At 44.6% G+C, this 115,085-nt stretch overlaps 2 protein-coding genes across 3 annotated transcripts; one reads left to right on the top strand and one right to left on the bottom strand.

The window, feature by feature from the left end:
- The first annotated feature begins 15,961 nt into the window (after positions 1-15,961).
- Positions 15,962-57,008, top strand: VPS54 (VPS54 subunit of GARP complex). Of its 2 annotated transcripts, none has more exons than XM_009812709.2 (22): positions 15,962-16,097; positions 16,981-17,186; positions 18,665-18,743; positions 21,722-21,756; positions 23,063-23,194; positions 25,887-26,272; positions 30,795-30,921; positions 31,981-32,088; positions 35,297-35,352; positions 37,159-37,255; positions 37,736-38,073; positions 39,981-40,110; positions 40,515-40,696; positions 41,501-41,613; positions 42,933-42,996; positions 45,089-45,194; positions 48,500-48,587; positions 50,206-50,327; positions 50,438-50,518; positions 54,178-54,285; positions 55,213-55,307; positions 56,682-57,008. In XM_009812709.2, the coding sequence occupies exons 1-22, from the start codon at positions 15,962-15,964 to the stop codon at positions 56,785-56,787; spliced, it is 2,895 nt and encodes a 964-aa protein (XP_009811011.2). In that variant the 3' UTR covers positions 56,788-57,008. The 2 variants fall into 2 exon arrangements, with proteins under 2 accessions (XP_009811011.2, XP_009811010.2); XM_009812708.2 differs by having other exon boundaries at positions 16,945-17,186.
- Positions 57,009-57,903: 895 nt separating this feature from the next.
- UGP2 (UDP-glucose pyrophosphorylase 2) lies at positions 57,904-83,581 on the bottom strand. Its single transcript, XM_059828536.1, has 10 exons — positions 83,477-83,581; positions 77,741-77,868; positions 77,081-77,188; positions 64,748-64,933; positions 63,165-63,298; positions 62,234-62,531; positions 60,991-61,188; positions 60,575-60,817; positions 59,995-60,099; positions 57,904-59,038 (listed from the first exon to the last, which is right to left on the bottom strand). The coding sequence occupies exons 1-10, from the start codon at positions 83,493-83,495 to the stop codon at positions 58,931-58,933; spliced, it is 1,527 nt and encodes a 508-aa protein (XP_059684519.1). The 5' UTR covers positions 83,496-83,581; the 3' UTR covers positions 57,904-58,930.
- Between the last annotated feature and the right edge of the window lie 31,504 nt (positions 83,582-115,085).

Below are 115,085 nucleotides of genomic sequence, written 5' to 3'. Positions count from 1 at the left end.
ATTGCAACTGGAAAATATTAAAGGTCATGGGAGGGTGCACGGCTAAAAGGTCACGTTGAGGGTATGGCTTTCCCCTGTGTCTCTGGAACAATTAATCATTGTGAATTTGAATGTACTTCTCTGGTGAAAGAGAAACACAGACCTGAGGTTTTCAGCCAGATCAGTACTGCCTGGGCAAATGTCAACTGAGGGCTAAGTCCAGCTCTACGTAAAGGTCATTTCATGCTAAGCGAGTGATGCAGAATTTCTTTTTAAAGCTGCTCTGAGCGATCAACTGAGATTAACGTGGCAGAACGTCTCCCTGACTCAGGCGAAGATGCTTCAAGGTCGGAGATCTGAACCTCACCAGCTGAGCACTGAGGTCAGTCCTGCGCAGCTGGACTTGGCTCCGGCTCAGTCTGCAGACCAGGACTGGACACATCGTGGCAGTGAGTGTATCAGCCTACAATTCAACCAAGGGAGGCATAGAAAACGGTACCCATGCTGCAGCACTCGCCTTCAGCCTCAGGCTGACCCATAGGGCTGGAGGGGGGAAACTTGGTTTACCACCGAGGCTGCGGGAAGGGCTTTCCCTTCGAAAACAGCAGCTGTAGTTAATAACCACCCACAGCTGCTCCTCTGCTGGGGATTCCCTTTCTTTTTGCCTTTCCCCTCCCTTCCCATCCCCTCCCATCTGTCTCTTTGCCAGTGGAAAGGGGTTATGTAGATACTCCCAAGTCCCTCTCCAGAAAGTCAGGCTACTGAAAGCAAACAATGAACATGATCTGGGCAAACCCAAACTTTCCATCTCACTTGCGAGTGCTTGCAGGAGCCGTGGGGACACCCCCAGCCAGCTGGCAGCAATGACGAGGCAGGAATGCCATCCCCAACCCACACGGTTGAGGATGTTCATCTGAGACAACAGCAACACAAAGCAGAACCGCAAAGGAGAACAGGGCTAACGCGGCCCCCGTCCCTCCCACAGCCTCTCTGGTTTCATCGGCTTTATCCACGTGAGTAAATTCTGCAAACTTAAGTCTTTCTGCAGTCTGGATCTATATACAGTGATTGGTTTTACATTATGCTCTTGACCTCTCACTTTATTGCAGCTGTGTCGTGTGTTAGGGATTAGAAGACAGATAGACTCCAACTAATGTGATCCCTAAGCAAAAAAAATCAACAAACCCACCACGTTTTCCCCACGAGAAGCATGTCGACTGCGTGCCTGCAGTCTGAACACGGCTGAGGCTGTTAGGGTTGAAGAGATTTCTGCCAGGTGGTGGAAAAGATGCTATGAAAATATTGTGAGTGACATTTGCAGGTTGCTGGAGGGAAATTCCCATTGGCTTCCTAACAAGCATTTAATACTTAACATGGGTTTTTTACTGCTTTTGCTGTTCCAGCTTCCAATACAGCCTGTTTGAGCTGTGCTGAGCTGTTACTAATTCCAGCACGTCAGAAAGCCAAGGATGGTATTTTGAAGCATGAGAAGGTACATCTTTATTTTCTGAAGCATGTCTAAGAAAGGTATAATGGATGGAAAGAGAGTGCCGCAGTGGTGGTGATGACCACTGGCGCTGAAGCCAACGGTTATGGAGTAATAGTAATGTTAAACTAGTTTTTCTTTCTGGTAGTGCCACATTTTCTGCTCTTTAAACTCATCGTATAGACCAGTTACCTCTTGCAGAGCAAGACAAGAGGTCGGATTTCATTGCAATTTTGCATGCAAAGCAGCAAACGGTGCTATTTCAGCCTACGTCAGTGTCTCCCAGACTGTCACGCACACGTGAGCGGCAATCAGCGGGCCAGGCTGAGTAGCCAGTGCTTCAGTCCATGTAAGAACACGTTAAACTGTACTTTCAGTAAGCTTTGCGATGAAAACTTTTGGTGCTGCGTGAGTTGTGAGCCACAAAGACATTGTAAAAACTGCCAGGAATATTCTGATGCAAAAAGCTTGGGATCCACAGCAGCAGTTTTCACTCTCCAGTCATTGTGGCTTTAGGGTGTTAACGTGAATCAACAATGGCAACAAAAACACCCGAACCTCCATCTGGGCATGAAATGACTGCTTCCAAACAGGGCTGGAATGTTTTGCTTATTGGAAAATAGCCATACTCATACTGTAAATAAAAGGGGAGTCGAAGGTGCTCCCCATGCCCTCAATAAATTGTGATGTTGCGTAACTAGGGCTGCAAGACGTGCGGGCTGAGGCTGTGATTATCTCAGGGAAGGGTCCTGGACTGATGTCCACCATGTTCACACGCTTCCACGGGGACTGTGGATGAGTTTGTTTGGCTTTGTAGCATCAGGCGAGCCGGGGCCTTGCAGATAGGGAAGTGAGAGGGAAGTAATTGCAAGATAGGCATCTTAAGATCCTTATTTGTGCTCCGTGGCGTTACTCAGTATTTCACAATCTGAAACCTGGGGACCCATGGGTGCATCCAGATGTGTGGTGGTCTGAGAAAGTGAACTGAAGCAGTGAAAGGAGGAAAACTGCAGACACAAATTTCCATTGGCCTCTGAGGGTAAACAGTAATGAAATCCTCCCACCTACTTCTCTCAGGCCTTTCTTTCTGCAGCGTCCTAAGGTCTGCAGAGCTAACAGGTGACTTGAGCTCCGCAGCCACGTGCTGGGTGGGACAGCAGGTCCCACAAATAGTTGTGACCCAGGAGGTTCCATGTCTGGGTCCAAAAGCCATGACTCAGCCTAGCACTGAAGTCCGTGCTAACGCGAGGCAGGAGAGGAGTCCCATTGGAAATGGCAGCCCGGGTGTGTGATACCAGCAGCAATACTCAGGTGTGACTACCTGTGTCAGTCTTGCTGCTGGAGGCAAAGCTCTAGCAAAACACAGCCTTGAAGTGACGCAGAGGCATGCGGTTCACCCTGTGAGCACAACCACGCACCTGAAACCACAGCCTCTACTGTAGGATGTACAACGGCTTGCTTGCTGATGGGTCTGTGCTTTAAATGTATCGAATGTGGTTATCCTTTGGGATAAACCTTTCACAGCCTGTGGTAGCGATGCTAGTGCATATCTTTAGCCTGATGCAACCTTTTGCCGTGATGCAAACTAAGTCTGATGGGAGGAATGAAATGGGATACTGCGACCACAATATGCAGCCTCGCCAAGACAGCGTCTGGAACAACGCAAATAATGTCCTTAATGCAGGGCTGTGTGGGGAACAAAGTGTCTCCACAATTCTCTTGCATTTTCTTCCTGCTATTTACTTATCTTATGTGTGTATGTATGTATTTCTCTCTTCTGCATCTACAACTCATTCCTTCTCTTGCAAAAAGGCCAGCCTGCTGCACCAGCGACTGGCACGGGGTCGTTACAGGTGTCGGCAGCTTTCTGCTGCCATTAGTACATTAGTGACAAGAGAAAAGCTGAAGACAGGAGCCTGCTACCTGACAAAGGAGCGTCCCGAGCCAAAGGGTGAACACGGGTCAGGTCAGACATGTCTCTCAAGGAAGCCATCAAAGAGTCCCTGTGACTCCCAGGCACCTGATCCTGGTGATGGCTGTTTGGGATTTATTGGTCCAGAGCCTGCAAAACAAATTGTACCCAGCAAACATCTGTCAACATCGACTACCGAGGAGCAAAAAAACATCTTCAGCCCAGCTGGAGTGACACCAGTCTGGCTGGTGTCAGCACAGGGGCAGACACAGAAATGAGTTGGCGAGCTGTGAGCCAGGGTGTGAACCCATGGATTTCCACATACGTGCATTTATGCTCACGTGCCTCTGCTTGTTAACACAAATGGAATCACTGCTATTAATTAATCAGAGCCTGCCTGTGTTTTGATACCTTTTGTTGACTGCTGCAGGACTACAGCCAAGAATTTAAGTGTGTTTAAGACACAACCAGGCATGAGGCTGTTATTGCTTAACTGGGACCTAACGTGTCCCTGTATTTCAGCATCTTTTGTGGCCTGATGAAGAATTACAGCCTAAAATACAAGTCTGAATAAGAAGTTACCAGCCAGGGAACTGCTGGGTACGATGCCTGATTAAAATCTCTGAGCGTGACCACGGCCACCTGGCACGATTTCTCCACCACTGCGCAGTGCGGCAGCCGTGGCCGAAACCCGTGCAGAAGCAGCCGCCGTCACGGAGCCTGGCTGCTGTGGCTCCCCTCCCCTGCTCGCCCCCGGCCTGGAGGGAAGCCATGAGGCCTCCGTGGCACCAAGGAGACCCTGCTCCCCCCGCGGGGGCACTGCTGGGGTGCATTTTTGGGACCCCTTGCACTCCAGGATGGCGGTGCCTTGGCTGTGGGGCGCTGGTGGGGACTCTCGCACCCTGGGATGGCGGTGCTGTAGCTGTGGGACGATTGTAGGGCTTCTCAAATGGCGGTGCCTTGGCCGTGGGGCACTTGCGGGGCCTCTCAAATGGCAGTGGCTTGTCTATGGGGCGGTTGCGGGGACTCTCAAACGGTGGTGCCTCAGCTGTGGGGTACCTGGAGGGTCTCTCAAATGGCAGTGGCTTGGCTGTGGAGTACTCACGGGGCCTCTCGCACCCCAGGATGGCGGTGCTGTAGCTGTGGGGCACTTGTGGGGCCCCTCAAATGGCAGTGCTGTAGCTGTGGGGCAGTTGTGGGGACACTCACATGGCAGCACCTTGGCCGTGGGGCCAGTCAAATGGCGGTACCTTGGCCGTGGGGCACTCATGGGGCCCTCTCACAGCCTGGGATGGCGGTGCTGTAGCTGTGGGGCACTCGTGGGACCACTCAAATGGTGGCACCTCAGCAATAGGGCACTCGTGGGGCTTCTCAAATGGTGATGCCTTGGCCATGGGGCACTTGTGAGGCCTCTCAGATGGCAGTGGCTTGTCCATGGGGTGGTTGTGGGGACTCTAAAATGGTGGTGCCTCAGCTGTGGGGTACCTGGAGGGTCTCTCAAATGGCAGTGGCTTGGCTGTGGAGCACTCACGGGGTCGCTCGCACCCCAGGATGGCGGTGCTGTAGCTGTGGGGCACTTGTGGGGACACTCACATGGCAGCACCTTGGCCGTGGGGCCAGTCAAATGGTGGCACCTTGGCCGTGGGGCCAGTCAAATGGTGGCACCTTGGCCGTGGGGCACTCACGGGGCCTCTCACAGCCTGGGATGGCGGTGCTGTAGCAGTGGGGCACTTGTGGGGCCTCTCAAATGGCAGTGGCTTGGCTGTGGAGCACTCAAGGGGCCTCTCGCACCGCAGGATGGCGGTGCTGTGGCTGTGGGGCACTCGTGGGACCACTCAAATGGTGGCACCTCAGCAATAGGGCACTCGTGGGGCCTCTCAAATGGCGGCGCCTCGGCCGTGGGGCACCGCCGAGCCCCCCGCTTCGCAGGCCGGCGGTGGGCACTGCGGGTCGCTCCCCGCCCGGGCGGGACGGCGGCCCTGCAGCCCCCCCCTCAGGGCGGGCCGTGAGCCGGAGCCGCTCTCGAGGGAACGGAACCGCAACCCCCAGCGCGGCCGGGCAGGGGCAGCCCCTTCCGCCGGCCGCGGCGGCAGCTCCTCCCCCGGGCGGCGGGCAGAGGCGGTGCCTCGGCCCCTCCCGCTGCCGCCGCCGCCGCCGCCCGGGCCGCTTCCTGCGCCGCGCCGCCCTGCCCTGCGCGGGGTGGGGGGGGGGGGGGGGAAGCGACGTGTCGCCGCGGAGGCGCCGCGCTAGGCCGCGCCGCCCGCCCGGCGCCGCAGGTAGGCAGCGGGGAGCTGCCCGGCCGCCCGCCGCGAGGCCGCCGGTGCAGGTGCCTCCCCGCCTCCGCCCGCGGCCCGGGGGCTCTCCCGGAGAGCGGCCGGGAAAGTTGAATTTTCCCGGGTGCCCTTTGTCTTGGCGGCGCGGGGCGAGGGCCGGGGGGCGGCCTGGGGCCTGTGGGGAGAGGAGGGTGTGAGGGAAAGGGCGCCCGCTTCGAGGCGCGGGGGGGGTGCGGCCCGCTTCTCCCCCTTTTTCCGCAAATTTACGTTGTGTATTTCCATGGTAACCCCCCCCCCCGGGTGTGGGAAACGGGCGGTGTCTGCAATGGGTGCCTGTGCCTGGCAGGGAGGCGTTGAGCGTGTGTGGAGGTGTCGGCGTTAAGCCAGGCTTTTTCCCCCGCCGCCCTCAGCACGGCCGTCGCCGCTCTCTCTCATGTGGGCTCTCTCCTGCTGCAGGTCACCGACGAACCGGCCCCGAGCTCCGAGACCGGGAGGTTTTCCCTACCATGCGAGGGGGAGAGATATGACGACGGCCTCCCCGAGGTACTCCCGGCGTGTTCTGGCTAAGGTATGGCCGGCTCCTCGCTTGGCGATGCCGCGCTCCTCAGGTTAGGCACGGCTTTTATAAGCGGTGGGCACTGGCGCAGGGAGGTAACGTTTTGGAGCGAGTATTTGGGGGTTTTCTCTGTAACACCCATGTTAACGGCAACCGGGATGGACTGGGATGTGGAGAGCTAAAGGATTTGTTGGTTCCAAAAACTGTTTAGGATTGTGGTGGTTCCTGGGTTTATCGATGATCCTAAAAGCGTGTGCATAGACAAACATCGTTTCTTACCTTTCCTTATTGTAATTTTTCAAACAGTGTGTCCTGTTGAGAGAAGTACCCCTATGTGTTTGTAAAATACTGACCTCCTGCCCTTTCAACAAAAAAATAACTTTCTCTCTCTTTGGCTGTCCAGTTTTGGCCTTAGTATTTTATTGATTCTCCTTTCCTTCTCTGTTTTTCTTACATTTTCAAAGTACTTAGGATTTCTGTTACAGACCATCGAGTGATCCCAAATGTGTGAAGTACCTATTTTAAAGTACATAAAAAATATTTACTTGTTTACAGATTTACATGGATGTTTTTGAGAGTTTTAAAGACTTCACCGTCTTACCTATACCCTCCCTGCTGGAGTCCTGAGCAGGGAGAAGCCCTATGAACTTCTACGCAGCTGTGGCCCTGTGCAACCACAGTTGCTTTCCGGCCCTGTGAAAAAATGCTCTTACTAAAAAACCTGACTGCAGTACGTTAATTGTTGTAGTGGCTGCAGTAATTGCTACTTTAGCCTGAGAGCCAGTGTGACTCTTTCCCAAACTGTAGTATAGACAAAAGCTATAGTTCCCTTGAAATCCTCTGGGCATAGGACAGTGCGTCTGTTGGGTAGGAAAACAATGCCTGAAATGAACTAACTGACAGGAGATCTACGGCTGTCTAAGCCAAAGCTGCTGTGCATCGTGTGGGCAGCCTCACTAGCGAGGGCTGAAGGCCGAAGGCACGCTGAGAAGCAGCTCTACCTCTCCCATCCCGTTTGCCAGTAATAGGATCTGTCCTGGGTGTCCCTGTCTCTTCAGTACGTTTGCTGTAGTAGGAGTCTGGCACACATGTGGAGGAATTTTGCCTTCCTGTTGACAGCACAAACTTCGTGGGAGGAGAAAAGGACATACATTTCCAAGGTTGAACAGGAATATTGTTTGCCTGAGAAGTGTCAGGACCCACTAGAGTGGAGGAAGCAGATCGCAGACTTGGTCTGTGGCAGTTTGGAGTGGGAAGAAGTTGGGAAATGGAATCATGTAGGTATCGTTTCTTCTTTTGGGGCTGCAACTCTGCGTAGAAGCCACTTCTGCTTTCCTTCTTCAGACTTTTGGGGAAATGAGGAGCTGCGAGTTTCTCAAGAAGGAGAGTGAAGGGCCATGAATGTCTTATCATACTTCCAGTTGGGAGGCTCAGTTTTATTTTTGTTTCTTTTTTTTCTTTTTTTTCCCCCCACTTTATTTATTCCTTGTTTTGTTTTATAAATATAGCATAAAGAGAAAAAGGGTGATCATTGATGGATGTTCTACATATTTCTGGGGCCTCATATGATTAAGTCCAAAGAAATATTTACCAGCACATCTAAGATTTGTCTTCCCCATATTTTTAACTTTTTGCACTCACCTCACCTAGGTTTTAAAAAAGGTCTGAGTATTCTTTTCAAAAGGTAAAGAATCCTTTCCCTCATACTCAAAAATGGCAGATCCATTTACAGATCAGATGTTCCAAAATACTCATCTTTGGATAGAGAAAAAGCTACGCTATTTCAACTATTAGTCTAGTTCTTAAAACAAAAAAGGAGTCGCTTTGGGTATGTGTGGGGGGGTGTTTAAGATAAGTTACTAGAGTTAGAGTAACATATCTGATGCTTTGCGGTACAGCAGAGATTTCCCATCAGTTTTACACACTTAGTGTGAGCAGCGGTGTAAGACCTTCCATTTATTTCTTTTTTGCGTTCTAAATATAGCATAACCATACTGGGTTTTTACGTTTATAGAAATATTTATTCTTCTTGTAAATGGAAGCGACTCGAGGGATGAAAAGGAAGCGATGTGAATAGAGGTGATCCCTTTCGTGTGACCTTCTGTTGGGCAGGTGTTAACACCACAAGAACTGTCAACAAACGTGGGTGGCACTCTCTGGTGCTCACCAAGGTAAAGTTTGGATGGTCTTGTTTGTTGAGTACTTGCCCTACGGAGTGACTTAACTGCCTCCCGCTAGTGGACTGGCATCCTATGTCAAGACCGCTCGATAAGACTTGCTGTGAGGTGCGCGGTGCCTGCTTTTGGGTAATCCCTGGTCTCAGCTTTTTGCATAATGTCAAAACTGCTAAATGTTTTTATTTGGCTCTGTCATAGCTACTTGCAGTTGTTCAGGGCTTTGGTAGGGCTTCAGAAGGATATGATTTTCATGAAGAATCACAGTTTTAGAAAATTAATTTCAGATTAACGAGTTGAGCCTAACCCCACTGAAGATAGCAAGTGGAGAGCCTGCACGGGGAAACTTGCCATTGACATAAATTGCCGTCAGCTTCTGTCAAAGTCCTTTCATAAAGTCAGGACCTCAGTGTTAATGATTTTTGCTCTGGCTGGTGCAGTTCTTCTGCCTTTCCTCAAAATGTCACTGCTCTGTGGCCTCTGCCTTTGACAGACTTCTAGCTGGAACGCCTGCCAGGGCTCCTTGATCTTTGTTCAGCTGCACGTACCTCTGTGGAGCTATATGAGGTGCTCATATTTCGCCATTTTTCAGGGGGATAATGCACACTGCAATGCTGATGCCTGAAAAAACAAAGAGTACGCAGAGATTTCACTCTCTTCTTGTGTGATGGTGTGGGCAACTAACCGCAAGGCCTTTTCTTTTCTGACGTGTATTTTTACTGCTTTGTTAATTGTTTCTGAATGATTCTACCACCCCTGGCGTGGAAGAACTTGACACATAATAACCTAAATAGCTGTAGGAAGGTCTGTTCCTCCAGCACAGAAGCTGCCTTCCAATTTCGAATTAGTGTCCATCATTGGGAAGTTAGGTTTCCCAGTGAGAGGAAGTGCCTTTGGTATATCGGGTGTAGCACAGATGTTTCATTTAATTGTTTTATTCAGTACCTGAATAAAAGCGAAATACTACTTTTAAGATTGTTTGTCTATAGGGAGATAAATTGCTTTCAAATCTTTGACAAAATGTTTACACTTGTGTATTATTCTGAATAACTTGTGCGTACAGGCATTCAAATAACAATATGTTGTTCAGTGATGGGGCTTTTTGGGGTAATTTTTTTCAGAGGATCTTATTCTTGTAGTTAAAGAAGTAAAGCTCAACTGAAGCTTTTCTTTTTTTTTTTTTTTTAAATCTACTGTTTAGGTGACTTCAGCTGAGGAGGGCAAAAGAAATCGGTACAAAATATGATAATATGAAAATCAGATGCTGTTTTACCTTGGCCTTGTAGGTGACCCACAGTGCTTGGCAGTGGGGATGCCGCTGTCCTGTCCTTTCTTTGTAGTCAGATTACTTATTCCCCTGCCTGTTTCCCCATGTGAAGAGAGCATTTTGAGATGGCACTGTGAAAGAGTGGAGGGTGGTGGCATTACTCTTTAAGCTATTCAAGTGCTCTTGCTTTTCTACAGTCCCCAGTATGCAGTTTGCTGAGAAAGTAGCACCGTCTGGCCCAGCTCAGCACCGTCCAAGGAATTACAGAATACGCTGGATCGTAACAGCACATGTGGCTAAGCAGGGCTGATGAGAAACGCAGATAACTCATCTATAGCTTCCTTGTCAGGTTGCGTTCATCCGAGCGAGGCTAATCTGGATGGTCATCACTCATGCTAACTTTGCAGGGAAGATAAACCCTCAGTCTGGGAGCATGAGGTTTGGGGTACTATTAAAAGGTGTCCAGAGTGCACCAAAATACATGCGTGTTCACGAATACAAACATACGTATATTTATTAGGCTTTCAGAAAGGCTGAGCTGGCATAGACTTGTCTCCAAGTTGTGTAAGGAAGTTTGGTGTTGGAGCGTGCACCAAATGTAGATGGCTTGCCATGGGGCCAAGTCACAGCTGTCCTCCCCCTCTAGCCTCATCATCCCCTTGACAATTGTCTGCTTCCTACTCTAAAACCCCCGGGGTGGAAATAGGTGTTCAGAAAGAGCTTGAGTTAGCAGAACAGCTTCCGCAGCCTTAACCTCATTCTCTGAAACTGCTTAAACATTTCTGCTGAAAGCTAACCTTCTTGGCTCCCTCGCTGAAAGAGGCATGTCTGTCTTGGGCCACGGGGGCAAGCGTGGAAATTTCAGCCTGAGGAATTAGCTGGTTGAAAGAAATTGAAAACTTGCGTTAGTCCAGGCTCGTTCACGTTGTCTTACGAAGGTGGTGTGTACTTTGCTTATACTATGGTTTCCTTGTTACAGGGCTAAATCCTGCTGATTTAGCAAAAGAGTTGTACAATAATAATAGAGTGGAAAAACCTGAACTTTTGAGGACAGAGTAAATGTCTTAGAGCAATAACAGGCACTTTGTTGGCTGTCGAGGTCCTGGAAGGAATCCTTTGTGTGTTTTTTCTCTTTTAGTTATGTTTCAGGTATCCTTTTCCTTAGAAAGTATCTCTGGTATTTATCACTTCTTCTAGAAATGGTGAAATATTTTGCTTTAGCGTGACTTGTGGGTGGTTTCTGATGGTTTTCTGTTCCGAAGGGTCTTGGGTAACCAGAACAGTACTTTAAAATGTTTTGTTTTCACTCTGTTGGCTGCCAGACAAAGCCATGAAAAGCAGCAGGGACTTTAGCATGCCGTTCGTGTTCACGGAGAAACTTCTCCTCGCCCTACCTTTGGGATGCAGAGTCTACCTCTTGAAAAGTAGCTAGTGGTGGCCAAGCACGGCTCATCGTGGGCAATGTGGAATACTTAAAGGAGAACTTGCTTGGTGTTGTGTGGTCAGGTGGAAGCCCTGGGCTCTTTCCCCTGGTGCTTTGTGTCTCTTCTCAGATGTCACTTTTTTTGAAGCCAAAATTGAGGCTGGAGAGCAGATTCTATGAATTGTATGAAGGGTTGGAGCTAATAAGCTCCCTGTTCCTGGGTGCCCCTTGTAGTACCACCTAACTTAACAAAGCTACCAATTTAAGTTGAAGGTATTACTAGTAGGTTGTAGACTTACTTTTGTTTGGGAGGGAGAACGTAGAGAAAGGAGAAATATGGGTTTCTTTAGTGCGTAAATTGAGACTTACTTTAGGCACCTTGCAGGGATTGTACTGGCTTCATAAATTCTAATTTGTATTGTTAATACAAATCACAGCTTTGCAAATCGAAGTGTGCACACATGAAAATTCCCAGTAAAAATTATTAACTCATGTAAAGCTGTTACCTTAAGTAGGAAATAGAAAATGGTTGGTAATGCTAATGGAAAACTTCCCAAAAAATGAGGAAATATGAAGTTAATATCCACGAATAGGTGAGGTTTAGTTTGCACCTTCTCTCATATTGTGTTTATATAGAGATAGTACTGGTTGTTTCGATAGCGAAGACTTACCATCTGAAAAAGCAAAGCGTGTGAATAACACTCAGAATATGGAAAGGCAGTTTCTGAAGAACTTCGTGCAAGTCTTCATACTTACAAAAACAAGCACATGCTCGAGAGTTATAACCGTCCTGTGCAATTACTTCTGAGTAATACGCTTTGTTGTTTGTTATGCTGCTCTTCTAACTGCTGGAACCTTGGGTGTGAAACTCAAGAGTCAGAAAGTAGTCATCACAGAAGTAACTTCTTAAAATTCATGTGATTAATTCCTTACTAACTGCACAGATGTTCTACTTTGCTGACTGTACAGTATCCAAGCATGTGGTTATTACATTTGTCATCACAGTCATTTTATGCCATGCTCTATGTCGTACAACTGTGTCGTATCATAGTTGCTGAGCATGTTATTGAACAAGGATTTTTTTTCAAGAGGAAACTCTAAGATTGTTGAACATGAAATTTTAGTCTTCATGTGTTCAGACTGTAAGAACACCATACATTCAAATCATCAAAGCTATTTTCATTATTGCGATGGTTGATTTTTTTTTTTACTTAATGTTTAACTTCAGTAATACTAAGGCATTACAGTGTAATTTAATGTCATTTTTTAAACTAAGGAAATTAATACAGTGTGTACAAAATAGGTTTAATATATTGAAGGCACATTGCAAATATAGCCGTAATCCTGTATTTCCATCATTACTCTTGTATCTAACCCCTAAAGCTTATTTTACTGTGTTAGTTTAATACACATTGCTAGACAAAATGCGAGTAAATTATGGTGATTACTGGAGAGAACAGAGTTAATCTAACCCAGTCTTAATTGTATATAATTTAAATATTGATGTCATTAAGTTACACAGTTGCATATTCTTATTGCTGCACATGTGCTTCCAAGCAGGAGGCTCAGGGGACTCAGCATGTCAGAATTCATTCCGCACCGCTTGTGCGGTTAGCTACATTTACCTGCGTTTCACTTGCTTTTAAAGTTGAATCAGTTAAAATATCCTGCAGCAGTTTTGTTCTATGTTAACATTGAGTTTCATTTTTCTGTAGTATGTTTAAATCAGCAAATTTGTATATTGCTGCGTATTTAAAAATGCTGATTCAGAAGGCTGGTTATAGATTAATTTCTCTATAAAATGTTTAGTGGTGTAGCACACGGAATGGCTGTTCTGTTGGTGAACGAATGAAAGTATTTTTCTGTTGTCTGTAAGCTTAGCGTACACAGAAGGGCTCAGGCATAGAGCAGGATTTTTGTCTTCATGTAGACTTGTCACATATTCCTTTGTAATTTGAATTTAGCTCAAGTAATTCTGTCCAGTTTTCTTTCTCTCTCTGAAGCTATACTTACTTGGTTAATTTAAGGACTGCAGTTTGAGGAATGCCTGTTTTGGGCAGTACAGATGGGTTTATTCCTGTGCAAATGTGGCTGTTCATTGAGGTTAATTATCCATAAGGTCCTGACTTAAGAGGCTACTAGAATAGCTGTTAACTATGAATAATTTAGTACAGCATCACATTGCATGGCACTTAAGAAGGCCTCTGCCTGTGAATCCTTATATCTTGTTGAAATCTGCTCAATAGTATGAAGGTTACTGCTTACAATGTTTTATTGTACTCTTTTCATTCAATGTTAAGATTTGTCAGTGTACAAAGGCAATGTGAATATTTTATGGTGGTATGTAATAAGAATACCTGTGCAAGGGTAGGTATACTTTGGTTTTGAAAAGTTGAGGTATCGAACCAGTCCTCCGTGTTAAATTGTCTTTTAAATTTATTTTAAATCTTACACTGCCATAATGCAGTTAGCATTTTCTCCACTGAGATTTATGTAGTTGAGACAATTCACATCTTAGAATATACTTTTAGGCAATACCTCATTATGGGGAAAGGAAAGAGGCTTAATGAAAGACTTGCTAGCAAGAGTACAAGATTTCAGTGCTTTCTACAAATTGTCTTAGTTGCTCATACATCTGGCTAGAGCAGACTGTGTGTCATATTACAGAGGCTTTTTCAGGAGGAAAAACTGCAAATACAGAACTTTGAAGCAGTTCCAAGTGCAGATAAATTTACTGTATGCCTTTAGGAGACTTGATCATTATAACTTAGCACCGGATATGTTTTTTAAGAATGCTAAAATGATAGTTATGTCATTATCATAAACTAGATTTTTCACCCCCCCCCCAAACATTAGGGAAAAGCTTTATAAAGAAAGAAGTTGCTTTGGAAATGTCTAGGGAAGAACATAAGAATTTGAACATGTAACAGAAGTAGTAGTGAAAAAGTTTTCTTGGGAGCGTTTTTGGGAGAGAGACTGATGCTCTATGATATTTAAGGAAGGTCTGTCAGACGTCTGGGGAGGTTTTTTCCCTTTGTTACTATTTCCAGTTTTCTATGAGTGCTCCTATTCTCTATCTTGACGAGTAAGTTTTTCTACTATAAGAAAGAAGGGAATCCCTTCCCGAGAAAAACCAGGAGACGGATTTTCAGTCCTTCTGCGGCATTTTTAGAAAGGGTTCTGCTGGTCTGTTTTCACCCCTTTTAAAAGTCACTTTTAAAAATGAAAGTGGAAGCGCGTTATCCTCCTTGTCTTGCGGCGTTGTTGGGTAGAAAGGGAGAGGGGCAAGTGAACATCAGTGGACAGAGTTTTGGCCAGGATATGTGTTTGTTAGGTATTAACGGGCCCGGTCATTGGGATGCTCTGTTATAGCTGTACATATCTTAACTTGTCTTTAGAATTGTTTTGTAGGACACTTCCAACCTCATTTAGAAAGTAAAACTTTTTTTTTCTTTTCCAAATGCGATTTGCTGTAATATATGTGATGCTGTTAGAAGTTGACGCAGTGACGTGCAGTCATCCCTTGGTGCCTGCTTCAGCGATTGAAGATAAAATAGGCCTTTTATCTTTTTGTGCTCCTTCACAGGGTAGTAAGTAATTTAGATGTCCCTTAAGGGTTGGTAGTTAAACGCTAAGATCTTGCTAGGTGTGTTTATTTCTCCTTAAAGGCGAGGATTCGGATCGGTCCCTTTGAACAGGCACTCTTTAAGCTGTACATTATGGGGATGTTTTAATAAACTCTCAAACCTCTAATAGTTCTGCAGTTGACTCCTGACTCAACTGATACTTTGATGGAAATGCAGCTTTGTTTACAGGTGGGAAGAACACATTATGTTGTTCAGCCCTGGTGTAAAATTTTTGAGGCTGTTTATTTTCAAATTCGGAGCTTAAAATTCAGCTGAAAATTAGTGGGACTTTCCTTACTCCAGAGCTTTTTGATCTGTGTTTTATTTGTCTTCTCTCTGCAAATGCTTTTTACGTTGAAGTAAACTATAGTTTACTCTACTAGGCAGCCGTGAAAAGTTGACTTGCCAATTTTCCTGATTCAAGTGATAAAAGATGTCTGTGTTCTATGCATAGTATTTGCTCATGCTTTTCTGATACACATGGTATGCTCGTATTCTTCAGATTCTGATTTGTTTGAAATGTGATAATGATTTCAATTACTATAAATAATTAATGAGATATTGTATCCGTGGGTAGCTGGTGCTGGGCTTGGCTGAATCATGAACACAGGTTGCAGACCTCCTCCTTTGGAGAAAATGGAGCACCTCCTCTGCAACTCCTAGCATTAAGGCAGCGCAACAAAGTGAGGGCACAGAATCTCCCACCTGCACCCGTTACCTTTTTCACCGCAGCGTGTAACGCGCTGTGGTTAAACCTCGCTGAGCGTGGTGTGCCTCTGCAGATGCAAAAGGTCATCTGCTCCCTGCAGTCACTGGGGAGAGTAGGTAGGTAGGGGGTCAGAGGAGGTGGAATTCTATACATTTGTCTACCTGAGCTTCCTCATATCCGTGAGGAAATTCTGCTGTGAATGTGTGCACCGCAACTGCAATAGTTAATGGCAATAGGAAGGCGGACATGCCTGAAAGACTTTTTTTTTTTTGACGTATGATTTTATTGGTGCTGTGTGCAAGAACAAGCTATCCTCCAAACCTAGAGTGATGCGAGGAAACAGATTATGAAGTTACGTTCTGCCTTTTATTTTTGTGTTTAAAATAAACTTTCCCCTGTTGCTCTTGAAATGTGTCAGTTGAAGTGTTGCAGTTAAAAAAATACTATATAGCTGATGGAGTGTCATTGTTTTGATACAGTTCCTAACCAGAACTTTATTAAAGCCTTGATATTTGTCGTTTCTTATTTAGCTTTTATCAAGTGGTGATTTTATGCAATGGCATCAAGCCACAGTTCTTCACCAGTGCCTCAGTCAAACAGCAGTGATGCTTTCTTTAAAAAGGAAATGGATGCCACGAAACGCTTTCGACCTGTGCAGTCACTGCCTGATGTGTGTCCCAAGGAACCTACAGGTAACGTCAGTGTCAAGGAGAGTGGAAATGCAGTTAAATTTGCTAATCCATTTACAGTTGTTCAGTCAATTTTTCTCATATACTGGGTGTACTGTACTAAGCCATAGTCTTATTTCAAAGTATGCTGTAATTCTGCTTTATGCCACCCAGTGTCCCTTTGGAGCAACAGGAGAGCCTTCCTATTTGCAGCTTGTTTTTTAGATGCCTACGTTATAGATGGCATCTTGCTTGTGTGATTCCACATTATAGCTATGATCCATACTACATGCAAGAAGAGGCTATGTTCTGTCAGAGCCTAGAACAGACCTGTCCAGCGTGCTTGGAGTCTAGCTGCTTTACTTCTGTGAAACACCCCAGCCCTCTTGCAGTGGGGAGCAAGAGACCAGGACCTGTCTCTAGTGCTGTTGTAAAACCGAGTTTTGGTCACAGTTACAGCTGCTGTGGTATACTAAAGCTTAGCTTATAAAAAGGCGTAGGTGGGGTGGGATGTTAAGAATTACGAAGTACAATGCTAATGAATTTCAACTGTCATTCTGATCACGTTCGTATTATTAAAAATATGTTTGTGGTTGGAATTATTTTCTCTTCAGTAGAAGCTAATGTTGTTGAGCTAAATATATTTAATGAGTGTGAATACACCACTGTGTTCAAAACTTGTGTTGGTTAATCTGATAAAAGAAATGGAAGTTAAAGTGTTGCAGAAGGAGAATATCATCTGTCTTTTGCATAGATAATTCTCATCCCCTATGTAATTGTGAAAACATGGCTTGCTTAAGAACCACGTTTTAGCAAAAATACAGCTTTCAGTTTTTCACCTTAACAAACTGTCTTGTCTTTTGTGCCGCAGGCGATCCCAATAATTTATGTGACAGCCCATCTCTAGTTGTGGATCAGCACAGATGGACTATTTATCATTCCAAAGTCAATCTCCCAGCAGCGCTAAATGATCCTAGGTTAGCAAAAAGGGAATCTGATTTCTTTACAAAAACATGGGGAGTGGACTTTGTGGACACTGAAGTCACGCCTTCATTCTACCTCCCACAGATCACCAAGGAACATTTTGCATTATACCAACAGGAAATCACTCCGGTAAGAACCCAAAATTAGATGCACGTAGTACTAGGGGCCAGAAGGAGATTTGAGATCCTTCTTCTAATTAGAGATTGTCCCTGCTAGTAGTCCATCAATTATCAGTTAGCTGATAATTAATTTGCTCTTCAGTGCTTGTTGACTCTCCATTAGGCATTTCTTGTTTTATAATCTCAGTATTCGTAGTGTGGATAATGCTGTCTAAACTATCTCTAGGCAATTTCTTTTTGTTTTTTATTTGTATTTCTGAATACTGAGCTCTGCACCAGGCCTTCCAGTTCGTATTTCTTCTTTCTGATTATTAATCCTTTTTCTGTAAGGACTGTTTAATGATTGGGCTCTACAGTGAAACATAGTGTTTTCAGACCTTTGGATCAAATATAAAACATGACTGTGTGCTGCAAGGATTGGAGATATTTTTTAAGAGTCTCTAATTTAAACATTTATACATGAAGTTCTTAAACTATAAATAGGCCTATTATCTCAATGATTTCTTTTGTAACAGGAAAGTTTAAGCTACATCTAAGGACACCAGGACCAGTAGGAGACTTCTACAAACTCTTAAAATACAGGTGTCAGTAAGTATGTAGTATTCTTTGTTGTTTATTTTTTTAACTGAAAGAACATGTAGAAGTCTCCTACTGTTTTCTGCTTCCTTGGTTTGTAACTTTCTTATTTTTTTGCTGGTACAGAATTGGCTGCAGAATTCTTACTCGTATAAGTCATAGTTAAAGTATGTGAAGGTGAATTGCCTGTAACTGAATTACTGCCATTAGTTCACACATTCAACATTTAAAATGTTTAAGGGCTCATCTGTTAAAATTAGTGTGTAATGCAGTGACTGCTAAATGAAAGAAGATTTTTGGGAAGATGGAACTGATCTGTGATGTAGCTTCTAGCAGAGATCTAGCTAACATCAGTGTTCTTTAGAAATGTAGTTTCTCACCACTATGGTCTCTGGTGTTGTTTACACCTGTAGATAAAATTTGAAGCTCAGCATGATGAAACAAGATATGTGGTTTCAGCACGGTACTCATTAGTAAAATGTGGAAGCAATTTCTACTTTGATCCGATTTAATTTAGCGATGAAAAAGCATTCATTGTGTGTTAGTGTGATTTCTGGATTAGATGGCAAATAAATGTTTGGATATGTAATTACAGTTGCTCTATGGTTATATCTCATTATGTAGAGAGGTTATTACACCTCTTCAATAATGTTTGTGTTCATTTTCTCTTGAAATGTAAAGATACTGAAAAAACAACATATAGACCAAAAATTTCAACCTGTGTTACCTTTCACCTGGACAAACATCATCTGAGCTTTTAAGAGGAGAAAAAATATTGTTGTGAACTTGTCAGAATTATTTGGTGTAATGCAGTAGGTTTCACTGAAAATGTCCTGAATGTTCTGTTTCAAAGAAAAAAAAAATCTTTTTAAAGCCTCAGTGTAATTCTTTAATATATTTTCTCTTTTACAGAGAGAGAAGGTTCATGAAAGATGCAAGAATATTTGTACTCCTAAAGATACCTTCGACAGGACTCTATTACACACCCACGGTACAGTCAAAGCCTTCCTTTAGTCGTTAAAAAGTAATTTCTTTAATGACTACGATAATATACTGATCATCTCCTTTGCTTGCTCAAGGGCTTCACATGCAAAAATAGCTGCTGGTGAACAATAGTTGAAAACCCAGACGTGGTTGACTAGAAGTATTCGTGACCACTGCTGATATTTTATAGGTCAAAATGCTTGTGATACCTGCTCTTAAACTTTTCATTGGCATGCTTGCATTCATGGCAGGTCATTATGTCCCTGGCAGTGTTTTCTTTAACTTCTTTTTATTTAAGATCTGTTGAAACTGGTGGTCAAATTTCTAGCAGCTGTTGACTTTGCAAGGAAGAATGGCAGTGCTGGGCCATTCCTGTCTCTCTGCCGTGAAGGTCATGGAATGGCTGAGGTGGGAAGTGACATCTCAAGATGGTCTCGTCCAACCCACCTGCTGAAGCAGGGTCACCTATGGGAGGACAGTATCCGGCTGGGTTTTGAATTTATCCATGGATGGAGATTATACAGCCTCTCTGGGCAACCTGTTTCAGTGTTTGACCACCCTCACAGTAAAAGTGTTTCCTTACATTCAGATGGAATTTTTTGTCTATCAGTTTCTGCCCATGGCCTCTTGTCCTGTCACTGGGCACCACTAAGAGCCTGCTCTGTCTTCTTTACACCCTCTCATCAGATATTTAAAAACGTTGGTAAGATTCCCCCCTGAGCTTTTCCAGGCTAAACAGTCTCAGCTCTCTCAGCCTCTCCTCCTGTGAAAAGTGCCCATGTCTCTTAATCATCTTCGTGGCCCTTCACTGGAGTCCCTCCAGTATGTCTAGGTCTGTCTTGTACTGGGGAGCTCAGAACTGGGCACGCCACTCCTGATGTCTCGTTGGTGCTCGTTGGAGAGAGGGAGGATCACCTTCCCTCAACATGCTGGCAGTGCTCTGCCTGATGAAACCCAGGACGCTTTGCCGCAAGAGTGCACTGCTGGCTCATGGTCAGTTTGTTGTCTGCCAGGACCCCAGGTCCCTCTCTGCAGGGGTGCTTTCTAACCGCTAGACCCCTAACGTGTAATGGTGCCTGGCGTTACCCCTCTCCAGGTGCAGGACTTCGCCTTTTCCTGTGTTGAACTTCATGAAGTTCCACCCTGGCCAGTTCTCTGCTTAGTATTTCTCTGATTACTGTTAGCAAAGACTAACCTGGCAAACTTTTTTGGTGTCTACAGCCGTAGCAAGGCTGAATTTCAAGATTTTATGGAAATAGTTCAGCTAATATGAAACTGGACAAAGGAAGGTGAGAGACAAAATGCAAAAGAAAAGACAAGCAAAAGGAAAAGAAACACTCATAACCTGGAGCAAGCTTTTAATATAATTTATTTTAATTTATTTTCTCAAAAATGTTAGCATAAAAGGGTTCATTTGCCAATCTCTTTGATCAGCCTTGTCTACGTCAATGTCTACAGGTAATGCAGCAAGAAGCATTCAGTAGTTTACTCCTTTTGATCAAGTTATTTCAATCGGCTTTCTTCTTCCTTTTCCATGCAAAAGGAAGCCCTTCTGTAGGGTTTCTCTGTGATTGGTGTCGTTTTGGAATAGCTGTTCCTGAATGAGTCTGTTTGTGGTGCATACTGCAAAATGAAAGTCCCGTCTTCAGGCTTAGCTTAATCCATTTTGAAAGAGTTTTTTGTTTTTAAAAGAGAAATTACTGTGTCACCAAAGTAACTGGGAGCTTCTTGGGTAGATGGACAGTTCCTAGTAGAAGCATCATTTTGTAAACTGAAACTCTTTATTTTCTATAATTTCTTCTGTTAGTGTTGCCTGTCTTCCTCTAACTCCAGCCCAGGAGTCTTGACCTTTCACTTCCATAAGACTTGGTCTGTCCAAAGGCTGAGGACAGCAGGATGATTCCTAGGGTGCCTTTTGTATTTCAGTACAAATAAAGTAAGAAACAAATCAAGTAAGAACCAAAGAGATGAGAGAAATGGGGAGATAATGTTGATGTAGTGCTCACTACGTTTGTCAGGGACGAGTAGACCGTCCAGCTGAGGTATGGGCTTGTTGCTTTTAAATTCCTCACCTTTTTTGGCCTCCAATGTGCCCCCTCTTCGTAATGCACACTAGGTTAATGAGTAGGGGAGGAAAGGGGATTTTGGCTGAACCTCAAAAGTCTGAATTTGCCTTTCTTCCAGTTGTGCTGGGGTACAACGATGCATCTCTTCTCCCAGCTCAACTGTCTCGCCCTCTGCGATTGTCAGGTCAGCTTTCTTCGAGGGAAGAGCTGCTTCTGTGCTACTTTCTCAGTGTGCTTGGGACTCTGTCCTGTGCCCTTGTTCATCCTTCTTGCCAGCCTTTGTTCATCCATCCTCCAACTGCTCTGCAGAAGTGGTTATATGGGCAGCTTCAATAAGGAGCATTAAAACTGGGGTGATGTTAGAGGGACCTTGTACTGGCCCTTGCCAGTCGATTGAACAGTGCATTAAGGAATGTGAAGTGCTAAGTAGATTGCGTTGTATGACTAACATTTTTGCTGTGAAGGCAGCAAAGTGCGAGCACCTTTGAATACTCTGAGCACGATACCTAAACCACAAAGGACAACAGAGTGTTTCAAAGAATCAGAATATTTCAGGTTGGAAGGGACTTCAGAAGTTCTTTACTGCAACGGCCATCTCAAAGCCAGTTCAGCTGTGAGGTCAAGCCAAGCTCTTCAGAGCTTTATCCAGACAGGCCTTGAAAACCTCCAAGGATGGAGGATATCTAGCCGTTCTGGGCAGCCTGCTCCCATGCTTGGTTGTCCTCATGGTGAAAAAGGTTTTCCTCGTGTTCAGTCAGAAGCTTTTGTTTTGATTTACAACCACTGTTCCCTGTCCGCCCCCTGTGAGGAACCTGGCACCGTTGTCTTGAAAACTTCCTCATAGGGTTCCATAGTGTTCAAGGTAATTGTTTTCCATTGTTTGCTCATGAATGACTACTTATGTTTTGTTTAATTTTAGATAAATCCAGGACAGATCTGGAACAAGTACCTAAGGTATGGCTGTGCACTCTAAGCTTTTATAAGGATTTCTCACATGTAGTCTTGAAAACATGAATGTACTCTCTTCTTTGTAGAAATTTTGTCCAAGCTAATTACTTGACCTGATTCTCAAGAGGATCTGCCGTGCTCAGAATTTACAACAAATAAGAACAATCTGTTTTTTTCTTTCTTTTTGTTGTTGTTTCCTGTGGTCTTGAGTTTTCTCTTACTCAAAGTAGAATACAAAGGCTATTAATTCTTTCATCTTTAATAGTTAAAACCTCAGAGCTGGGCAAAATTAGCCACTCTGTGCTCTAGGAGGAAAAGGAAACTGAAGAGTTTGTAGAAGCTTGAATATTGCATAGTGTACAACTTAGCATTAGGTTTAACCCCTTGAATCCTTGAGCAAAGCCCGCTTGCATATATGCTTGCAGCGTATATGATGTGGTTTTTTTGTGACAGGTTGACAAGACACAACTTTAGATTCCATTTCAGTCTGAATAATTTTTTTCTAGGTACATTAAGAAGTCAGACTGCTAATATGGGTCGGCACTTCTGTGCCAGTCATGTAGGCTGTTACTTGAATAGCTGTCACTGCAATGTTTAAAGTCCAGGAAACAAGAATGTTTGAGTGTGGTGTGATGCTATAGTCTGTGTTGAACCTTTTAAAGTTACATTTCATAGATACAGGGAAAAGGGTACTACTGTCTGCCTGGATGCTTAAGGTTTGTACCAGTTTTGTCAAGCAAAAGTAACGTCATCAGAGAGAATTTTAGATTAATAGTTCTCTGAGATATGTAGAGTTAATGTTAAATCTTACTGACTTTCTGTGACCAGCATGTTTGCTGCACTGTTCTCCGCCAGGCAACACTTGCTGCACCCTGACAGCTGGCCAGATCCTCGGTCTGGTAGAAGCTGTGGCCCCAGAAATGAGCACGTCAGCAGTAGGATGCCCCTGCTATTGAAGAACGTTTTCTCTGATCCTTTAGAGGACCCACCTGCAATTTAATGCTGCCTATGTTTTCATGCTCAGGATGTTTAGATCATCTTGAGTGCTTGATAACCTATGTAATTTTGGAGCTGTGACTTCCACTTTGAGGAAGATAAGACTTTGTCAGATCACACAAGCTTTTAAGATGTAAAGTAAACCGGTTATAAGGTCTGGAATTAATTTATTTGCCTGGATAAATGAAAATTTGTTTTTTGAAAAATCAACAAATAAGGTCCCTGTTAGCTTCATGAGATGGGAGGTGTGTTAAACTGGGGAAGAAAACGTAGGGGTGAGAGAGGTGCATTTATTTATTTTGTTTTTCTGTTTCAGATTTTTATGAAACCAGATTTTGCCTTGGAAGATTCCTTAACATTTAATGCCGTTTTACCATGGTCTCATTTTAGTACTGCTGGTGGAAAAGGAAATCGTGACGCAGCTTCCTCCAAGTTACTTCAAGAAAAGGTACAACTTTGATACAAGATGTCATTACCCGTCACAGCTGTTACTTACTACAGAGAAACTCCATTGCTTCTGTTCTGTCCTGTTTGTTGAGACATTACTGTTGTGGGTTTTATGTCTCATTTTACATCAGGCTGCAGATTGTTAGTAAACAATGCAGGAAGCATCTTGCTGAAAGAGAACTTTTTCCCCTGCTAAATAAAGGTATCTATCAAATCTGAAAAAAAGAATCTGTATATGGTATAATAATTGGCTCTTCGTGACCACTAAAACTTAGTGGAGCAGGTATATGTTGAGAACTTCAGAGATGTGGAGCTGTTTGTTAGGGAGGAAGAGCAATTCCATGAGAAGGGAAAGCTAGAGGTTGTACACTGTTTAAAACTATTGCTTTCTCACATCTTGGGAAAAATCAGATGCAAGGCATTGTGGTTTCTGTGCTAAAAGAAATACTAAATCCAAAGGTTTTGTTTGTCAGGAGCTTCCTCTTACCTTTTGTTGTCGTGTCATCTGCGCTGATCCATTTTTGCATTTCACAAAGGACTTAAGTGCGTTGGAGAGCATGAAAGCAGAACTGTGTCTTTCATGTTGGAAACGGAAGTCTTTGCTTGGTCTTTTTTTTGTTAGTTATGTAGTCATAGTGTAGAAAATCCCATAAAGAATCATTTTTATGGTTCAAATACCCACAAAATGCTTATAGAAAATCTACATAGTTTTGGAGTCTGGTTTGTAACTTTAATTTTCCCTCCTGTTTAACCTACTAAAGCTTCTGGGAGCTGGGGGGGGGAAATAGTAGTGACATGCCTTAAGAAAAAATAGCATGAGATCTTCTGGAAGATGTTTCCAAATTTCCAGGAGTTAGTCTTCCTCCTCTCCCTCCAGGTCAGGAGGAAGAGACAGGCTCTGCTGGAGGCTAACTTGATCCTTCATTGGGTTGTCCTCCACACCTAAAGTTGGAGGAATACTTCTTTGGAGTTTCTTGTGGCAGTTGCTGTCTGAAGATGAAAGAGCAGAGTCTGGCATATGGTTTAAACTGTTAAAGTGAGCCTGGCAGCAGCAGGATGGACACTCAACATGGACTTTGAGTGAAGGAGACCCAGAGGCCCCTCTGATGCACTGGAGTGAAAATAAGGCTTTGAATAGCCATGAGCCGCGCTTCTTTGGAGAGGCAATACAAATACCTAAAGAGTATAAAACAGTTCTGTTGCCTTCAAAGCCATGTGCCTGATAGACAAATTATTACACTGCTTCGTGTTACTGAAATGGGCACAAATCTTTTGTTTTACTTTTTAAAGGCTCTGAACTGCATGAGGTAACTGCATGTACCATGTGTAAATAGGCACCCTGCTGCCATAATTATCCTTAGCTCCAGGCACTATTTTTCAACAGGATTTGGAAAAATCCGCCTTAAGCACACGTACTTAGGCTATATGTGCTTTTAGACTGCTGCTGATCCACTTGAATGATTTCCCTCTGACATTTTCTTCCTCCTTACCTCCTTCCATGTCTTACCCCACATTGGAACTGTAAGCTCTCTGAGGCAGGTACTATCATTTTGTTTCGTTTGTTCTACTTCGCTTAGCATAGTGAAGGGACCTAGGGCATCTGGTTGGTACAACCATCTAAATAAATGATCATAATAACCCTTTCTCTGATCCCTGTGTCACAGTCTGTCTCAGCTTTTCTCGTGGGCTAGGTGTGTCACAGCTGTTTGGTGGAGGATGTTTTTGATTAAACGTATTACAAAAAAGATGGCTTTGCATATTGTATAAATCCCCAGCGTTAAATATATGCAGGGTGAAAATAACTATGGGAAGGAAACATTCTCCAGCTGATTTTTCTTTCCGTCTCTGGATGGGCCTTTTGAAATTCAGCATGAGGTTTGAGTGCTTGGCACCTCTTGGAAACCAGGTCATCTGAGTATTAGCATTCAGATGAGCATCCTAATGCCTCAGTCCTTTGGGTTTGCATATTCAGCGTAAGCCATAAGACAGAGCTTTTACAGCTCAAATAATCAGGCCACCCCAGTGGTCTGGTAACTGTTCGACATGAAGAATTTGAATTTCAGGTTCTAAACATGTAGGCATACTCTGTCTCTGGGAATCCGACAGTGCCAGCGCACATGAAATACATTTAACAGGAACTCCAGCTGGTTGGCAAAAATCAACTGCAGCCAGAGATAGCCCGAGGATTTTTCTACAAAGAAGATGCTACAGCCTTTTATAATAAACAGAGCCATTCCAAAGCCATGTCATCAAGTATAGTCGGGCTGCATCTTTAGCAGCTTCAATGACCCGGAGTACATAGCATATTTGCATGTGTATACTGTTCTTACTTGCAAGCCAGTATCCAGAGCTGTCTCCTGGTTAATGGCCATATTGTAACAGTGCCAGTGTGCAACCATGTGGTACAAAAGCTTGGGTATTTGAAAGTTATTTGCTTTTCTACCTTGTAATTTTCAAGCAGGAGAGGCATCAAGTCAGCCTTCCCAAAGTGATTTTGAGCTCATTTAAAAACAAATGATCAAACCACAGTGGGTAGTTGTTTGCTTGCTAATCTGACAAAGGGTTTTAATTTTTATTAGCAAAATTTCCTTGTGATACAATAAGACAAATACCCTGAAAGCAGATTTGCATGGTGATAGGCTTGCCAAGTCATAACAGCACTGTTCATTTTTCCTTCTCCCTCCTCTTTCTAGCTGAGCCATTATCTGGACATTGTGGAAGTCAATATTGCTCATCAGATTTCTCTGCGCTCAGAAGCATTTTTCCATGCAATGACCTCTCAGCATGAGTTGCAGGACTACCTCAGGAAAACCTCCCAGGCTGTAAAATTACTTAGAGAGAAAATCTCCAAAATTGATAAAGTAATGTGTGAAGGATCGCTTCGAGTTTTAAGACTGTCACTCACCAGAAATAACTGTATAAAAGCATACAATAAACTGAAGTTAATGGCTACTGTACACCAAACGCAGCCCACAGTACAGTTGCTGCTATCTACTTCTGAGTTTGTTGGAGCTTTGGACTTAATAGCAACAACACAGGAGGTGTTACAGCAAGAGCTTCAAGGCATTCACAGTTTCCGGTAGGTAACCATCTAGGAAATTAATAAAATGCAAGAAGAGCTAGAATGTGTTCAGTACGTTATGTTGGCTGAAGGGGGGGGTCTGTTTTACTTTTGTTTGTTCATTCCTGGAGGACAGAGTACAAAAGGTACAAAATGTAAGTGTGGCATAAGCAGTGTGACTAATGCATGTGCCAGAGATAATTTTTTTTTTTTTTCTAGGGGGGGATGAACTTTTAACATCTGGATGCTTTGTACTCCATTCTTGCCTACAGATGGTTTAGGGGTGCAGAGATGAGAGCCAAGCAGTGGCTGGACCTTCATCTTGCAGGGCTTATAGCCCACAGCTGAGAGATGGTTTCAAAGTGGTGGTCTGCAATCTTCATGCATGCAGCACCGCAGAGATACAGTTCGTGCTACACAGCTCCACTCTGGGCTCCTGTCTTCAGTGACTGACCTACGCATGTGGTGTTACAGGAATACGCACGGATCGTGTGTTGAGTAGGTCGGCCACCAGCCTGTGCTTGTGCTGGAAGCAGCTTTGCAAGCAAAAGCCAGTGCTAAGCTATCAAACCATGGCTCGAAATGTGGTCTGAGGTTGACAGCTGGTCAGATGGGATGTGTTCAGCCATGTCTGCTCTTGTGGAGAGCTGTATTTACAGTGGCCAAGGGGTGCTTCCTCTTGACTGAGAAATCCAGTTCTGCTAGCTGCTGAAGTTGGGAAGGGAAGAAACAGTGGGAAGGTGCTGCCCAAGCTGCTGTTGCTACTGGTTTTTTTTTTTTCACCCGTGTTTGCTGCAGTGATGGGAATTAGTGAGTCCAAGGTTCCGTGATGGCTGCTTTTATTAACATCTCCGCTTGTGAGATGCCGCTGCACTGGGCAAGGTTCTCTGTGATGTGCAAGAGTATTGCTACAGTAGAATCCTTTTAGCTGATGTAAAATAAGCTGTCGTAACGGTCATATACGGGATAAAAGTGTCATATGCAAAGCTGCCACTGTGGTATGATGCTGGCAGAAGTAGTGTACGTTAAATCAGCTCCGAGACTTGCATCAGCCAGTTGAGGAGCTGTACACTTAGCTGTACACTTCATGCTGGAGGGTTTTTTGTTTTGTTTAGAGGTTTTCTGGTTCCTGCAACCTTGTGGTTCCCAGCTTGCAGAATAAAAACATGGTTGTTGCACAATAACTTGAACGTGAATGTTCATAACTTTATATGGTTGCTATTCTTGTCCGTCTGTTCAGATGAGCTCCTTTTCTAACACCCCTTCTGCCTGGTTCGGAAAAAGACTCAAATTTTATGTAGAAAAGATCCCAGAGAAAGTATTTTTTAAAAAAAAATCACATTTAAAAAAATATTTTTTTTTAAAAGCGCTAATAAACTATTGGGAGGAAAGTTGTTAGAAGCTGTTAGTCTTTTTCTTTTAGCTTAGATGGTCCATCTTCAGATACCTCAGTGCAGTTTCTTTCCTCTTTACTGTTCCTACTCTCAACCACTTGATTATGGTGCACAGCCCTCGACTGAGTCACGTTTGTATTTACCTTGATGATAATGAGTGTACTTCTACAACCCAGTGACAACATCAATTGGAATTAGTTGTGTTTTGCAATCAGGTAACCTCTGTGCTATGTCAGCAGAGAGTGCGATTCTGTTGTCATTGAGGTTGGTATACGTGATGTTCCAAGAATGTGCCTTTATTTTAAAATTACGCTCAGATGTGGAACATATTTGCAGGTGAATATTCACTTTCTCTGTAAAAAGTGATTTCTGTAAATAACGCTCAGTTGGTTGGTTTGGTAGAGTTAAAAATAGTGATGAGAGTGGGAAATGTCCCCTCTGCTTTAGGTAGTAAAGGTTCAGAAAGGTGAGTTAGAGGCCTCCTAAGTCATCTCCCCCCCCAGAGATGCAAGTGCAGTTGAGAAGCCCAGCACAGTTGTTCCCAAGTCTCACAGTGGCCTGTGTGAATAGCGTGTCTGGAGAAATAACGTGCAATGGAAGGACGGAGATCTTGATAAAACTTGTCAGTAGAATGTTGTGGTTTTAAAAATTGATAAAAAAAAAAATCTAAATTGATGCCATACACGAATACTTCAGCTTTTTCCAAGAAACACTGAATGGATGTTCTTGCTTTGTTCTGAGCAAAAATGTGGCAATTGTCAAGTGAGTTAAATACCTGATTTATTTTAAGAAGATATTAACTTCTAAATCAGTATCTCAATTTTCCAAATAATTAGTATCTCTCTTTTTTTCCCTAAATAAATCGTATCGTATTAAAAAAAACAAAACCTTGTTGCTTTAGTGTTGTGCACGGCAGCTTGTAGAATTTGCTTTTGAACAGTCATGTCGCAGAATCGTTCAATGTAAAGCAGTAAGAAAACTATTCAGATCATCCACATACAAAAATTATTCTCCTCTTGTCATGCTATATGCAGAAAAAAATGTAATTTGATTCTAGTTATGGCAAAAAATGAAAGCGCCATAATGGTGCTGTGAAATAATAAATTGGTGTCTTTAATCTAGGTTACTATCCCCGGTGATTATATGTATCAGTCATAACGATATGATTATTGCTTGCTGCTGCTACAGGATAGAATTAAAGTTTTAGAGCTCTTTAACCTTTTTAAGTTCATGTTTTTAATTTTACAAAAAACTCTCTTACATGTTAACTAAATTACAAATTTGTACTGTCAGTTTTTACATTGTTTTCACAATCCTTGGTGGGGTGATGGAGACCTGGTGATTTTTTGCACAGGTATGCTGGCAAACCACAGACGCCTGGTAAAATTGTTCTCATCTGTATATTTAAAAGAAGTTTTACCCTGCACTCATAATTTTACGTAAGAGAATTGTAGTATTCAGTCATTGAAATGACCTGTTGTGTGGCTGGTACCTCTTAAAGAGATCGTTGCCAAGGTGTTTCGCTGGAATATGAATTAAGGTTTGACTTATTCCTGCGTGTTTCAGGGTGGAGTGATTTTTTTTTGTTATTAGGGGCTAGAACATCTCAGGCGAAGTGGTGGCAGGAAGTGCTGGGAACTCTTGTTGGACATTTCCACACCTGAGGCTTGAGAGAGTAGGTTACGTTGTGTTTCAGTGTAATTAAGCACAGTTACAGAAATAATTTACCGAAGAGCATCTTTGTGCTTACCTCAGTAAGAGCCTTTGTGTGGCTATTAGTCCTGCAGTAAGTTTCGCAACTTGTCGTTATATTGCAAATAATAGTCTTTAATTTCTTCTCTTGGGTTTATTTTGAAATGTCCATGATGCAACTGGCTTGGATTTTCTAGAGGCCATTTTTGCTTAAATTAGATATTTGAAATGTGTCTACTTTGCCCATTCCAGCCAATTCTTGACCAAGAATTTCAAAAGCAGACACATCCCTGGTCATCTTAAAATTAAAAAAAAGTTAATCTGCTTAACTCAGATCCAGCAAAATTCATTCAGTTAAGCTCAGCGCTGGCCATGTGGGCTTCTGCACGGAGGAGCTACCCTGGCATCGTGCTTCCTCGCACCCTGGCGCTGGCTTTGCCCTACACGGGCTGCGAGGCCGGATCCTGCGGGCTTCACGTTGGTACAGCAGTGCTCCTACCAGGGGGTGCTAAGGTGTTTTTGCCGCTCTATGCAAGCTGACAGTCGAGCTACAGCAGTGCTGAATTAAAGCCAGTGAGCCACGCAGGTTCATCCTCCCCGTTTTGTATCCAGGTTTATCTAAAATACCACAACTCCTGTTAATTCTCATTGGCAAAGTGTCTTTTTCTTTTTTTTTAAAAAAAGAAAAAGCAGTCTGATTTTTACAGATACTTGGTGCTGTCAGCTGTCGGTGGAAGTTGGAAAGCCTGGAGTGTTTGGCATCTCTGAAATTCCCACTTTTAATTTTACTGTGCTGAAAGTTTCTCTAGCTGCACAACTTTTCAAGACTGGTTGACATTTCTGACGTGAGAAATTCCCTGGTGGTTCTGTATGACAAGTCTGCAAAATATGGTTTAAAATCTGCAATACATGGAAAAAATATTTTTAATTTTGAGTAGCATAAAAATGGCAAATTTGAAAACTCTTCTGTGCTCTCTGAAAGCCATCCTGTAATGTAAAGCTGTTACTGTATCTCACTCGTGAATTAAGTCTGTGACCACGTCAAAATCTCAAATGTTTGAAGTGGAAGAACTTGAGGACTGATGGGCTGAGGAACTGGACGAGCAAAAGACGTATTCCTCCTTCTTAACACTTACATACTTAGAAGCACTGAGTATTCTCGGTTCTGGTTCACTTCATTGGGAAGAAAGGTACTTGGCACCTTCCAAAAAAAAAAACCAAAAAGCCCTACATCCAATTTTTACCCTCCATCAATATTCAAGTCCGTATGTTTTGCTGCAAGGTGACGGTGCCTCTGAAAAATGCTCTAAGAAGTGAAAGATTTCAGCCTCCCATTAAGCCGGCATTGATTGCATGGAAATTACTTGCTGGGTGGTTATTTTCTTCAACTGTGAACTAATGATTCATTTTCAGATTGATTATTTAGCTCATATCTCAATGGCTGTTTTTCTTAGGCATCTTGGCTCACAGCTTTGTGAACTGGAAAAGCTGATAGATAAAATGATGATTGCAGAGTTTTCAACTTATGCTCGCAATGATTTAAATAGACCCCTAGAAGATGATTGCCAAATTCTAGAAGAGGTATGTCTGTTACTGAAATAAACTGTCTGATGAATATGTTTGCATCTATAACATACTTAATTAGCACCAACTAATTCACTCAGGTCCCTAGTAGCAACATATAATTTTATACTATTTCTCTTCTCATCCAAACCTCTCCCTGCCCCTTTTTTTTGTGCTTGGTAAAATTAAATAATTGTAACTAAACTCACGGCACTGCAATCCAGTCCTACTTTATATTTTCAAAACAGTCAGTTCACTTTTCTCTGATTAAGTGTATACTGAGTTCACTTCATGAACCTCAACACGTAAGTGGAAAAGAACATGGACTCTCATATCTACTTGACTGTAAAATTTCAGTTTTGCAATGAAAGCTGATAGTTGCATGTTCTCATTCTGTCTCCCTGTGCATTTATGGGTGCTTATATCAAGCATTTGGTTGCCCTGAATACATGCTTCATTTGCTATATGTGTGTGTGTGTATATATATATATATATATTCCTCTTCCCTCTGAAGATCATAAACATCTGAAGATTAAGCTGTTGTGATTGCTTTCTAGCCAGGAAAAGATTTTTCTGGATTTTGCCTGTACTGCTCTTTAGTAATTGCTAGACCCTATTAACTGTTTAGTCTTCTCATCTGTGGGTTTCATGAAATATAGTGAATGGCAATAGCACTTAAATATTCCCATTTCTGCCCTATAGTTTCTTCCCACCTCTGTGCTGCAATTTGATAGCCTCTCACTTGTGCTGGTGCAATTGTATTTAGTGACATTCTTGCTCGGGGTAAGGAAACTCACGAATCTTTAGAAATATTCATGTTTTTAAGCACAAGTGGATGAGCACAACTGAGAAACAGGCATGAAAAGGGCTGGGAGGAAGGGAACCCGTTAGCTGGTATTGCCACAGGGAACTTTGTATAGTTAAATTGTGGCATTAAATCCAGTCAAGCCACTGGGTGGATCTAAATCCTGCTCACCGTGTTTGGTACGTGAACTTTCTTACTGCTGTGCAATTTCTTAAAATTGTTTCTTTCCTCACCTTGACATTTTTAGTGTGGTTTTTTTTTCTTCTTGTTAGGAGAGACTTGTATCACTGGTGTTTGGACTTTTAAAACAAAGAAAGCTAAACTTCTATGAAATATACGGAGATGAAATGATTATTACTGCAAAGAACATAATTAAACAGGTAAGCCAAACACTTCTAATGTATCTGACAAGGTTACCTCAACCTTTTACAAATTATTTTTTAACTAGTTAAGAACAGCTCTTACTGAAGTTTTTCGGTGGCGGATGGTCTCTCATTTAGAGCAGCTGGGCTTGCAGACACTAAGGACTTCCTGAAGCAGAGGTCTGTTTGCAGAAAAGACCTTCTGGAAGGAGTAGGTAACCCAAGGACAGCAGATCACAGCTTTCTCTGTACAATTACCATTGTTCTGAATCCCCTGGTTTTAGCTTAGTTTTTTTCTTTCTTTTAACACAGGGCTTTCCTGAATAGTACAGTTGTGTCATAACACTCTGTTTCAAATTAAAAAAAACAAAACAAAACAAACCGAAAAGCCCCCAAAAAACCAAAACCCATACCAACCCCCGCCCCGGTCCCCCCCAAACAAAAAAAAACCAAGTTCTTGGCATAAATATATAAAAGAGAATCAAAAAACTTCCCAACTGGAACAAACAAATCCCCAGCAAATGCTACAAGAAAATATTACTTGCCTGAATGTTAGCACAGGCCTAGTATAGGCACATGATAAAAGGTTGGAAAACATCCTTGCCCTTTTCTAAGAGAGCAAGGTGAAGTAATGAAGAAGGTAGAAGTACTTGCCTGTAAAAACAAATAAATAAAAAATTTAAAAAATTAATCCTTGTCCCCATTGCTGTTGTGGTTTGCCATTTAGGGTAGAATATCTGTCTTTTTGTCTTTTCAAGCTGAAAATCTTTGTAGATAAAACCAGCTAAAACCAACAAATGAACAAAGTTCAAGTGACTTCTTTGAGGAAAAATGCATGGAATGTTTTGGACAGCGACACAATGGCTTTTGTTTACAAATAAAAAGTTAGACTGAACTTTGAGCATGGGTTTGGTACTTTTAATTTTACTCATCTTGTTTGTTTGCATGCCTATGTAAGAATATTGTGTAAGGGGTGTTTTTCTCCTCTAAAGATACGGGATTATTTCAAGAGTCATGTTCTGATGTGTTATGAGCCACCTCTGATTTGTATCTCAAAGGCTGGGAGATAGTCAGGTGGTGGGTTTGCCCTCAGATGAAGACAGTCTCTCCTGTCCTCATAGTATAGCATGCTGTTCAGAGCTGCGTTGTGAACCAGATGGGGGACCCAGCTTTTTAATATTAATTCCAACCTTTTATTTATTATTAAGGAATTTGTTTTAAGCCAGCCTGGCTCCCTAAATCCACTTCACACTGCAGCCCCACCCTTCTACTGATGCGGTTGTGCAGGGTGCGTGTAGGTAACACAGAGCGATGTTGCTAGTAAATATTGTGGCACAATCAGAAGACAGGCAGTGATGGGTGCGACTGCGCCAGCACTTCTTGTAAGGACTTGGCTATGATGTGAGCCCGTTCTCGCTTGACCCCAATACAATTTAAATCGGGTTAAGCACCCCGGCCCTTAGCTGCTTGTTCTCTCCCCACCTGAAAGCGGAGCTGGGTTATTGCCCCGCTCGCTGAAAGCTCAGCGGAGAGTGGGAGTGAGCATGACTTTCCAGTGGTGCTGTATTACTGTAAGCCTGGAAAAAAAAAAGGGCATACAGCTGTGTGCAGCTGCTCTGGGCCTTCACATGAGGCTTAACACAAAAAAAACCAAACCAAAAAAACCCATGAATGAGTAATGCCAGGATAAAATTGTTCATCTGCCCGTCAGTCTCCATTGGCTTTTCACTTGCCTGTGTTGGCAGTCATGAGGTGACATTTTTTTCCTTTAAATTCTCTGTTTAGTCAGATAATAGGCAGGTAGTGCTCCCTGTTTTCCTGCTCATTTTTGATCATAAAGTGTTTTTCCCATTCTGCTGGGAGTATTTGTCTCTATGTTTCACCTTTTTCAGGTGTCACCTCTGCTCAGTAATAGACAAAGTTTAATCAACTTCCAATGTAAGTTTCTACTAAATAGGGAAAATAGGATCGGGGTATTTCTGTGTGGTTTGTAGAACATGTTTGCATTGTGGCCTGTTGTCTCAACTCCTAGAGATATTTTTCCTTAATGAAGGAAACTGTTTCCTTCCCACATCTCAAATGTGCTTCCTGTTCAAATGCATTGCTGGGCTGTTTTGGTCAGTACTTTAGTAGCTCTTTATTGCCAGGCAGGTGAAAGAGCAGATGCTTGTAAGCACTGAACACACTGTGTAGTTGAAGAACAAGGTGTGTTTTTAAGAGGCTTCTGTACTGACCACCGTTATCCAAAATGCAGTTAAACCCATGTAGCTTGAGGTGGTGGCCGTCAGTCACCATTTGGATCGCACATATTCACTTAAAGGCAGGGTGAGTTAGTACGCTACTGACTCATTTGATCAGGTTATTGATTGATGTTTGGGAGAAAACCCCTAATTCAGTCTAAATGGAGTTTATTTGTACCAAGGGCTTACAAGTAATGTGAAAAGAGATGAGTGAACAAATCGCCATAAAACAATAGGTATGTTTGGAATGAAAATCAATTGTTTTGGAGACCTGAAGAAACTGGCTGGTTTTGCATGTACCAGTTGAAGAGCAAATGTCCTTTGAGGAAAGGCCACACAGCATAGCAATAAAGAAGTCTAGGGACAGAGGCAGGCAGTGCCCTGGAGGTGAAGAGGACAGACAGACAGCAAATACCGTGTCTGCTAGGAGAGCAGTTGAAACTGGGTTTGCCTTAACAGTTGAAAGCACAGGACTGTAAGTGTGTGCTTCCACGCTTCCCTGGTGCTGTTCCTTCCAGCATAGGTTAGTTCCCAAGTCCTGTATTTAAAGCAGAAAAAGAAGTCAACCAACATTTTCCAAAGTCAGTCACTTTGGAAAGGGGAAGAATATGGCTGCTATTCTTAAGTACCTGACCTGAGAGACATTTTTGAAATGGTGCTTAGCATCCACGCTCAGAAAACCAGGTCCCTTTGAGATGGAGCCAGTGTGCCCTCCAGAGCTTAGTACACAGTTGGGAACGTTTTGATCATCTGTATTTTGCAAATAGATGCTTTGGGGGTTGGTTTTGGGGGGTTTCTTTTGCGTTTTTTGTTTGTTTGTTTTTAGAGAAACAAGTTGTTAAATGATACAAATATGGCTTTCATTTATTATTTTACTTTTCCTTATTTAACTTGAGGATTATTGTGTATGTTATGAAACTCAGCAGCAGTTAGAAGGAAGCTAAGATCTTTTTTTGTTTTGTTTTTTTCCCCTTTAAATTTGACAGTGTGTGGTTAATACGGTATCGCAGATAGAAGAAATAGATACAGAAGTGGTTGTTAAGTAAGTATACAGCCAGATTTTTTTTTTGGTGGTGGGTGGGGATAGCATAGATAAATTTACCGTTCTAATTTGTGCTTAAATTTCCCTGTAACTAAGGATTATCCTTCTGTTTCACCTTAAGCCTCTGCTTCCGTCCGCCTCTGTAAGAATATTGTGTATTCCCCTTCTCATTCAGATTCTAATGTTGCCTTAAACGTACCTTTAAAATAAATACTAAAATTCTGTGAATCTCACTGCATCAAGCATGAACTATAGGCATAGATCTCTAAACTACTTGAAGGCATTCCCTGTTGTTATAATGTGGGATTTTGTATTAAAACATGTCGGTAGTTTCAGTACCTCCCGCATGGATGTGAATAGGAGCTATCCAGAGAGGAGACCAGGCAACTTCAGACCCAAGAAATGGCCCGGCAGGAACCTCATAAAGCCCAACAGAGGCAAATGCTGAGTCCTGTGTCTTGGAAGGAGCAACCCCTTGCAAGAGGAGAGGCAGGAGCTGGCTAGCTTCAGAGCAGCTTTGCAGGGCAGGACCTGGGGGTCCTGGTGGAGAACTGGTTGGCCGTGGACCTCAGTGTGTCCTTGCAGCCGCAGCCTGGGCCACGTTAGCATAGCCAGCAGGTCGAGGAATAAGAAAGACATTGAGATCCAGCGGAGGTTGCTGGACTGGTTGGGGGCTAAAGCATCGAGTGGAGGAGGAGCAGTCAAGGGAGCTGGGTCCCGCTCCAGCGTGGGGAGGGGAAAACTCAGGGGAGAACTGCCCACACCTACCCCATGGTGGGGTTATGGCGGAGCTGTAGACAGAGCCAGGCTCCTCTCAGAGGTGTGCAGGGAAAGGACGAGGAGCAATGGGCACAAGATGGAAGACGAGAAATGCTAGTTGAATCTTAGGAAAAATATGTTCCTTATGAGGATGGTCAAACCTGGAACAGGAGCCCCGCAAGGCTGTGGGATCTCTGTCCTGGAACATATTCAAACTTGGACTGTGCAGGGCCCTGAGCAACCCAATCTAGTTGCACTTGCATTGAGCAGGAGTTGGACAAGGCACCTCCAGAGGTCCCAGCTCCAGAGGCTCCTCTGCCAGCATCTGTTTTTCTGTGGCTCAGCACAAGGTAACCCCAAGATAATAAAACGAGACTGGCTGATAAAGCAAAGTGAGTGTCGGAATCTGCATGAGGTTTCACACCCAGATCAGGAAAAGACTGGGCACAGGGTCGTTTTTAAACGTTGGGTATTTGTTCACCATTCTCCAGCGTTTACTATTCTGCAGTTGGGTCCTAACTGTGTGTTACAGGGTTTAACTTTTGTTCTGTCAATAACTTTTCTGCCCTTTGCCACAAACAGCTGACTTGAACTTTAATAGCAGAAGTGATTTCATTGCAATGCAACAAAATAGGCTTAATAACATGGCTTTTGTAACACTTGCAAAAAAATTTCTTTTTTTGTAATCTCTTTTTTTTTTTTTTCACATGATTTGTGAAAATGTTATTAACCCCTCTCCCTTGCTGGTATCACATACTTACCCCGGGGAAAATAATATTATGCCGTGGAAAAACTAAATGGTAAATGTGAGGCTTTTGGTTTTTTAATATGATCTATTTTTATATACCTCCTTCCCCATTCCACTTGCATACATTGTGTCGATAATGACTGTTGTTCAGGTGATGTCTGTTGTCTTGCCAGATAAAAGTCTACACAGTGTTCCTTATATTTACAATTCCATTTAAAGCATGTTTTTTTCTTTATGTGACAGCAGGCATCATGGCCAGTAACCATTTGCTGTTTACTGAATTCTGCTCTGTTTTTTAGGCTTGCAGACCAGATGAGGATGATGAATTTTCCTCAGTGGTTTGATTTGCTGAAGAATATTTTTTCTAAGTTTACCATCTTCCTCAAGAGAATAAAGGTAAGACATTAATTTACCAAGAGCTGCACATAGTTCAGACATGAAATGGAATGAAGTTACTTTCCATTTGAAATCTTAAGGTACTGGTTTTGATTATAGAGTTCAAACTTCTGATTGAAAGAAAGGTATGTGAATATCGGCATCCAGGGCAAAAATGATTAGTGCTAACAAAGAGAGCAGTGGGAAGGAGATAATACCTCTTGTTGTGTGATTACATCCATTCCAGGCTGCTAGGGATTAGGACAGAACTTTTGTATGTGTTAGATTGCTCCAAATGAGGTTTCTTTCACCATTCTCGGAAACATCTGATATTGGTTACCATCAAAGACGGATGGGTCTGCCTCCGAATGCTAATTAGACAATAGAAAATAAAGCCAGGATTTAGTTTAACTTTGTGGGTAAAAGAAAATCTCTTTCTAGCGCAAACTTGTGGCACAGGGTTTTGGGTTTTTTTGTAATAAAGGTTATATTTGATTCTAGGCAACGTTAAATACTATCCGTAGCGTGGTTTTCTTGGTTCTAGACAAGAACCAAAAAACCAGAGACCTTGAGGACACCTTACAAAAGAACTCTGCTAAAGACAGTACAGTGGACACAGAAGTGGCTTACCTGACTCATGAAGGCATGTTTATAAGTGATGCGTTCAGCGAAGGGGACCTCCCGCCTGTAGCAGCTGACACTACCTCTCAAAGAAACACTTCCCCAAACAGTGAGCCCTGTAGCAGTGATTCGGTCTCTGAACCAGAGTGCACTACCGATTCCTCATCCAGCAAAGAGCAAACATCGTCTTCTGTTACTCCAGGGGGAGTAGAGATGATGTAAGTAAATGCGCTGCCTGTCTCAACTTTGCAACATGTCAGAAACAAGGTGTTAGGTGAAGGCTGTTCTTTCTGATGATGCAGTACAAAAATTACTTTGGAGGAATGTGGTTTTCTAGGTAAGTGAAGTGGAATGGCTTTCCACCATCGTGCTTGGAGACTGCCATCAGACTGCGCTGTCCCCAGTTCACCTTTGTTTCATTTACTTGCCTTGCTTTCACCTGTGTGTGTAGTGGTATGGGTACTAATTATATCATTTCTTACAGAAAAGGGCCCCTTCTCCATCTCTTCTGCTGGGGAGCCCACTTCTGTAGAGAGCAGGAGTGATGCAAGTCTAGCCTCTATGAAAGACAGATTGTTTGTCATGCTTTTAGCAGGCAGAAGCATCTCTGTTCCCTGTCCGTGTTCCCTATGGCTGTTTTTTCTGGGTTTTTTAAGCTGGCTTCATGGAATACACCTTGATAAATTCTAGAGAAAAATCTGCTGTTCGTTGTCAACTATTTGACTTGCGTGGTTAAATAAATCCATCTCGGTGCTTTGGTAACATAGGCAGTGCTGCCCTGTGGTGCTCCAGACTCCATAGTTGTAACCTTTTTGGCATCCTTTTATGCATACCTTATTTATGGCTGGAAGTCAGAGCTACCTTTTTAAAAGAACCAGGCATAGTGTGTGTGGGACTCGGGCATGAGCCACTTCGAATGCCAGCATGTCTGGATACAGAGTTCTCTGAAGCAAAATTGAAATACCACTTGTTACGCTGCTGAAAGATGGAAGATAGCAAGTGGCCTGCTTGCTCTAGCTGATTGGTACTCAAGTGTCTATACTTGTGTGTTTAAGCAACTGTCAGTTTTGATAGAGGCCTTCACCCTCAAATCACCATGCTGGCTGAAGGAGATTGGTTTATGCACAGCATGTTTATTTTACATCTAACTAAGGCCTCTGTATGTCCAAACATCGGTTGTACGCTGGAAGAGAAATGCAATGTGAAGAGGAGTCCAGGGTTACAGTGAGGAGCAGGGAAGGAGAAGGGGGTTGGATCTGAACTGGTCTGGAGCACTTTGCCAATTTTGCTAAAAATATACCACTAGCTAGAGGTCTAGAGCAATAAAGTTGTTTCCGAGGCTGGTTGCATAACTTTGTTCTAAAATGAACTTGCTTCATCCCTCTTCGGGTTTTCTTTGCATCTCTGCTCTGTGTTTGGAGCAGGCTAATAAAATTACACTGTTACGACAATCTTAGCCCAGTTGCTGCTTTGTAGTGTCCCGGGTTTTCTCTCTTCTCTCGTACTGTCAGTCCCTGAGGAGCCGCACTGGACCAAAAGATTGTTATCTTAACTAATTAGATGAATGGCAGAGCTGTGCTGCGGGCTAGCCCCAAAACAGTAGAGAAATCGCAAAAGGTTTTTTTAAACAGCACAAACTTAGCAGCCTGAAATCTAAAGAGCTAATAGAGTGACAGCCTATAGATTAAGGTGGTGGGGAGTGCAGAGTGTCTATTTTAGGCCTTACACTTGCATTGGAAGAAAAATGCTGTGTTTTATCTGTCATAAGCTTGTGATGCTGAAGTGTTACAGGAGCTGGGTAAATTTAAGCTCAGTAAATGTTAATAATGTTTACTGAGTTAGTAATGGCTGTTTTGTGTTTTCTTTTAGACCACTAATAGCAATTCGAATGTGGATTTAATACAAAATATAAGGATGTGCAGTTGTGCATTTCCTTATTACAGGGACTGACATGACATTGACAGCAGCTTAGAAGATCCCATCTGTACAAAGTGACTTTGGTGATTAACTGACTGTCTACATTTGACAGTTGCTGCAAGGCTCTTTCCTCCTTCAACCTGTAAGCAGAAATACTAGGGTTTTTTTTATAAATTGATGCTCAACCAACTGATTCTGTCATTTGTAGGATCAGTGATGACATGAAGCTGACTGACCTGGAACTGGTCAGGCTGGCAAACAATATTCAAGAGCTAATTTATAATGCCTCTGATATCTGCCATGATCGTTCAGTCAAGTTCCTCATGGCAAGAGCAAAGGTAAGGAGCTTGGGTCAGACTGCTGCTGGTGTCTCATCCTTAATGAGAATTTACTCCCAAGTTACTGGTTTAATGAGTGAGAGTTCTGAAATAGCATTCTCAATTGAAATTAAGTAACTGTTCCTGCTGCCACAGGCGCTTGATGTTAATGCCCAGAGCACACAAGCATTTTTTTCCCACTTTTTAATATTCTGACTTGCTGTCTTTGAAGCTCCATGCAGAGAACGCCTGTCTGTGGCAGGGTAGCTGCTTGCACTGCAATCTGCCTTCTCTGTCCCCTGTAGGGTTAAATAACATGCCTCTTAAAATACTAGTAGCCCTCAGACATGCTGAGTAGTTATTTCTTTACATCTCTGAATTTTTGTGGTGTTATGTCTCCTTACAATGGTTTTCTTTGCATATAGGATGGCTTCCTAGAGAAGCTGAATTCCAACGAGTTTGTTGCTCTTTCTCGCTTGATGGAAGGCTTTATCTTAGATACTGAGCAGATCTGCGGCAGGAAAAGTATGTCCTTGCGAGGAGCACTTCAGAGTCAAGCCAATAGATTTGTGAATAGATTCCATGAGGAGAGGAAGACTAAACTAAGGTATCTCTGGGTAGAAGATGTTTGTCTTCTTACGTGAATAATTTTATCAGTCATACGCCAGGCAAACACAATCTTTTGTTGCCTACAACACTAGTAAGCCAGTTGTACTTAAGAGCAAGGGGTGAAAAAACTGTATTAAAACCCAATTATCTTCAATTGGTTTAGACTTTTACTGTTTTCATAACTTAATTTCTTCAAACTGGATTGTTCTACAGTTACCTAAGTAAGGACTGTAATAGCTACAGGAAGTACGCAAGGCAGGAGTACTGAAGTGCAGGATTGCTCTGTCTCAGGGGTTAAGTAACTTGAGGATAATTTGCTTCCAACTGTTTTTAAAAAGAAAAAACAAACAAACCCCAAACAAACAAACAACCCCCCCCAAAACCTCTAACTGAAAACAACAATTAAAAAAAAAAGCTAACCACTTGTGGAACAGCATTCTCAGTAATGTACATCAAGTCTTTTTGCTCTCATCCATCAAAAACTCTTAAAATTCCAGTATTTACACATTATTTCAGTGGCAGTGATCTCATAAGATCTTTATTGCCTAGTGTAGTCTTTTGTCCTCTATGACAGATTGAATGTACAAATTGTGAGATCTCTAGGCCAACACAGTGTTTTTCTGTTTTGCTGCTGCCAGTTGTTGGGCACCTTTTTCTAATGAAGATGAATAACATAACATTTTGGGCCACTGTCTTTTTTTTAAATTGCTGTAGTTTTGATTCCACAGCATTACAGGCAGGAGAAGCGTCAAGGCAAGGCATTTCATTTTCTCAGCCTCCTCTCTTTCGTGTTTATAACTAGCCTACTTTTGGACAATGAGCGCTGGAAGCAAGCTGAAGTTCCTGCCGAGTTTCAGGATCTTGTCGATTCGGTGTCAGATGGCAGAATTTCTCTCCCTGAAAAAAAACCAGCGGGTGCGTATCTTGCAGTCCTACTGTTAACTGAATTTATTATCAGCAAATGCTGCTATTAAATGTTGATGGACATATTCCGAAGTCACTCTTGATCTGTGTTTGCTCGCTGTCTTCTGGGGGGATCAGAAGGAAGTTAATACCTTTTTTCTTTCTTTCCTTTTTTTTTTTCTTTTTTCTGTTACCAATGTTGAAACTTCTTGTGCTGACCTTAAAAGATTATTTATTTATTTTTTTTAAACCCATGTAAGTGTTAGCACAGGGAGGGAGCTACATTTTTATACAAGTATTCGCAGCGTAGAGGCTTGTAGTCTTTGCACAAATTCAGTCTTTCCCCAGAACATACCGTTGAAGTGTTGTAAGGAACCGAGGAGCGTATGTGTGTGCTCAGCCCCCCTTGTGTTAAACAAAGTTTGCTCTTTCCCACTACTTCATCAGCCAGTTCAAATGAAAGGCAGCATGCTATGTGGCTGTTCATGGAAGTGAAAACTCATGTACATTCAATTATTTACCTTGCCACAGAAACCTCATTTGACCTCAGACAAGTCACTTTTTTCTCCCCGTGCCCCATTTCCCCACATGCAAAATGGGAACGCATAATGCATTCCTAATTTGCGGGGATACTCATCCAATATTGCAGTGATGAATGTGTGTGAACAGCTAGAAGGGAAAGAAAACACACGTAGAGGGGAAGGAAAATGGCAATGGATGAGAAGGAAGAAAATACAGTAATGTTATGGTGGAGAAACCCCGACCCCCCCAAAGGGAATATAGCAGATACAGAGAGCGTATTAGGCAATAATCACTCCAGTTATGGGACACGACACCAAAATATGCTCATTGACCACTGCTCTTCCTTCAAGAAGATAGGAAACTGGTGGCATCAAATTTAGCATGAAAAACATCAGTTAGAGATTCTACTATGAAGCCTGAGGAAGAAGTGGTTCGAAGCTAAAATGTTAATATACACAGCAGATCATTTGAGAATGTATGGTAGAAAACCTAGTCACTTTTTCTGCTTTTCTTCTTCTATTTGTAAACTCTTTTATTTGAAGTTTCTAAGTCCATAATGACTGGGGGACTTTGTGGGATTTTTGATTTAAAATTCCAGCAGGTAATAAAGTAACTTTATGGGTCGTAATAATTATGACGGGTGACCAACTGTATAATAAATGCTGTAAAAGAGAGCAGTGTTCCAAAAATTGATTGTTCTTTTTTTTCAAGCCTTCGCAAGTGAACACTACATTTCTAGAAACTAGCATTTTTTTTGTACTTGTTTTTAGTTGAACTCATCCCTTTTCCTTTCTTGCTAAAATGTCTAGCTACTGAAGAAAGAAAGCCAACTGAATTCCTTATTGTTGAAGGACAAAAATATGCAACAGTTGGGTAAGATGCACTCTTTTCTCTTAGCAGTGGGTTAGTTGGCAAGAACTTTTGGGTAGAACTGTGATGAATACTAACAGCTTTAGCAATCTTATTTAAATAAAAAAGCCCTCTCCTTCCACAGACTAGTTTCTCTTTAGTTCCCAAACAGTTATAAAATGTTACAAGCTCTTCTGTACATCTGTTTCTTCTCTGAATGACTAGGCTGAGATTTATGGTTTCATTTGAATATGGTGTTTTTCCAGTTATTTCATGAAAACACATAGTCAAGAAAATACAGGTTTGTCTTCATAGCACACTGTGGTTATTTCTTGCAATGTAGGTTATCTCTGCAATGAGCAGGGACATCTTCAACCAGATCAGGGTGCTCAGAGCCCCGTCCAGCCTGACCTTGAATGTTTCCAGGGATGGGGCATCTAACACCTCTCTAGGCAACCTGTGCCAGGGTTTCACCACCTTCATAGTAAAAAAATTTCTTCCTTATATCTAGTCTGAATCTACCCTCCTTTAGTTTAAAACCATTATCCCTTGTCCTGTCACTACAGGCCCTACTAAAAAGTTTGTCCCCATCTTTCTTAGAGGCTCCCTTTAAGTACTGAAAGACCGCAGTAAGGTCTCCCCAGAGCCTTCTCTTCTCCAGGCTGAACAACCCCAAAATACATGAGTCCACTACTGAATGATTGCTTATCATATTCAGAATAAGAAATAAGATACGGGCTATCTCAGAAGCTGCATACGCTATTTCTTGGTATCCTGATTGCTTTGGATTGGAAAGTAGTTTCTTAAAGCTGGTTATATCAAAGACATTTTAAAATATATGATACTCACATACTTCTTTCATTTAAAAGCATGCTGTGTTTCCAAAGACTTTGAGGCTTAAGCATTAAATATGCATGAGAGTGTGTTTGGGGTGGGAGTAAAACCTGGAAGATCTCACTCCGCAGAGTCCTAACATCAATTTACCCCAAATTTAAAAGTTCTGATCTACATAATGTCTTTGACCAGCTGTCATTTTATGAGTTGCTTCATGATGATGGGTCGTTGTTCAATTAGAAACAGAAACTGATGGCTCAGAACTTCTGTGCCAGCCAACTGATATCATTGCAAAAGAGCATTTCAGGTCGAGTAGGAGCACTTGAACATGCTTTAAAGGATAAAATTTCCTTAATAGATGTTGTGTTTGATAATCCATCTCTGCTCATTTGAAACTTGTTACATTTAGCTCTGTGAAGCAATTGTCAGCTTCATGTTGGTGCAAATATTTGTTTCAGTTCTACACACTTCTACATACAGTTTCATTGTATTTGATCAAATCAAATGCATTCATGAAAAAAAGCCTAGATGTTCCCCAAAAATTCTCCAGGTGTTTATTTTAAGTTGATTGTTCATCATCTTTCTGCACTCTACTGCCTAAACGAAAAAAGAGATTGAACTACTTGAAATGTCAGAATATCTACTCTGAACATTTGATCTTGCCTTAGTTTTCTCGCCTTTTGTGTATTTGAATTCAAAGGAGCGTACCTGCTCTTTGTGGAGCCTTCCTAATTCCCTCCAGTATCTCCCAAATTCTCCAGTGCCTACTGAATTCAGGTGAAATTACAGATGTTGAGCATCTTGGAATGTACGGTGCTGTTTCTTCACAGCTGCCCTGTCTGTGTGACTCCTTAGCATTCATTACATCCTTTTTCAATGATTGTTGTTGTCTACATTCTGTGGATTTTTATACTTGCTCCAAGTTGGACAGAATTACACTCTAGTATAAGAAAGGAGCTTGGGATTATTTTTTTTTCCCCTGCCGACATCTGTGTGGAGATTTCTAGTTCCACAGTAGTTATTTTTGGAAATTAAAAAGTTACAGCAATACATGTTAAATACCTTTTCCACATGCCACCCTGTGAAATGGGTATTCTTTATAACCATCTTGATAGATCTTCTTTATGTTCTACCTCAGATCAGTTAGGGGGATTATTTAATGCTATAAACTCTAGCATTAGGTAGCTTTCTATCAACATGACTGACCTGTGTTTGATTTTTTTTTTTTTTTTTGGTCTTCTGTGTGCTGAAATGATATATTTGTCTGTTTCCTCTCTTGTAGGACAGTATTGCTGTTAATAAGAATAATCCTTGAGTACTGCCAGTGTGTGGATAACATTCCTTCCATCACCACTGACATGCTTACCCGCCTGTCTGATTTACTGAAGGTACGACTCCAAATGTACCGTCTGTGCTAATCAGGGGTATTCAGGGCAGGGAATGTGTCTTACTCTCTGTAATGCTTCACATGCTTTTATGATTTCCTATAAATTGTCTAGAAATGATTGCGTTTGTTACTGTGCCATAAGGTGGCCTGTGAAGCTAAGGGCATTAAAGATGCAATTTGTTGTGTGAATTAACTTTGGGAAGGCCGTCTTTCCTATTGTTCACCTGGGATATTAGAAATCCCATCTGGTAGTGTTTGTTACAGCTTCCTGTCCTTCAGGCTGGATGTAGGATTAATGCTGCTGAAGAAAAAGCAATTTGATCCCAGATGTCACGGAGATATATCTATGTTGAGGAAGGAAACGAGTCCCTTGGTTTTTACAAGTCAGTAGAGGCATAGTCAGTAGAAGCATGAAAAATCGTATGGGATGAAGCTTCTGTTGTAAAATATAAAGATGATGAAAGACCAGGGCCTTTTTGTCATTTATTTTTCACTAGAGAAGAGGAAAGCTGGTAAAGCACAGACACTGCAAGGTAATAGAAGTAAACAATAATAAAAGGAGCACTTGAATGCACCTTAAAACTGTCATTCATATATATATATATATAGGCTCCAAAGCCTAGCACTTAATTTATTTCAAAGTTTTCACTTGTGTCTTTGCCCACAAAGGTTATGTCAGGTATTAGAGTTTTGAACATAAGCATAATCGATAAAAGACGAACAGATTCTACTCTCCAAAAGTATATTTTATATAAGGAGGGGGAACACACCCTAGGAGACAGACCTTTAAATAATCTTCCAGTTAGTAGTTCTTATCTGAATAACCAGATGCAGGAACACTCCTTCCTGCAGTCATCATTCATATTCATCCACAGACCTTCTCCTTTGAAAGCGCTGTCCAAGGCCCATCAGTCAGTCTGGGACTGGCGATGCCCCTCTTCACCTCTTCTTCTCCAGCTTCACCCGAGTCTTGCAGCAGCTTCTCGCAGACAGGCAGAACAGCGGCAGATGCCTCAGACTTGGCCAGATTTGCATCTCTGTGTTACTTCTCTCTCCCTACCATATCTTGTTCTAGCTCTTAGTCATTTGTGGTTTTTATTCCTTGGTATTGAAACATCATGTGCAGTTTAATTGTTTCCTGTCTGGCAGCGAGGTGCCATCAGTTGGAGAGATGACAAGAGCAGCTAGCAAAAACAAAAGCTCGTTTATTACACTGAGAACAAAATAAGAGCCACTCAGGGTGTCCTTGCAGGTCGCTATGCTTTTTATTTGACAACTGTCAGAGCTAGCAAGCTTTGAAGGTAGCAAGAGCTAATCTTTATTGTAATGAAATTTCAGGCTGTTTTGAACTGTGGCTGCAACCAGAGTGAAATGACACCTGTGTATGGACAAAAACACGATCATTATTACTGGAGCTGTTTAGTTGGTGCAGACAAGAGAAGGCTTGCAGCCATGCAGAAGTGCTTTCCTCCAAGCAGTCACAAGGAGGGGGTGTTGCTCTTCTGATGTTTCAGGCATGCTGCTTCCTCCCTGCTTTGTCTGCAACAGGCCATCCGGCAACTGAGTAATAGCTATGAAAGGCAGAGGGAGAGTACAAGTCTCTATCATCCTTTATAGAGCATGTTTTTAATGGTCTGTCACGCAGTCAGTGAGCTAACCTGAGCCTAAATACCTCAGAGGAGCTTAGACTGTGTAGGATATATCCATCTTTGGCTCAGTGGATCTACTTCTAAAGTCCACCAGGAGGCATAAGAAAAGGTCTTGCTTTTTAGGAGGAGGAGATGAAGTGAATGTCAGCAGACCCTGGCTTCTGTCTGAGGGCAGAGTAGATTATGTCTCTCTCAGCTTGGGGGCCGCACGTAGCTCAGGTTCAGTTGTGGCACTAGGTCTGGGTTGTTTTTCTTGCCCCAGATACACCACTCTGGCAGCCCAGAGCGGGTGTGTGGGGTTCACGGTGTATCCTCTCTGGTCCTGAGTTTTGTGACTGACTCCAGGCAATAGCCAGAAAAGTTGTTTCCTGGTTTTGCTCAAGAAGGGTTGAAATTTTGGGTTTGTTCTTGCATTATTGTGAAGCAAAACCTGTGAAGCAGGATTGTGGCCCCCCAAAAAAGGAGCTTTATGTGAGGGAAATGGTCTGTGTTGCAGATGTAAGCTTCAGGGCAACCTTGTCATAATTTCTTGTGAGTCTTCCTTCAGGTGCAAGAGAAAGGGTCAGCTCTCTATAGGTTTTGCCTCCCAATTTCCACCCCAGTGTCAACAGGACAGTTCTGTTCCAACATGAGCCCTGAGGCTTCTCCTCTCCATTCAGAGCAGGAATCGGGGACAGCAGCAACGGCTCCTCCATCTTTACTGCATCACCCAAGCCAGCCTAGAATATCTGGTGTTTCAAGCTGGGTGATTGGAGCAGAATTCCAAATTAAGACAGAATATGCTAACAGGAACTGTCTTACTGTCCAGAGACTTTGCTGGCCTGTGTGTGTCTAATGATAACTTCTTTTCTTCTGGAACTAAGTTAGGAAGATCAAGTCATGAGTCATCCACTGTACCTGGAATTCTTCCAGAATCAGTTTTTGACATGGCTTAACATGTTTATCATTTCTTAATCTCGGTATTTTATAGTGTTAGAAACACAGGTTCAGCCACCTCAGCAGCAGTGAGTTTCAGTGCTTTCAAGTTTTCTTTTAGTTTTCGAGGCTCTGGTCTAGAGCCAGAGCAGAAGCTTCTTCTTTTGCTGTTTTCCATTCCAATATTACACTTGGTCTACGCTACTTAGCAAAACTAATGAGATCTTACCCTTCGCTCCATCCAAGGCCGTGGTTTGATAAGTGTGTTTTATAGATCTCTAGCTGTTCTTGTGTATGGCTTTCAAAGTTAGGCTGAACATAGCTAGTCTGCAGCAAGTCTGACTTGCTGCTTTTCTTTCACACTGGGAGAAGCCTCACTCAAAGGTCTCAGAGAAGCAGAAATTAGCCCCTGAATTGCAATCACTGAGTGGCTGACTGTATTTTTAATAGCAGTATTTCTACATCCCTTTGCTGAAACACTGCCTTGAGTGCTTTAGCATAAGCTGAGTCAAAAAAATTCTATGGGTCCGTGACTACTGAGAATGGTGAAGAAGTTCCTTTTGTCTTACTAGTTAAGTCGTGGACTCCTCTGCAGGTAAGGAGTGTGTGAAACTCTGGTACTGGCCTTCATAATAATCTATTTAATCTTGCAAAATTCTATTGATGGTATTTCTAAACTGTGATTATGTGTAGTTGTTGAAGAGTCAGCATGCGTTTTTCACTATCTTTTTCTTTCTCACAGTATTTCAACTCTAGAAGCTGCCAGCTAGTGCTTGGAGCTGGTGCGTTACAAGTTGTTGGTTTGAAAACGATCACTACAAAAAACCTAGGTATGGATTTCTGTATTTAAAATGTCAAAGCTTGTTCTCCTGTTCAAAAAAACAAACACAAAACCCCCCTAAACATTTATTATAAGCTATGTTTGTGTTGTGGTGCCATGCAGGGAACACAGAGGGTGATAAGACCTTGCTAGTTAGGGGGTAAAACATGTATAAAAGCTAGTGAATTGTCTGATTAAGGGGTGCACTAAAATCCATCAAATTCCTTTGCTGTCTACTGGATCACTTTAAATGTAAAGCTTCACTGTGTTACATGAAGGAAACTTAAGAACAAATACACAGGCTAGCAAGTTTTCCATGAAAATGTTTTGACTGCGGGAAGGTGTAATTACTTTTTCAGCGGTGACTTCAGCATGCTTGGCAGCTGCTTGGTGTTCAGATCTTGAGATTGGAGGTACATAGATAGAGGAATGCAGCCAAACCCCTGTCTCCCCGTGCATTCGCTGAGCTGTGCTGTCCCATCTGCCCCGTGGTGCTGTATTCTGTAACGCCGTGTCCACGTACAGCTCCTGTGGGTTATAGCCGCGTGTCAGTAATGCGCAAAATTATTTCTCTGGGTGGCTCCAAATTGAATAGTTAGTCTTTATGTGGCTCAGTGTCCCGGCGCAGTCAGGTAACTTAGGGCTCTGTGTCTCTGTGCTGAATCCAAACTATGATTTGGCCTTTAGAGCTACTCATTTTCAGTGTGCAGCTATTTAGCTGAACTGCCAGCGCCAAGTTACCCGCCCGGACTCCTTTAGCTGCTCTGAAAAGCTGGGGAGAACTAGGTGCCCAGTTCCATGCTACAGAAAAGTCTGACACGCTACTCCCGACCCCCGGTTTTAAACTATCTCCTGAAACGAAGAGCCTTTGGTTGATGGGTTGAAGCAGGTATTTGAACTTGCAGTTCCCGTGTTTCAGGGTGTCCTGATGACCAGTCTGCACTTCCCTTTTTAAAAGCAAACAGCTTCAGGAGAATGGGTTGAGAGGCTGCCCCCAAAGGGGCCATGGGCCGTGCTGTTGGAGCAGACACAAGTGAGCAGAGAAAAGCTGGGTCAGGCCTTTGCTCCAGAAGGCTTGGCCAGTGCGGTGACCACACCGGCACCGCCGTGTGTCCCGCTGCCGGCTCAGGCCCTGGTGGGCACAGGAGAAGCTTGGTTTTGGGAATCCTGCCGGCATCGCAGGCAGGAGCAGGCTCTGGGCAGCTCAGCAGTAGCAGGGCAGGGTGTTTATGTGCACCTCCCGCAGAAGAAATACTGATGCCTTGAGAATGTGGCTGCCGAGGTTAGGTAGCTGATGAGTCAGGTCTTTTGCGATCTCTCTGATGTCTGCGTGTGCTCAGGGCTCAAAATGTCAAGTAGACGCTTAAAGCCTCTTGTAAAATTAGTCCCTTATCCCGTATCTCACAGAAGCTGGGTGTGAATAGCCAGGTAGTAGTCTGGCGTCTTCACTGGGTGGGGTTTCCCAGGTGAAACAAATGCTTACCTCCTTTTCTTATTTTTTTTAAAAAAATGTTAAATTGTGTCAGATCTGTTATTTATGTTCAAGGAGATACAGTCTATACAAAATTACTCTTCCTGCGTAATAATTAAGTTATTTTTCTTTTCCTCTCTTGCTTCTGGATTTACAGCCCTTTCTTCACGTTGCCTACAGCTAATCGTACACTACATTCCTATTATCAGGGCTCATTTTGAAGCTCGACTGCAGCCGAAGCAGTTTAGCATGCTCAGGCATTTTGACCACATTACGAAGGTAAATCTTTTGGCGTTTCCTAATTAAACGCAAAGTTCTGCTTTTCAACTGTGCTCTGAAGAATATGAATCCATTAGATAGTAAATAAAACCTGCTTTCTTCCATTACAGGATTATCATGACCACATAGCTGAAATTTCAGCAAAGCTCGTTGCCATAATGGATAGCTTATTTGACAAACTGTTATCCAAGGTAATGATTTATGGAAATAATTATACAGTCTCTAAATTGCAATTGGAGGTCTCATTGTATACAGTGTAGATGTTTCAAATGGAGTCTTAAACTTTCCTAATCAGGAATTGTTTGAACTTCTTTAAACTGTATAAACACAAAGCTCTGTGCTGTACTTGTGAATGTGTTTTGTCTCAACATTTGCCATCTGGGTGTCATTTGCCTTCACCTCCACAAAAAACAATGCTTCATTTATTCCTTCAGCAGTAACAGAAATGCTTTGGCTGGTGCAGATGCTCTGGTGTTGAGAAACTGAAGTGCTCTCCTACCCTCAGCAGTTTTCTCCGCTGACAGCTCTTGTCTGCAGTCAGGCTGAGCCAGTTCCCGTTTCCTGCTCTTCTCAACAGTGCCTCTTTGGAAGTGGGGAGCATGTAATTTCCTGCAGCTGAGGAAACGGCACAAAACTGCTGAGCAGGAAGAGTTTTTAGAGGGGAAGGACCAGCTCTTCTATCAGGCTACAGTGCTGGAGACTAGAGGGCTGTGCGTAGCAGTTCCTGCTGGGTAGCAATGCTAATAGCTGTCCCATGAAGTGCTGTTAGTATTTTTTGGTTTTTGAACACTCATCAGTGGAACAGGTTGGTCCTGGGCTGGATCCACTCGCTCTGACTCATCTCGAGGCAGAATACACTGACAGAGACTGCCCCGAGGTGGGACCTGCTGGGCCCACAGATCTGGTAGATAAAGTACACGAGCTTTTAAAGCTTAGTGTTTTGCTTTGGATCTTAGGCTCTTAAAAGAAAAGGGGAAAAAAACCAAGCAGCTGTTTCATGAAAGAGAAAAATTAATTCTTTGCTGACTGATTTGATTGATCGGCCTGGGCCAACCTCTTCCTTGTCGGAGCTCATGAGAAGCACAGCAGCTCCCTGGTGGAGCACAGCTTGGGGATGGGCTGATGGGGGCTGCAGTGAGGCACCTGTAACAGGCAGCATTTCTTTCTTCCTTGCTGTTTCTATTATTTTATTGTTTATTTTACGTTGTGCTTTTTCTTTTCATCTATTTCTTTGGGCTATCAAACAGTGTTACCTAAACTTAGGGGCAAAAAGTCCCCAAAGCATTTAAATTAGAATTCCCAGCCTGCTGTTGTGTTTACACCTTTTAAAACATGTTTATGCCCTTTTCTAAAGATCCAAATAATGGTTTTCTGCTTTTTTGGTTTTTTGCCTCAGATAAAAATACCTGTTCTATGAAATAACGTGGCTTTTTGGTCACTTTACCTCTTATCTCTTGAAAATAAAAGACAGATGCAAGAATTTAGATTATTGATACTAAACAAGTTAGCCCAAACAAACCAATAACACAGTTCGTGTTCTTGATGGTAGTAAGTATCCATCCCTTACTGTCCTTCCATCTTTACAGCCCATTCTCCCCCTGTGAGCTGGCACGAGATACAAACTGAGAATGTTCCTGTCCTTTAGAGCTCTTAAAGGCTTGAGTGAGAGTGCCTGGCTCACGTGAATGCAGCCACAGAGTACAGGAGAAAAGGAGACCATGTGTTGGTTTGCCTCTGTTCCTAACATACCCCGTAATTTGGCTCATCTTGTTCCTGAAATAATGAAATCTTGGCACTGAAGGCTGTGAAGAACGTAAAAACAGGAAATTTGCAAATGGGCATGTCAGTGCAACCGTGTCAGTGTGTTCTTTGTTTTCTATGTTTTTGTGAGAATCTAAATATTTCAGTGCCTTGTGGATAAAGTGGTCACCTGCTTTCAAGTGCGTAAATCTGAATGAGTGAGCAAGCAAGTTTCATAGCAGTGCGTGTCCAGCATGCTTTAAACACAAATATTACACCATCTAGAAACCTGCTTTGTAGGAGACAACACTGTTTGGTCCCGTAGAAGGGACGCTGGCCTGGCACTTGGGTAATGTGGGTAAGTTACTTTTGCATTTCCAGGCTCTGCTTCCCGCGGGAGCTCCGTGGAACAGGAGCTGTCTTCACGCAGGGCCAGCGCGATGAGGCTGTGCGCTCAGTGGGGCGTTTCACAACAGCGCGGACAGTTCCCAGCATCTCTCTGTTACCTTTGGCAGGGAGATAAAACAGGGACGGGGGTATTTAACAGCTGTAATTAGCAAGTGAAAAACGTGTAGGTTTTTAAAAAAGGGATGAAAGTTCATGGAAAAAATCCAGTGCGAGTTTTTAGCTTCTCTTGGAGCTTGCTGTCTTGTGACTGTTTGGACAGAAGAGCAGTAAATTTTTGTCTGATCCCTCACGGTGTTACACGCTGCTGACCTTAGCTGGAGATAAAAATGGCCAGCGCCTTGCAGGGCTGGAGCTCATGTTTCTTTCTGGTGCTGTTGCTTTTCCCCCATCACAATGAAGAGTTTGATTTGTCTGTAGTCATGCAAGAGCCATCGCTGCAGCTTGCCTGTTCCCTTTGGCTTTACTGATAAATCGTAAATCATTTGTTGCCAAACTCTCATGTCTTGAGGCACAATCCTGTATGCTGTGTGGTTGTCCCACGCAGGGAGCAGGGCTCCTGGAGCAGCCAGCGCTATTTTTCTGCTACTTCTCCTGTCAAAATTAGGTCATCGGTTTGGCTTTTCCGTAAAGACTTTCTCAAAACTCCCCATTTCTTTTTTTTCTCTCGCGCTCAGGGAAACTTTGTTCTCTTTCACAATTCAGGCTAGCATAAGTGAGAGCATCTCCTCCAATGTATTTGTAAATAGTTTAGTTCTAACGATTCGGCTCTTCCACTGAATTGGGCAAGGCTCTGTGGGGAAGTATCACCCTACCAAAGGTGACCCACCAGTGTGTAACCCGGGCCTGTGCCAGCATGGCCCCTCCACCAGGAACTGAAGGGCTGGCTTCGCTGTTCCTGGGACAGTTTTGCAGAGTGTTTCTGAAATCACATTCAGATCTTCCCTATCCAGGGTGGGGACGTAAGAATTTTGTTCCCTTTGTAGCAAATCTCTTGCCATCTGGTGGTTTCCAGTGTCTTGTTTCTTGGATCTCAGTCACTGGCAGAAGGGATGTTTTCTACTTTGTTTTCCAAGGTGTTTCTGCAATGTTTTTGTGGGGTTGTTTTTGTTTGGGGGTTTTTTTATGGCCAATATTGAGTTTTCCGGAGCTTCCATTTCTTTATGCTTTTCTTTCCTTGTTTCTGCAGAAATTTGGGTGTATGTGATCTTAGAGAAGCGGTTTTCTCTCCTGAAGTACTTGAGGGGCATATTCCTCCGAGGTAGAATTGCTTGTCTGTCACTGACTCCGGCAGATCTGAAGGAGAGGGCCAGCTAGCAGGCCAGACAGTGCGCATCTGTGTAGCTGGCACAGTGATTATTCTCTCTGCATCTGTAATTCGTAGGGTAATGGAAATGTGATGAGCAAAGAGAAGCAATTCAAACTAACAAAGATGAATAGATGAAGTTGGGAAATCCTTGGGTTTCGTACTGCTTTGAATGTTACCGTTTGCTTATAAAGCAAGAAGCGCTAAGAGATTGTATGATGTCAGTCCTTGGCCGAATCGGATCGTACCCAGCGACCCTTTAAATTTGTGATACGCTAAATGAACCTCGATTTCATGACATCATTAGCAACGCAGGCCTTCCGATGGCTGTTGGAAACTCTCTATATAAACCGTCTTAAAGTGGTAGAAAGGAGTAACTGGTTGTGTGTTTATTTCCAGTATGAAGTGAAAGCTCCTGTTCCTTCAGCATGCTTCAGGAATATCTGCAAGCAAATGGCGAAGATGCATGAAGCTATATATGATCTCCTTCCCGAGGAGCAAACTCAGGTGAATGTTATTTTTGAGATTCATCTAACACCTCCCTTGCAAATGTACATGAACTCAGTAACAAGAGAGACTTCTGCTTTATCTAGGGGGAAAAAATTCTGGGTGTTTGTGAAACCCACACATTAAAGGGGTTGGCAGCAGTCACGCAGACAGCTCGGGCTGAACTGAAGTGTTTGGATGTGCAGGGGGAACGATGAGACACGCAAAAAGAACTGACTGATTCCAGCATTTTGAGCTGCATTTTTGTGTCTAGAGAGGTGGATCTTCAATTCAGGAATTAGTGCTGAAATTCTACACAAATGGGAACGCTTTGGGGCTCTAGTACAGCCCTTTTAGGGAATTCTTCTCTAACGCTGCTCAAATTTTGTGGCTTCCGAAGGTCCCTAAATGTATTACGCAGCCAAGTTTTACCAGATGTGCTTTTTCAGTATTTTGCTGCAGTTATTGCTACTGCAGAGTTGTAAATCTAAGGACAGGAAGGACTGATCCGGTCACTGAATACACTAAATTGTCGTTTCTCTTTTGCACTAAATTAAATGGTCCCTTCAAAGTGTTTTTCGTGCTCTCTCTTGGAAAAAAGACTTCAGGTGGTTATAGTACAGGAAAAGATTTGTTATCTTCTAGCCTTAATACAAGTTGCTAGATGCTTCAGACAACGGGGAAGAAAATTTCGTGCTCCAAAGAATGTGTCCTCTAAGTGCAACACGTAACAGATAAGTGAGGGTATATACTGTCCTGTATGTTACCTATTGTATGTGGCCAGAAAGATTAGGAGGCGGAAGGACTGGCAGAAGGGGAAAATCATATGAATTACAAAAACAAAACGGAAAGTTAGTGATTTAAGGTGTTCGCAATGTATTTCCTCTCTGTAGGCAGCGATGCAAGCGTGGGGATGGTTCCTTACTCTGGCTCTGTGGTTTCTTCTAGATGTTGTTTTTGAGAATTAACGCAAGCTACAAACTTCACCTGAAGAGGCAGCTGGCCCACCTAAACGTAGTCAATGACGGAGGACCTCTGAATGGGTACGTTTGGGCGCTTTGGGGTTGTTTTTTTTTACTGCTTAATTAATTTAAATAAGCGGGCTTTGTCTTCTGCAAGAAAGTTGTGATTGCAGAATGCAGCCACGCTCTGTGTTTGAGTACGTTTTGGAGCTTTCTTACAGTAAAGGCCATGACTTGTGCCTCTCTGTGGTAACCAGGAATGCAGTCAGCTTGGTAATAGATTGGGAGTTGGGCATTGTCCTGCTGGAAACCTGCTGTAGGTTTCCTGGCTTCGTGGATTGTTTTTTCTCCTTTCGTGTGACAGCAGCCACCACAGTTTAATTTGCGAGAGTTGCGTGATTCATGAAGCAGTTCTAAAATGTGGATGATGACTCACGGCGCTAGCAAAGTAAAAATAGGAAAAAGTGGTATTTCATCTGTGCAGTGAGCAGCTTCTGTACAGGAATTGTTTTTAGAGCAGAACTAGGTTTGAAAGATGATGCTCACAGAGCTTTTCCCCTTTCCAGCCCCAGCCCAACCCTCCATCACCAGAACAGGTGGGTGGTACCTGTGCTGAGGGGCTGTGGCTGTGTCACACCTCCCGGGAAGGCGGACAGCCTCTTGCAGGCTGAATCCTGTTGTGAGTTGGATTGTCCCCTGAACTGGTGGCTTTTATAATCGTTCTTAATGACCCGGGGGCGTTTATTTGCAGTCTGGTAGGGGTGAAATTTGGTCGGCCTACCCACGTGCAAGAAAGCATTGTCTTTTTACATGTTTTTCTGATCCTCATCCTGTTTTAAACTGCTTGTTTGCGTAATAATAGAGGAAATCAAGGTCTGTGAATCGTGGTTAATTTTGTTACTATGAAAATACAACTTTTCTGCCTTCATCTTGGCTACTTTCTAACTAGAAACACCATGGTCATGTTTCTGTCATCCCCCGATACGTTTCAACAATGTAGGAGGGATTTTTATCTCTGTACAAACTGTTACAAACAATATTGCTGTTTGGTTGCTTTTACATTAACCTTCTAGAATAGAGAAGCTAATGTTGCAATAATTAATATTCTAAGTTGCAATGGAATCAGGGGGTTAAGTCAAGATAAGCCTGGAATTACAGCAAGAGAATAGCAGTTTTAGATGCCCAGTTCCTGCTGAGTTTTCTGAACTCGTCGTTTGCTCTCCCTTCCCTGTAAATAAGGAGTTTTACACCTAGCAGTAATCATGTACGGTCACTGCTGTAAAATAAACCACAGCTGTAGCACTGTGTGTTGAACCGATACTGAAAACACTCAGTCCTTGAAGGTGCATCGCTGTCAGCATGCGCCCAATTCATAAACCTGGTTGTTTTTCTGAGTGCCCCAGGTGGACGGGCCAGGTTCGGGCGCTAACCATCTCGTTGCGTCTTTCACTGCAGGCTGGTGACTTCAGACGTAGCTTTTTACACTGGAAACCTTCAAGCTCTGAAAGGCCTTAACGACTTAGACCTAAACATGGCTGAAATTTGGGAGCAGAAGAGGTGATAATCCACCGGGAGCAGTCGCCTGGCTCTGACAAGAGACCGACTTTCTTCTAAAGCAGCGTGATGACTGTGAGGTGAATAGTTAAGACTGGCGTGCGAGAAAGGACACTATTGATAGTCGGGGGAAGTAGACTCAGAGGGAGCTGCAGGGAGAGATCTGTTCAGTGTCCTTCAGCAAGAACCAAGCGATCAGCTGTCTGTGCAATGGGGTTTCTTTTCATTCTCTCTGGAAACAGACTCAGGTTTCTTTGGACCAAATCCAAAAGAACACATAGCTGTAACACAGCTGTAGTTGGCTAGAACGCTCTGTATATCTTTATATTAAAAAGATGCTTTGCATTTCTTCTAGTGCAATGAAATTCACACGGTGTCCCACCTTATTTAATGATGGTACAATATAAAAATCCTGCAGTTGGAACTCTGTAGAAAATGTTTTTCTCTATGAAACGATGCTGTTCTAAAATTTATTTTTTTACAGAACTTTATATAAATAAATGTCTTTTGATTGCTTGCATATAGGATTCAGATTTGTTAGGGAGCAGTCCTGTTTCAGGGGATTTCTCACCGCTGGGCTCTTGCTGCCCCCAGAAGCTACGATTTTTTCTAATGAATTGTCAGTTCACTGAGGCCATTACCTAGGGTGCTGAAATGATCAGCATCAGCAGTGACGTGTAACAGCTGGTGGCATTTGAAGGTAGCAGAAAGGCTGCTGTGGCTGCCCAGGCAGGGAGGAGGCAGCACTGCTGCCAGCAGGTCAGGACTAAAGCCACAAAGCTGGGTGTGTGAAGGCAGGAAGACGCAGAAAGCAGGGCAGGAAGAAATCTCAAGTCTTTAGGCTGCTTCTAAAAGGTTGCACCATTAAGGAAGGTGCAACTGAAATTAATTTATTCCAGAGTTTTTAATACTACCTTTTAAGACTGGATGCTGCCAGTAACTAAGTAAAAGTGCCTGTGTATTTCACCTCCCACCTCTTTACCGAACCCTCGTCTGAGTGCCTAACCCTGTGACGCTGATGTACGGCGGAGTGGTCTGCAGCGTGTGCGCCTGTGGCTTCTTCAGGCAGGCATGCTTATCTGTTAGCGTAACAGATGTCATTAATTGTCACTCAAAATAAAGCTATAAAAATCACAGTTGTTTTTAAAGACCAACTTCTTTAATGATACATACCAGTGTTATACTAAGCTTATAAAATAAAGTTGTCTGCATGTAAATACAAGAGAAACATGAAGAAATCAATAGTGATCAGGACAGGGATTTCCATTCCTGTACAAATTTAGAAATGACTCAAGAGAAGATAAATTAACATACATGGCTGTGACACTAGGGACATGGGTGTAGGCAAGGTGATCCATTTATTGAAAAAAGAGGGCAGATCAAGGATTAAGACCTGAACAGGAGATCCAGTCTTAAATGGGATGCGAAAAAGCAAACACCACACGTGGATACCAAGGCGTTTTTCTCAAGTATTAGATTCTTTGGGCGAGTTTGGAACAGCACCGCTTCCCGCTCCCTCACAACACAGGACTGGAGGTGCTGACAGCCAGCCCCCAGCATCCTGACGGAGGGCTGGGATAGGCCATCCCGCCTGCAGTTTGTGGGGCTTGAAGAGGACAATAGGTCGGGGGTGTTTGTGAGCGCACAAAATAATACAGGCTTTAACAGCCCCTTGCGCAGTAGTGAAACTTTTGGTTTTCAACTGTGCCTGCCACTTACTTACACTTCATAAAAAGCCACGTGAGTAGCTAACCGTGTTGTCCCACGTGTATTGCTTCACAGCTTCGTTTCTGCAGTTACAAGCAATTCAAAACTCTTAAATGTTAGAGGCAAGCCTCTTGGCTTCTTACCAAAGATCTGTCCATCTTACCGCAAGACAAACAGTATTGCACTTCAAGGTTACCTTAACTGAGTTACAGAATCTCTTTCTTTAAGGACTGAAGCATTACTTATGCACATCCATTGCGTTATGTGTCTGCTTAAAAAGATAAGCAAGAGAAATTAATTTTAAATTAATACTGCAGTGTACTGTGAAGATGACAAAGCATAGGCCCTCTCTGTACTTATATTTCTAACGCTGAAAAGGTTGTGCCGTTCCCAGGCTGGTTTAGCACAGCGGTCTGCAGAACCAGCCCTGCCCTGTCACTGACTCAGTGGTCCAGGATCCGGAGATTGCCAGACACGATTTTGTTCTCCAGTAGAGCTCCAGCCGGGATGTCAATTCTGTCGCCATGATTTGCAATGATGATAACTGTTCCCTGGGTTTACAGAAGAGAAAACAAGTGATTAGAAACTTTCTACTATTAACCCTTGGCTTGGACTGACCTAGAGGAGGGTTGTCTGGAGGACGAGTCAGGTGTCAGCTGTAGCACAGCCAGCTCCTGGATGCATTTAGTTGTATTGTGTCTGCAGAGACTTTTTTCTTCCCCCACAACAAAGGTTTTAAACAAGTAATATTGGAAACACTGCAATTACCAGCAGAGATACCATCAGCTTACAAGCAGAGCTGATGCCTTCTTTGAAGATACAGGCTTGCTGTAAGCGCTCTTATCATCATGTCTGCTTGCTTTTAGGTGGAAGAATGTTACCCAGAGTAGTATGCCCCAGCACAGCTCACCGTTACAGCTATAAGGCAAACACACGGAAGGAGCTGGGAACAGACAGGCGCACGTCAGCGTGCAGGCTGACCACAGCTTAAGGTCCCTCAAATGCTGGTGGTTGCAGCCCCACCTTACACCCATCTCTTGTCAGCACCTGAACTGCCTAGGCTGTTACAGGACCATGAGAGCATTGTGCCAGGGTTGGCCAGATCCTAGGGAAGGATTTGAGAGATGATAAACTCTCTTAAGCTCCAGCATTCACTAGTAAATCAAGCACCCCAAGTTGCTAAGAAGGGGGCTGTGGCTGTCCAGCTAGCTCCAGAGGGGAGGTGGTACATGCTATGTAGAGCTAAAGGACCAAGATGTAAGCATTGTTTTGGTCTGCAGTGTTTTTGACGTTCATAGACAAACCTCAGGGACTATACAGTGAAGCAGCTATACCAGTGACACCCTGCGCTCCTTCACAAGGACACGGTTCACTATGGGGCCAGTTACTCAATTCCTAGGAGGGCTTCCACGGACTCTGTGCAAAGGTGCTGACGTAGGCAGGACCGGTCACCAAGGAGCAGAGATCAGGCACATTTATTGCAGGAGCATCCCAACGACACACTCACCTTTAATGAGACGTTCTTCCCAAATGTAACGTCACCTGAAACCGTGAGATGATCCAGCTCCAGCATATCCGGAATACTTTCAAACCTCCGCAGGTAATCTTGAACCTTTTGGAAAGAGGAAAGAATAAAGACAGTTTTAAATCCATCTGTGGATTAAGACAAGTGTGGGAGCTTCTTGAAAACACCTTTCAGGGACCTTTCTGGAATCTACAGCTGATACATTACAAGAGTTGCTACTTTGAAAGCAACGTGGCATTGTCGTTTCTGTCAGAGATAACTATGAGAAGCAGTGAGGGCAGTACCCCACCAAAGCTGGGCAAGCTCTAGAGAGCACACACAACCCAATTCACCTTTCGTTTCCTCAGCTGACGGGGTAAAGGAGCACCCAACAGCAGTATGACATCATGCACATGTTAAATAGTTTGTATTCTCACAGCCTAACAGTTCTTTACAAAGAGCAAAAGGGATTGCCCAGATGGGCAGAGGTGGGTAAAGTAAACCTCACTTTTAACGTATTTATTGCTATGGAGTGTATTTCTATTCAGAAAAATAAAAACAAAGTTTAATTCTAGGAGTTTACCTTTGTGAAAGAACTTCCCAGTTTGACAAGAGGCACTGTTGGAAATTCACGCTTCTCGCTCATCGTTAGAGATCCCGCATTAAGGCTATACAAATTAGACATCACAAGCAAGAGATCTGACGTGGTCTTAACAGGCAGAAAACGACTACGAGGTACGTTTATCCCCAGAGAATTCTCAAAGCTCTTAATAGCAGCACCAACTGCGGTCTCCAACTGGATAACATTCAAGCCTCCATCCAGAGTCTGGAAGAGAAAACTCATGTAAACATGACCAGTGGTAACGGCACGAGTGCAAGCCAGAGCTCTGCATTTACCGACAGACTGGCTCCTTGTTGAAGGCAGCAGTCCGTTTAGTTACCTAGAAACGAACAGTTCTTTTGAGTCCATTTCCTCTAAAAATCTTCCTAGCTGATTACCTTTGGGTTGACAATGATCTCCATGTCAATAGCGTTCTTCTCTTGCAGCCTTTTAATCGCAGACAGAGCAATCCACAAATTGTTGGTATTGAATATTTTGAATTTTGACACGGACTTGAACTCATCCACGTGTGCTTTTGGGACCTGAGCTATCTCCACCAGCCTCAGCTTGTTTTCGTATTGTGTGAGCGTGCCACCCTGCAAGGGTCAAAGAAGGAGTTTTAAGTCCTGTCCATGAGATGCCAGAGAAACCCTCCCTTCACCCCAGACACAGTGTTTTGTTGGCATTTAAAGTTGGACCTCAGTGAAAACATGTCGCTTGTGTTCAGCTACCAGGTTACTAATTATAGAGTATGTTTAAAGTACAGTCAGAACCGTCAAACGATCGTGTTTCAGCCCTCCAAGACAGTTAGTTCTTGTAATGAAAGTTGGTGAGAGTATTTTGCAAGTGCTGCTGTTGTCAAAAATCACCTTCATCAGCAGTACTTTACTAGATTACAGAGCAAAATCTAAATTAAACCTAATTGTTCTGTATTTGTGGCACTTGGAACTGTATTCTTGCAGTGCATTTCTGTGGTTTTACAGGACTAGGTCAGAGCTTTCTTAGTATCTAATGAATATAGAGGGGAAAAAAAAAAAAATCACATTTCCTCCCCGTCCTCCTATTTAAAAGAATAGAGTCAAAGTACAGTTACGGGACCAATTACCGCACGCTAGAAGTATTTGATACGTGCCACAAACACCTGACAAGTTGTCAAACCTGGACTTTGCGCAAAGTCAAGCGGTTTGGGCAGGAGCAGATCAGCAGCCACACCAAGCTGAGCTGAGCAACGCACACCTCCACAGCTGGGTAGGTAGCTCAGGCAGGTTTCAGTCAGCAGAGACACAACTGCTGGATCCCACCCCTCCGTGCTCTACTTTTACCATCCCCAAACTTCTCCCCCGTGTGATGCTTTGGGGAAGGTTGTGACCTGCAGCAATCACTTGTGTTTTCGGTCATCAGTCAAGTCCAGGCTGTCCTTGCCTGCTGTTGCCCAGAACCTAGATCCAATTTGTTCCATGAATTAGAACTTCATAACCTTGTTGATTTTGTGCCTCTCAAATTAGATCACAGCTGACGTGTTAAATGGTGCCTGAAATAGCTATACAAAGATTTAATGTATGTCTGAATTCATGCATACAGACGAGATTTTCACCAACATGCCAGGCATTCGGACAGGCTTGCACAACTATTTCCCTTTACCTTCACATCCGCCCTGGTTTTGTTTGTGACTTCCATGACAAATTCACAGCGTTTTCCATTGGGTGGGTTCATAAGATGATTAAGAATGTAAAGGTCCACAGTGGCACCCAAGTTATCTATATTGGATACAAAAATATATTCCTTCCCCTCTCCGATAAGGTTATCCAGCAGGCCAGAGTTATAGAAACTGGCGTAGATATCTCCATGGCCTGGGGGATACCAGCACTCCGTGTTCTCTCCTGAGTAGGACACATCCTTGGCTATTGGCAGCAGAGTTTCCTTGTTAATTCTAGGATACCTGGGAAGACAACAGGCTTTGTTAAGTTCTCACCAACGTCAGACTACCATAAAGAAAAACATAATATTAACAGTGCAACTTCATACAGCTTTTGAAGGTATGCTTTCTGGGTTAGCATGGTCCATCCAAACACTGAGCTGTCACTGAGAAGCTACAGAATGCAATCTCTCACTCAAGGATTTAAAGCCACTCTTGTCAGACCATGCTGTCAAACAGCTTTCCTCTGACACGCAGGTTCAGAGCGTGCCAAGCACGCCTCTGACATCATCAGCCACTTTAGATTAACGTTTGTTCTTGATATAAGGAAGCCATGTTCTGTCTCCCGCCAGAGCCCAGGTACCCTAAAAGCAAATTCAGGAATCAAGTGGCCGGCATCCAGTACACCATTATTCACACATTTCTGTCTTAGAAACCGTGTCCCCCCCCAGCCCCTCTCCCCAATTTTAATATATTGCCTGTGACTCTGCTTAATGCCCTCTTTCAAAGAAAGAGGCCCAGAACAGAGGCTGAACATGGGTACAGAAGGCACTATTGCTACCTCAGCATCTCAATCTAAAAACCCACACTATTTGCAATACAGAGAAACACAAGCTAGTTTTTCCTTCCAGCCCAAGTGGAGAAGTTTTTTGATACCTGCTTTGATTAAAAGTATATATCTTCACACGGCTGTGACTGTATTTCTGCAAGATTTTCTTTGTGTCGTCATCAGTGTTGAAGGAATTCATGAGAACAAGAGGAACATCGGTGTTGTAGGATTTGTTTAAATGCTGAAACGAGAAAGAAAGAGTAAATTCGGCATGTATTATTAGCTTTAACTCCTGACACCTAAGATTTTGGGAGAAACAAATTACATAAAACAGACTGGAAATAATAAACGCATGAGAGAAAAGAGAGATGCACTTACGCTGATGGAAAGGATACTCTATCAGGTACAGGAAAACAAATCCTTCTAAGTAGTAAAGTTAAGGCCCATATGAATTCATGTATAATTAATCTTTGTTTTTAAATCTGCCTTGAGATTTAAAATTTAAAAAGCATGACACCACAAAATGATTATTTTAAATTGTAGGCTACTGTTGATTACAAAAGGCCTGTTTTCCCTCAGATTATTGAAGTCTGTCAGGGTGAAGTTTCAAAGCCTTCTCTGCACAGTAAGCACTTTTGAGCCTTCTTGGCAGGCTATGGGATGGACAATAGTATCAAGAGTACATAATGAATGAAATGTCACCACGTTCATTATTTGGGAATCTGTAGAATGGAGTTGAAATACACAAGAGCATTTCCATGTGCACAGCAAAGGCAAAAAAATCAGAAAACATGACAGTGTTCCATCAAAAACAGAGTGTGCAGGAAAAAAAAAAAGATACTCCAGTGAGTTTTAAGCTTTGTGTATCAGATCACCCTCATCTGCCAGGGAGCGTTTGGGATCATTACCCTCTGGTGGAGTTGGAGGCTTCCACAATGACCCTTTTGAGAAAGAGCCCGCAACACCAAAGGATTAGGACTGCGTTAGTTGCGTATAAATTTTAGTCTGCTATAGAACTGTCTAACATACATGGGAGAGTCACTGCGAACAAACACCACACTGAGGCAAAAATTGCTGGAGCTCTAGAAACCATGGAACAGGCATACCCAGTTTCCTACTCTAATGACCATCTTAATTATCTGCTGTAAGAGGAATATTCTGCATTAAAAACATAAGCTGAAATGTCCTCCCCTCAACACCGGCAGCTGTTACTTTCTTTTACTTTTCTTTCTTCAGAGGAAAATGCCAGCAATCACTTCCAGCATGAGAGTTTTAATTTGACATGGAACTTGGAGCTGCTGTGAAGAGCTTTGTTCTAAGAAAAATAAATAAATAAAGCTTTTAAAAAGCTAAACTTAAACTTGCACCTGGAGTTAGCCATGCCAGGCCAGCTCTACAATTGGATTGCTTGCATTTCTGGACACAACCGCCACAGTGCACAGGCCGAATTACACTTGTGCTAACACGTGTGGAGTGGACAGAGTCCAATTGCCGATTACTCCGTCCCTTTCATGCCTGTTCTTTCCAAAACAATCCTCCACTTCACCACTAGCACTGTGACCAGACCTCATGTCCCTCTCCTCTTCCTCTGGGCAAGCCTCCACTGTGATCCCTCTTAAAGGGTCACACAGGAGAAGCTCCGTGTGCCTTGCTTCCTCCGCCGTAGAAAGAAAAGCCCATCAAAAGTTACCTCAATCTGCTGGACTGTCAGATCCAAGAAGGTGTTCTCGTTCCGCACCCCGATAAGACTTTTTGGGCCTTTACAACCCATGCTTGTGCCCAAGCCGCCATTTAGTTTCACAACCACCAGCTTGTTCAAGACAGAAGCAATGTTGTCGGGCAGTCCTCTGGCCTTTATCTTCTCATAGGGCTGGATCTGTAAAAACAAACAAACAAAACAGCAGTCAGATTATTTGGAAGGCAATTGCTTTCTCCTAAAACCTTTCAAAACTTCAAATTTGGCAACAGTACCCACACTTGTTTATATGATTTATGACACTAAAGAACATTTGCAGAATGAGTCTACAATAACCTGATCTGTTATAATACAAACAACCTGATTTGTTACTATAATAACCTCTTCTTGAGAAGTTCTACAGACTCTGTGACATTAGTTACAATCAGCTTCATCCAGGTGAAAAAAATGTCTCTGCTCTTCCAGGTAGAGGGAACTTACTCAATAGTAAGGAAGAAGTCAGGCCACTTATGCCACTTATCGCCCTCCTCTTGCCTTACAGGACGAGAGGGGGTCTCTTTGTGAGCCATCTCACTCACTTCCCCAAGAAGATGTCCCCCTTCAGCCAGACCACAATTTAAGAACACAGGCTCTGCATGCAGGACATAAAATTTTTCTTCCCTCAGCAGCTTAAACTCACAGATTTTTTTGGTACTTTGCTTTGGGGTTGTCAGAGACAACGTTCTTGGCAAAAGGTTGGTTCTTTGACTCAGTTGAAATCAATTTTATCCCAACTACTAGTCCAATATAGTAATTAATCTCTTCCAATAGCGTGCTACAAAGTGGAAGAAAGCTCCTAGTTCTTATCCTGCTATTTTCAGGATGTGTTCATCCAGCTCACATTACACCTTGCAGAAAGTCTTCTACCTTGCTGACAGCTATATCCTACAGGTTTACAAACAGAGTAGGGGCTACATTTGGGGCTAGTGATGGAGAGCAAAATCAGGCTTGTAATGACAGTGTGCCTCGCATTAGGCATTCCTTGTCTCCTAATCCAAAGCACCTAAGTCAAAGAAACAAAGGTAACAATGCAACAACGAGTATCATGCCAAAACTGTTAGAGCAAAATCAATATAATTATCCTTTAGCCTGCCCTTCTAGAGATTTTCTGTTGAAGAAAAGCCTTGGTGTTTCAGTGCTGTGTGTATTCGAGCAGCAAGAAAATGATTTTAATTCTGATAAGGGGTGTGCAAGATCCACAGCTGATTTCCAAAACCAAATACATACAGCGTAGTTTTCAGAACTGCGCTTGCTTTAGGCAAATCAGGTTGGGGTTCAAATGGAAATTCACATTGCACTGGAACAAGAGTCGTATTTCCTACTCGGATGTGCTGGGGCAGAGAGGAGAGTTTGCGCAATTCCAGCATTCCAGTACACCACAGGATTAGAGTAGATCCCTCACATGAGGGAAATTCTGCCCTATGCAGGATCTGGAAAGCTTACGGTATATATTTAAAGATAAGATCACTCCACAAGTTACAGCATAATGACTAACTAAACACTCATTACTCAAACAGTGGAAACGGGCCCAGGAGGAACATCTTGACGCAACTGCTTAAACTCATTCCGTTTAGAAAAATCTCCCAACACATATGTACTCCAAAAAAGCAAGCGATTAACTTAACTTGAAAGCCCCACTTTCTCACTAGAACATTTTTAACTAATATGAAAACATTAAATATAAGAATAGCACCAGATTCCCTGTTGAAACACTCCAGCTGTGAAACATTAAAAATATATGTCAATGTTGTGACTTAATTTTTGGCTCAGTGGGCAGTGTTACTGGGGAACAAGACAAATTTTGATAGTTTTGTGATGTGTACCCATCAAAACAAAGATATGCAACTAAAATGATGAGGCTTGACGAGTAACCCTAGTAATTACTTTCTTTTAATGCAATTTTTAAAGCCACAGGCTGCATAAATGCCAGGAACTTTGCTGATTGTTTCTGGCAAGTACTGGGAATACAGGTACCGCCAGACTATACTGTTCCCAGAAGAGGTAACATCCAGACTCGCTCATGACTCTGTAACTAAGATTTAACCAACACATTCAAGAGAGAAATGTTTCCGTCTACATGCTCTTAACCAAGTTCTTGCATTCCTACCCACCAAGTAAGTTCAGACTTAACTGTACTTTTCCATGTTTCAAAAGCAGTAGAGGCTCCCTGTGCCAAAAACCCCCGAGACAGAGTATGCAGGTAAGGGGCTTTCGAAGTAATGCACAGACTATCCAAAGTGTAAAGTTATCATTGCATTCAAGATAAATACAATTTAGCTTGTATGAGTGAGAATGAAAAGGGAAATCTTACGTATTTAAGCTACCACTTCCCAGCTAAGTCACAGTCGCAGACATGGTAGTTAAACAGTTTTTATTTCCCTCTTTCAGCAGGCTAGGAGGTAAACGTGGAGTTGTCATGGCTCAGGCAGCAAGCAGTAACGCAATCACTGCTGCAGTCATCTGCTAATAATTTCTCCTTAGAGAAAGAAATTACCTGATTAAACAAAGCAGATGATGTTGGCATGCTATTTCCCTTTTAATCTGCAGAGAATGCTAGCCACAGGAACAGCAAGCCATTTTAGTCATTGACAAGCACACAGATTTGTCAGTAAAATCTGCATGGACCAGTAAAGGACCAGGGAGTGGAAATTTGCCAGCCAAGGCTTTAACTTCAACACTAACATTCAGACAACCAGAACTTTGATCCCTAGAAATTTACCTACGTCACCACAATTTGATTCACAGATCTCAGAGGGTTTTCAAACAAGGTTTCGGAGGGTCCCAGCAGTTTGACAGACACTGTCTCAGTTTTGACTTTGTATCATAAGATTATGAAATAAAAACACAACACTTAGACAATAATGCATTACTCAAGTGACCCAAGTATACTAAATCAAAATGACTGCTCTGGATTTCTGCTACCTTGAACTGGTTAAAAACAGGCTCCTTCCTTGTTAACTAGCTAGTTAAAAACAACTCTCCAAGATCATTAAAAAGGCTGACAACTTTAAATGTGTAGCTTAACTGATAATTTCACAACTCGCTATGAATAATTTACGCAAATTCCTGCTATAGGCCAAATACATTACTGAAAGGTATCTTAGTTGGACCACTTTGCTAGGGAAGCAATACACTAAAGTCTTCCCGTTCCAGCCTTCTCATGTGAGGGTGTGACAGCATTCGTTTTAGGCAAAAAGGTTCTTTATCTAGCAGTATCAAGAAATTAAACAACTGTTCTAATCACAAACACGTCTTCACAATTAGTCAAGCAGTCCCTAGAGATAACAGGATTGCGCCATATATTACTCCAAGAAACGCAGGCAGGATACAAAATATCGTAAGCAGAAGGGAAATATTCATCCATTTTTGCCTTGCTTTTTTCTTTCCATGCCCTCTCCCAGATTTGCTGATTATGATCTCTGACCAGCTGCAGGCTTTTCCGACTCTCCCTTTTCTACCCCAAACCCTGGCGCTGCGTCCTGCCTCCAGGTTATAAATTCTGCTCAATTGCCTCATCCGAAGATGACTGAAGATTGAAATAAGTAAGGAAAGAGACAGCTGAGGTTGATAAGAGGGAAGAAGGTGGAAGATAAGGTGACAGCTAGAAATGAATGGAGTCTCAGGGCACAGGGGTGAAAGACCCCAAACCAGACCTGAAGTAACAGAAAATAAAACACCAAGCAAACCGCCAGTTTTCCAGTACAAAACTACTACAGGGCTCGGGCATGAGACTTCGCAGAAGGTAACAGTGATGCCCAGTAACACAAATGTCAAACCAGTAAATCTTATCAAAACATTCCTCTTCATTTTAAATTTAACAGCAGCATTTTGGAAGCATCTCCACAGTCCTACTTCAGCAGAGGTTTAAAAGAGCAGGCACCAGTTCCTAACCACAAGCTCCTCCAGCAGCATCTGCCCTTAGGTCTCTCTGAGGTAAGGCTCTTAAAAGTTAGGGTTTTTTTTAATTTTGGTTTGTGCCTGTAGAGTCAGGAGCTCAGCATCCTAGGAGATCTACAAAACAAGATTGTTTGGGTGTTAGGCAGCAATCTCTCATGCTTCTTTTAATGCAGAAGATTCATTCATAAAGTCTAAACAACTCACAAAATATTTTTTAAAAGTTTAACTGTACTCAGACTTGTGGTAAATAAACGGCAACATCTGCACTCATACGAAGTTGTAACATTACACAGGGAAGATGTAAAACATCTCAAAACAAAACAGTAACTGTTGATTTGCTCGTTTTCGAAGTTGCACGTTCTCCGCATCAAAGATGCACAACACACCGGCCTTGATGCTTCCTGCTCCTTAAAGGGGTGAAGAGGAATAGAAGCGGGCCCAACCTACTAATGGTTGCAATATTTCTACAGGGCTTGTACTCTTCCTTCCCCCACACCAGAAGTGGTAGGAGGTGGACAACTGGAAAAGTCGGATCAACAGCAGCAGCTTAATAAGGAAGACTAACTGTAAGGTGAGAAACTGGACCTATCCACCTGTGGGGTCTGAAGGAAATGTCCCTCCCAGCTCTTCTCCATTTAGCGACGGCAGGAGCCTACATTTCTCTAGGCATTCTCAAACACTGTTATTCCTCCTCTGCAAGTTGCGCTTGCTCTCCATGGCCCTGAGTTGTGTTCACAGCATCCAAAGGTTAGCACGCTACTAATACTTGTCACTTGCATCTATTCTGGTTTCCAACGTAATTCTGCCACACGCATAAACAACTGTTGAAAGAATACCGGGATGAGAAGATTACTAAGTTGGGGCAGCCGTGGCAACCTAGATAAACATCGTGTCGAAGCCACTTCCTAAATACTCACATCCACCCATCTCAAAAAGGACCATTTCAGATTGCCCACACAAGCACTTTATTTTACAGAGGAACACTACAGCCCTTCATCAGGAAACTTATGACTCGCAATAGAGTTATTCAGCTAAATTAAGACAGAGAAAGCTTTCAGGGCTGCAGAGTTCTTTTATTTATAACTTAGCTGAGAAGCTCATTTCTTCCTGGAAGTGAAATGCAGAGAACTAGGAGACTAATATTTAGGGGAAAAAAAAAAACCAAAACAAACATATACATAACAGGGCTTATAATATACACATGTGCTGTGTGTACACACACAAGCATACTCTTTGAACTAGAAAAGGCTCCCTTGAAAATATTCAGGGATGACAGTAAATAAGGACTAGAAAAGTCAGCTGCTTCAGGTATGAGGAAGTGGGAAAACAGATTATACATGCAGTACCTTTCCTTAGTTGGACAAAAAGGCCAGATTATGAAGTCTAATCAAAGGGAAGCTTGTATGGCAATCTTCACGACAAAGAAATAAAAACTTTATCACGCATGTAACCATGCCTCAAGGGATTGCCAATCAACTACACGTGACCTGAAAAAAAAATCACTAAACACTGGAGGTTTATGGAGCTTGTCACCAATAAACCCGAAGTTCCTGCATGGCATGCCCTCCATAAACCAGAAGCAACTGACCTAAGCAAAACACTGCACAACGACAGCAGCAACAGCAGCTCTAGCAATTAGTTATCGGCAAGCAGTTCTGCAACCAAAAAGAGGCACATGCTAGACTGGTCTTGCATCAGCGATGCCTTAGCGTCCCCAGATGTGTCTGTTCATGCAACAGAGCACATCAGCACGACTGAAATAACACATACCGAAGCTAGGGCAGCAGCACTGCCTGCATCTATCAGAATGTCATCTGGTAAAACAGCACCCACCACGCTTCCTGCGTGAAGACTTCAGCAATCCCTAACAGGACTGCGTGGCAAATAAGACGACTTCATCTGTTCCCACAGATGACTGCCTCAGGCAGTCCAGAGCAGGATGGCTGCTGCGTTGGCATTATACTGCCACATACACTCACTGCCGGGAATGTTTTCTCAGGCTGTTGGGAATTAAGCAGGTGAGAGGGAGAGAATCTCAAGGTCACGGAGGCCAGTAACGCCTGGATCAAAACCACAGGTTCAAGCTGAGCTGTAGCAACACGTTTGCACGTCACGTCTGGTCATCTACTCATTGCAGATCCAGAGGGTAAAACAAGTCAAAGGAACCTTTAACAGAATGGGACTTTTTTCATTTGAGATTTATTGCTAAGTGGAAGCTGGGGGAGGATGGAGAAAGGAAGGAGAAGCGCACCATTTTCACCAGTCTTGCCAAGCTCTCAAAGAGAATTTAGACGTTAAGCACTACCTTACAACAGCTACGGCCATGCTAGACAAGAATAACAGAGGCACATTCTATAAGCTTGAGGCAAACTGATTTTCATGCAGAAGAACTCAAAGTCCTTCGCATCTCATGCATCTCTCTCCTTCCTTTTATCCTTCCTTTTACCCTTGCTTTCCATTAAAAGGACGACTACGTACAAGAAAATCCTTTAGCAATCTTCTAGACACTATACAAGGGTCTTTGATACAAGCAGGTTTGCAGAATGTTAATATGCAAAAATCTAACAGAACTGGAGCTTTTTGATCTAGTGCAATCCCTCTCTCATTCCAAATGCATATCCGTTCAGGAATACCATCTGTTCATAGTTAGTTTATTCTATCCACAGTTCATTTATTCTGCTGTATTTTCAGAAGGAAACATGCAGAATAAATGAGCGAGGCAGGACATGGATACAGCGTTTCAGTGTTGCAGGATGCATCTGAACAAACTGTGGAAGGTGAAAGATCCTGAAAGTTACCAGCATGGATTTGTCAGAAAGGCAGGGACAGCTGATACAGCACAAGGGGTCATGAACGTAGGAAGTGACAGCAGATATCCAATTCCAAGTGCACGCTGAGAAGAATTCACACACGGGCACACATTCTCTCAGTTCTTATCTAAAGAGACTGTTGCCCAAACTACTAAGCACTTTTTTTACTCTGTAACCACACTGATCCTTACGATCCCCGTACCCACAGCCCATTACCTCCCAAAGGTCAATAAGAAATTAGTTACTCAAGGGTCAGGGTAGCTGAACCTTTTGCTCCCCAAAAACCACACAGTGCTGCCATTTCAGAGGACATATGTGGTAACTTCATTCCAAAGTTCCTAGAACTTTTCAGGAACAGAAGCGTGCAAAAAGCAGAATCTCACTGTGTTCTGTCAGCAACAAAGACTGTGTTCATGTTGGGTAGACATCCTTAAAAACAACTGCTCTTCTCATTAACAAAGAGTTGATAAACACCGATTTTAATGTACTGAAGGTACATCAGAAAGCTTAATGAACAATTCACTACCAGCAGGATCTACAGAGATTTACACTTGGTGCTGCGCACAGTTTGGGAGAGAAATGTGACTAGATACATACTCCCTACCATCACTTCCCGTCCACTCTAAGGTCAATACTGCTCCCTATTAGACTGCAAATGGATTTAAAACATTTAGGTTTGAGCTTTAGCTGGGTGGGATGCAAGTCACACCCACAATGTTCAGACGCTGTCTCAACAGCCAGAAAAATGATTTCAACTTTCAAGTCTCGCTACGTTCTTCTTGCATCACTCACAACATAGCTCTCCAAAAAGAAGAAAGTCTGCCACTCAGTTCAGGGCCAGACTGCCTCGAAATCATTTGCTTTTGCTGAAGTGCCAACTACCCTTCTATGCCTTCACTATCATGTCTGCAACTAGCTTATGCAGCTCAGAGTAAAATCCTGATGAAGTTAACAGTTCCATCCAGGCCTTCCATCAACGATTTAATTCATTGGATATTGCATCAGCTACAACACAAAATTTGTAACTCAGCCTCACTAAATATTTCAGTTTCTTTTGGCATAGGCATTGGAAATGACAACTTGGCAATGAAGCCCTGGATCTTGAAGGGTCTTTAATTCAGAAAATAACAAATGTCAAGAACTCAAATTCAAGCAGGATCCTTGCAGCATCAGGACTGCCGGATGCCAGTGCTATCATCTAGCAGTTCCAGTCATGTGTAGGCACTCATATGCAGAACTACCTCATCACCTATGAGCGTATATGCAAGCGTAAGAAGTGCTCCACAGCAATAAAAATCAATTCTTGCTCTCAGGGTTTGGAACAGTGGACTTGACAAGTAAGTGCTGATGGGGAAATACTTCAAGAACAGAAACTGGCAGGAACGACATGGCTTAAGATGCATGATTACACTGTTACTCATTTGAGACATGTCTCAAAACTGTGGTTTGGGATTGTTCTAAGATGACATATCTAGCTTCTTTTGGTTTTGCAGACAATGTCACAGAAGCGATTTTCAGAACAGTTTGCGTGAGGCAACATTGGGAGTTTGACTAACAGATTTCAGCACATTCCTACTGCAAGGAGGTCGGAGGAGTTTATCAGAGACAGACAAAACGAGTATCAGGGCTGTCATCATGGGTAGACTGGACAGGAATACACCCATATTAGTCAGTATGTACTTACAGAACAAGAAGGAAATATTTACTCAGCACCATGTGACAGTTTTAGGAATAGCACCAAGTGAACCCTTAAAACCTGTTTCCAGAGTTGAAGATTAGGAAGATATTTCGCTTTTCAGTAAGAGCATGACATTCTTTTCCTTCATGATATGGTTCATTGAGACGACAACTTGAGCTGCAGACAAGAATGTGACCACTGGGGAAACAAGACCTCTAATAGCCAAGCTCCTTTCACACCCACATTGCTTCGGATGCTGTCTTTACATCCTCGATGAGGTTTTGCATCGCTGCTCTGAGGTTAACTTGATCACTGCATTTCCCCCAGAGGCCTCCCAGCAGGACTTTGCTATTGCTTCCAACTCAAACAAACAGATCACTGCAATCTACATCAACAGGATTAAATTACACTTGCCATGTCCACATTCTTTACCTCCTCTCCTTGTTAACCAGCACTACTCTAAGTACATTTTCTCCTCTGAAGACTCTAACAGTAATGGGTCCTAACTATGCCAGCTATCACTGTAAGCCTTTGGACACGTGGAAGCAAAGCATCTGGAAGGAAAAAACAAGTCAGAAGTTTACCAATACAATGTTCAATCTTCTGTTACCATTGTCTGGAACTTGCAATTTGCTTGCCCATCCGTATTAGTTGTTACACTGAAAACATGGAGGTCAGGGATGAAATCTCCCATTGCAGAGAAAAACGGAGGAATATTACAAGACAATCATTTCTGTTTCAATTTGTTGACAAGAGCCTTTACTTGTCAGTAGATGCTTCAGGAAAGAATAGAAAACTACATTCAAGGAACAAGTACAACGGGTAACACATTAGATGACCCATGGAAGTCTGATCAGAAATTCTGCTCCTGCACAGCACAGCCTCATGACATTGGGCAAAAGCCTAAAACACCTTTCCAACCTAATCTGAAAGTCAGAAGTAGCTTACAGAAATAGAAAATTAAGAGACAAAGCCTATAAATGCAATAAAATATCCATGAACTTTAAGATGTTAAAAATACACAAAAAACCTCCAAACCCCGCACGCTTTGGCACATTTTTGGGTGCTTTCGTATTTTTTATAGATATACACATACGTGTATGTCTGTATGCATATACACACACACGCACATATATACCTAAACGCATACTTTGAGCTCCGCTAGGTATCAGCTGAAGATTACACATGCCAGAATTCTCAGTGCTTTGGACTGATCAAGCAGCAAACCAACTCTCCAAAACGATCACAGGCAAATAAATTCACATTGGGGAGAGTAGGCCATTGTTTTTTAGGCCAGGATACTTGTAGTGCAAGATTCTCAAAAGCAGCCGAGCACCCCACCGCCTCATAAAACAAGGTTGCCTGAACAGGCAATTACACATCACTTGCAAGATTACCAACCAACTTTCTAAACAAGTAATGAGTCTTGTGCGTACCATCCTCTGTGCTGTTCTAACAATACCAGGAGGAGAGTACGCTGTGAGTTTTTATAGCTAGGAAAAGGAAAAACTCAACTAGAGCTGAGCAAAAGCACTCAGAAAATCTGTGTATATTCACAGGCGGATGGATACCTGTCACCCAAAGAACTCAGTACTGCAGTCTTTATTCTGAAGCCCTTCTAAAATTATCACTCTTTACCCCTTCTAAAAGCTCCTACTGTTCTTGCCTATACTAATTATCAGTGTAACTCTGGGATTCTGGTCTTAAATTTTTATCTAATAATTCCAGAACTCATATCCCTTAGTAAAGAATAATATGGGAGAAGTTATACTGCAAGTCACTTGAAAAGGGTTTCATGTAAGACACCTTTCCCTTTCCGTGGTAGGTCCCCTACATGATTGGCACATTAAAAAGGTGGTGGAGGCAGGATAAATACAAGCAGCGTTTGAGGTTGGCAGGAAAATGGAACTCTCATGGTCAGGAAAAAAAAAGGAAATTAAAAAAATACTCAAGAACATTAAGTTTGCTCTCAGTTTTTAAGAGTGACCCAACCCATCTCCTGTCAGATCAGGAAGTCTCCAATTATCATCTTATCTAAGGAATCCTAAAGCAAGAGATATTTATTATGAAGCGAAGGAGGGATGGAAGGATGTTTGTTTGCGGGTATTTTTCCCTATCTTTCTTCTGTGACATTTATCAAGCATGATTACTTGATTTGGATTTCGTACTAGGAAGCGGGATTTCCTCCGAGATCACGCATGCATCTCACCTAAGCCAAAGTGACCCGATTTTGCAGGAGTCTTACCGTTTTGGGTTTGTTTCTTTTCCTTTTTGGTCAAAAGTTGCTATATAGCTAAGGGACACAGATGAGAATGAGCCAGTGCAGGCCAGAAGGAAGACGTGAGATACTCTTTCTAATCTTGCCCTCCTTTCAGCCCTCTGTGACCTTCAGTTTGACCTTTGTCTAACTTCTTTTTTTAAAGAGCTTGCCTTGCCTGGGAACCCCTCATCAGTCTACTTCAGTGTCTTATGATAACCCTCCTGTTTGACATTCGCTCCCAATGTCCTACCTGGTAATTTTCAGTCCTTTACAGAACTTGAAAGTTTTTCCGCTGAAGGTGTGCAAAAACTTTTAAAAATAGACAATAGCTCTCCCTCTCCACAAAGGAGCCCATTCACTCGCATCAAATTGCTGTCATTTAATCCCAGGCCTTATGTTGACACAGAGAACAGTTTATTCCTTTCATTGTTGCAACTACCTTTTTACATATTTAAAAGACTTCTCTCCCCAGAGCCTCACCCTCTCTAGACTAAAAACAACCCCCTTTTCTTCAGCCTTCCTTGTAAGTCATGTTATCTAGAACTCCAATTTCTCACCTTGGCCTCTTTATTGAAGGTGGATTTTTCTCCCCAAAGAACACTTCATTCAGTGTTACAGTACAGAAGAGAGAGACATCACATGTTTCTGAAGTTAAAAGAAAACACTCAACCTTGGAAAAACCCTAGACTTGCTCTAAAACAGCATCATTCTTCCAACGCTTTAGAGAGCAGCACTGCATCTGTTCTGGAAGTAACTGGACAGCCTGCCTTTCAGCTGGAAACAGAGCCTCGATTGAATTGCCACAGAGAGACTAAGAGAAACCACAAACGTGTGAGGACACAGAAGTCCAGCAATATGCCAAGATCACTACACTGGGAAAAGCAAGAATTCATAGCACAACTACACTGATAGTCACGCAAGAGTCAAAAGACAGCCTAGGGCCACAGATGAATCGATAAAATGAGGTTAGGTTTAATAGGAAGTGTTTATTGCAGTACTAAACAGTGCTGAAAAAAATATTTAGTGCTTTTTCAGCAGCAGCTCAAGTGGCAGGTTATAAGTTATAACAACATAGCTGACATTAGAAAATTATACTCAAAAAACCCCCACAGCCAACTACTTGTTTCAGATTCCTCACTTTGACTGCACTGCTGTAGATTACAGAAGTTGCTAAACGAGCTATATAACCCAGCCCACTTGCCATATGTCCCTTTCAAATTATTTAGCAGAATGGATTGCTGGAAACAGCCTCATCTGAAATGCACAACCTTCTTTCACAGGCAGGAGGGAAAGGAGAACAATAAGGGTCCTACCTCCTTCCCCTCTACTGCAAGTTACCATTTACTCCAGAGAAGGTACCGAACGGTAAGATGGCATCTGTCCCATTTTGTTCCCCTGCTCAAAGAACAGCTAACAAAATAACACCAAAATAACACATATGTTAAGCAGGACCTGATGTTCAGGAACACATACAACATACGTCAATAAATAATTATTTTCCAGTTAGAACCCAAAGTGTTGTCCTAGGTGATTTTACAGAACCATGGCAGTTGCGTCCATTCTATGGGCGACGACATCATTTGCTACAAGTAGCAATTATCAGCTTTATGTTCCCTACAGACTGTCACTTCATCACAACTTACAGAATCTTCTGGAGGTCTCTGAATCTTCCCCCAGTCCACAGATGGCCCCTTTTCTTGTAGAAATCTATGAAATAGCTTCTTAAATCCTTCCAGGTCCTTTTTAGCATGCTACAAAGAAGAAATGCATTAGTTAATGCTGGTATTTAATGCATACCTATTCAATCACGGAAGCATTTCTACAAACTTCACGTACAATCTATTCACAAGAGTAATTTTATCAGCACTGAAGTAGAGACAGGCTAAAATTTAAGTAAAGTTCTAAAAGGTACCAGAAGCTCATTTCCACTAAAACTCAAGGTACAAAACCAACGTGGATACCTAAAAGATGTATCTTTAGTCAAAACCATAACCATTAGAGTTTGGCCCAATCTTTAGGACCACAGCTCTACCCTCCCTTTCTGTAATCCATTCAAGATTACATAAAACCTTTAATAACTAAAGATGATTAAACACTTAGTAATAACTCTGTCACCCAGTTTATATGAAACTGAAAGTCTCCTGCTGACATTGTATCCAGGCTACTCTTCCACACAGGATCAGAGCACATCCTAAAAATAAGGATTAGGGTATTCTGTGATTTGTCTCCCTGTATAACATTTGCCGCAATTTCCTGCATCTAATTTCTCGTGCTTCGAGTTGCATCCACGTCATGCTCCTTACCTCTAGCTCATTTGAAGGTGCGGTTGCAAGTATCTTATCAAGTTCTACTTTCATGGAATACTCCAGCTCTTGTCGAATGACTTCCTGAAACTGTGAAGTGCCAGCTTGAGACATTGCTTTGCTGAAATCTTAAACAAAAATAAAAAGACAGGTTAAAGGAAAAAGACGACGACTAGCTTAATTAGACTACAAATAGCCTTCAACCTTCTTTTAAAAATTAATAAACTCACATAATTCAGCCTCATTTGATTACTGTGCTAGTGCCCAGGAATCTAACATTTTTGTTCTTAGTAACTTGGAGAACAGACCTTAAATTGGGGCCACAGAACAACAACCCTTCTCTCAAACTCAAAAAAGTCCCAAAAGACCAATGATCCATCTCAAGAGATGTCTGAAAATCCACAGCAGTACACTTTTTTTGCCAGACAACCAAAGAATTCACATCCTACCGCATCGACATACTTTAGCAAGAAAAAGCGTGAAAAAGCTTTTCACTAAAAAAATTCCTTTATGTAGAACACTGTGATCAAGGGTATCCTTCTGTTCACACAAGCAAATAAAAACATATGCTTCAATTATTTATACAGCGTCCTTTCACACGATCTTCAGTTTGTTCCAGTAAATATTCCCTTACTTTATCGTATGAGTATTTTCATACTACAGCACGCATTTCAGTTACTAAGCAACCTAGAAAATTAGTCTATCACTTCAGCATTTGTTTTGCTTTTGAAAGCGATAAGCTCCATAAACGTGAAAAAGAGTAAATACACAAATGTTCTATACAGTAAAGTCCACATTGCAGAAAGAAAACGTAAGATAACATGACTTTATTTTTCAACAGCATTTGAAGCGAGTGCGTTCTCAAAAGACATTCCAAGTATGTTCTCCAAAGACCTCAGTTAATTTAATTTCTGCCAAATCCCTTAAGTAATCACTTCTCTGTAACACAGAGAGTGATGCATTGCCAAATATAGCCGGATTTTAGAAACACCCTGAATACTCGTGCAAAAAGGGACGGGAAGAAACTTTGCAAGTGAACAGACTGATACTGCCAGAAAATATTGTTAGAAGAGGAACCTGTGTTTAAAGTTTACTTATTTAGAACATGCATGAAAAGGCTATTTTATTGAGAATGTCTAAGAAAGGCAGAGGCAGTTCATTTTAACACACTTTTGATTTTATTTTTTTAAGCAAAGTATTCCTCAGACTCAGTGACAGTATCTAATCCTTGCTTTTGAAGCCCACAGAAGCCATTTTCCTGACTGCACTGTTTTGCAGGTAGGGGAGAAGAGGGAAAAAAAAGACAAGTGCTGCAGTGCAATACTCTGTGTGGTGCAACACAGGGGAAACGCCAGCTCAAGATGAGCAGTACAATGAACAATAGGTTCTTTTTTAAAATCAAATGCTTCATTTAGTAGTAGAAACAGGTAACAGCTGAAAGCCTGTTAGGCGTATCTTTCCAGGTCAAATATGTAAAAGCACGGACAGCTCTTCGTTAGGAAGCACTTCCTCCTACAGAAAAACGAGGAGGTCTGTACCAGCTTAATACTTTCATCCCAAACTGCTGCAAGTGCTGTCTTTTCATTCACACACTGTTTAAACTTGCAGAGAAACAACTGCTAGGAGATACTTTCAGATGTTTGTAATCCTCCCTGCAACATGTTGTAATACATGACTTTTATTACAGCAACAGCCGCGGCCATTTCTCACAGTTCATCAGCCTGTGAAACATGCAAACCTCCCAATATGATGCAACGCATCTCAGAAGAAACTCTGCAAATATCAAGTATTCAAGAGAGACGGTCATCCGTGCTGTTAAACACATTGAGGTTAAGTAAGGCAGAGCCAGCTAGCAACTCTCCCAGGCTGCCATTAAGGAGGAAAATCTTGTTCACTCATAGTAGCCAGAAGACTTGTATCTACCAGATAAAAGCATTTAGAGATTAAGTAACATCACAAACAAAGCAAAAGAAAAAGCCATCATAAAAGCAAATGCATGATAACGTCCTAGTTTGTTGGGTTTTTATAATACTATAAATTCTCCACGACTTAATGAGCAAATGCTAAATGCATTTGATCACCAACATCCTTGCAGAGAAGCAAAGCAAACCTGTTGCTCTTTCCAAACGCCAAGCGTCAAGCACACAGACCAACCAGCTAGAGGGGACATTTCTTACCGAAACCCAGATTACCAAAGCTACCAGCGCTGATGGCTGCACCCTTCACTGGCAACAGAGAATATTTATGCTTGACGTTGACCATTTAACGACTACTGCAACCACTCGGTCTCATCCAGATTCAACATGCCAGGGCACGGTTCCTTGGGGAGAGCATTATTAGTGCTGTTAGTACTATTACTATTATTATTTTGGGGAAAGAGAGAGGAAGGACATGGCTGGAGTCCATAAAAACATGTGTTTGCCTGGTGCAGGAAAAGCATCTATTCTGCGTACGTAAGAATTTAAATACTGTAACTAAGCAGCCAAGAGAAATAGCAACACAAAGCTCTTCTGCTTTTAACGTGCCATTGCAAGGCAGAGGCTTTTAAGCATTTACCTTAAGAGATGTCCACCAGGATTTGGACTGGATGGGGATCTACGGCACTCTCTAAAGGCTCCCCAAAGTAAGACCATGACAGCAGCATCGGTGCGTCCGCTCCAAACATGAACGAACTCAGTACTAGTCGTTTCCGTGTTGCTGCCCCTCAGAGTTTTTGGGAAGAAGCTGGTATTTATGCACCCCAGCCTACCGCTAGCAGAAAGGCAGCTGCAGTCCTTTAACATGAGCTACTGTTAAATTTAACAGCCCGGGTGAAGGTTTTCACCCTTTTCACCCTAGCAGCAACAAGGATGTAGAAAGGGCAGTGCAACTGCATATCTGAAAGTAGTTATTTCCTACAGGCAAGTAAAATTCCCTAAGGCTATAATGAAAAGCAGTTACTGCGCCTCTAAAAATCAGATGGGAGACAGGGGTGTTGGACAATTGCAGCAAGAGATTTCCAAGGGTACACACAGCCACGAACTCCCAAATAATTTTTAAAAAGAAATGCCTCTTCCGAGCTATTTCACAACCAGTGCCTTAGATTTCAGCTTCAGCCCACTTTTATGGGATCAGTATGCTTGAAAACTCATCTGAAGGAAGAAAAGGGTGGGATAAGGTAGTGGAAGTCTCTTGGGGGACCAGCCCACGCAGCACAGAACAAAAGAGCATGACTAAATAGTTGAGGTTTCAGAAAACACTGGGCTTTGCAAAAATGACCACCCAGGGTATCTTACTTTAATGTCTTCAGTCAAAAATGCTTCCTCAAGTAGTAGAGAAAGGACAGCTCTTTAATCAAGTTTGCCATGGTGTCTGACGCGTGGAAAGTTTCACTCAAACCCTCCAGCCCCCGCTGTTATATCTAGCACGCTTTTGTGCTCTGCTCTCACTGCTAACCTGGCCCCTAACCTCCCAGCGTGAACTACTGTGTGTGGCAGAGTGTTTGCGGGTTTACGATACATAACTTTATAATTGACATATGAAAGAACAAAATATGATAAATGAGATCAAGCTAATAAAGAGGAGCTCTTCATACACTATCAGAAACAAAATAAGGGACAGTTGTCCTCAGGAAAATGGCACAAGAACAGAACAGCGGCGACCCCTTACTTAGGGGTTTGTGCATATTTCCTTTCTGCCGTCCCTCCTCTTATTCTACATTAAAAGCGGAGAAAGCATTAAGATTGATTGGTTTTGTTCATTAATTCACTCAGAAGAGAACTTCATTGCCTTGATACTCAGTATACAAGGACCCAACACAGGAGGAAGTCGTGGGACGAGTCAAGCAAGAAGTCCCCTCTCTCATGAAAAAAATGGCTATCTTTTGGGCTGAGCGCTATGAACTGTAATTACTTTTGCAATCCAAGTAAGTATACAGAAAGACCTACAGCAGAGAATTATTTAGGGGTCCTTGGAGCCAGACTGCTTGCATAAAGATCAAGAAGGGTGTCCAGTAAGTTAAAACAGGCAGCTGAACTTTAAACGCTCTATCCTTGAACTCTGTGCTGAGGGGACAGAGTGAATGCCTTAACTTCCACCAACCCCGATGAAAGTTCGAGGCAATTTTTATACCTGATGAGGATGAAGATCTCTTTAAATACCCACACTACGATGCACAATGCTAATAAATATTACTTCGCTTGATTTTTAGAACTCAACATACCCACTCAGCCTTTACGAACATTTTTCTTTGCCTACTACTAGAGGCAAAATTTGTCAACAAATGTTGGACTGAAGAATACGTGAAGTGAAACCTATATGCTCTCTCTCTCCTTAACAGATGAGCAGGTTAGCCTGAGCTAACTCAGAAGTTTGCAACCTAAGAAGCCATTCTTGCCAGCTGCGCACACCAAGAGTTTAGGTGTTTCAGTCAGACACAGCTGACTTCTCAGCCTCGCAGCTGATCCTCATGCTAAAAATATCACTTGACATTGGCAACATGTTTTAGTATTATTGGCCTGATAAAAGAGCACTTAAATGGCAGACACTTTTTTAAAAAAGCTTTTAGGATTGTCAAATCCTTGGTAGTATTTTAAAAACTGGTTATGATCTTTACATCAGTTTCTCCAGCTTTCAGTTTCATAAATAATATCACTTGCCTGCAAGATGGCTACCTTCAGCAGTAGGCTGAGATAAGCCAATTCCATGGAAAGAGAACAATTCAGAACGTATTTTCGTAATGTATTTCACAGCAAGAAGGGGCTTATCTTGATAACTTTCAGAGCGGCCGGCTGAGCAACTTGGCTGTAATGCTTCCCCCCTTCAGCTCTCTGCATTTCGCCCAGGTGCCACAGGACATTTGCAGACAGCTGGTGCATTTACACAGCGAGCGTTGCACAGTCCTGGGCATCCGCTGCATAAGCGACAGCGATCCCCCAAAGCCCGCCAAGGCCCTGGGTTTCCCGCAACATCCAAGTCTGCGTAGCAAAAGACCTTCTTCGTGTTCTTTCTATAGGCAGTGTAACATTTGTTGATAGGCCTGCATGGGTTGCTATTAAGAAAACCTACAGGCAGGGATTTCATTACAAAAAGCGCACACGCACCATTAGGAATATCGGAAAGGAGGGAAAGAAAACTGCCACAGCAATGCACCAAAGTCATTTTTCTTCCCGAAATGACCTCTTGTGGGCTGGTTCCCTGTTTCGCAATAAAGGAATCTGAAACTCAGACCACGTACACACACGCACACACATGCAGAGAGTAAAGGAGAGCACTGGAGCCTATCGGGATCAGAAAACGCCAAAATACACTCAAGCCTCTGAAAAAAAGTGTAGACGCTCGACCTCAGTGCTCTTTCTCCCCCAACTTTAACAGACCTCTTAGTGAAGGGGGGAGATTTGCACTTGCTTGCTGTCCGCTCCCGATCCTGCCCGTCCATCAGCCGTGGATAGGAGCCCTGCCGCTACAACCGCCCGGTTTCACTGTGCGCCTGTACCGCACCAGAGAGCCAGGCACCCACCGAGGTAAGCGAACCGAGCAGCGCAGAACCGGTGGCGGCCCCGCTGCCAAATAACGAATAACACTTTGAGGAAGAAGAAGCCCTTGCACATTGCAACCGGGCTGCTGCACCTACCGCTGCCTGCGCTCCACCGGGCTGCTGGAAAGGAGGGAAGGAAGAAAATAAAAAAAAAAAAGAGAGGTCTACGTATACAGAGCTGAAGAGTCGAAAAAAAATAATTACAAAGCACGTCAGCTTACCTTTCACAAAAGACGACATTTTCGCGTTTTAATAAAATAAATGCTTTGCTCTTATAAACAGGGAGCGAACCGGGTTTGGGGGATCCCTCACCCCGAGGCCGGGCGGGCAGGCTGCCTCCCCGCGCCCCTGCGGAGGCTGACCGCCGGCGGTCCAGCAGCTGCGCGGCGGGGAGGCGGGAGAGACGGCGGCCCCGACCCCGCTGGCAGCAGCCCGCCCGCCGCGCTGGCCCCTCAGCCGAGCAGTCCCTCCCGGGCCGGCGGGCGGGAGGCAAACCCCGAGGAATTTAAATTTCATCAATGAAAGAGGCGGACCCGCCGCGCCCCGGCTTTCGCCACCCCCGGCCCTCCCCTCCTCTCCCCTCCCCGCCGGGCTGGGCCGCCCGCCTCCCCGGGGCTCCCCGCGCGGCTCCTCCCCGCTCCCGGACGGGACTGGGCCGGGCCGGGCCGGGCCGCGCTGGCCGCCCCCCGCTCCCCGTGCCCCGCGCGGCCGTTAGGCCTGAGGGCGGCCCCGCCTCTCCCTCAGGCGGCGGTTGGGGGGGGGGCCGTGAGGGGCCTCCTCGCCGCCGCCGCCCCGGGGAGGAGATGGGGGGGGAGGGCGGCAGTCCCGCTGTACCCACCTCGTCGCTGGCGGCACCGCGGGCGGCGGGGGGCGGAGAGGGGCGGAGCGGCGGCGCGGAGACCCGCGTGCCGAGCGCGCGCCCCCGCCTACCCCTCCCTCCTCCCCCTCCCTTCCCCCCCCCCCCCCCGCCACCGTCTCCGGCGAGGGCGGGGTCCCGCCGCCTTCCCGGCGGGCCCCTGGCGGCGGCGGTGGCGGAAGTGGGCGGGGCCAGGCGCTGCGCTCCAGCCTCGCCGCGCTGCCGGCGGGAAGGCCGCGCCGCCGCGCGTGCGCCGGGCTGAGGGCCCGCGCGTGGGCGGGAGCGCTGGGGAGCGCGGTGGTGCCCCGCGCGGAGCAGCCCCACGCAGGGGCCGGGGCTCGCGGGGGGTGCGGGCGGCAGCGCTCCGCCTCTCCGCCTTCCCCCGGCCAGCGCAGGGCAGGCACCGGCGAGCGCCTTCCCCGGGGGGTGCGCGGGGCTGCGTGGGGCGCCGGAAGGCGGGTGGTGCCCCGCGAGTTGGCAGCGGGGGTGATGGCGCGGGCCCTCCCCTGCGAAAGCCGTTCGTCGTCCGCCCGCGGGAGACTGAATCACGGAATCACTGAGGTTGGAAAAGATCTGTGAGACCATCAAGTCCAACCACCAACCCAACCCCACCATGCCCACTAAACCATGTCCCACAATGCCACGTCCACACGTTCCTCGAACACCTCCAGGGATAGTGACTCCACCACCTCCCTGGGCAGCCTCTTCCAGTGCTTCACCACTCCCTCAGTAAAGACATTTTTCCTAATATCCAGCCTGAACCTCCCCTGGCGCAACTTGAGGCCCTTTCCTCTTGTCCCATCACTTGTCACTTGGGAGAAGAGACCAACACCCACCTCACCACAACCCCCTTTCAGGTAGTTGTAGAGAGCGATGAGGTCTCCCCTCAGCCTCCTCTTCTCCAGACTGAACACCCCCAGCTCCCTCAGCCGCTCCTCAGCAGACTTGTGCTCCAGACCCCTCACCAGCTCCGTCGCCCTTCTCTGGACACACCTAAGGGGACAGATTTGTGGCCTTGGCACTGCTGAGAGAAAGTCCCGGCCGCCCTGGCAGGGCCCGGCGTGCACCCGAGGCGGGGAGAAGAGGGGTGAAGGTTGCAGCCTGTAATATTTTTCCCGATTTTACAGGTCTGCCCTGCCTCTGAGACGCTCTACCCCCAGTTTCGTTTCCCCTGGGTCTTGCTCTGAGTAAGAGCACTGTTTAATATTCCTGGGTATGTATGTGGGTGTGTATATAAAAACAGATATGATTATATACATCCTATATATTTTTTATCTTGTATAAATATATATTTATGTATTTCTCTATAATATAAACATACATATATAAATCCAGGAATTTATCTATGTATGTTTATATTATATACATATAATCCCAGGCAATGTGTCCGGGCATCCAGGAAAGCAGACATGCTACACATATCCCCGAGGATGTGTATATATATTTATATAAACATACATATTTATCATATAAGTATATATTACCATATATAATTAAAGATACTCTATATATCTTACAGATTTTTATCTATTCTATAAATATATTTAATATAAATGTGCATATACAAATATTTACTATATAAGTGTTTCATGTATAAAACCCTACAAAACATATTCTATATATGATTCTATTTGGAATATACAATTATATATAGTAATATATTGTTATAATTATGTATTATTTATATAGGATAGGATAGGATATGTTGTTGTTATTGTTATTATTGTTATTGTTGTTGTTGTTATTACCACCACTATCATAATCGTTATCATCATCATCATCATCATTATTATTATTTATATCAGGGTTTTGGCAGGGAGAGACAGCGAGTGGCTGGGAAACAGTAAAAATCAAGCTCTTGGCCAGGGCGCGGGGCACGCTCCGCCCGAGCTCCGCCGGCTCCTGTTTGTCCGGCGAGTGGGACCACCCGCCAGCCGGACCCCCGGGTTGCCCCGCACCCTCGTTTCCTGCACCCAACACCCAGCCGCAATATCCCGTAAGGAGAAGAGGCTCGTCCGTTAGCCCCATCGGTCCCACCCCGGTCTCCCCTTCGAACTGCCTCTGCTGCCTGGGGAGCCGCCGAGTTCCAACAACACGCGCTCGGGCGTAGAGCATTGCATTAACGAATTTAATAGCCCCAAACTGATCAAAGCTTTCAAATCGCCTAATTAAAAAATAGCCCTCTCAGGCTCCCCTCCGTGAGACGCCAGAACTCCGACACGGGGCGCGGAAACCTGCGGCTACGGATTTCGGGAATCTTGCCCAAGCGTTTAAAAAGGTATAAAAATGGGCGATCTCCGGCCAGCGGCGTAAGGGCTGCTCCGGCGTTGAACCAGGTGGAGTTGAGCGACGGCTGTGCGAGCAGGGCGAGGGCTGGGAGGCTGAGCATCCCAGGCAAACTGTTGAGGTGCTTCAGCTGATCATTGTGCGGGCTTTTCCTCACCAATTTTTAAAAATTAAAGTAAAATAAAATAAAAAATAATACAAAAGAAAAATAAAATAATAAATAAAATTAATTAAAATTAAATAAAAAGTAATAAAGTAATAAAATAAAATAAAAATAAAAAATATTAAAAAATAAAAATTAAAGATACTAAAATAATAAAAATGCTAAAAATAAAATAATGATTAATTAAAAAAAAAAATAAGAAGATATTTAAAAATTAAAATAAGATTAAAGAAAAAATAATAAAAATTAAGATAATAAATAAAATAAATTTTATTTTTAGTTCTATGGCTTTCTCTCTCTTTCTTTTACAAGGCAAGGAAGCGCAGCACACCTTTGGGGCAAGAGCTAAAAGCCACCAGATCCGAAACGAGCCTGGTCTCGCCTAAAAATCCCCCGTTAACAACCTCAGCGGGGACCGTCCGAAGGTTTCGGGTGCTGCCGCTCGGAGCTGCAGCGCTCTTTAATAGTGTTGTTGTAACGTAGCAACCCGGGAAGACAACAGAGGCGGCAGGGCAGCGGCTCCTGCTTCGGGTGGGGTTCGGTGGTGGTGGGAACGGCTGGAGCTGCTCAGGGGTCGGAAGGTAACGGGGGTGATTTTGTCCACAAATAGGCTGGACAAAAGCTCTGGAATAATTCAGCGTCTATTTTTAACTCCACTCTCGCCATAACTTTGCACGGCCTGGCGCCTCGCAGCACGCCGGCGTGCAAACGGCGCGCACGTCGCTCCCAATGGAAGGCTGTAAGGGGTCTTCAGACCTTTCTGGTCTGGAGATGCTGGCGTGGCAGAGGGGAAGGCAGGGTTTCTATACGTCCTGTCCCGTGAGCTGCTTCTCCACACACTGGAAATCTTTCTGCCGATTTTTGATAGGAAACAAAGCCCTCGGGACAAGCCCTTATGGCAAACAACAGATGAGTCTTGTCCTTATCGCCACCCGGCCGTCACCCTTTCACATTTGCCCCTGGGCTTTTCACCACCGCTGCAATTAAGGGCAAATCAGGTGTCAGCTCACTCCGTTGGATGCAGCCGTAGAAATTCTTGGCACGGTGCTCTTCCTTTCAGGGCTGGAAGCCAAGGGCTGGAGAGATGGGAGGAAAACAGCTCATTACAGCCACGGCGGGGCGAGACCCTTCCCCGTTTTCCCCCACGCACTCAAGGCTGGACCCAGGACCAAGCTCAGGCAAGGTGGCTGTGGTTGGACCTCCGCATGCCCACCCAGAGATCCCAGGATGGGGAAAGCCTCGCAATGCCATGCCGGGCTCACCCACCTCCTGGTGTCTGCGCCTACGATCAGGCAGGTCTCCTGCAACCAGGGGCATGGTGGACCTTGGTGTGGGGATGTCACGCTGGTGCTGTGGGGGCTGACGTGGGTCCGGAGGTGATAGTAACACTTTGTGTCTGCAAGGGATGGGGCTGAGCCACTGGTGAGTCTCTCCAATGACCCCTGGCTCCCCCGTTGAGGTTGGCCGGGGATGCTAACGTCAAAAGGTCCTGCTCCAGGGTTGTTGGTGAAGCCAGGTGGGCAAGGAGGCTGTGTCAAGAGGCACCAAGGCTGGGCTGTTGGTATTTCCATGCCGACGAGGGCGGTGCAACAGTCAGGGAAGCAAAACAGAGATGTCAAGATCCCTTCAAGCACCAGGACGGGGAGGAGCAGAGGAGGCAGCCACCTCCTCGCCCTGTGTACATGCTTGACTGGGCTGTAGCTTCTCCCTCCGCACCAGCAGACCCACTCCAGGGGCAAAGGAGGTACAACAAGGAGCACAAAGCTCCGTGCTGGTCCAGGATGGGAATTTACACAGCTTGTCCTGGAGGTCCGGGTGGCCTGACCCGGCCCAAGGCTGGGCATGACTCCCTGTAGGACAACACAACTGCGTCCCCAGGGTTGCAGTGGCCTTGCGGGCTCCCTACACAATGAGTGGTTTTATCAGCACCAGTAGCCCATCGTCACAACCCACAGCTTGTCCTTTCTAATGATGAACCATCCACAGCCCCATCTGGGCCCATTGGCTTAATCGAGTCAGTGCAGAAACTTTGATTAAAGCCCTAGCCCAGAGGACTAGGACTAGTCCTGCTGGTGACTCCTCCTGTGGGTTTGGTGAAACATCTCAGGAGGATTTCGGTGAGGGAAGAGAGAGGGTTGCCCAGTCCTCTCTCCACCTGGCCCAGCGGAGCATGAAGAAATGTTTGACTGGCAAGTAATTAGGTCTTAAGTGTTGGACCTGCAGAAAGAAAGGGCACGCACTGGGGCATGGTGAACCTGGCGATGAAAAAACAAACACGTTGGTTAAGAACAAGACTAAAGGAGTGATTATAATTTCTCCGGTTTCTCCACCAATAGACAGTGGATTTTTCCCGATAAGGCATAGATCTACAGAAGAACAGAGGCCAGCAAGGACCTCTGGAGGTCCCTCCTCCAACCCCTGCTAGATCAGGTTGCTCAGGGCCAAGGTTTGCATCTCCCAGGACAGAGATCCCACAGTCTTGCTGGGCTTCAGTGTTGGATGACCCTCATGGAGAACAGGTTTTTTCCTAATATCCAACTGGCATTTCTCATCTTCCACCTCGTGCCCATTGCCCCTGTGCAACCTCTGAGAGGGGCCTGGCTCCTTCTCCACCTCTGCTATGGCATTTGCCGTTCCTGGGCTTCGTGAGGTTCCTGCCAGGCCATTTCTTGGGTCTGAAGTTGCCTGGTCTCCTCTCTGGATAGCTCCTATTCACGTCCATGCGGGAGGTACTGAATCTACCGACATGTTTTAATACAAAATCCCACATTATGACAACAGGGAATGCCTTCAAGTAGTTAAGAGATCTATGCCTATAGTTCATGCTTCATGCAGTGAGATTCACAGAATTTTAGTATTTATTTTAAAGGTAAATTTAATTTAAGGTTCCAGAACCTGAACGAGAAGGGCAATACACAATATTCTCATGGAGTTGGACAGAAGCAGAGGCTTAAGGTGAAACAGAGGATAACCCTTAGTTATAGGGAAACTTAAGCACAAATTAGAACAGTAAATTTATCTATGCTAAGAACATCCATCTCCTATCCTCACCCACCACAGAAAAAATAATCTGGCTGTATACTTACTTAACAACCACTTCTGTATTTATTTCTTCTATCTGTGATACCATATTAACCACATGCTGTCAAATTTAAAGGGGAAAAAACAAAACAAGAAAAGATCTTAGCTTCCTTCTAACTGCTGCCAGGTTTCATAACACACACACACTAATGCTCTAGTTAAATAAGGAAAAGAAACACATGGGAAAGACCTACTCGCATTGTTTAACGCCGCCTTTGTCTAGCAGCCCAAACCGGGGACCGTGCCCTGGGCTTCTGCGCCAGCCCTGGCTCTGCCCAGCTGGCTTCCCACCAAATGTCCCGTCCAGAGAGGTGACCTTTTTTTTTCCAAATCAACACATTTTTTAACGCTTTTGTTTCGCACGGTTACCCAAGCAGCTAGTTTCTGAGGGAAAACGAAGCCTGTGCGGCGCGCGAGCCCATGCGCAGCAGCATGATGGAGTTTGTCCCAGAGAGGGAACGGTGTTCTTCAGCCGACTCCTAGTCCTGCCATGCTGCAAAACCAACCAAAAGACCAACCCCAGTGTGTCCGAGTGACCCTTTTTTTTCCCCTGAAATGCATAAAATAAATCCATTTGCATTTTTATTTCTTGCCATGGTTGTGCCAAGTCAGTACCTTACTGACAGATCACTACCCTCCTTCCCCAGCATGTGCAGGAGTATATATACCACTGTCGGGGTAAGGAACCAAATATCATCCATTCTCAAGCATAAAATAAATTCTCCAGGCTACCTGATCTTTTCTGGGCCCCTGTAGCTCGACTGAAGGAAGCGTATCCCATGGTGGTGGTGCTGCCAAGCACCCAGGGGATGGAGCAGCCCAAAGGACCAGTGGTGAGCTCTGGATTTTTAGCTGTGCCATGTCCTCAGCACTGCCTTTGGGGAGCCAGCTGAGAAACCCTGGCCCCACTGGTTTGCTTTGTCTTAGTGGGCTGCAGGTTGGGGTGACAGGATCGGGAAGATCCAACAGAAAGACACAACTGAAGCTGCTGCATTCCAAAACTTCATCGGCCACATGAGGCTTCCCGACAGCCGAACGCCTCTCCACAGCTGCTTCTCATAGACGTAACACGTGGTGTAAATACCGCCTTCGTGAGGTCACGCCGCAGTAATTTCGCAGTGGAGGAATGAGTCATCCTCATGGAGATTTGGCAGGCTCTTGCTGGACCAAAAATCAGGACGGCCTCAAGCCTGGAGCCACGGCTCGACGAGGATGTCCTGCCCCTGGGAGAAATCTGCAAAGAACATGTGGTCCCTTCGGGTCCCCAGTGTCCCTTTGGGTCCTTATATTTAAGGAGATGTAGGAGGAAGGCAAGAAATGCCAGCTGCTAACCCATTTCAAGTAATAGCATTGTTATTGTTGACTTACGGCTTTTGATTCGTTTTAATTTTAGATCTGCTGGTTTTGGGCACGTTCTCTGAAAATGAAGTCTCTAATAGAAAGGAGAAGATCACGTTTTTATTGCTATGACTAAGAATGTTTCTCATCTCTTCCATGTCTTGCATTTTTAGGCAATTTGTCCATCACCGGGCAAGCTCCCCGGAGACTCTGGGACACGATCATGAGGATTTTTGTGGGGAGTTGCTGTCCCGCCACAAAGCCAGCCCTGCTCTTTTCCCCCTTCTTTGATGGAAATCAGTGGATTTCATCCTTTTAGTTTTCACCTGCTCCACACCGGACTTCCCTGCTCTATTTCCACTGAAATGATCCTGTTTCACAGACTCTCCCTAGAAAGAGTGCGTAGTAAATCCTTTTAATTAAGGCCGTGTTTGCATCCCTTAGTTACAGAGGAACAAAAGGCTTCAGCTGGAACCCCTGCTAAAATGTTTTCTTCACGGTACTAAATAGTCATGGAGAAGCCAGACAAAAAGTCAGCAAACAATTTATTTCTAGTGCCCACACCGCATATTGCCACCATAATCTCATTTTGGTGGCAAAACATGGAGTCTCAGCTGCGTTTGGACAACATGTCACAGCTGCTCAGGCTTTACTGGTGGCAGCACAAATTAGCTTGGAGCACCATCAGCCACCGTCCTTTCCACCCAAGCTCGGGGTGGAATGGGTTAAAATTTGCCCTCAGTACTGTTCTTTAAATGTTGGATAATAAATCTGTTGGATGATAAATCTGTCTTGATTATAAATCACGTTTACTGTGTTTTAGCCATTTTCAAGGACACGCTTACCCAAGTACAACCCATGCCTTCGGTGAGGTCCTGGATGCTTCCTGAGGGCAATCATGGTCCCTCCTGGGTAGGACATGGCACCGGGGAAGAAGAGGACTGCAGAGGCACCAACAAGCAGCCTCATGCCACAGAGGGAGTCTCTTCACACAGAATCACAGAATCATTAAGGTTGGAAAAGAACTGTAAGATCATCAAGTCCAACCACCAACCCAACCCCACCGTGCCCACTAAACCATGTCCCGCAGTGCCATGTCCACACATTCCTTGAACACCTCCAGTGATGGTGACTCCACCACCTCCCTGGGCAGCCTCTTCCAGTGCTTCACCGCTCTCTCAGTAAGGAAATTTTTCCTAATATCCAGCCTGAACCTCCCTTGGCACAACTTGAGGACATTCCCTCTTGTCCTCTTCTCCAAACCAAAGCCATACAGGAGGTCTCCAGTGAAAGTGGGTGAGACCAAGCTATGGCTGCACCTCGAAACATCTTGAGAAGACATGACAGCACCTCCCCAGAGAAGGGATCTTCCATTTCTTGATCAGAAATAGTGACTCCAAGGCTTGTGAGTCCCTCTCGGGCTTGTCTGAGCTGCCTGCATGCTGACCAGCAAGGGAGGGGACCACGTCTGCGCCCTGTTTGCTGAGCGGCGTCATGTCTAGGAGAGCATCAGCGCTGCTGGAGGAGGCTCAGAGGGGAGCAGTGCAATATTTTTCCCATTAATCATTTACCGCACAGCGATGTTTTCTTCGGCAGAAGGGGACTGTCCCAGTGCACACACATGTTTTGGTTTTCCGCAGGACTCCTGAATAATTTGCTGCCTAACGTAGCGTGTGAGTAAGAGGCACTAAAGCCCAGCCAGGCGCAGATTAGGTTTGTGCTCCGCTCTGCGTCCTCCTTGGCAGGAGAAGCCTGTCTCAGGCAGATCTCTCATCTGGTCGCAGCAGACCTCTGGCAGCTTGTAGAACGCATTGCAAGAGGCCTCTCTAAAGCTTTCCACACCTCCATGGCCCAAATCCAGGAGTGGGTGCCCACGAGGAAGTCCTTACGGAGGCTGTATTTGCAGGGGTAGCAACGAGGGCTAAATCCCGAGGTCCTGGCTAAGCTTCTTACCCAGCAGTGAAAATGTGCTTTGATTGCAGCCGTGAAGAATGAAACATCACAAACAAAGGCAGACCTTTCTGTCCATGGTACGTTTTCATGGAGGCTCCTAAAATTTTCAATCCTGATCAAGTTGCTATTGGGGTAGAATCATAAAATCATTTAGGTTGGAAAAGACGTTTAAGATCGAGTCCAACCCTTAACCTAACCCTGCTAAGTCCACCACTAAACCATGTCCCGAAGCGCCTCATCTACATCTTTTAAGTACCTCCAGGGATGGTGACTCAACCAGCTCCCTGGGCAGCCTGTTCCAATGCTTGACAACCCGTTTGGTGAAGAAATTTTTCCTAATATCCAATCTAAACCTCCCCAGTGTAGGCACAGAACAAGCCCAGAAGAAGTACTCCTTGCCCCAAAAAGCCCCTTATCCAGGGGACCACAATCAATGATTGCTAAGGATCATTGCTCAGCACCTCAGAAAGAGAGGGCAGGATTGGAAACGAGGTCTCTGAACGTGGGACTTCTGGACAACATGGGGCCAGCGAGCAGCCCAAGCGAACAACCTCATGCTGGGCATCAGAGAGAGCCAGAGCTACTGAAGGACTGGATACCTGGGGTGTCTCCGCTGCATTGGGCTATACTTATTACTGGGAGCATATAATGCAATGTGCTCCAAGAGCTGTATTTTGCCCCATCAACACCTGCCAAAAGCCAACAGCATTTTCTGTTCTGTAGTTGTGTCCTGATCGCATGAAAGCGGGCGCTTCAAAACCAGACTTCCCACCTTAACCACACCTGATCTGTCCAAGAGCACTTTCTTTTTTTTTTTTTTTGCCCTAGTTTCCTTAAGCTATGTGGTGAAACATGAGTGAGTTTAATCTTTTACTATATAACTTCGCTGGATAAATCCAGAAACAACCAGAAATGTTTTACAGGCTTATCAAGGGCAGTAAATGTTCTCCACTTGAGTGAAGAGGCTTTCACAGGAGTTTGGCTATACTGGTGGAGGACTGGCTTTACAACACGGATAGTTTCTCCCTTCTGGGTCCCTGAGCTTTATCTGTAGCTGTGGGAAACAACCTCACATGCCACCAAGATCAGGCTCCGGAGAGACTGCGACAGGACCGCCGCATCGCAGGGCAGCAAGGAGCAGGCGGGAGCGAGAGGCTCTCGCTGAATACAAATTGCATGGAGGAGCCAAATCCTGCAGCTTTGAGTAAAAAAGCTTGGAAACCGATTTGTCAGGAAGGACAAACCGCGGGGGTGTGCAGGGTTGCCAGCTGGAAGCCTCAAATAAGGAAAGCAACAAGTTGATTTACTGCCATGGTAAAGGTCCCATGTTCTTGTGTTAGTGGTGGGGGGACGATGCTGTTGTCTTTGTCAGCCGCACAGATTTGACCCGGTGCTGGGCCAGGCGGCAGCCGAGAGCACTCTATACAGGCTATATGTATAGTATGACCAGGCTAGCCTGATCTTTGACATCTCTTGTCCATGCATCACCACACTGCGCATTAAGGCAGGGCTCGCCATTCTGCCACTTTGGGAAGTTTGGGACTGAAAAAAGTAAGGGAAAAAAAGGCATTTTGTCATTTGAAGGGAAACAGGCTGAAAAAAAAAAAAAATCAAGACCAGAAAGCCACATGGCCGTGCAAGAGGTTAAGCTGGCCGGTGCTGCCTCTCCAAGGGACATGCTTTGGTGCTGTTCCTGCCAAGCCCGGATCTCCAAGGGGCTGCTCCACAACCCACCGGCTCCTCGGCTGGTGGCACCTCCTCCCAGCCCCACGCAGGTGCCAGCTTCTCCTCCTCACCCTCTTTTCCAGTGGCTCCGCTCCAGCAGCCACACAACATGGCCAAACCCTGCCTCCGGCTGCAGAGCCACCACCCTGCCTCGTCACAGCCGCCGGCTCCCTGCTCGCAGGCAGCTCGCCCTTTGCCGGCTCCGACCACGTGGGAACGCAGCGAGGTGCTGCTGTCCCCCAGCCTCCATGGATCCACGTGCCAGATCCTTCAGAGAGCTCATCTGCGAGGGAGAGAGGTCCCAAAAACCAGCACGGCAAATCAAGAGCTGGTTGAAGCAGCCTGCAAGGTTGCTGGAGCACCTCCCCATGCTCTTGTTTGGCCAGGGTCCCTCTTTTAGAGGTCTCCCATGGGGACTGCAGTTATTATAGCGAGTGCCTTATTTTTGGGAAGTGAGAGCATACAGCCCCCGCAAGCCTCCTGCAGCCCCGCACGGTCCCCCATGGATGTTTTACATAGTGCTACAGGACCGAAGCTGCAATGTCTGCACGGCAGCGCTGAGCACAGCAGCTGCTGTGGATCCTTTTTTATCTGCTCGGCGTAGGACCCAGCAGCAGAGGACCTTGCAATGGGTGTTAAAATGCTAAATACCACAGTGACCAACACCTCGAGGATGGTGCTGTAGTTTATCCGCTTCTTGGGTCTCTCCCAGTATCCCCATCACTGTGTGTTGGTTGCAACCCTGCGGAACAGCAGATTTCACCCGAATGGCTGGGAGGTGGGGGACACAAAACCACACAGCTGGGAACACAGCAGCTTCTCAGGCAAATAAGCACAGGGCTTTCTTCCTGGAAGCAGAATTTTAGTGAGATCAGCTCGTGAATTCAGCTGGAGGCACAGAGTAACATTTGCCTTTTTTAGAGGCCCGGAAGATTGGAAGCTCCCGTCAACTTTAACAAGATACTTCTGCAAAACCATTAGTAGAAGATGTTGAAAAGCAAATTATAGCCATTTATGGGGACTCAAGAAACTCCAGCAGCTATTCACTCAACAAGAGCTGGCAAAAAACAGCCTTCCCTTCAAATTTCATAATCCCCTTTGTCAAGAACTTCCTCCTTTCTCTTATCAGGTTTTAATTAAATTTGCCCAGGATGGGGATATTTTCCTTCCCAAGCCACTTCTCCATGGACCAGCCGGGAGGTGGATTCAGCCAGACAGGGAGCCTGGATGGAATAGGGCATCATGGTTCCCAGGGGAAAACCGTGATCCTCAGCAAAATGAGACCTCACCTGGTGTGTCCCAAAGGGCGACGTAACAGGGGGCCTCCAGAAAGCCCCACTGCTCAGCAACTGATCTTTTAAAGCTGGTTTAGAGAGATTCCTGGTCTGGTCAGAAGAGAGGTGGATATGGCTTTTGAACACACCAAATGGCTTTTTAATGCTGTTAATGAAACCTGGGGCGAGGGTAAATTTCTTAGCTGCTTGGCTCTCCTTTAAAAAAAAAAAAAAAAAGAAGAAAAGACACAATACATCTCAGCCTTTCCCAGATAAGAGAATGACTCCAGTGTGTTAGCCTTCACCTTCAAGCTTTGTCTACAGGGTTGAGTCATTACTGCAGCTAATTAGAGACTTCAAGCTGATTAGGAGGATTTCAATAAGTGGAGTTACAAAAATCTCTGGGCCTGATACTCCTTAATACAAAAGCCACTTTACACTGACCCAGCATTAAAATACCCTGGGATGATGTAAAGTGCTCTTAGAGCAAATGGGATGAGTCCATCTGCATTTGGAGGGACGGGCGCCCATCAGACCACCAGCATCCGAGGCTGATAGGACTCTCAAAGGTCCCATCTGCCCCCAAGAGAGATGAAAGCATCTTTCTGGTCACAGAGAGACAGGTCTTTCACAAGAAATAAAAATAAAAAAACATATTCAGGCAACTACCTGAAGAGCTGACTGATATCGACCCAATAAAAGCAGAACAAAACCTTGCCCAGTCCATTTGCAGGTGCCTCTAGGGGTATCTTAAGACCTTAACAAGTCAGTAAAACTCCCCTCTGGGTTGATTCTGCCAGCACTTCCATGGATGGACTCTCCCTAAACTTCAGGCGTATTTTAAACTCAATCAAACCTGAAGAGAAGAGCTCAACTTTTCCATATGAGCAGTACAGAGAAAGGAAAAGCGCTTCCTATGTGGCTTTAATAAGCCGAAGCAATAGATATCAGCCCACTGTCCACAGAACCACTCTTGAATTGGAAGCGCCAGGGATGCACGATGGTCTCCTGGCCTGGAGGTGAGCGTCTGAGGACAAGGCGCCAGTGCTTGCCCCAAAGAGGGAAGAACCACCCTCCCCAAAACGGAGAGCACCCTGCCAGCCCCGGCAGCCCGAGAGCTGTTCTGTCCCCATGCACAGGGTCCTCCCAGAAGGCGCCGGTTGTGTGTCCCAGGGCGGAGGACCGCGCACGCATGGCAATAATCTTGGCAGAGGAAGGAAGTTGCGAAGGGAAGCCTTATCTCGGGACTAAGCACAGCTCCAAAAATATGACAATAGTCATGAGACCCACGACCCCAGTCACTCGGTGTAAGGTTACTGCTGCGGTGACATTTGGATTACAGCATCATCTCTCACGGCTTTGAGTCAGCAAATAGGTGCAGCCAAGGGTTTCGGTTTCACTGCAGGTAAAATAACGCAGGAAAAGCGTCGTGCTGGCGAGCGTGCTCCATCCAGCCCCAGCAGCTCCCTGAGCCTTCAGGGCAGGGAGGGAGGGAGCTGGCTCATGCGTTTGAGCTCACGGGAGCAACACCTCTATTCACCGTAGGCACCACGAGGCCCTGGGTACCGCATCTGGGTGCGCATGGGAGCTTATGCGGAGAAGCCAAAATACTACAGGTTCCCTCCCACTCACTTCCCAGGGCAGATCAGCCTTCTCATGAGCAGAGCTGCCGCACGAAGGTAACCTGCGATACATAAAGGAACGTGAAAATCCAGCCAAACCAGTACGCCCAGCTGGCGGTATCGGGGAGAAGAGCTTGACCCTGGCTGGTGGAAACCAGGACTCCATCTCCTTCAGCCCGGGCGTCCTGCCCTTCCCCAGCCCAGCGCTTCGGGCAAGGGGGACTCAGAAAACCTCTGCGGTCACCTTTGCTCGCCGGCAGATTAGAGATCTTAGGAAGGACCTTTCTCCTGGAATGGGAGGTTTTGCTGGGGAACAGGTATGAGCTGTGAGATAACACAGTGGCTGCCCCACGCCTAGTGGGTTGGTGGAAGGGATGGGATGAGCGTGGAGCCCTGTCAACAAAACAACTAGAGCTTGGATTGCTGCCACAGCTCTTTTAGGAGAAATTACGGGTTAAGTAGGATGAAGGTCTGAGAAGCAACCTGCTTCTGCGTGGGGAAAAGATGCTTGTATATAAATAAATACATGTATGTATGTATACAGGCATTTTCTGATTTAAAGAAAAAACCATGTCAGCATTACTCTGATCTCATATTAAAACAAATAAAAAGATGTAAAGATTTCTTCATGTCCTGAAACCTTCCTGCTGCCCTCAACTGCCTAAATATCTGATCCAGGAGAGATGCTGAGCCAGGATACAGAGAGGCAGAGCAGGGCAAAGGACCGGCACGTCCTGATCGCAGCCAATATAAAAAAGCACATCGACCAACCTTCCCGCAATCATTTTGCTGGCATGCGGTTTCCCACTTTCATTCTTCCTTCACTGCTCCTTCTAGGACTTCTCTCTGCAGAGATTTCCCACTCTTAACCTGCTTTTCCGCCCCAACTGCTGTCCTCTGCCATGATGGTTTTTTCCTTCTGTTTTCCCAAGGTAGCTCCATCCTTTTTGGCTGCAAATGAGGCAAGTCCTGAACCTGTCCCTTGTCCCAGATGCAAGAGGAGTATTTGGGACCATGAGCAGCTCAGGGGGGCACTTCCAGACATGCTGTAGCTTTGCTACGAGGGCTGTCACTAGCAAGGTGGACCTCAGCTCAGGAGATCTGCTCCTCTGCTTTATGGGCAGCCACCTGCTTGGCTTTCAACGCCAGCCCTGTTGCATCAGTGTGTGGGCTGCGGTCTCCATGTTTGTCACAGCTGCAGTCCTCTGGGAAGCACAGTGTTTTCGGGAAGAGCGGAAAAGCCTCCCTCGGTGTCCTCATGCTGGCTGGATTACACTGCACAGAGGACAGAAGCTACACCAGCCTCTGCAGCACGGCATCTCAAGGTCAGAGAAATGCCAGCGCTGCAAAGTTGCCATCTAAATTCAAATCCACGCTTTTCCCACACATGGGATGCTCAGAGCCTGATTTGGGGTTTCTTCTAAAATAAGGACCCAGCTGCTCATTTCTCATCCAGCTCCTCTGAAGCTCAGGAGGGTTTAGATGGTTTGGAGACTCCGCACCAACCCAAAACCGGAGACGTCTAGCAACGCGCAAGTTAGCAAGCAGAAAACATGGAAACAGAATTTAAAATATCAGGGCTGTATTTGCCACTGTTGTAAATTCTGCTGTAACTACATCAGCAGCACAGGATGTGGATCACCCATGCCTTCATCCCAACCGTTCAGAGCATCCCAAGTCCATGGCTTGGCTGGTGACCTTCCTCAGGGGCAGCTTGGGCACAGTTGGGGGGTAAGAGAGTTTAAGAGTGTGGATACAACCTGCTCTTTGCCAATTGGCCCCCAGTGCTAAAAAACCATCTCAAATGCTTGGACAGGACAACTGGGAAGGTGTGTCTAACAAAAGCCTTAAGAAAAAGAGATACAGAAATATTCCAGCAGCTTCACATTTCCCAAAGGAAGGAGATGTGGGATGCCAGATCCCTCACCAAGAAAATGTGTTTGCAGGAGGAACCACTCCATCAACCCAGTCTGGACCCAAAATCCCAGGAGGAAAAGGTCCAAAACCTCTACCCTGGACTCACAGCCTGGTTTTACACTAGCATGTGCACTGCATAGGTGGCCAGGGATAGTCCCAAGCACAAGATCTTGATCCCCTCTGTGGGTAAACCGTTAGCACAGCCCTGGGCAGTTTTGGCCAAGCCAACCAGCCCTGTCCCAAACCATTCCCCAGCACTGCTTCTAGCTCTGCAATGGGCAAAGAGGTGTCTGAGCGGAGTGGGTATCCTGCATGCGGAAAAAGTCTTTGGTGCCTTCAGTGGAGGCACCAAAAGAGAAAGGCAGACCTGACCAGGACTGCCATGGAGAGAGGGACAGGCTTTAAAAATACTCACCTGCAAGTGCCAAGGTGGAGCAGAAGCAAAGTGAGAAAAGAAGCATTTTTCTCTCTGGCTCCTTGGCAGGGCTTCAAGGGGAATTGGGTCACACATCCCATATGTGGCAGGACGCCAGCAGCCAGGCACTTGCAGCAGAATGCCTCCAAGAAACCCTTTTACCTGGGCTATAGCCTGGAGCAGATATCTGCAACCCAACAAACTCCCCCTGCCTGCCTGATATTTTAGGGCCAAATAGCTCGTTACTGCAAACGAGGTGCTGAGCTTACAGGTGGTTTGGGTTTGGACGTTTGCATCTGCTCCCGCAAGTGCACCAGCACCCGGCTGAGCCGCCGCTGGAGGAAAACCAAGCAAAACGCTGCCCTAATAAAACCTGTACATAGCAAAGCTGCTACTGTGAATGCACATAAATAATAGTAAACCAGCATGGAAAAAATATCTGTGGTTGCTAGGCAAATTAATGTTCCAGCATAAACAGCAAATATAAATTAGCTCAGGACGCACATGGGAGCGCAGCCTTTGCAGGGGCATGGGATGCCTAAGAGCTAAATGCCGGACAAGGCAGTAATGTTTGGTGAGAAGGGAAGTTAATGCCCTGTTGTAAGAAAAACTGGGCTGGGAGGAGAGATGCTGGCTAGGGAGGAATTTGGCAGTGCATCACTCCCATTAAATCTTTCCCGTAAGTGTTTTGGAGAGAGCTCTGGCTAGCTGAACTTCTCTGTACCTTTTTTCAAGCATGCAATAAGGTAATGCTTTGTAATTCCTCGTGCACGGCTTTCCACGTCTCCCAGGTCGATCCAGCGCTTCCATTTTGCTCTCCTGGAGCAGACCCTGGCCGTGTCCCCCGTGGCGTTTTGAGCCCAAGCTGGTCATGTGGCGAGAGGGTTAAAAGGCACTGAAAATAGCAGGGGCTATTGAAAAGGGAGCGCTGTGCCGGAGGCTGCAGACGGACCTTGGGAAGGGAGGGAAAGTTGCATTACAATCCCTGCATTGACAGCATCGCACGCTGAGCGCGCTTTTCATCACTCACCGCTGCGGGGAGAGGCAGGGGAGGGTTACTGAGCCGCTCCTCATCCCAGTCCCGCCAGTTCCAGTGGCCTTGGTCTTCTTGAACCCCTTTTAGATGGAGAGGAGAAGCCAATTCTGTGGGGTTTTCCCTTAAAATATATCCTTGTTGGACTCAGCAGCACGCTAGGACTTCAATGGAATATTTTCATTGGCTGTGAGTCATCCTGTGGTTAAATAATAAACATGGCAATAAAACACTAGTACATTTTCCTAGTACAGGAGACAGAGCGTCTATCGTCTTCAGTTCTTAAGCAGTGCTGTTCTTATATGCCATCCCTGTCCTCGTTTTTTTATCCAGTTGTCTGTTCCCCAAATGCTTTATTAGCATGCTAAATATATGTCATTAATTCTTACCATATATTGTTCTTTTGATATTCAGCAGTTGTTGTCAACTTTTTATGAAGTCTTACTTGAGAAATTACAATCAGATGGTCAGTGCTATTCAGTTAAAGAGATTTCATTTCCTAATCCTCTGAACAAGGGTATAAGCAAGCAACTTTACTCATATGAGCAACTACTTGGACTGAACCTGTGTCTTGCTGTAGAAGTGAATCCTTTATAATTAATTCTGTCCATAAGCATTTGCCATCTAAGCGTTATATGGCATAACACATGGAAAAAAACCTGTAAACACCAAGAGGAATTTAAGTTTTAAAGTGCTGTATTTATAAACCCCTTCATTGCCTCTCTGAATTGTACATTTCCTACCAATAATTCTACCAGGAATTTTTCCTGTTAAATACAATATTTTTTCCAAGAATGGCTTGTAAATACAGACTATAATGAGACCCACTGAGAGATTCACCATTTCCACGGGAAATTAGGGGGCTAAGCATGTCCAGATTTAGAAGTACCTGTGGAAAACTGCAAGGGACTCTAAGCAAAATCTGCTCTGCAGGGGGGCACATCCAGCTTGTCCTAAAGAACCGTGCTCTGCTACTGAGGAGCAGCAATTCCCGCAGAGGTAAATGAACCCTTCCACGGTGCCCTGGGTCCCAGTTCAACGACAGCACGTGTGTTTGGATATGCAAAGACAGAATTTGGCTCCCATTACCATCACATGAAAAATGAATTCAGTATGGTCAATGTAGTGATGCAAAACCCAGCTGGAGTGTGACTCGTGTTTAATTTTCCTAGTATAACTCAGCAAACCTCTATCCACGAGGCTCCGCATGACTTTTTTCATTAAACTGTACAGCATGTACCAAGCCCCCTGTCTTTAAGGTGACATTTCAAACCCCCGTAGAGGAGGGACAGTTGCCAGGGCTGCGATTAAAATAGATCCTTGTTTGTTGGCGTGACTTTTAGTCGGCTCCCAGGAGATGCAGCAGTGAGCCTTGCCACCTCTCCCAAAATAAGATACGCCCCAGACGGATGCGCACATAACATCCCGCTGAATGCCGACAGCTCCGAACCTGCTCTTGCTTGCACCCGTCCTAGTTGGGCTGGTGATCGCCTGCGACCACCTCTCCATCGTGCAGGTGTGAGGACACCCAGGCTGCGTGCAGGAGTCTCGGATGGGTTGGCAGAGCCCTTCCACCCACTGGAGAGCAAACCCAAAGATCTGGTACCACCTAAAGCAAAGCACGGTGGTTTTGCGGGAGAGCCAAGAACAATCATTTGAGATCCTGAGGCTGCATTTGCTTGTGCTTACACAGTTCGGTGGCTTTGGGGGGGATCGCAAAGATGTGTGAAAAACCTCGGGGGTTGATGCCCCGTAGCGTGTCCATTGCTTTGCACAGCCTCACAGCCCTGGGGGTGAACTCAGCCCTGGCTAAAAATAGGGCTGAGCCGGTGCGGCTGAGCCCACGTAAGCAGCTCTAATGCAACACCTGCTAATCGCCGGCTCCTGGGTGAGACAAGGACGCAAAACTGTCCTGCCGGGGTGGGTTTCCAGAGCTGACGCTGGAAAAGAAACCATTTTTTGATGTTACTCTCTCAAACGGAGCAAAAGGGATAAGGGGGAGCAGCTGTGGCCATGTGTCGGGTTAGACACCAAGATTTTGAGAGGTGCTCACATGCCGGTAGAGGCAAAGGAGAAAAGACGGGAGCTTTGCAGGGGGGAGTGGGACGATAAAATTGTTTTGTGACTTTTCACCATCTTCTTGAAAAAGCCCTATAAGAAACTCCAGCAGCTATTCCCTCAATGAGAGCTGGCAAAACAGCCTAAACCCCCTAAGAGCAACATCGCATCCTGGGACCGCTTGTGTCCCACACTATGGAGTGGCTCGTGCCTGGACAGTAAGCTTAAAAATCGGACTTCATTGCCACTTTCATCCAGACATGCCTTTTCACTGAACCTTACTCTGACTTTGGCAGCCCCCTGATAGGGATGTGATAGCTGTCATGACCCAGACCCCGTTAGCTTGTAGTTGTCGAGTATCTCAAATCTCCTCTTTTTTTATTTTGTCATGTATCCGAGCTGGTTCAACAGCTTCCTTGGAAAAGGAGCAAGCTATAAAAATACCCTCTCCTTTCTAACAAGACATCTTCCACCTGTCGTCCCCTCCTTCTCTAAATCCTCAAAAGTCAGACCCGGTATTTTTGGCCGGGGTGCCGGCAGATGAGACCCGTGACTCGGTGGCACTTCTCCTCTGAAGGTGAGAGCTGATGAGGGCTGGGCGAACGCCAGCACTGGACACCGAGTCCAGCTCAGCCCTGGCTGATCCGCCTTTCCCAGATGGCCATGGATAGCCACGTCTGCCCATCATCTGGCAGCCCTGCAGAGTGAAAGGCCAAATGAAATAAATACAAAGCAGCTTAAATATTGCTGCAGAAATACATTAGGTGGTTAGGATGGCTGGGTCTTCTGCTCTTTGTAACCAGGAAAATCCCTGGTTTGTCTTCAAGTCCAGCTCAATAGCAAATGGAGCTATTGCAGAAAAAGCAAAACCTGCTTTTTTAATGCTTTTTTTGGTGACAACAGCTCCTAGGTTGACTCAATTCACCTTATCAAAGGGACTTTGTCAAGTTTAAGGTTTCATCCTTGGTATCAGCAGGGCAGTGTGAATGGAGGACCTGCTCCCGGGCTCCACTGTTGCATGTGCCGGAGGGCTGGCAAACTCCAGGTGATTAAATATTAACATTTATTGCAGTGCATCAGCTTTGTTCTAGAGCCAATGCAAGCTCATTCTCCCAGGAATGCGGTGGTTATGGTAAGCTGAACGATGTGGGAGCTCAGTTGTTATGCACAGTACTGGTAGTGAATAAAGCCTTCGGTTAAGTTGATGCCGTACTCCCATTTTGGGCAGGGTGAATAGCTACATAAATAACATAACAACATCTAATCTATCCTTCCAGCTCTGATTTAACTCTTTGAGATTTATTTGTATGCCTTTTTTAATGACAGTTCTGCTTTTCTGTCTGCTCTATGACTGCTTGGGAAAAGTTGTTATGTGCCTTTGAATGAAACTCTCCGGGGAGATAGACCCAAACCATTCCTTTTTCCCCAGTTGGCGAGATTTCCCTTACAGCACTTACCATGTGCTTCACCAAAGCATCCCTTGCAGTTTCATGTATAGCAAAGAAAATCTTGGATCACCTGCGAAAGTCACTTCTTAAATGAAGCAAATTTGGGATCAAGCCGTAAAAAACAAAGGAGAAAGAAAGACTTAAAAAAGGAGGGTTGCACTGACGATACTCAGCGCTGATAGATACTGGATGCAATCATAGCTAAGGCCTTTCTATCTTCTTTATATTTCTCTCTGTTGAAAATTGGTGACCGCTTCAGCAGCTCAAATTTAGTGGCGATTATACAGCTACACAGGGAGGACATTAAAATAGTTATTGAGAGAGAAGAAACCGAATAGGACAGTGCAAATTCACCTCCCAGCCCCATCACATCTTCTGTGGCACAGCAAAAGAGAGGTGGGTACTGTGTGGATTAATGATTTGCTTCACCACCTCATACCCCCCCTCACCTAAATGTAATAAATCTCTGGAAAACCTGTGCTCCTGTACAAAAGCTAACACAAATGTGTTCACCCCAGGGAGTCTGGAAGGGAAACAGGAGTTTGGCCAAACAATTCATCTTTATAATATTGATTCTGTCAAAGCGGTATAAATGGAAGAAAAGCCTTTAAGTCTGGGTACCAAAGCGCTGTCTCCATTCGATATAATGAGCACGCCGTTTTGGGAAACGTGGTACCCTGGGAGCCGCCTGCTTTCCTGTCTTCTGGCAGGTCAGCTCATGAGTTCGGCTGAAACCTCTTTAAATGACAGTGGCCTGAAAAATAACGCAACCTTTTGCTTTTGCGTACCCAGTTGCACAGCAGGATATGAGTCAGGAGAAAAGGTGAGGCATGTCCTGATTGCTCCGAGTTACTCAGGTGTTCAAGGACACGGGCTGTTTTAGAAAAGCTCTGGTAGAAAATCATGTGGAAGCAGCACAGGCGGCCCGACGCTATTTTCTCCAGCTTGGACTCTTGCCTTTCCTTGCATTGTCTTTTTGCTGCGGGTCAGGGTTCGGCTGAATTTCCAAGCAAGCCACAGCTCCAGGGGTTGCTGCAGGACATGCCATGCGTTCACTCCTCGGAGAAGGAGCCGGCTGGGCGCCGCTGCACACCCAGGTGAAATTGGCCATTAGATACGGCCAGCCGACTGTTGAAACTATGCCCAGAAATGGAAGAAATGGCTGTCCTCTGCCCCTCCAGCCCCACACCTTGAGCCACGCTGGCTGTGCTGGATCCCCGCTTGGTCCAGAGAGGGATCCCACTGCTGCAAGGTCTGGGTGGGGACAGGGACAAGAGCCTTCTCCAGCACGGAGGACCCCACGTGCTCCTGACTGAACTGAAAGAGTTGGCACAGCGGTGACGAGAGGAACGTCCTCTTTCATGGGATTTTTGGAACATTTCCTAAGCCCTGCCCCAGCTCTGCACCCAGGGTCATTTCCAAGCACAGGCTTTCCTGCTGTCGCTGCCTCGGTCTTGATTTTTGACACGCACGATTTCCTCCTAAGCCTTTCCTGCAACCTCAATTGGTGGCTTTTGCCCAGACTTCTTCACGGCAGTGAGAATCAGAGTTGCCTGAGCCACATTTTTCCCTCTGTCTCTGCTCCCATGCTGTGACTCCAGTGGGGCAAGACGACCCACCCCACACCCCCACCTCCAGCCTCGCTGGCTGCCATCTGCACTCTGCTTTTTTCCCAGTTAATCTCGTTCGCCTCGCCAACGCCAAAGCAAACACAGCAGAGGTGCCACGCGGCACAGAGACTTCTCCTGCCACGTGCTCTCGCAGCTGTCTCCTCGTGGCCTTTGCTGGAGCTTGGTGGCCCGCCAGCTTCCCCTGAAGACGCGCCGTCTCACGCCCGCCCGAGCAGTGAGCCACGTCGTAAGACGGATGCCGTCCACCCCACATCTCCACATGCCGACCTCTTCTCCGTCCTACTTCCACCTCCCACTGGCACCTTCTGTCCCATCTCCTCGCCTGCTTTCTCCTTACCGCGGGGCGAATCCATCCTTCCGTCTTCATTGCCCTAAATTCTCTCATTTCTGCTGGTATTCCCCTTCTCCCACACTCGGTAGCTTTTGTGATTATCCCTCAGACCAGCCTGGCTCTCTTCCCACTCCTCTCATTTCCACTTAATCCGCTCCTCCTAAGTTGAGGTGACCTCCTCGTCCTCCCGGCCAGGTTGTCTTTCTACGGAGTGACACATTTCCTTTTTGTGTCCTCGCTTTGGGGTTTAGCCACTGGTTTTGTGAGCTTCAGGCTACTGGTTCCAACTGCTCATCTTGAAATTCATACCCTTAATTACCATTCCTGACTAGCTTCCTTCACTTCGCTTTCAAAAAGTAGGTTAACCTGTGCTAGAGTCAAAAACACACCTTCTGTTGAGAGAAAAACAGGAAAGCTCTTTTTGTTATTAAGCACACACACAAAAAAAATATTCTCAACCCTTTCTAAAACGGAAAAAAGAAGAACAGTTCTTTTATCTGAACTGAACGGAAGATGATGGCACACGATGCAAAAAGAAAAAGAAGGGAGCTAAAAATGAAAATGAGGGATCTCATTACAGCAAAGTTGTCTGGACAGTACAGCGTCTACCTACTGGACAGGCAAAAGGTATCTTAAGATGAAGCTCATGAACTAAAAACTTGTCATGATGAAAAATACCTGCTGCTATCAATAGCATATAATGGACTGAAAAGAAGGGTGAGAAGCAGCATTGATTTTGTGCCTGGCCCTGCTTTTATCGAAGTCCATAACCAAACCCCAGCCAAAATCAATAGCAAAAGTGGTTGGGAAACCACAAGACAGCTTTGATCAGGTTGCATCTCTATGGCTTTGATTTTCAGTTTGAGGTCACTCAAACTGCGTTTCTTGACCTCTTTCAGTTTAACCTTCTTAAAAAAATATCCAGGAGCCCCTTTGTGCCTTGATACCCCGATGTGTACATTTCCAGAAAAATTAAAAAAAAAAAAAAAAAGCCAGGGTAAACTTTGAGCAATCATTTATGACTTCTTTTACCACTCTTCTGTTTGTCTAACTGTGTGCCTGAGGATATACGTGGATGGATGGCTCTTTTGCAGCCACTTCCCTGACCTCTCCCTCCTGCCTCTGCAGCCCAGCAGTGCTGCCCACGTCATGGCGGAGGAGCACCACGTAGGAGCACTGTGAGTCAGATGCCCATTTGTTTGCTCAGGTATCACTCCCATTGCCAAGAGAAAATTTACGCTGGGTGGGTGTGGGCCTCATCACCTCCTTTGTGGACATAGCAGGAACCAGATGGCTCATGACACGAAGAAAGGCTACAGCGTGTGCAATAAGGGTCCAGAACCTGACAGCCCTTTTCTCACTGATGAAGTACCTGGGAATTTTATGATTGGCATTTTTGATGAAGATACATGGTAAGGTAAACTTTGTAGGCAATATTTCTGACTTTTTTTTTTCCCCCACAGAATTCAAGCAGTTTTTCCAAGATTATCTGTGTTGACGAGTGTGTCAACGAAGCGTATTGCTTGAGTGCCTCAAGAGGGACAAATGTCAGCTCCCAGAGTTTTGGTGGTGTCACTGGTGGCTTGTAACAAGGCAGCCTGGGATTTGGAAGAGGAGCTGCAGTAACTCTTCAACTATGCGTTACCTCTGTCCTCCCTACAGCCAATATGGGAAGGCAGTTACCCTGCGTACACCGTCCAGCTCCCTGCATTCACTGAACGCATCGTCAGCAATTTCCGTGCCAAAAGCCAAGATAAGAGGTTATTCCCTGCTCATTGCATGACCAAGGCCATTATCCAGATTAAAAGACCTGGTTGAAAAACCAAGGGCTTTCAGTGCAGGTTGCTCTGAGCCATGTCTCAAAGCAGCTAGCTCGTCGGTTTGGAGAGACCCTTCAGCAGATATTTTTCGGGCAGATCATTCCTTCTGTTGACTTCTTTAATGTGGAAGGGAAAACAACCAGTGCTGAAGTCTATCAACATCAGCCAAAACCTCTGTTATATTTTAGAATAACTGCGTCATTCAATTAATAGCAGTAAGGGTGGGAGGCCTGATAGTGAAGTGTAGAAGTGTAGAAATGTAAACGCAGAAACTCCAAGCCACCTGTTTTTTCCCCGCTCACCAAAAAGAAATTAAATCTCTGGGGTATTCTTCCATCATCACAGGATTCTCTGTGAACTAAAATGAAGCATTTTGTTTCTGTGCTCAGGAGAAAAGGAAAAGGAAAGGCTAGCTTCACATCATGGTGGTGCTTTCAGTTGTGTCTATCACGTAGCTCAGAGCTTCAAAAAGAGCTATTGCTTCTGGTGTCCTCTTTGCTTGAGAAGATTTGAGCTGCTCAAGAAAATGCCCAGACTCCTGCATATTTTGGGTCACAAAAGGAACTTCTCCTAATCTCACCTTGTAGGAGTAATCATACAGCAGCAGGAACTGATACCCTCAAGACCCATTTGCCGTAATCTCCGTGAGGAGTTAAATAGATCCTTTTACTCTCTGGATCAAAAGACCAGGAACTAGGATGCAAACTTTCTGCACCAAAATGATCACTTTTTGTGAAGTTACTGTTTGGCCAAGAAGCATCATGTCTCTAGATCACTTCTCTGCCTCCACCTGGCAGGCACCCTGAGACAACAGGGCAGTGGGGATAGGGGAGGACAAGGTAAATGGCACTTCTGTTTTCTCCTGCACCTACATTGCACCTACTCCGGTTAGGGATCAAGGGAGACTGGGAAAGATTGGGTCTTTTTCTCTCCAAATGAAACGGGAGCACCATTTCTACCATAAGCCAAAAAGTAAACATTCTCCATTAAAAAAAAAAAAAAAAAAGAAGTATGAAATATCAAGAGGTCTTCATGTCCAGCACTGCAGGGTTGTGTCTTCTCCTGTGGCTTCCCTCCAAGGCCACCCCGAGCCCCTGCAGCTGCCCTGTGGGGACACCTCGTGGTTCAAGTGGCACCTTTGGTTTGGGTGCTGGCGGCTGTCTTCAGGGCACCGCTACATCGGCACTATCAGCTGTGCGAAATATTTTAACCGCCAAATATCCACTCTTCTCCTAATGATCTTTTAGCAGCTGATGCCCATTTCAGACAAACCCCAGAATGTTGCATGAGAGGTTTTGTCTCCCTGAGTATTCATCACTTTTAGATCAAACCGACGGCCCGTAGATTGAGGGGAGTGATGGTTCCCTTTTACTTGGCACTCGTTAGCCTGCATCTGGGTTCCGCATCCAGTTTTGGGATCCCCAGTACAACAGCAATGTCAATAAACTGGAGAGAGCTCGGGGGAGACCACCAAGATGGTGTATGAGGAGAGGCAGAGGGACTGAGGCTTGTTCAGCTTGGAGAAGAGGAGGCTTCAGGGGAACCTAAATGTGATCTTCCAACAGCTACAAGGAGGTTGCTGAGAAGACAGAGCCAGGCTCTTCACGCTGGTGCGCAACGGATGAGAAATTACAGGTAAGAATTGAAAGAGGGGAGTTTCTCACTAGGTATTAGAGGAAAAAAATCACCAGTGAGGTTAAGTAAGTACCAGAGCAGGTTGCCTAGATAGGCTGTCCAGTGTCCATCCTTGGTTTCAAGACCTGAGGATAAAGCTCTGAGAAATCTGGTCTGACCTTGCTGTCAGCCTTGCTCTGAGCAGGGTTTAGACAAGGGACCTCCCAAGGTCCCTTCCACCATGGATGATTCTACAACTGTATGGCAAATGGACCCAGTGCTGGATAATAAGGCCATGAACCCATTATTTTCAAATTCCTGAGGTTTTAAAACACGCATCTTTGAGAAATGGCCAATTAGGCCCGAAAGAATCAAAACCAGACCAGGACATGGGCTCTTCACTGGTGGAAACTTGAAAATGAAGTTAATTATTCCAACATCCGTCTGTTGGGCACTGAGGGGAAAATGTTGGGTTTGCTTTCTTTTCCCCTTGTGTTTAAAACTGCTGCCCAACGCTCATTTTGTCCTTCTGGAAGAACAACCCTCGGTATTCTTCCTGGAAAACACAGTCTCTTTCTTCAAGGGTTTACAGGAGGCACTGGTCCCTCCGACACCAGCGATGCGTGAGCATGTCTATGGACATTTTTCCTCCCCTGGAGCTGTGCTTGCCATGTGTTTGTGATAAAGGTTGGCCTCTAACGCGGAAAGGTCCTGCTCCTAACAATGGACACTCGCTTTCCTGAGACGGTAGCAGCACCAGGACCCAAGTTCTGCAGTCATGTCCTGTCTCTGTAAAATACCCGATAGCAACGGCACAAGTGTTTGTTGCTGGCTGGCCGTGGGCAGGGGTGTGATACAATCAGGATGAAGATCTGTGAAAGACTCACTGTTGTCATGCTGAGTATGAAGAAAAGGTTGGGATGACCTACAGGAAGGAAAACATGTTTATTTTTTATACTGGAGAGAGTTGACATGCTATTCATTTCTGGTGTGTTTGTCATGCTGGCCTCCTAATGGAAAGCCCATCTGTCCGAACTCTTCTCTCTGCTTTCTTTAGCATGAGAGAGACTAATCATCTGGGATCGCACGTTGTTTTTATGAGAAGTCTCTGCTCCCTGCACAAAACATCTTTAACTACAAAGCCTTCAGAGGCATTTTTCTCATGGGGGTAACATTGCATGATCAAGTTAGGTGAAGTGTGAGGCTCCTTACTGGCTTCAGAGAGGACAGACGGGTCCAAGGCAAGTCCCAGGTGTCTGCTGGACCTTGGCCTGAGTCAACTAGAAGTGCAGCCTGTGCTCATCCAAGGCATTAAGGAACCGTCATGCTCATAGATTAACCTTCTGATGATGGGAACCAGAGTAGTCCACCCACATATCCGCAGTTGATGTGTTGTACACATCAAAAGCGTCAACGCTAATCAAAGAGATGGCCCAGCCAGGTGACGTAGGTGTAAACTCAGCCTTTGCAGGGGAGGTTGCTTTCCCTCTCTCTGCATGACCTCAAGGTCTTTCTGTTCTTGTTGTTTCTTCCTCAAAGATTTACTCTTTTTTTTTTATTAAACCAAGTGATTTATTTGGAAAAAACAAGGATTTCCTCTTTCTGTGAAGACCTGCGTGCCTAACAGAGTTTGATCTTCCCAAATGCATCACTGGGTATAACAAAAGATGTCCCTCCCTGAAGCTTTTGCTTCATCTGCAGACTTAGATACTGCCTGGACACCCGAACATCCAAATAGAAAAATAGCGACTATTTTTGTCATTGTTTACTTTGGTTCTTATGCATGTTTGTAATGCATAAATAATTTAACTGAGTGCTTCTACAGGAACATCCAGAAATGACTTCCTCACCAAGGTGACCAGGTGGCCTCACGGCAAGAAAGGCTCAGAAAAGGCAAAAGCAGGGTGCAACAAGGACTAGCTTCCCTCCCATGCTGTAAAGCAGCTTGTGCCTCTTCTGCTCAACGAAGACAAGCTCCAGCAGATACGCAGTGAAGGAGAAAGGACAAGGAGCTTGTCTGCGCCTTGGACCTCAACACCCTCCCGTGTTACTCTTGCTTTTTGCCACTTTCTCTCATGGTGGGCATGACAACAGGACTGATCACCATGTTCAGTACAAAGACCAGGTGGCAACACACCCATGTCGGTGTACCACCACTGCGGAGAGAGCAGGTGTCTCACCATGGCTGGACCACGGGGTTCCCCACTCCCCACGACCTCAGTACATGGGAGCTCTCCCATTCTCCTCTTGGTTTGTTCCTAGAAACTCTTCAAGCAAATTGGCTTTTCAACTTTCACCATTAGAACGATGCTTTTGTGGCAGAGGCACAATCACTGTGAGGACCTGGAGATCAAGAGCATGGTACAGCTAAAAACCATAGATTTCAAGTCTTTATCCACCACATCCAACCTGACAGTGTCCTTTCCACTCAAAGCAACTTCCAGCATTTCTAGCTTTGTTAAATAAATCATCAAGGTGCTTGCGTGACTGTCTCCATGCACATTCGAACGGGATGACATGTGCACCACATCAGTGCAAACAGGCAGCTGGAAACCATGAGGTTCTTTCTCCTACACCTCCCATGTCCTGCAGACCTTCAGGGCCCCTTGCAGCCCTGCAAAGTTGCCACAAGTTGCCGTCACGCTAGGAAACCTCCATGGGATTAGTAGAGGACATAATTTCTTCTGATCTACTGCTCACCAGCTGAAAGGAGGAAAACTGAAGAGGGGTGGAGGAACAAAAAGAGGGGTGAAGGTCATTCTGCTGAGCTCGCCTCCCCACATGAGAAAGTGGCGCTTAAGAAGGTGGAGGAAATGTGGAGGCACCTGGATCCAGGCACGTTGGCCAAAGCAACACCCCGTTCAAGTGGCAAAGCCCTCAAGATGACTCAAAAGCAGGGAGCAAGGAGCGACATCACCCAAGTGAGTCCCAGGATACCAGCAAGGATCTAGGGGGAGAAACTTGGTCTTTGTTGACTCACATAACTCCGCTGGCGTGCAATGGAGAAGACCTGAGTGCCAGACACACACATGTGGTAAGCAATATAGAAACAGAGCCAGGAGTGTGTGTGGGATGACTGAAAGACAAACAGACAGACAGCACCCTGCTATTAAAGAAAGCAAAGCTCTGAGAGCGAGACCTTGGGAATCTGATTGAGAGCAAAGGGATGGGAGGCTGGGGAGGAAGAAGAAGAAAGCCTTGAAAAAGACATCCTGATGTGCTGCTTTCCCAAGGGGTTGCAAATCAATGAGGATTTCTCAGCAGGAGGTCTAGCAGACAGCCAGCTCCTCATACAAAACTGATAATGGCACGCCAGGAAAGTGGTCCCTTCCCAGGGGGAAGAGGCAAAAGCAACCCCAGCAAGTGACACGTTGTGCAAAATGTTCTATTTTCCCAAGCAGAGAAGCTGAACGTGATCAAAATGTGTGGACTTCTACCACTAGTTGCAGGCAAATAGGTGCTTCTTATTCATTATCAGATGCCACAGTCTAGAAAATAGGGGAAACTTTGCATGCTGCGGTTGCAGTGAGAACGTTAATTCAGATAACCACGAACCAGCTCCATCAAACAGGACTCACGATGACGATCTTGCCTGGATGCTGCCAAAAGTCATCTGATGCACAGGTAGACTCATATACATATATACATACCTGCTTACACAATCTCAGCAGTGTTGCTGGTAGGCAGCCCCAGGAGCCGGAATGGGAGGAAGAAATGAGGAGGTAATTAATTATTCAGAAATTGGTGTACACCCAAATTCTCCGAGCGCTGATAGCTAAGGCTGGGCAGCCCTGGAGGCTTTTGCTGTCTGCCCCACACCTCCTCCAAGGGTGGCCAGCTCCATTTACAGGTTGGCCACTGCAGTTCATGGTCTGCATTTTAGTGCAAACCTGCCTTAGTTGGCCAAGTGGGCAACAGGATTGGGACACTCCAACACAAGCAGAAAACAGATGAAAAGAGGGGGGATAAGATCCTGAAGCGGCACAGCTTAGTCCACCAGCCTGGCTTAGGCACTAGCCACGGCTGCAAGAGCCCAGCGATGGCAAGGCGTAGCTGCTGAGCGTCACCCTAGTCGGACATCTAGCCCATCTCAGGCTTGTTAACAAACACATCAAGCAGGCTAGGAAGAGCATTTTCGTCTTTTAGTATTTTATTAGCAACTCATTTTATTATTTTATATTTGTAATATATTATATTTTTATATTGTTTTATTAGGGCATGCACTGCAGGGCTTTGCCAAGGACCTCGGTTGCCTTCCCCTGCCCTGAGCAGGCAAGTTGGGAGGGCAAGGGCAGGACCGGCGAAACACCCTCAGGTATCATCCAACCCTACCATCCCGTGTTTCGGTTTCTTGTACCTCCTACATCCATTTAACCCTCACCCTCTCTGCCCAGTATGATGCTGGTCCCCAGGAGATGTACAGTATGGGCCGTTTACTCACTTTACGCAGATCAGCTATCAAAACCTCGCAGCCCTTTAAGCATCGGTGTCCTCACAGTCGCGGCAACAGGTTTGCCTAAATCCTGCTGCCAGGCACAAACTGGAGCAGTTCAGTGAAGGGCACATGTGCCTGGGAGACGGTGAAATAGGTTTCCTTTTTTTTCCCTATCATGGGAAAGGGGGATTTAAAAAAGGGAGGAAGGGATGGCATTTTGTAAACTTCTTGTTGTACGTTGAAAGACAGCAGAGGCGGACGTCGGTTCTGCTCTATAGAAGGACAACGTCCTCTTCACGGCAGAGCACACAACTGCAGGAGTGCTGGGAAGGTATCCACACACGCGGCGATGGACGGAGATGGAGAAACAGAAATAGAAACAAACATGCTGTGATTGCACATTTGAGCGAACAATTGGCTGCCAACAAGCAAGGTGACAAAGCCTTGTTGTAATTTTATAATAGAAAGCTCATGCAAAAATTCAGAAATACTGCTACAGAGCTCTTTCCCCTTCAGGAAATTTGTGATAATCTGACAAAATAAGATCCTAATCTTTTTTTTTTTTAGGTATTCACATGGATTTGGGGTAGGGAGTACATAAATTTCAGATGCATTCTGCACGGACATCAGATATGGCCTTTAAATCAGAATAAATACAGAATGCATATGCGCCCAAAGCTTGCCTAGGGAAATGATAAGTGGCTGAGTTCCTCAGATTTTACTGTTACCAGCCTGAGCACTAAAGAGAAACTTAATTTACCCCACGTCCAGTTTCACAGCGACGCAGCTAGATGGGAGTATGGCTTGTGTGGAGCCTGTATTAATTATTT

This window comes from Gavia stellata, chromosome 23 (assembly GCF_030936135.1).
Source record: "Gavia stellata isolate bGavSte3 chromosome 23, bGavSte3.hap2, whole genome shotgun sequence".
Lineage (NCBI taxonomy): Eukaryota > Metazoa > Chordata > Aves > Gaviiformes > Gaviidae > Gavia > Gavia stellata.
This window is presented reverse-complemented; position numbering and strand designations above follow the sequence as displayed.

Excerpts from the sequence above, each read along its gene's own strand:
- UGP2 (XM_059828536.1), bottom strand. Across the intron at positions 61,189-62,233 it reads AAACCAGGGCGGATGTGAAG|GGTGGCACGCTCACACAATA; the intron begins GTAAAGGGAAAT and ends TGACCCTTGCAG. Across the intron at positions 60,818-60,990 it reads AGATCATTGTCAACCCAAAG|ACTCTGGATGGAGGCTTGAA; the intron begins GTAATCAGCTAG and ends TTTCTCTTCCAG.
- VPS54 (XM_009812708.2), top strand. The coding sequence starts at position 15,962 with ATGGCATCAAGCCACAGTTCTTCACCAGTGCCTCAGTCAAACAGCAGT. Across the intron at positions 30,922-31,980 it reads ATTGCCAAATTCTAGAAGAG|GAGAGACTTGTATCACTGGT; the intron begins GTATGTCTGTTA and ends TCTTCTTGTTAG. Across the intron at positions 37,256-37,735 it reads TCTTCCTCAAGAGAATAAAG|GCAACGTTAAATACTATCCG; the intron begins GTAAGACATTAA and ends ATTTGATTCTAG.